At 47.8% G+C, this 140,670-nt stretch overlaps 7 protein-coding genes across 28 annotated transcripts in view; 3 read left to right on the top strand and 4 right to left on the bottom strand.

Annotated features, from left to right (window-relative positions):
* arhgap46a (Rho GTPase activating protein 46a) overlaps window positions 1–2,323 on the bottom strand; it is a 26,881-nt gene extending 24,558 nt beyond the window's left edge. For both annotated transcript variants that reach the window (XM_037490118.2, XM_037490119.2), the window contains exon 1: window positions 1,998–2,323. In XM_037490118.2, coding sequence (XP_037346015.1) covers window positions 1,998–2,011 — 14 coding nt within the window. In that variant the 5' untranslated portion in view covers window positions 2,012–2,323. The remainder of the gene's footprint in view (window positions 1–1,997) is intronic.
* Window positions 2,324–2,685: 362 nt separating this feature from the next.
* sulf2a (sulfatase 2a) lies at window positions 2,686–32,169 on the bottom strand. 4 transcript variants are annotated; one of them, XM_037490992.2, is made up of 22 exons: window positions 31,753–32,169; window positions 25,171–25,237; window positions 12,500–12,750; window positions 11,455–11,694; window positions 11,206–11,357; window positions 10,807–10,976; window positions 9,297–9,447; window positions 8,868–9,043; window positions 8,602–8,730; window positions 8,259–8,315; window positions 7,995–8,118; window positions 7,325–7,538; window positions 6,620–6,902; window positions 6,387–6,483; window positions 6,180–6,274; window positions 6,039–6,098; window positions 5,790–5,959; window positions 5,488–5,630; window positions 5,199–5,307; window positions 5,074–5,107; window positions 4,534–4,587; window positions 2,686–4,136 (listed from the first exon to the last, which is right to left on the bottom strand). In XM_037490992.2, the coding sequence occupies exons 3-22, from the start codon at window positions 12,678–12,680 to the stop codon at window positions 4,106–4,108; spliced, it is 2,670 nt and encodes an 889-aa protein (XP_037346889.1). In that variant the 5' UTR covers window positions 12,681–12,750; window positions 25,171–25,237; window positions 31,753–32,169; the 3' UTR covers window positions 2,686–4,105. The 4 variants fall into 4 exon arrangements, with proteins under 4 accessions (XP_037346889.1, XP_037346892.1, XP_037346891.1 ...); XM_037490995.2 differs by having other exon boundaries at window positions 5,790–5,956; XM_037490994.2 differs by lacking the exon at window positions 25,171–25,237.
* Window positions 32,170–68,042: 35,873 nt separating this feature from the next.
* Window positions 68,043–69,302, top strand: id1 (inhibitor of DNA binding 1, HLH protein). The gene is made up of 2 exons (XM_037448236.2): window positions 68,043–68,527; window positions 68,720–69,302. Exons 1-2 carry the CDS (start codon window positions 68,165–68,167, stop codon window positions 68,753–68,755), a joined length of 399 nt encoding a protein of 132 aa, XP_037304133.1. The 5' UTR covers window positions 68,043–68,164; the 3' UTR covers window positions 68,756–69,302.
* A 2,192-nt stretch (window positions 69,303–71,494) lies between these two features.
* On the bottom strand, window positions 71,495–100,188 carry LOC119194060 (nuclear receptor coactivator 3-like). 3 transcript variants are annotated; one of them, XM_037448115.2, is made up of 22 exons: window positions 100,059–100,188; window positions 84,423–84,527; window positions 84,055–84,215; window positions 80,619–80,719; window positions 80,267–80,441; window positions 79,933–80,124; window positions 79,708–79,794; window positions 79,323–79,466; window positions 78,929–79,076; window positions 78,243–78,811; window positions 77,184–78,127; window positions 76,974–77,097; window positions 76,528–76,782; window positions 76,171–76,386; window positions 75,885–76,002; window positions 75,466–75,637; window positions 74,814–75,185; window positions 74,418–74,726; window positions 74,050–74,311; window positions 73,771–73,963; window positions 73,378–73,615; window positions 71,495–73,255 (listed from the first exon to the last, which is right to left on the bottom strand). In XM_037448115.2, the coding sequence occupies exons 2-22, from the start codon at window positions 84,506–84,508 to the stop codon at window positions 73,244–73,246; spliced, it is 4,878 nt and encodes a 1,625-aa protein (XP_037304012.2). In that variant the 5' UTR covers window positions 84,509–84,527; window positions 100,059–100,188; the 3' UTR covers window positions 71,495–73,243. The 3 variants fall into 3 exon arrangements, with proteins under 3 accessions (XP_037304012.2, XP_037304013.2, XP_037304011.2); XM_037448116.2 differs by having other exon boundaries at window positions 73,771–73,966; window positions 74,059–74,311; XM_037448114.2 differs by having other exon boundaries at window positions 73,771–73,966; window positions 100,059–100,187.
* Window positions 100,189–102,466: 2,278 nt separating this feature from the next.
* zmynd8 (zinc finger, MYND-type containing 8) lies at window positions 102,467–117,259 on the top strand. Of its 10 annotated transcripts, none has more exons than XM_062563739.1 (21): window positions 102,467–102,546; window positions 108,730–108,797; window positions 109,000–109,145; window positions 110,687–110,908; window positions 111,101–111,214; window positions 111,633–111,698; window positions 111,906–111,998; window positions 112,099–112,186; window positions 112,303–112,358; window positions 112,443–112,520; window positions 112,644–112,759; window positions 112,846–113,345; window positions 113,436–113,570; window positions 113,698–113,853; window positions 114,003–114,533; window positions 114,689–115,234; window positions 115,419–115,615; window positions 116,191–116,271; window positions 116,384–116,462; window positions 116,579–116,818; window positions 117,033–117,259. In XM_062563739.1, the coding sequence occupies exons 1-21, from the start codon at window positions 102,482–102,484 to the stop codon at window positions 117,206–117,208; spliced, it is 3,753 nt and encodes a 1,250-aa protein (XP_062419723.1). In that variant the 5' UTR covers window positions 102,467–102,481; the 3' UTR covers window positions 117,209–117,259. The 10 variants fall into 10 exon arrangements, with proteins under 10 accessions (XP_062419723.1, XP_037304019.2, XP_037304023.2 ...); XM_037448122.2 differs by lacking the exon at window positions 102,467–102,546 and adding an exon at window positions 103,837–103,995; XM_037448123.2 differs by lacking the exon at window positions 102,467–102,546 and adding an exon at window positions 104,758–105,037.
* A 941-nt stretch (window positions 117,260–118,200) lies between these two features.
* Window positions 118,201–137,449, top strand: LOC119194300 (death-inducer obliterator 1-like). Of its 7 annotated transcripts, none has more exons than XM_037448531.2 (17): window positions 118,201–118,321; window positions 119,719–119,813; window positions 120,689–120,776; window positions 121,053–122,154; window positions 122,816–123,197; window positions 124,267–124,620; window positions 126,194–126,431; window positions 128,844–129,393; window positions 129,513–129,672; window positions 129,772–129,888; window positions 130,010–130,123; window positions 130,457–130,613; window positions 130,706–131,186; window positions 131,356–131,503; window positions 131,626–131,715; window positions 131,805–131,997; window positions 133,013–137,449. In XM_037448531.2, the coding sequence occupies exons 3-17, from the start codon at window positions 120,695–120,697 to the stop codon at window positions 137,146–137,148; spliced, it is 8,304 nt and encodes a 2,767-aa protein (XP_037304428.2). In that variant the 5' UTR covers window positions 118,201–118,321; window positions 119,719–119,813; window positions 120,689–120,694; the 3' UTR covers window positions 137,149–137,449. The 7 variants fall into 7 exon arrangements, with proteins under 7 accessions (XP_037304428.2, XP_037304422.2, XP_037304424.2 ...); XM_037448525.2 differs by having other exon boundaries at window positions 130,010–130,171; XM_037448527.2 differs by having other exon boundaries at window positions 120,686–120,776; window positions 130,010–130,171.
* Window positions 137,450–138,236: 787 nt separating this feature from the next.
* LOC119194301 (opioid growth factor receptor-like) lies at window positions 138,237–140,330 on the bottom strand. The gene is made up of 7 exons (XM_062564113.1): window positions 140,224–140,330; window positions 140,060–140,095; window positions 139,896–139,947; window positions 139,628–139,706; window positions 139,481–139,547; window positions 139,264–139,412; window positions 138,237–139,169 (listed from the first exon to the last, which is right to left on the bottom strand). Exons 1-7 carry the CDS (start codon window positions 140,281–140,283, stop codon window positions 138,827–138,829), a joined length of 786 nt encoding a protein of 261 aa, XP_062420097.1. The 5' UTR covers window positions 140,284–140,330; the 3' UTR covers window positions 138,237–138,826.
* Between the last annotated feature and the right edge of the window lie 340 nt (window positions 140,331–140,670).

The raw sequence follows: 140,670 nt of genomic DNA, 5'->3' as shown, positions 1-140,670 counted from the left end.
AACAACTGTGACACTGCATATGAGGAGACAAAATTTGATTTTTATCATTGTCCGTTCCAACTGTGTATGTTGACTTATGTGGTTTTGAAATGTGTGTCAAGCTTAATTTAGCTTTGCACTGACAGTTCACTATAATTACATAGAATGCTTTGGGAGCAGATTACTCATCCGTCCTTACAGTAGATCTGTTTGTGTGACCATCCCACGAGTTATTATCCCCGGTAATGCCAGTGAGTGATGATCAGCACTATTAGCACCAGGTGTAAGCAGTAAAACCAGGCTTCAATCTCTACAGAGGAGTTGAATGAAACGGGGAAATTACAGGTGCTATTGAATGTGTTTAACCAAATCAATGAAGCGCAATGGAGAAACATAACATCCGATGAAAAGTATGTGTGAAGAGTTTAAAGCGATGGCACCTGACTCAAATTTTAGTACAGAAAAAGGGGATAGAAAAATGATTTGAAGCTTTTTTTCTCAAATGTTGTTGTCCATTGTCCCATTGTCTTACTGTCTGTCCGATGTTATGCACCAACCGCCATGTCAAATTCCTTGTATGTCTAACATATTTTGGCAATAATAATAGTTATATTATTGTTATGTCGCAGCACACAACAACGCGTTTCAAAACCCCATCAACAGGCAAACAAACCTGTCCATTGTCAAAGCCTCTGTAGGACGGACATCCTGCCTCGTCCCTGTCAAAAGACAGAGGTCGGATTCAGCTCGTCTTTAGGGCAACGCTCCGCTTGTTGTCCGTCTACTTTTGTGACCCACCGGGGCAAACATTCGGACAGCGTCCTATTGTAATGCCTGCCCCCTCGCATTGACAAGCCAAGATAAATGGAGGAAATGTTTTAAGGAGGGAGCCACTGCCAATGGACCATTGTCCTGTCCCGGGAAGGCCCCGTCTGTGAAGTAGTGCCGGACAGATAAAGAGAAATTCAAACGTCTGCATAAAGCAACAGCTCGGCTTCCTCGTAAGCACCTGAGCTGGCAGACAGATGTCAAACCCGGCTGCACCCAGGAAGTCCAGTTCGGCCCGGTGTGCCAAACTAACCGCTGCAGGCTACCTACATGAATAACACCTGTCCGGACAGGTCGATTGTCCAAAAATACCCACGGCATACCATTAAACAGGAGGTGGTACAAGCATGTGGAGGAATCTTGGGACATCAAAGATACTCAAAACTTTATGTGGAGCCAGCAAGTTGGGTCTAAACTATACACCAGGAGCAGGACTGAAAAGCGGTTAAAGGACACTTTGAAAAGTAGCCTGTCCTCAGCAGCTTTAAATAGACAAGCAGGGCTAGAATCTTTTAAAGCAAACCATCTGCCCCTCGGAAAACCGATGAAAGCGTGACAGTTTTAACGCAGTAAAAGCAGATGCTGGAGGACTTCAACATGTGGAGATCAAACCGGCTGAGAGAGCCCCAGTTAACTTGCACCACTAAAAATGGGGGCAACAAATGGGCTTGTGGGACATTTGCCTCCCGTCTGGGTTCTTGGTCTCTTTAACCACAGCAAAGACATGGGATTGGGGGGGGGGGGAGAAAGAGAATAAAGAACAATCCCCCCCGGCCTCCCTCCGGCTACACATAGTGTGGCTTTGATGGAAATACTAAATGGGAGTAGGAGAAGTTTACTTAAAAGTGTCAAACGTCTCTCGTGGTTTCCCGAGCCAACTTCCAACGTTAGATGCTCGCGAGCTAAAACGAAGCGTTAGCGATAAAGTTACGTTCAGCTCTCCGGGACCGACACACGAGTCAAAAGTAAATTAACCATCGCAGTTTGAGATTATCGATCTATTATTTCATTTTCTCAACTATTTAGCATTACATTACACACACGCACGCACGCGCGCGCTGAAACAATGTCAGTAACGTGGTCCTGTTCTCGGCGGGCTGATAGCGAGGCGGCAGAGCTTTAGCTTTAGCTCACTTTCCCCACTTAAAAAAACGGTATCACTTTGACATTAAAAGAGCGGGTGGACCTACCTTGTACCGGCCATTTTCCTTCACATCGTAAACAAGGCGTAAACAAACGGGGGAAGCGGTGGTCTAGCCGGCGTCGGGATGAGGGTAAAGTTACGCGGCACACGGAGCGTACGCTGTGAGTCCGGGACGCTCCTCCGGCGGTGGATCCGATGTGGAGTCTCCGCCTTTGCGCGTTGGTCATAGGCTGGGATGGAGTGACCCCCGCCCCCCTCGGGTAGCCCGGTGGGGAGAGCAGCAAAGCAGCGATATCTTGTTTAGTCACGGGACTAGAAAAATATCTCATCTTTCTCTAAAAGTCCGTTGTCATATTTTGTATTATAACTGTTAAGGAGGCCGACACATTTTTTTTTTTTTTTTAAAGTAGGTCCATATTGTTAATTTGTAAAATAAATGCGCTACTCAAATAGTTTAACCTAACGTCGCATATTTGAGCCATTTGGTTGGCTTAGCGACACACCTGTATGGTACTTTTTGATATCATATGATGTGCTCATTTTACAACTTATTCTCACTCGACTCGGGCAGCCAGAGAAGCCCTTTATCTCTCCACTATTCCTATAGTGGTGAGCTGTAAGTAGTCCGCCATGTCCCCTGCTGCCTTTGGACGAGCAGACGGAGACACCTGCTGGACAGGAACACAAACCAACACGCTATTCCAGAATAAAAGTAGGCTCGTGTTTTTTTTTTTTCTTCAAACAACACTTTATTCACAATTACTATCAGCGCTCAGGTCTATGGAAATATATGCTTAAACTTCAAATAAAATATAAAAAAACAAACAAAGAAGCTAACAAAGGCAGGTAGCTGAAATTCACACCAATAAGTAATACACTGTTGTGTTGTTCTCTGGCACAGAGTAAAATATATATCCATTAAACATACACAGCGCATCTCTTCACAGTGAACCCTTTAAGTGCTTTTCCGATGTAAATGAGGAAAGGACAAACATACAAGTTCAGGGAAATTACATTTTCCAAGCTTCATTTCTCCTCACAAGTCAATTTTTGTCAAACCATATACAAGGAGGTCTGCCTCTTCAGTATTATAAAAAATATTGTAAACATTTATATTAATTTCACAACATACATTCAAATACATACTGTACTGTACAGCAAGGTTTTCCTTCTGTAATGTTATCCTGTAGCACCATGTATAGCAAGCTGAACAAACTATTTGCCTACTTCTACAATGTGGTACTTACGACACAAAGGAGTAAAATGGCATTCACTAATGGCGCATTCTACCAGTGGTCAAATATTGCAAAGGTTTGGAGTGTACCCTTGTTAAATGGTGATTACTGTGTCTGCCTGTTCATGACACCCTATGCAGGTTGTTGGATGAAGGCAGGCAATCTCTAGTCCCCTCACATCTCACAGCTTCGACGAAGATGATTATTCATAAAAGGAACATTCATCGGCGTTAAGATCAACTATAATACAAAAGATTATGGCGGGCGTGTCCTGTCGCTCATTCAAAAGTCCATGTGAACACCAAACACTGTGGTGCAGCCACATTGGTGCACAGAAAGGAAATATGACTCTCTGTCACTAAGGATTTAGCTATTCAGCATGTGCCACGGAGACATCACAAGGGCATCACTTCACTGAGCAGCAGCAGAGTCAATATGAAACGCATCCTGTTGTCCACTCAGTCCGGTATGAGAAGAAGGAAAGCTGATTGTAGCGGATATATATATATATATATATATATATATATTATGTACAAGCAGTACTGTTAGATAGAATGGCAGATGAACGTCAAACAGGCCCACCTTATTCACAGCGTCCTGTTAATGTTAATGGTACTGACCGCTGAGGGGTAACAGAAGATCATAGCGAAATATGATGATAACGAAATGTGCGCAAAGGTGCGCAAAACGGACAATTGGAAAGTCTTAAAGCTTCGTCCTGGTCTCAGCGTCTCCTTTGCCTTGGTTAGAGTTACGAAGGGGAAACTCTCTCAAAAAGGAAAACCCAGATTAGAGTAAAGTAGTATCTCAGGTCATGGTTCATTGAAGTGTGGTCAAGGTCCTAGGGTACGACTGCACTCCCCCTTCTCCTTCCTTTGCACGAGGAGGTCGATGTGGTGGGTTGAGGGATGTGGGGCGGTTACCCAACCCATCCTTCCCAAATCTGCCCTCTGTGCAAAGGAAACAAACACTGTGAGTTAAATGTGCCACCAGAGACCTTCACTGGAAACCATGACTCCAGCTCTGTTCTGTTCCTACCAAACACTGTGAGGAAAAGCAAGAATTGACAATAACAGGACTGAGAACACAACATAATGAGACAATGTTACACCTGCATTGCTTTACTGAATCTGACTTGCTTGAGGGAATCAAAATCAAAATTTGTGCTTTGCAATGCAGGCAAATGAGGATTACTGTAAGTATAGCAGCACATACATAATTACAGTCAATGGGGGAGGAGGGGAGCATGCTGCTGGGTCCTCTGACCAAGCTGAAAACAAATCTGGTAGGAGATAGGACTGAAGCTTGGCTGGCTACAAAGGAACAGATGGGTTATGACAAACTCACAGCGATTTGGAGGAAGGCTTCTTCACTTTTGGCCTCTTTCGACGATGAACTGGCCTGAAGCATGCACAGCACGTACAGACGCGCAGGGCAAATGCACGTGCATGGAGACAAACGCACATGTATATATACGCACAAACACACACAGGTTCACACACATACATTATGCACACCCACACACAGGGAGGCACGCACACACATACACCCCCATACACACAGCAGAGACAGGCAATTAGGCTTCATTACAAACAGGGAACAGCAGGAGCTGAAAAGCAGGCTGGAATATTGGCCCTCTTTGGCTTCTGCATGCTAAAAATTGCTTTGATGACAACAGTAGGGAACCAGGTTCAGAGGGTTAAATTCAGCACAATGCCACTGTTTTTCCTTTTCTTCGACTCCCTGAGCCGACTTGTAGTTCGAGGAAACATAACCAAAGGCTCACTAGGGAGGCTGTAACCTCCCAGAGCTAAAACTGTAACATGTATTCCATCTGCCGTGTTTGTAAAAGTAATCAACTGTGCTGTAGTGGGATGAAGAAAATACCTGTATTCGCTGAAGTAGTTTCGCTCCTTGCCTCCTGAAAGGGAGTAGAGGTAACATAGGTCTCAGTCTGAAATAGCTGGAGACACTAAAATCAATCTTGTTTGCCTTCAAGGCTTTCTACTCACCCTTCTCTGGGTTGCATTGCTTATGCCCCTTGCAGCCCCGTAACTCCATGAGTTGTTGATGCATTGCATTCAGAGCAGTGCGGTCGAGCGTGCTGACGGCATTTATCAGCTACAGGAATAATGAGGACACAATGTTAGCGAGTGCTTTGGAACATCTCCGGAAGAAACTCTGTACCCGTGTGCTCACAGGAATGTACTATGAATCCGGGCGTGGGATGAATTTTGTAGTTGTTATTGGTTAAGTTATTTCTGTATCTGCTGCAGAGTAGTGTGCGTGCACATGCCGTACCTGGTACGGGTCAATGTTGAGGTCAAAATACTCCAGGAAGCCGGTTGCGAATTCACAAAACAGGAAGTTGTGTGTGTCATTGATGGTCCTCAGGCACCAGTAGGTGTTGTTGTTGGCACTGGTGCATGCACAGAATGGACCCACTGAGGGAGGGAGTGGGAGTGGAAGGGCGGGGGGGGAGTGGAGAACAAAAGCTATTACAATACCGTCCAAAAAATACTTTTACCGTAACTTGCTTTTAAAAAAGTTTTTAAAAAAGATATTCTTCAAATCTCTTTAAACAGCCATATGTTGTTCCTCACTTGTCCAGAAGGGGGCCGTCTGCCAGTGATGGTTGTCATGGGTGAAACAAGTGAGGCCCGGCATGCTGCAAGTGTCGTTGTTTTGGAGCCTTTTCAGGAATTTGCGTAGTTTCTTTCGGCGCTTCTGCTCTTTCTGCAGCCACTGGCTCTTTTGCTTTGACGGCATTCTGCTGAAAAAAAACAAACAAACAGTGAGACTGCAAGAGGAAATAAAAAAAAAAAGAAATGTCGAACTATGTAAATCTTTACCTGTGCGAGTGCTTGCGCCCTGCATAGAGCCTGAAAATCTCTTTATTATTGGGGAGGTAACTATAAAGACGGAAAAACATCTGTCACATAAGAAATTAGATCTCTCTGCTGGCGACCCGCGCGGCCTGGACGCCTTCTCACCTGGGTGTGTTACACTGACATTCCTCTGGCCGCACCTTTTTCAGGTGACCTTTGACATCACGCAGGTTCTTGATTTTGGTCTGCAAGGTTTCAATCTAAACGCAGTGTCAACAAACACACAGCCAGGCAACATCCATTACCTACCGTACGCTACTAACAATCTGTGAAATGGGTTTAACAGGCTTAGATTTAACAACGTAGCAGTACCTCATGCTCAATGTGCAATTTGTGGTCTTTCCAAGCTTGAAGAGACTTGTACAGGCCCCCATCACACTTCACTGTGTCATTCATTAGAATGGAGCACCTGCAGGGAAAAAAACACACCAAAATGATGAGCACCACTGTGACTCATGCATCTGGAGTCTAAACGATTTCATAACGTTTCGTCTTTCACCCTGAAAGATGACACATGAATGCATGAAGGATGTACGCATTAGCACCTGTAGGTGACTTTAAGAGCAGCGGGTGGCGTGGGTTTACTGCTGGCGGAGGGTTTGGCCGCGACTCCCATGCCACTGAACTCCTCATTGTCCTCCTCGTTGCCCTCTCCTCTCCTCCTGTGTGTGGCCCAGCTGCTGTTCCTGGAGCCCGGGGGCCGGTAGCCCTCCTCTAGGTCTACGGCGTACAGGTCGCCGTCCAGCTCAAATGACACAGAGCGGGCCCAGCGCTTCCTAGAGGCGGTCTTACTGGATTTCACGTCTGAATAAGACGAGGCGGCGGGATCTGAGGGAGATGGACGGGAAAAGAAAGAGCAATTAGGTTTGTGATGCAGATGATCAAGATCTTTGACGATGTGGAGAAGTGAGGACTCGCATATGAAAAAGAAAGCAGCGTTGATGTGAGACAAAGCTGCAAGCACTGTATTATGTAGGATTCTCTAGGAATAATTTACAATCTTCTGTAATTTGATGATTAAAGATTCACTTCTCCACTCTAGTCTACCACTTGATGGCAGCACTGACACATGCTCCCCATCTCATGAATACTTCAAAAGATGGTTATTTTAGCTTGAGATTAATGGTCCTGTTTGGCAAGGCTTTGAAGGCTGCAAGGCGGCAAGGACATTTCAAAGTGTCTTTTTGAGAAAACAGTTCTATTTATAACGGCCAGAACAATGGTGCATGTGAGTGACAGGAGGAACTCACTCTTCTTGGTGAGCAGCCTCTTCCTCTTCAGGAAGGATGTTTTGAAGCCCACAACGTCGCAGTTACAGATGTCGGAGTCGGTAGTGGGAGACAGCTGGACGTGGGAGGCACCTCTGGCCATCAGAGCCTGCATGCGAGGAGCATAGAGACCAGCCATGCCCTTGCACTTATACAGCCTCAGCTTGCCAGTCTGGTCCTCCACACACTGCCACTTCTGAAACAAGGCAGGGAGAAGTTTCATGGCATTGGGTATTTAGGCTTAAATAGAAAACCAATTGACTCAAATTGTTCTGTGTTTCTACACAAATTACCCAACACAGAATTCTAATGGTACTGAAGACATAACAATGAATAAACATTTCCTTTGAGGCTTTTAATCAGTTTAAAAAATAAAATTGTAAAATAAAGTCAGCTCTTAAAGTTTGATGCTTTATGCAAAATCAGTAATCGGTACCTTGGCATCTGTGGCCAAAAGAAAACACGGGCTCTCTGACTGCTTATTATCAGCCACCCATCTAGTCCAATAGATCCCAAAGAGTCTAACAACTGCACGTTATACTCAGTAAATTGTCAAACAGATTACAAATGATCACCCTGCATGAGCTACAACTCATGTGGTTCCTCTGAAACTTAAATAATCTCTCTCTTTGAGCTGCTGTAGGTCAGGCACCTGTCCTGGCTGCTGGCAGGAGGTCTGGTACTCTGCTTTCTGGCACAGGTCCATCACCCGCTGGTATTTTGGCAGGAAGTTCTCCTCCTGGGCCATTTCCTCCCCTCTCTTGTGCAGAGGCTTCCTAAAAGACCAGGAAAACACGTGCATTTCTGTCTTTTTTTTCCCCAGCTAACCTAAGACAAGGGGGGGGGGGGTTTGTCACTAGCCGACAGTCCTTGGACTGAAAACATGTGCTTTAAAAGGTCAATCAATAAAACATACCCCCTCTCCACCAGGAAAGAATCTCTCCATGTTTTACCCTTCCTGTTCACCTGGAACCTGCGAAATGATTTAACAGAAAAAGGAAAAGTCCTGTCACACCACTCTGGGGATATTTGCACTGAACAAACACCCTTCTCATTTTCAAATGTCATCTATGTGTTGCCTTGAAAAGAAAGTGGTGTTCCGCCTTATTTGTGGATTGTTCATTATGTCAAAGAAAAACACACAACAGAGTTCTAATACAAGTCACATGGCCATCGAATCGGCAACATTGTAAAAGTCATTGTTGAAATGTAGGTTGAATGCCAGCGCGTTGGGTGAAATAAATGTGTGGAGTGTTCACCTATTCACTGGCCTGTCTGTGTCCAGCAGCTTGAGGATAGACTTGCCATCCATTTCTGCGGGGATATCAACACCGGCCATGTCCAGCATAGTTGGTGCCAAGTCGACGTTTAACACTATATGAGGATTACTGCAGTGAAGCAAGAATGAAAACGATTAGGAAAACAATCACAAGGTCGACGATCTCACACACTGTATTGTAACAGAGCATGTGGACATCATAATATGTATTGTATAAGAGAGAAGCAGTCAGTCGGCGTCACTCACATGGCACCTTGGTCCACGTTGGGTCCTCGTACGAAGAAGGGAACGCGGATATCGAACTCATAAGGCATCGATTTGCCTTTAACCAGACCAAACTGCCCGATGTGGTAGCCGTGGTCTGAGGTGTAAATCAGGTAGGTGTTGTCGAGCTCCCCTGTCTCCACCAACATGTTGTACAGCTACGGAGGAGGGTATCATCCATTTAACGCTCGCACGGTGTGAAAAAAATGCATACCTCATGGCCGATGGCTCAAGTCTCCTGTGCCAGTTTCAAGGAAAGGGGTTTGTTCAATTTACCAAGTGTGTCAGAGAATACATTATAAAGCCCCCCTGCGCAGATCTCACAGGACTTGAGACGGTCAGATGGAGTGTGTGCGTATGTGTGTGTCTGTGTTTAAGCATCTCTCTCTCTCTGTCGGCATGTCCGCCTACCTTCTCCACACTGTCGTCCACAGAGAGCAGGGTCTGCATCCTGCGGCGCTGCAGCATGTTGGTGAACTGCATGTGGACGGGCTTCATTGCTCCTGTGTAGCGTAGGATCCAGTGTTTGTCGAGGTTGGGTGCGTGGTTGTAGCTCGGGGTTCTGAAAGAAGTGTAAAAAACATCAAAATAAACCACAGAAAAAGAAAAAAAAATGCGGTTTTCAAAACAAATCTGAATACATTTGCATTTGTTTCTTTTTTTTTGCACCTCTACACATCCGATTTTCATATTCTGCAGCTGTTAATTGGATTACAGAAAATGTACCCGTGTCTGTGGAGTTACATTGTGCATTCACAGCAATATCCTCTGCCGATGTCTCATATTCTTCTTCTTTCGAAAGTAGCAAGAAAACTGTTTATGCAATGCTAAACTGGAGGTTACATAAACCATGTATAATGCGACGCAGTGTAATCGATAGGACTGAACACGGTGAGCACAGTCTGATCAATAATTCACTCCGGGCCATATGGAACTTTAATTATTTGAGAATAAACACTGCTAAATGGCTAATGGGATCCGAGAAGAAAATATATTTAACGTTTAAAGTTAATCGATTTTACTTTTAGGACGGCCCGCAGTGGAAACTCTTATGTAGTGTGAAGATGTAGGGTGAAGAGAGGGTTTATCACTGGACAAGGGGAGAAGTTTCACCCTCTTTCCTTATTTGGTTGATAAGAGTGGAGGGAAATGGAGGGAGAAAAATAGCCAAAGAAGCACTCTCCGGAAACATAACCCAAGGGAGAGAAAATTTATGGAGAAAAAGCAATTAAAAGTTTGCACAAAGACACTGGGGCTTAATTTACAGAATATTCTTTGTGTAAAGCCTGCGTGGCACAGGTTAACGATGCTGGAGGGATTAGACCAAGCAGGAGAAAGGAGTCGGAAGGAGTCTGAGTTGGAAGGAGGGGGAGAAATGTCTCATTACTGCCCTCGGGTCTGTCTCTTGGGGCCAATATCAGGCTTGATATCAACCAGCAGCACCAGACTGCAAGTCAGGAATATGGATGTTCAGGAAGACCCGGCCGGACGTTTGTGTGTATTTTCTGTGGGATAATTACCTATGCATTAAACATACATAAGTCATGCATCACTTTGATCACTGCTGACAAAATGGTACAAATTAGCAGTGATTACACTAATGTGAACAGCCCATGAGCCAGAGATACTGAAGCGTAACACGGGCTGTGCATGGAGAGGGCTCAGCTGGCAGGAGCGCACTGCAGGCGGAGGAAGATTAGATCCAGGTGAGATTATGGAATTTGTGACATTCTGGGTCAAACAAAAAGGGAGTCTGAACGTGTTGATGTGTGTGTTTGTCTGCCACGAAACGATACACAATAAATGGGCAAAGACCATCCAATTTAAAGGAGAAGACTATCCAAAAACCGGCCACAGTCCGAAGAGAACTTGATCGATCGTAGCGATGGATTTTGTTTTTGAAGCTTGATCTTTTCCTCACATGTGCTGCGATGCGTTGAGGAAAGCGGTGCTGTACTGCGGGGCGGAGTCCTCTGGGCCGTGCGGCGCAACGTGGCTCAGGACCATCATCACGGGCCGGTGAGGATACATCCTCTTGGACATGCGGAAGTAGTTGGTGCTGTCGTTGGTAATGATGTCTGTCAGGTAGTCCTGCGGAGCGAGCAGACGTTGTCCATCAGGCGCCCGGTGAGTGACAGAGGGAGTGAAAGAGTGCTCACGGCTATTCTGGATCACTGCCCATTGCTGACCTGGTGTGTGTCCAACAAGATATTCAAATACTGTATAGCTAGTATATAATAATAATGTGTCTAAAAAACTCACCCAGTAGACTTAATAGAGTGCTTAGCATGCAATCTCCTCCGGTGGAGTGGTTAAATACCTTTGAGTAGACGCCGCTGTGTTTCTCTCGTACTCCGTTCCTGCAGAGGGTGTAGTTGTAGAAGCGAGAATTCTTCACCAGTGCTACCCACTCCTTCCAGCCAGGGGGCACGTAGGAGCCGTTGTACTCATTCAGATATTTTCCAAAGAAGGCTGGGTGAGGGAACAAGGCCGAGCGGCGGCGTGTTCATTTTGGTCTTTGTGCTCAATGCGTCTATGCGCTTTCAAAGGTCGGACCCGGAGCGCTCACCTGTCCTATAGCCGGAGTGGTTGAGGTGCACGGCGAAGGTGTGCGGCTCGTGGTGCGCCTGCCACGAGGGCGAGGAGCAGTTCTCGTTGTTGGTGTAGGTGTGGTGGTTGTGCACATACTTCCCCGTCAGGATGGAGGAGCGGGACGGGCAGCACATGGGCGTGGTGGAGAAAGCGTTGGAGAAATGCGTGCCGCCCTTCTCCATGATTTGCCGGGTTTTGTTCATGGCGTGCATCGAGCCTGGGAGAGAGCGGTGCAAGGAAAAGAGAAGGCGGGAGGGAGGGGGATGGGGGGGGGGGGTGAGAGGTGTTGTTCGAAAAAGGCAAGGAGGGTGAGACAAGATTCAAAGGCCAAGAAGGAAAATGAAAAAGGACGCGGGGGATATAAAACGGTTGAAGAAGGTGGAAAAAAAGAGTGAGAAATTTGGGAAAACAGTGGGTAAAAAAAAAAAAAATATATATATATATAGGGCACGATGGGTAAAGAGCTAAAACCATTAGGGTCTGAAAAAAAAAAGAACGGGGGTAACTTAAATGAGGAAATAAATCTTTGTGGTGAAATGTAACCGATTTGGATTGCTGTGTACTAAAATCTTTTCAGGCTGATGGTGATTGTTTGGGAAAACAGATGCTTGACCATAAATTCCTGCTTTTCAATGAGAGTCTTCTCACTAGCCATCACAGTAGGACAAAAGATGTCACAGAGGCCATTATGCAGCCCCTCCAGTCCAATACGCCGCTAAAGGACTTAAGCGGGAAGGGAGATGGCCAGGATCTGGCACCTAGACAATGAAAGTCATAGGCCGCCCTCGTTTCATGCCAGCATTGGAGGAGCTGGCAAAGGGAGCACATAACTTTGAGTGGGCCGGTTGTTATGATGCCAAGAGGCAGCATTGGGCTGACTTTCCCCTTACTGATGCTGGTGGATGCACATGGCGAGAGTGCCCGCACCCATGGGACAAAGACAAAAAGCAAACAGAGAGAGAGAGAGCGAGAGACAGCTGCACAAACACACGGGAGAGGATTAAAGGAGGGGAACGTCTTACCCAGTTCTATGTCCTGGTCATCAGTGAGGATGAGGATGATGTTGGGCCGGATGTTGCGGAAGTGGCGGTCCTTCTGCAGGCGCGACTTTTGCCGATAACCCGACAGGTAGCCAGAGCCGTTGGCCGCGGGGAGGACTCCCGCCAGGGCGAGAAGGAGGAGGAGAAGAGGGAGCCCTGCCATCGCGCCAGCCAGCAGTCACCTCCTCGGTCCTTCGCCTCACACACAGGAGTCTGCGGCACCCTCACTCGACCTGAGAGACGGGACACAGAGGGAGACTGATGAGAATAGAACTGCAGGCGCGCGCACACACACACACACACACACACACACACACATGGATGCACAAAAGAACATGGGGAACAATAGCAGATGCAAGCCTTGGACAGCCATTACAGGGTGCTCTTCCGTACAAATGCTCCAGTTTGGGCTGAGCTCAGCTCGTTAATCAATCATTAATGATGCATTAGAGTGGTGTCATTGGCTGGGTGTAATGATCTCTGTGTGATGAGCACATGGCTGCCAGGCTGGGGCTAATGGGCCTGGGCCTTGGGCCAGATCAGGACTCACCTCCCCCTGAGAGGGTTAGGGTTGATATGAGGGGTGAGTGGGGGGGCAGAGGTGAAGGAGAGAAGACAGAAGTGGAGGAACATGAAGACAGGGGTCAATGAACGGAGGGACAAGACTCAAGTTCTAAAGATCAAGACTTTAAATTATTCAGACTACAATAGCACAGCGGCAGAAAGACATTTGGAAGTATATGTGGAAAAGACAGCAGGGGATATTAATATGGTAATATCATCAAGGACAATAAAACTGCCTCCAGATGTGTTGAAAATTTCTAATTCTGCTCACCGTATGTGGGTTTAACATAACAATTAGTTAAGTATGTGTGTAATGTATTTAATGGAGCTTTTTCATAATTAATCTCTACATGCAGTTAACAAAAGTTACACTAAAATCCACTTAGTTCTCTAATAACTCTTCCTCATTAACAGTATGTCCCCTCTGAGTTTACCATGGCAACTGCTGTAGCAGCTGCACCTTACTCGCCAAACAAATGAATGTGAGATTTATAGCAAAACAAAGCAATGGAAACTAGAGCATTGTTTCCTTTGTAGATTCATACTATTCAACCAAGTAAACAACATGTGAAATCTCAGCAGAGAAAGCAAGAACAATGGTAACATTTTGAAACAATTGTTAAATATTAGATGGGACATGCATATTGATACATTAGCTTTTATATTGATGTAGGAAAAATAAAAAACATAATTTCATTTTATTTTGCCTACATCTTATTATTAAATCATTAAAGCAAAGAGCTGAGTTTTGAGCTGAAGTTTTAATCACGATCATCGGAGCAGCAATATGTCTCAGTGACCGTGATCATATCCACAGTGTATAAGAGCAGCATCAGCTTTGTGTGTGTGTGTGTGTGTGTGTGTGTGTGTGTGTGTGTGTGTGTGTGTGTGTGAGTCCACAAGGAGTACGCAGCCACAGGATGAAGGCTATGACAACATCACAACAACAACACTTCTCTCAGCTGGGACCGCAATGCCTCCTTAGCGACACCCCGCCCCGCCGTACTGTCGGAACCGCGTCCAGGTGCACACGTACGCATCTTCGTGCTGTTCTCAACCGAGGCCAGCACGAAGATGTAGAATCCATTCAACATTTAAGAGGAAAAATGACAACAGAAGAGTTTCTCAGATTGTTCTCGTCATTGTGTTCTTCCCTTACACCCACACTTGCCCTCTATCCTCCTCGAAAGCCGCGCATGCACGCTCACAGATAACGCATGCACTACTCCCCCCCCGGAGGAGCACATGAGCTCTGACCCGAGCGATGGTGTCTGTTTGATATCGTCCTTGCTCCTTTCTGGGACTCTCTTCCTGCCCGCTTCCCTCTTTCATTTCTGGGAATGTGGAATGAAAACAAAGGAACAAAAGAAAATAACTTGGTAAAAGAAACACACAGATTTAACCAGCTCTGTCAGCCGTGAATCACCAAAATGGATTCCAGGACATCCGCAGTGACTGAAGAACACTAGTGTGCTCAGGAAAGGGGGAGTCCTCTGCCATTTTACCTTCTTCTGGCCTGGTTTGTGGTGTGGGAGGTACAGTAATTCCCTTTGATAGTTGTTTATCTATTCAAAAAGCTGATGTGGGGAAAAAAAGCCCGCTAGAGAAGAGCACCAAATATAGCCCCGATTTACAAGAAGAAATCCAGCTCGATTTTACGCGCTGATCTATCAATAGCTAAGTATGGAAATGCTCTGCTATTGACATGCAACGGTGGTGGATATTTTCTGACATTACTCCCGTGGGGCGTCCTCCTTCCCCCTGATACCGAGGACTAATTGGAATTTCAGTCTTTTATCAGCTCAAACTGACACACGCAGTCCTTTCCTTCCAGATTGCCGCTCGCTTTTATCCGCTCGTATTGTTTATCTCTGCGGGTGGCAGATGCCACGCGAAACCGCAACGAAGGAAAGAAGTGGGAAACCGTAACGTCCAAACAGACAGAGGCAAATACAACTTAAAAGAAGCTTTTCCATACTTGGAAAAAAAGCAGGTATGGACGGCCATTAGAGAAATCAGAAGTGTCTATCATGTTCTGATGGTTTGTACACATGCATAATGCAGGGCCAGCCGTGGTGCTCCTTGCTACACTGGGATGGTTCGGAGCTCGTCTTGCCTGACAAGAGATCTGCCCACATCAGCTCTTTCCACTAAGTAAGTTACCAGACGACAATGCTGATTCAGCCCGACAACACAGAGTGAAAGAGGGGATTTTTTTTTTTTGCCATTTAGACAGAAGCATCAGACAACACGAGTAAATATAACTCTCAGCAAAACTCATTAAAGGCCGGGGGGGCTCGTAGAGGAAGGGCTCGGGAGTAAGCTAGCAGAATATGAGATCACAGGGAATAAGCTTCTAAAAGCATGTTGTCGGAAGGGGGGATCGTCTCAGGTTATTCTAATTCCAAGTGATGCCTGGAAGTCAGAACAGAGAAGGAAAAGTTTTGCTCTTCAGTCTTTTGCTTGTAAAGAGGCTCCAGGAGACGGCAGCACTGCATCATCAGATGAAAACTTAATGCCCCTCCATCTCTTATTGATACGACTGAATTATAAATGCGGCGGCAACGGAGCCGGCCATGTCGCAGCACCGGCGTGATGGTAAGACGCGGGCGAGAGTGGTGGGACGAAAACATCCGACAGTAAGATATGTTACACTGCCCGACAACACACATCTGTACTTCACAGTTGAGGGAGCTGAGAGAGCGCTTGAGAAATCTCCCAAAGACTTTGCAGGGGCGTTAATGCACTTTTTCCTCTGATAAATAAAACACCTCAGGCTTTGGGACAGGCAGGGAGTCTGATGCATCCAATCTGCAGCTCCCCGAGAAGGCACAGAACACAGACAGAATATGAGAAAACCAAAGGGGGGGGAAAAATGACATTTATTACATATTGAAGGAGGACAAGCCATGGTGTACACTTGCAATTTAATCAACTCTGTCTCATTGTGCATATGAAATATGGAGGAGAAAGCCCACAAGCTGGAAGCCAGACTCCTGCATTCTCTATCAAAAGTGTTCTGAGAGAGATATAGAGAGAGAAAGCAGAGTGTGGGAAAGGGAAGGATCCTCGAAGCTTGTAGTTTGGAGAGAACAAAGCCCGAGCGCCATCATTGCTGATGGATTTTTCCCGATAATGAAAACTCGATTGACGAAGCAAAGCTTCTCTCTTCAGTAGATGACAAAAAACAGATTGTGGGAACAGGGAACCTCAGCATCTCTCGTTTCTCAATGCAGGAAATTTGCTTCCCAGCGCGTTCTAGTGGCGTAAATCATAAAGGAAGTGGCCGGGGGAAGTTGAAATAGACACATACTGCTCTGAATGTGGCCGATTGAGCCAATCCCTTCGGTCATAATTGAGGCTGGCAGGGCTTTGCTAATGTGTGACTTTGTCCCCATTGGTCTGCCGAGCTCTGAACAGAATGTGCAAAATCTCCAAGGACCCTTGAATTTACCAACAAAAGTTGGTATTCAGATGCAAATTATGCAACGGCATGCATCTATGTGAGAGTAACTTTCTCTCAGAGAAGTTTGTGTGTGTGTGTGTGTGTGTGCGCATGCGTGTGACTATGTGTCGGTGGAAGGAGGGATTTGCAACCACTCAATACAGTATGGAATGCTTTTTTCATGATAATAAGAAGCCATGTTTTGTTGCCATCCTTCATCTGTCATTCTCTGCTTGCAAATCTTTGCTCCACCAACCTGGAAGTAAAAAGCACTAAGAGTCTGAAGGTCTCTGGTGCTTTGACCTGTGTAACCATCTTACGCCCAATTGACTCTATAGCTAGAGGTATGGTCGATCGTGCAGTGACTGATCTGTTGCAAACCGTCCACACCTGGGAACGCAGCATTGATATATAATAAGCTTTCAAGTCGGTGATGGCTTATTTAAACATCCAGTAGTCACAAAGCAACAGGACGGTTAATTTAGAGTCTGGTTGTTGGTCCACCGGATCTATCTTCGTAGCTGTATTTGGTCTCTTCCAACTCCAGAGGGAAATATATGGCTCAGATAAATGCTCCTCCATTTTCACCGGCTAGTGGCCAACTGGGTCTCTAATTTGTTCAGTATACAGCACTCGAAAACACCTGCTGCGGGTGGAAACGAAGCAATGGGAATGGAAGTTGCCGCTGAGTTCCTGAAGCCTCGGGGAGCTCGTTCATCTCCACAAGCCTTGCTTTGGTGGGATTAACGTGGGTAAACTTGGGGAAAGACTTCCATGGTCAAACATGATGAGTTCTGTAATGCATTTTATGAGAAAAACAAACCTTCCTGTGCCCTCACACCTAAAATGTAAAGGCACAGGAAGGTTACCTACCACTTAACCTTTGAGCGATTTGAACCAGCAACCAAAGCCGCATCTCACATGTCCTACCAATGACCTCTCAGCTAACATTGTACCATTTGTAAATATTGTTTTCATCACATGTATAAGAATGGCTCCTTTCAGCACGCTCCACTGTGAAATCCCCGGTTGCCGGCTGATAAGCCTGAAATCCTATTCAACAACACCGCAACCGCTGTTTGTTTTCAAATAGTGCCTGCGCACTGCATTGACAAATGTGTCTTTACTTTCTAATAACTAACTGTAATATTTGAGAATGACAAGAGATAATGATGAGGCTAATCCCATTCACAGGATAGATTTAATTTAGATTTCCCTTCGGTTTCAGATAAGCTCCGCACTCTTCAGACATTTAGAAACCTGCACAGCAATTTTATGTTTGAAAACGCAGACACAAAGAGGAGTGTGGAGAAAGGAAGATCTGTGCTGCAATGAGGGGACTCAAGAGGGAAATATTTCTTTCCGCTGTTAGTGTTATTCATATTGGCGCTCTCCTTTTATTGTTTAAACATTATGTTCTACCCTAACCTTGAATTCCACGTGGAATGTGATGCCCAGACAGTGAAATATGAATGAGAGTCATTTTGGTACTCAACACATCATTAATCCTGCAGCAAGTATGTTTGTCCTGAAAAAGGGTGCAAGCCGTGATGTGTTCCGGCTGGAAGCCCCCCCCCCCCTCCCACACACACACACACACACGTTGACTTATCTCACACACGCTTTCCATTTGTTTATATACACTTTCTTGGGCACACACCTAGTATCTTTATCTTCACAAACGGGACAGACATTCCTGGTTAAGGGTGATGGTAATTTTGGCGAGGCCCTTAAAGTGAAATGTAAATTTCCCAGTCTGTCTTGAAAGAGCTCGACTGGCCTGCACAGCCCTGATCTGCGAGGCCGGCCTCACCCCTTGGACCAAAATGTTGTGGAAAGCTTTCCCCCAATTGCAATCTGCGTGGCTCCACATCCATCTGGCCATGCAATGTACTTTTCTAATTTGGGATTTTTAGATTTATGGTGCATTTAATAATATTTTACGATGTAGCATGCAAGCAAAGGTTTACATGGGAATAGGGTTATAAACAAACTGATATGATATAAAGGCAGCGGTGCACAGTCAGAAAACTGTCCTCAGATGTCACCTTCTGGTCGCGTTGCACTTTGGGGGACGCCTAATGCAGTTAGCTTGATCTACGCCCAGAGGAAAAAATCAGCTCTGCTCATCTCCACTGCAACTCTATAATCCACAGGGCCCATTATCTTTAAAACGGTGCGGCAAGTAATGGGATGCCGGGCTGAATAGTTTGGTGGAAAAAAGGAGAGGGCGAGTAGAACGAGGGAGAGAGCGACATAAACAGGGCGAGGTAGGAACAGAAAGAGACTGGATGATGCTGTCAGTTCAGACAAAAGGCCCAGTCATGATGTGTTCTCGTTTGACAACAAAGAGCTCTGACAGATTCCCCGGGTCTGTTCTGTTGACTATAAATGTACCGCATACACACACACACACACACACGCACACACATACATGCAGGCAGAGTGACAGACGGGCACACAAACACCCCCCACCCTACATTAAGAGACTTCAAACATCTCTCTCCAACAAGGGGGACATAAAAGGAGAGCACAGCAGCTAGGCTAATTATCTCGGAATCTGGGGGAAATGAACATTGCATTGTTCCGAAGTTGTTTGGCCCCAGCAGCACTAGCGGGCCATCACAGAGCTCGATGTTTGTCTCCTCCAGGTTTAACAAACTTAAAGCATTGAAGATGTTCTTCGATAATGAGCTTGGAATGCAGCCACGCCATAAATAACGACGTCAGAGGATGTTTTTGGTGGCTCAATTTGGTCTCTCAAGACGGCAGTTTGTTCCTTTCAACCAGCACACGTCCATTTCGCTGTTGCCCGCAGCAACAGAGTGGCATGTGGGGCTAGCGTGGTGGTCCGATTTTTTTTTTAGGCACTGGGGGGGTCGCGGGGGGGGGGGGGGGGGGGAGCTTCAATCAGGGTCCACGGCAAGGTCATGGCATTTTCCCCTCCTCCCCAGCACCACCCGCGGTACGCTCCACCAGAGCCAAAAGAGAACATGGAGGTGTTGAAGAAAAACACAAACAGAGGCGCGATTGTCCCTGACTTGGATTTCCAACCCCCCCCCCCCCCCTCAGGCCCCCCCCACACCATCCTCCTCCCCTCCACAGCCCCACCTCCAGGGGTTTAAGACTGAGAGAATGAGCAACTGTCAATGCTGTTTTGCAAATACGTAGCCGCCCCCCCTTCAGATGGGTTTATTCTGATGTCAGAGGGAAATGCGGCTGTTTAGCAGTCGCCGAGTGTCCTCGCCTTTCCTGTCCTAGTGAGGTTTGTATGGGAAAGTCATTTGTGGCGCGTCCGAGACAGAGAGAGAGCGAGAGAGAGAGAGAGAGGGAGAGAGAGAGAGAGGGAGAGAGACAGAGAGAGAGAGAGAGGGAGAGAGAGAGAGAGAGAGAGAGGCACAATTTCCAGCTCTTTTGAGACAGAGGTTGACAGCTGAAACAAGCGGGCGAGCTGGTGGACAGGGCGGCCTGCTGAGTGGCGGCTGTTCCTTATTGGCACTTATTGACCTGAGGCAAAGCCCCCCCCCCCCCCCCCTTGCAGCGTGTCACCATCTCGGGCTAAAAGGATTACAGACAAATCGGCCTGGGCGCCAACTGTTCCACGGACCCAACCAGCTCGCTGAGACCCCCGGTGCAGCAAAGTGCCTCCTGCGTGACGCATCGTAGCCGGAGCGCCCGACGAGAGGAATGCTGGAAAATACTCGACGGGAGGGAATTCTCGTTGGGATGCGTTCCTCGTTTTTTTTTTTTTTTAAAGCTCCCATTTGTTGTGTTTTTAATTCCGTGGCCTTTCCTCTGCCGCCATCAGATTAGCACCTGCGGTAGGGACCGCTCGTAATGGCCGCCGACTCAATGATGATGGCAGACAGTGTCGGTTTCACCTTTCAGTAAACAACAGTTGCCAAAGCCCGCTGAATAAATAATCGTCCACCTGATTCAATGCGCTCTCTGGGAGTCACAGTTGAGCTGCTGACAAAGTGATCACTTCTATGGACTCGGAGTTCTTTCACTCAGCTGATGAACAATAGCTCTTGACTTGCTCAAAAGCCCCCCCCCCCCCACCCCCCCCACCCCGCGCAGCAGAGGGATGTTGTCCCCGGTTGGGGGAAAACAGGGGGTGGGGGCATCTTCTCCGGTGTTAAGCATACCCTTGGGGGGGGGGGGGGGGGAACTGCTTCTCTATTTCTTCACGCCGCCCATTCTCCGTCCGAACCCCTCCGCCCCTCGCTGGCCGGCTTTCTCCTGGCCCTTTTGTCGGCGGATTACTGCGGGTTTAGAGACGCACACACTGATCCCTCCCTCCCCTATCGGAACCACACAGGGGGTTAAGACTGGAGTACAGAGGGGAGACCTCCGCACAATGATCTGGATTACAGAGGCTTTCTATGTATGGCCACTTATATTACCCCTATTTGCTCCACTCAGAAATCAGCACGGAGCGCTATTCAATGCCTGTGGTTTTCCCAGCAGGAATCTCGGGATATGTGCCAAGACCAAGAGAAGATGTTTTTGAATATGTCACAACACGTACACAGTACACAGTGTGTGTGTGTGTGTGTGTGTTTGGTTCAGTTGAAACATGTGTAATGGTGTTTGCATTCCACCACAGTAATTGGCCATCACAGAAAATAGTCATGGCAAACAAACAAACAAGCTTCAGGTGAAACCGCAGAGAAGTGTAACTGTACGCAGTCAACACACACACACACACACACACACACACACACCGCCCACATCGTGCCTCCGTATCCTCTGCAGTTCTGCATCCATATCTTTCTGCCTCGTCCCCTGGACAGATGCCCAAAAGGCCCATCTGTCTACGTGGACCTATGTTTGGGACCGGGGGGGCAGGGCCTAAGTGGTCCATGCATACCAGCTACTCACAAGGGGGTCTCTGGGCAAGCGGCCTGCGCAGTAATGACAGCTAAGCTGCCAGCGGCCTGCCTAACAGCCGTGGAGGTCTCTCTGTGGTGCTACAGTATTGATATTGTATTGGGTTTCCAAAGGGCTTGGCAGCCTTTTAATGAGAGCTCAGATTGATTAGGCGGTAGTGGCGCTTACTGCAGATGATGCTCATCGTTCTGTCCCCCACGAACACACGGGTGTGGAAATGGTAAAGTTATCAGCGGGACTGTTAGTTGAAGTAGTAAGCTGTGACAAACGCGCTCCGCCTTGGAGCAACACAACATCTCACGCTGGCACTGGTGATGGAGTCTGTTTGCTTAAGGGACTCAAGCGCTCGCCGCAGTCATCAATTTTAAAATACTTGTGGCAGCAAACTCTCAGGAACATAATTGGAACATGAAATTGACTTCTAAAGTTAAAAATCTGTTCTGTTCTAGCTCGCCTGTTGTTTTGAAAAGTTTCTGTAATCTCAAGAATAATTTCCCCAAACAGAATACTTCATCAGCATCTACACAGAAATAACTACACCCACTTAAAGCAATTCCCTCGAAAAAGAGAATGGCTGAAGTGACTAGCAAGCAATAAGGCTTGCATCCCCATCCCCACACACACACACACACACACAGAAAGCCTTCATGCTTGAGTTCTCTGTGCGGCCACTTAAGTGGAAAACCGAGGTAGTTAGAGAAGGCGAGAGAGAGAGGATATATATGCAAACCACCTGCGACCCTCTATTAGGCCACTGTCTGTCAGGCCTCTCCCATGGAGTTGATCATGTAGCCCCCACTCAGCCTCTGCCCCCCCCCCCCCCTCCTGGATCTACAGCAGGAGAGTCACCAAAGAGGAACAAATGGAACCCTGCTCAGTTCCCAGGGAAGGGAACACTGGGCTTACTTTTCGGTGGCCTTTACTACCGAAGAAGGCGCACAAACAGTTTCCGACTGCGCTGCCGATCGGTCGGGTCCAAATGTCCGGATCCGAGAGCCAAATGCGCTGGATTTGGACGGGCGGAAATGGCACACGCTCTGGTTATGACCTCATCGAACACAGCCCGAAGGCAACCAGCTTGCCCCCCCCCTCCCTTCTTCTCCCTTTGCTTTCCGCCGCTCTCTTTTATTAAACATGAATTAGCAGCGCTTTGATCAAGTTCATCACCCTTGTGTTGTAATTAGTGCGGTGTCAGCGCCGAGCGTGGGCCCATTTCACTAATAGAGTAATTACCGCACCGGCCGACTGCTCACTGCCCTCAACAGCCAGACCCCCACACACCTTCAAACCTTCAAATCACACCTTCCCATCAGCCCCGATGGAACATTAAGCATCGGACAGGACAGGATATATAGCCGGCTTTTCAACCGGGTGGGTATGGGGGGTGGTGGGGGGTGGTGGGGGGGGATTAATAACCTTTTACCGTGGATTTCACAGAGCGAAAAAGGTCAATAAGATTCATGAGAGAAGCGTCACGGATGAATGTCCGCACTTAATGAGCGTTGTATAGCGCCGAGATCGCTGTCGCACTCTCCTGTCTGCGAAGGGGGGGGAAGCATTAAAAAAATGAAATGGGCAGTACAGCCAATTGGAGAAGCGCATAAAATGGCCTGTAAATTCATAGTGTAAGCAGACAGGACAGGGAAAGAATTATAAACTCCTGCCCTATGGAGGAGATAGGGGTCACTCTTTTACTGCTGCAGAGATTCAATTAATTATCTGTACGTTGTAGTTCGGGGGGGTAAGACACTACAGGCAAACAGGCCTCCACACATCTCAACCAGATTTCCTCACAGGTCGGTCAGCCATGACATGCTTGGTGCCCTCCTGTGTTTGAAATATCCCATTGTTAAACATGGCTGTGATTTAAAACTATTAAAGCTTTTGTGCGAAACAGCAGGAGAGCAGGGAAAGAGAAAGGGGAAGGTCCTTTTGTGGATTTCAGATGAAACCTCCTTTCAGCACCGTCGCCCCAGATAGCTCAAATTGGCTGAGTGCTTATGCAAGTGGACAGGGAGATTTCTTTTCTCAAGTGTGTCCCGAAAACCGACACACACATACACCCACAGGCGCACACACTTTGTCTACAGCCGCTACAAATAGTAGCGAGCCAAGAATGAGCTGCCTCTGCGTTGTTACTATACAGTAGCTTGGCCAGGGTGCCAAGTGGCCTCTGTGTGTGTGTGTGTGTGTGTGTGTGTGTGTGTGTGTGTGCGTGTGTGTGGCGCCGCAGGCTGGCGCGCTCACAGGGGGGCTTCATTGGGGTGCCATCCTGACCGTCAGGCAGCATGCCCGATGTTGACGAAGCTCGGTATCGCCTGCTGTCAGCCCATTCTGTGTGCACCCGGTGGAAAGAATCAATTAGGCCGAGCTCACAACAGAGCGCTTTAATATTTGACTTTTAATCAGTGTGCAGAAGGCAGGCTGGGGCATGGAGGCAAGCCGCCTTGCTGATGTGGAAAATGAGGGTCAGGAAAATGCTCCCAGAGCGCTTGCAATGTGCGTCACGTGACCCAGAGGGGATGTGAGGAATCAAGTCTGAAGAGAAGCTGCCCCAAACACGGGGTAATCTAAGAGTTGGGGGTGGGGGGGGTTGCGGGAGGAGACCGTCCCTCTGTCACTCACAAGATATCAAAAGCACCTTACGCAACCAGCTGCAAAATCACCACGCTGTTCGTAAACAACCAGAGCTGTGTGCAGGGGGGGCGAAAATGGAACTGACGAGGTCTCCACGAGTCAGACGAACTGCTCCTTTGAAGAGTTTCTCTCAAAGACTTGTTGTTTTTTCATCCCGCGCCGCCGCAGGGCCCCCTCTGCCAGCGAGGCGAGGAGGAGGAAAGAGAGAGGTGAGCGCCGTCCCCACACCGGGGTTTTGAAGTAGAGATCAGACCTCACTGCTCAAACAGAATAGCTTAATAAAGGCATATCATTCAAGTGTCTGCTGCAGCTCGTTTCAAATTCAAAGTTCAGCTCCCTCCAATGCTCAGTGCAGCCTGAAGTAACCACGGAACCAACCCGTCTATGTTAGGAGCCCGTGGCAGCGAGTCGTTTGCCGATATAAAAAAAAAAGGGAGAGCTGATTACAGTCACGCATACTGATGTTTTTTGCAAATGATAATGAGTCAGCTGTGCACAGCTGTGCACATAATATGCCCACATGTGCTTCATCGGCTGCTATCCAGCTGTTCACACGGGTGGACTCTGATCACAGCAGCAACACGAGCCTGCTACTGGTCCTCTGCCAACACAGGCTCTCTCTCTCTCTCTCTCTCTGCATCTATAATTTCACTCTCTTTTTCTTCTTCATGATTACCATTTGGACGGACGGCCACTGAGGGGGCATCTGCTCTGGCCTCTGTGTGATCTTCAAACTCCTCCTCGGCGGGGACAACGGCAACAACCATCCCCCTCTTATTCAGGATGAATGAAATTCTAATCACTGGCAGGTGGATCAAACGGGGTGATGTTGAGACCGACCAAAGCATTACATCAAATAAAGCATTACCATTAACTGCAGCTTGTTTTTACTTGGAGTGTCTGTAGAATCCATGACAACAGGAACAATAACTTGAGTGTTATTTGTGTTGGTGAAAGAGAGGGAGCCCTTGCACTGTTGGGCCCTGTTCTATCATGCAGAGGAAACAAATAGAGAATCTGACAGTGGCTGTAGCAATCAGACAAAAAAATCTGCATCCATGCTAGTGTGTGTGAGGGCAGCGTACTTCACATTCCCAGTGCACTACAGCCTTACCTTCCTAACTACACGAGCTGTCCCTGATGTTCTCTTCTTCCACAGAAATCCGTCCGACTGCCAAGTTCTGTAAGCAAACAAGATCCAGAGTGGATGAATTCTTGGAAAATAATAATGTGCAACCGCTAAGAAGCTCACACTGAGCCAGACAATCAATGCCATTCTCTCTTGTTTTTTTAAAACCCTTTTTCTTTATTATTTAAATGATGTCTCCGTCCTGCCCATCGTGCACCATGAGTCATTTGCCCCTCCCACAAACCACTCCTCCCTCACACACACAGACACACACACAAATAAAACACACACACAACGACGGTGACACATCTGTTTCTGATGAAAACACTGCGGAGAACTGCAGGACGCGGAGACGGCCCAGGTGCTCGCCGTGCGAGGTATGAATCCATTTTTTGAGTGATGCCGTGTCGCCTGGGGGGAGCCGGAAATAGTTCAAGAGGTGGTTTAATTAGACCTGAGCCAGAAATAGTGTCAAACATTTTACACTTTCAACATAATTACTTCTCACCCTCCAGAACACTTTCAGCAATAGAGCTAATAATTGGTTTCTGCTTAGGATGCTACCTGAGCACTGCTCCATCACATCTTTCCCCAGCACCGCCTACGCGTCTCCTACCGCCTCTGGTTGTGATGTTGTCAAGCTACAATGCCTCGTTGCGTGTGTCTGCCTGTGACGGCGCGCTGACAGGTGCGGCGCGGGTCTGATCCGCGCTCGGATCGGACAGGTGTCAGTGTCCCGCGTGTAAACATCTGAGCCGAGCCAAACCGGCTTCGACATCTCCACAACTGCTCTGTTACACCTCGGGCCTTAATCTCTTTCGCTAACCGATGGCGCCTCCCGATATGTCGTCTTTGGCGAGGCGCTTTTGCACCCAGCGAGGTGGCGATGCACAAACGGTACGCTCGGCGGGGGGGGGGGGGCTAAGAATACACTGAAGCCCACGCGTATCTCGCTGCCAAGGCACGTCTCTGACCCCAGCTGCTCTCTGCAGTGGCCAGCTCTGCAGAGCCACTCGTGGGCATCAAAGAGAGGTGGCGGGACAACCTGTGCCCGTCCATCTGAAGCAACACGAAAGCCTCCGGGCTCTTTTCACCGCCAGGCATATTCACAGCAAGGTTGACGCATCTGAAGCCGAGGTCACGGCGAGGAAGACGACGTTTGGGGTGTGGGACAACGACACGAAGCGGGCAGAGGCGTTGTTCATTTCGACAGGGTTTTATTGGGCCGTGGTTGACATCCAGACAAACTTGCAGCATTCGGGCAGACAACCGCGGGGCTTGCAAACTGGCAAAATGTGATTTATTTTCCTTGTCTCTCGCTAAAATAAAGGAGGGACAGATTTAATATAAATAAGCAGAGAGGGGGAGGCAGAAGGGAGTGGATTGGAACAGGCTGCGGGTGACAAGGCAGTGTGACAAGCGTGGCAACTGAGAGAAAATGCGACACCTGGCCTCGTCCTTGATGTGAATAAGAGGCTGATACATCAAAAAGTGACAGGGCAGAAAGATGGCTATTAGCCAGGCGAGGAAGAAGGAGAAGAGGGGAAAGTGACTATTTTTAGCGGTGGAACAAGAATACGCCAGGGATTCATTTAATATTCCTTTCCACGAAGCGTCCCTGTGATAACGAATCATGTTTTTATTAGTTCCGATGATCTCCTGTTCTGGGTAGTGGTCAAGCCAAAACCCGTGATGGCATTTCCAAGCGTTCTAGCCATGAGATCAAAGACAAGCAATCGGGCAACTCCATCCCGCTCTGACTGGCATTAGACTGGAATGAGCCATCTGTCTGTTGATCCGATGAAGTCTGACGGGGGGGGGGGGGGGGGGGGGGGGGGGGGAGAGTAAGCGAGCGGACTCCGAGGACGTGTTTTCCTCTGATTGGCCGCATTCTCCCTGTCGGGCAAGAGGCTGATTGATTCCAGCGTGTTGGAACCATCTATCGACCCCCCTCATCCCCAGCACTGTCTCCCCCCCAATTAAGAGTTCACTAAGCTGGCGCTCTGGACCGATCCTAATTAATACCAGCCTCCTGCCAACATCTTGATGCTGCATTCACCACACCGACCCTCGCTCACCCACCTCATTTCTCACTTTTGTCTTATACTCCACCACTCTGCTACTTAATAACAGGTGTGGCGCGGGGGCGGGGGAGGGGGGGATTTCACTTAAAGGCATCCCACAGTTCATTAAACATAAGCTCGGGGGTTGACTGTCCAAATCTCTGTATCGCTGGGAATCAATTTCTCACCAGCCTGGTTTGAAGGATTAGAGCCAATTGAGCTACTCAGGATGTAGAAATCTGGGTCTGGGTGTCAGACGGGGGGGGGGGGGAGATCAAAAGCTTCGTTAGGCTAGAATTAGATCAAACACAGTCAAAAGTTGCAAGGACAGACCAAAGAGGAGTGTATGAGAGAGTGGTCGACGCATGAGATCCAAAAAAAACTCTGATTCAAAATCAGTTGAATTGCCAGCTACAAACACGGACAGAAGGCATCTGCCCAGCTTTCCGCAGAGCTATTGAACATCAATTTCTTGGTTTGCCCACCTTGAGGGTTCAGAATGAAAGAGAGCGGTTCAGACACAGGTCAGTTGTGGCCCGATGCACCAGCCTTAAACCCCTAATCCCACTGCTATGGTGGAGTGAGAAAATCCAATTTCAGAGACCTGTAATGCCATAAACCTTATTAGGCACAACAATAGCTGCGATACCCCGAGGGAGAGACAAGAGGGGGAGGGGGGGGGGGGGGGGGGTAGCTGAAGTTTTGACCGGGCCAAACGCAGGGGACGGCGAGAGGGTGACGAGCACAGAAGCGGAGATTAAAAGTAGAGCCGCAGCGGAGCGAATCGGGGAAACGAGGAGGCGCTCTGCCACGAGACACCATGACTAGGAACAACACGTCGAAAACAGGGGGACGCGCCAGGAAGCACTGGGTAAAAAAAATGTTCAACTTGCCAGTCAGCCGTGAGTGAATTTGTTTTCCCGTATTTTACGGATGTCACGTCGCTCAGTGGGGGGGCCTTAGATGCGCCTTAGCTCATTACCTTGATGTTGGTAGTTTAGTTTCAATGAATAGAAAATAATCAGTTTTCTGGTCTGGGTTGTCGTCGTCAAGCCGTCACCTCCGCAGTGCTGTCATGTGATGGTTCGGCCCAAATCCAGGAGAGTGGGGCGCGCTTGTTTTGCCGCACTGATGGAAATCACCTCAGCTAAAGTTAAGATCTACGTCGGTGGGAACGATGCTGGTGGACGATCACATCCGTGGTGCTGAGGCGTTTGCAATCAGACTGGAGGGGCCGGTCGGCTTGGAATTTGAGTTGCGTTCTGGCTGTGCTCCAAAAATCTCTGCTTTCAGCGACCACAGTTAATTCCGCAATATATATTATTCACAAGTGGAGCAAAACCGATGCGAAAAGGCCAGCGGTGTCCCGGCGTTCCCAAAGCCGATCAAAGCGGGAGATCAGAGCACGGGGTGGAGACAAAATTGGGAGATCTCGTGACATCTCGCCCCCCCCCCCCCCCCCCCCTCCGCTGCACCTCCTGAGGCGGATGCCGTGCTCGGTGGCCGGCAGGGTATGATTACATTTCCCCTCCACCGCAGTCGCTCAGCCGCAGAGACACTGGGAATCACACGTACACACCGTGTGCACTGACAAACAAACACACACACACACACACAGACACACACACACACATGAGATGCACGTACAGACGTATTTGCTCCTATCAGCCGCAGACTACGGGAGTGTGTAAGAGCTGTCGTCAAAGAGCCCCTCTGTGCTTTTTTTTTTTTTTATCACTAGAGAGGAGCAGCAGCACTGAGATTTACACACTGATCTCCAGCTGCTGCCTTCCTAGCAGGACTCATACATACAGATGAACAAGGACTCAGAGCGGGAACAGTGCAGCTTAATGTCTTCTATAGGATCCCTGTGTGCGGGGAATGTGACGCAAAGCGGCGCCTCGGCAGACTAAAGCTGAAAATAATGCAAAAATAAAGTGCGAATGAAAGCGTGTACGTGTGAATATATTTACACGTACACGCGCATTCAAGCTGCTGATGTGAATACGTGTCGGGACATTGAATTGCTGCCTCCTTTCCTCCTCGAAGGCAGCAACATCACATGTATGTACGCCCCTCGAAACCTTGCTCTCGTTATTTTGTATGTTTTTGAGTCTCTAGGGGAGTAAAGACTTGTAACGGGGGATTTGGCAGAATGATATGAATGACATATCTACAGCTGACGAAGACGCAGGTATGAAAATGACAAGATGTGTTGGAAATATCTCTTTCCATCGTATTTTTAATCGCATGTTCTTTTTCAGTATGCCAGCTTTTCCACCTTAGCTGAGCATTACAACTTTTTTGCCCTGTTTCAGCTTTTCTTACATTGCTGTTTTTTTTTCCCTCTGAGGAATTTTTGGGATGAGTTAAAAATTTGGATGAACAACTGAAAGCGAGGCAGGTCGAAATAGGTGTGACGTGCTGGATGAAGCTAATGGGAGACATTTGCTGTGGCAACCTCTAGTCTGACCTCGCTGTGTCTAACCACGGGAAGGACGGGGCGGCGGCGAAGCGAGCAGACGCCCGGCGCTGCCCTGGCTGCCTGCGGGCCCCCGCAGGGACCGTCGAGCAGGGTGCGTAACCTTGCCCCCCCCCCCCACCCCCGCCACTGCTATCTGCCACCTGGCGCCGCGCCACCGACAAAGGCCCTGTCGATATCACTTCTTCCCGAGAGTGGCGATCAGGGGAACATGTCCTCTGCTCTCGTCAACAGCTTGAGTCAACAGCTTCGGCGTGCTGCATTAGCATACAATACATATTCATGCCGACGTCTCCCTTCAACGCCTCACCCCCCCCCCTCCCCCCCACACCCTCCTCCCTGCACATTTTCCAGCCATTTTTACAAACGGAATGTCAAGCGCCCCATTTTCGCCCGCGAGTCCCACATGGCCTCTTATGCATTCCCGGCACAGCCGCTGCAGAACAACGTCAACAGGTCTCAAGGTCGTCACTCCCACTCATTGTGTGTGTGGTTGTGTGTGTGTGTGTGTGTGTGTGTTTGTGGTGATTATGCGCCACAAAGAGTGTGTGAAAAATGGAGGGAGCAACAAAAAAAAAGCAATTATGGAAACGTGCGCAAAATAAAACGGTTAAGGATGTGATGAGTGTGTGTGTGTATGTGTTTGCTTCCCCACAAATGATGTTGTTTGGGTTAATGCAGCAAAATACACTGATTTAATTTTTGAGTGTATTTACTGTTTAGTGTGTAACATGTAATTTACATCTGGGTGTAGGCATGTGTGTGCTGGAGAGAGAGCGTGCCTGGGGACCGGACAGGTAGACTGAGCAGGAGCCTCCTCCTTTAGTCAACTGACATCTCAGTGAGAAAAGAGGCCAGTTGATGTGGGGGTAAGAGCCTGCGTGGCGGAGTAGGTTGTGATAAATAATGAAGACTTTAAGAACATATCTCTGAATCTCTTCATTGCTTTTCTTTGCATGCACCCTTGCATTCTTACACCCATCCACCCAGCCTTTTCCTATACAGACTGCACGAGGAGTACAGCTGTCTCATAAATATTTCAGCCTCTCGGTCAGCGCTCGCACCCCCCACCAACCCCCACTCCCCTCACTACGCTGCTCTTAACCGCTTGGTGATGACACGGCCTTTTGACCCATGACAATATTGACAAAACACTGATAGTGAGTAGATTCAGCGGGAGCCGCCTCGTGGACCTGAGCTGCGCAGGCTTCTATAGGAGGGGCTGCAACTGTTGAAATGGCGTCTCCTGAATGAATGCCGTCTGCCGGATGCCTCCTCAAACCCTTGGACCGTTCCTGCCTAAGAAGTGATCATTCCTAGATGTTTTTTTTTTCTTCTTTTTTTTCTGTGATTTTTGAACCCACACGTACGTTTTTATTTTTGGTTGTGCAAATACAAAAAGCCATGCCGAGACAATGAACGTTCCATATTTCACCACGTTCTGTGCAACGAGGAGATAAAGAGAAGTAATCGCAACATTCGACGCCAACACGGACCAAAGAACTGTGAAAAGCGATAGTGAATTCCGTCCCATTTGGAACACAGTCTCAAGGTAATCGTTCCCCTTTCTGCAGAAGACTATTGTGTAGCGACAAGATCACTTACACGGCCACCAGAGACACGGCACCTGTAGACAGCGTCCTGCCCCCCCCCCCGAAAAACGCCAGCAACTTGTTTCCCCAGATGCACTGGGGCTCCCGTCAACGCTGCCCTGATTCAGATCGTGCGGCGATGAACGAGAGGTCTTATCTCTCTCTCGCCCTGACGAGTTAGCGACTCCATGCATAAATCTCGGAGGCGGACAGAAAAAGGATCAGAGCGTTCAAGTGTAAACTAGGGCAGAGCTCCGGCACTGAACCCTCTGGATGCGCTACCCTGCCAGCGAGTCCTGCGGAGGAAACAAGCGCTCCCACTCTGAGGGGATGCACATGCTGCTCTTTCTCGCTCTCTCTCTCTCTGTCATCCATCATAAATCTACACACACACACACACACACACACTGACTACAAATCCTAAACACACCTGCACTGTCCCGGGTCCGGTACCATCCAGTCCCCGTCCCGTCCGCTCAGATCCGGTCCTCTGTGCAGGCAGATTGAGGAGCTTGTCTCGCTCGCCACGCAGCCCCGGTGCAGACAGCTCACTGTTATAGATGCTGTGACAAGTGAAAGGAGGGAGGCGTGGCTTCACATGAGATAAATAAAAGAGGGAGGGAAAGAGGGAGGGGAGAGCCTCCCTCGATCTACAATTCAATATTGCCCTCACTGCCTCTTTCAGCAGCACTTCTTTTATTTCCCTCTTCTTTGGCAATGTTCTCCCCGTTATTCTATCGCTCCTTCTAGTTCTCCCTTTCTCCTCCGTGCGTGTTATTCCTCGTCGACTTTCTCCTGCAATGTTTCCATTGGTTTTAATCTTTCGTGTGTGCTGCTTTCCGCTAACGCTGACTCTTCCTCCTGTTCTATCTCTCTCTCTCTCTCTCTCGGCTCTCATTCATCAGGCAGTAGTGTGTGTGTGTGTGTGTGTGTGTGTGTGTGTGTGTGTGTGTGTGTTAGACAGTGAAAAAGCTCCGGCCATCTGTTGGAGCCTGTGAGCCTCACCTATTCACAGTCCCATAAAGGCAGAGGCACACAGAGGAGTGAGAGAGAAAGGAATAGGAGGGAACGAAGGATCAATCTTAATGCTGCTGGGATGGGGGCGGGATGGGGTGGGTGGGGTGTGCGGTGGGGGGGGTATAGCCTGGCACACACAAACACACACCATATCTATCAGGCTGGCACCTCCGAGGCAAACTGGCGCGGGCACGCCTGCTCACTGGGTCCGGCCAGGAGGGGGGTGTTTCTGAATGAGACAAAACGCACACCCAAAATCAATTGATATACACACAAGCTCACAAGAGGCATATACATGGTGAGGGTGTGTGTGAGTTCACACACACACACACACACACACACACACACACACACGCAGACACACACACTCACTCGCAAATCCACGAAACCAATTTCCTCTCTGACAAAACAAACAGGATCTATCACGACGGATACTCCTGCAAACTCAACGAGACAAGGGGGGGGGGCGCGGAGGACAGGGGACAACTCTACAAGCTCACAGACCACAACACAGACAAGACCCGACTGAATCCTGTCATGCCGAGTCGGGGGCGGCATCTCCCTGTCCAGTTAGAGCCAGGCATTTCTCCTGAGTGCCGGTGCCCTGACTGGGGAGGGGGAGGGGGGGGGGGGTGGTGGTGGAGGTGGAGGGTGGAGGCATCCATCACTGTCCGTACCAGCCGTCCCATGATGGATGCGCCTGTTTATCCCTCTCTGCAGGTTGTTTAGTTGCGGCCCCAGCCGGAGAGAGATTACTGGTGGAGAACCTCTGCACCTCCTCCCCTCTCCTCCCACCCCACACAATCAATAACGCTCTTATCTATTATCTGCATTTTCGAGGTAGTTCTCCGTGGAAACTCCTGAGCAGGGAGAGAGGGAGCGATTAATTGTCCACCCCCTCTCTCTGTGTTTTCAATTACAACGTCTGCAATGGATCATCTCTCCGTCAACGTGGCACACTGCGGGGATTTGTGTCCCTGCAAAGTGATGAAACTCTGCCGCTTTGAAAAAAAATCGGATTGGCCCTTTTTTTCCGGCCATGACCTGTCTCAATGCGCATGAGAGCAAACCATTCGGAGCGATTTTGAATGGCATTTGAGGATAAAGACGTCAGGTGCGTTGCACGCTAATCCTAATCCTAAAAAAAAGAAATACATTTATATAGTCATTCAAACCAATTGGAACCATGAGTCCTTTGTAAGAGTGGCTAAGCCGGTTCTAATGCAATTCATAATCACCCTGGAACAAACCAAAATATACTGATAGGAAATTATTTATTTTCCCCGGTAAGCATGTCAGAGGATGCCTGAGACTCAGGGACTGCTTACATAAAGAAGCCGTCTAGCTGCTCGAACATGCTGGATTACAGACAATGCCCCAGAGACGGCCATGTTTCTCCTGAGCGCTGCCGACGTGCCAACACAGCAGCCCAGTGACACCACTTTAGGACATGGTTTATTCATGCTCCCGCTCTGTCTCGCTCGCTCGCTCTCACGCACATTTTAGATGTGTCATGCCTCTAATTGGCTTTTGCATCCACAGATGTACCCTCCGTCAAGACAGAACATCTGAAGAAGGAGGAAAGTCTCGGTATGTAGGCTACAGAACGATATTGTCCGAACCTTGCTAGCTTTGTCAGAGGTCCCAAAGAGGATCAGAAAGAATGAGACTTCAAGTCAAATGCAAAGACAAAGTCAAAACAACAAGATGTGCTGAAATATTACAAATGTCTGCATGTCCACATGTGCACTTTGCAGGCAGGTCCAGACCTTGACGGAACCCATTTTTTTTTGGCTTTCCTGTTTTCCGCTTCGTCGGACACAAAGTGGGTGAGGCCTCGAGCACAGTGTGAAGGCAGGTGCATCAACAACAACAAATGATTGCTTTCCTGGTTGCGCTGAGCGACGGCGATGCCCCGATCCGGCTGATTCCTCGTCCCCGTTCGAGAGTGTTTCTCTCACAAATGAATCTGTTCCCTGTTTCTTTGCACTGTGTGTGCCGGGCTGATAAAAATATCCTCTGTCAGCTGGCTGCATTGAGACAAGAGAACTCCAGTGCAAATGTGGCAAACCCCCCCCCCCCCCCCCCACACACACACACATCCCCTGCACTCTGCCCTCCATCCTTCCTGCGATTGCCTTTGAATGTGCGAGCGGGACCTGTGCAGAGGCAGTTAGACATCACCGTGGCTATATTAGGAAGAGGAACAGACAGACAGAGAGAGAGAGAGAGAGGCCCAGGAGCTGACAGTGTGCAGACTTGAGGACACTGACAGAGGTGAGGATGAGAAGAAATTCTGGGTACCACGAAAGAAATCTCCTGGATATTTACTCAGTGGTTACTGCACTATCCCCTGCTCATCTCATATGGGCTCAAACTACAGAATACAATGAAGAGGTAGACTCCGACAGCATCACAGCCCTGGGATGATGGAAACCACACGGCGTCCTGTGATGTCTAATGTATTCCCCTCCTATTTAGCTCATCCCGCCTGTCACCATTGAAAATATGAATAGTTAATAAGAAAGTTATGAGAGACCATTGTTATCCAGCGGTCGGTTCTGTATCCTGAGGTGATGCTGTAATTCATTCATGGGTGCCCCGCAATGCAATTAAAAGAGAATAGTTTCCTACATCCCGGATTTTCAAATTTAATTGCTGAGCTTTTTTGTTATACACATTTTCAGACTGAACTGGTCTTTGACTAAAAGCTTTGTAATGAAATATGAAATTGCCAAAAGAGCAGCCGTGAGAAAGCTATTACCGTCCTTAATTGTACTACATAGTGTCGACTTGAAGGTTTGGTTTTTTTAAGCTGCAGCTCCGTTGACATCCCACGAAGCTGGTTTGATTTCTTGTTGATACAAAACGATGCACGACATTGATTTTCTTAAGTATTCTATCTGCCAGAACAGTGTGTTCTTAGTACATGGTGTATTAACAGACAGTAATTGGGTTTGGGACACCCTGCCAGGATAACTCAAGGAACCCATGTTGTTTGATGATCAGCCAGCAGGGGGAGGTGTACTCTGCCTGGAAGGAATCAGCCTCTGAGCTTTTGGGGATAGAAAAAAAAACAAAAAACCTCTGCATCACCCGGAGGCTGCACAGACAACGGCTGATTACAAACATGGGGTAATATCGCTCTGGTATCTCATTGCTTTCATTTTAAATGTGCATGTTTAGAACAGTCTTCTGATCCCCTGTGTTCCTGTCGTACTGAGCTGGTGTCTCTTTGTGACAGATTTTTTGGAATTAATGTCTGCCTTTGATATTTCGCTGTGTTGAGGGATTTTTTGCAAGAACATCTTTCAACACATTGTACGATTTAGTGTTACGCTTTCCGCAGAATAATGATGGGATATTTTATGATTAGCTCCATCTTTGCTGAAATACATTTAATATAAAAACCTGTTGTTCCATCTAATATAACGCAGGTATTAGTTTTACTTTGGTGGGTAAAAACTTCACCTGAACGACGAGCCGGTCACTTTGGCTCCGCCCCTGGCCCGGAGGTACAAAGTCAAAAGAATTTAAGAGTTTAAAAATCAAAAAGGATTAAAAACTGAGAGAATTACGCTATGAACAGTGTAATATTTTGCAAAATAAAGGATCTTTCTTTCACAGTCCAATACGGCCTACAAAGTTGGGTCTCCAGAAGATGGAGATTGTCGCCTCCCTGCTACAGTTTTTTAGGATCTTGTGGGTCGTATTCATTATTCAACAGCCGTATGTGATTGGCTGCACATTAAAACATAGCTTCTCCCAGGTTGTCTTAATGCTGTTCCTCTGCCTGCATTTTGGGACCAAAGCTGAAATCCCTCTCTCGCCTGACCGCCCCCTGATCGATTTCACAGTACATTCATTGAGTAACCCTTTGGCCTAAAGCTTCTTCAAGAAAAACATAAAATGGCATGCATTATATCATTACTATCTTCTAATATGTAATACATACCATAACACATCTTAAATCATCACATTCCTAAAGCATTGAATGACTTATATACATTGTGTTTTAATTCATACTACAGGGATGGTTATACTACAAAAATAGCTTATAACACACAAACTATTATTCTACCACTAGTCATGATCACACATTTTAACATTTCTTCTGCTCGCCGTGCCTTTCTACTTGAACACATTGATTGCAAAGTTTGGGGAGGCATTGCCAGACCGTGGGATCCACACATCAAAGAGCGCCCCCCCCCCCCCCCCCCCCCACCCTCCCTGTTGAGTCCCAGGGAACAGGAGCCGCTGTGGGCCCCAGCCAGCACCGCATCTCCAGCTAATGAGCTAAAACCCCTTTGACGCCAGCTTATTTGCATTCTTAATGTACATCACTCAGTGTAATATCTGACACAGATATTAAATAAGAAGCGCCTTGTGGGTGTGTCGAACAAGCCACCCCAGTGTTTTCTAGCACAAATACATTTGTAATCACTTTATAACGACGTGTGCTACACGGAGGAGCTGAATTACTGTGAAACAAGAGTGAATCAAACAAATACGTTGGTGGTGACGAGCTGCTTTTATTACTCAGCGCATCCAGTCGCACGGGACCCTCGCTGAGAGGACACCCCCAAACCAGTCGGGAGGTTTTCAAGCGCCCCGTCCCGACGTCGGCCCCTCACCGGCGTGGGAGGACAAAGATTTCAAATCACAGAGCTTAACGCGGTTCGCAAAAGATTAGCAAGCGGCTGTGCTTGGTGTCCTTCATAAATGATGACTTGTTTGTTCCAGAGTGGACGTGGCTTTTTTTTTTTTTTTTTTTTTGTGCGGCTGTCTGCGTCTGCAAACAAACACTCGCTGACATGCAATTAGGAGCTGTCAGGGTGTGAGGGGGGGGGCTGCTCCCAGAGAGACTGGTGTGCGCGGACTGACATCACAAAGAAAAAGGTCGGGGCTATTTGTGTGAGCGTGTCTGTTTTTTATTGGCTGTACTGTACAATGAAATAAACTAGAACTGGGACATGAAAACTCATTGTTTGGGAGGACTACCTTCAGACAGGTAAAATAGCAACATGGCAGCCTGCGCTGGTAGAAGAGAAAGTTCTGGCAAAAACACTGTCACCCTTATGGCTCCCCTGTGGTCTGTGGAAACCAAAAGCAGCTTCACGACTCATTCACTCCAGCATCTCAAACAGAGGCAGGCCGTTGAGTGGAGTGCAGCGCTGAGAGTTTCACTTTTTACATCACATGGCACGGAGTCATCGGATTAAGATGACGGCTCAGTTTGACCACACTGTGGCGTAGAGTGACTTCAGGAGTGCCGTTCCTGAAGGCGACGCCCTGCGGCGCATTATTCAGGTGCCCGGAGGAACGAGCGGCCTCAGCGTTAAAGACTGTGTTTGACGGCGCTTCTACGTTAAATGTTACGAGCAGAGATGATTTGGTGGGATTTCTACAATTCTATCATTGCAGTTGCATCATTTTTTGCCGGTGCGACTAAAGGTGATGGATGGAGACCAGCCGGCATCACAATATGGTTCAATTTAAGACGATAAATTACCACACTGAATGATCGCTCAGGCCTCGATGGAATTGTTTTTCAACAGGCATCTTTTCATTATTGTTGGTGAAATTTAAAACGCAAGAATTTGATTTGATTTTTGAGGCCGCACAGCTTCAGATAAATACCCTTTCCTAAGGGAGGAGGACCCGTGTATGAGGTAGTTTTTTCTTGCACCACTCCGTCAAAGTAACACCTGAATGCTACAACAAGGCCGTCAGAGCACAGCCGAACACGTCGTCTCTCCCAACCGGTTCCTAAAAAAAAAAAAAAAGAAACCACTTTGGACACGCCTCCTCTCCTTATCTCAGCCCTTTGGCCATCGCTCCCTGGCTGCCGTGAAACAGCACTGTAAGCAGACTAAAGACAAGTGGGAGGATGCGATAGCATCTGCCTCTCCCCTGTGGTGGGCAAAAATGATGAATTGTGTAAAAACGTTATTTGGCACCTGATATTAAGCCAGCATCGGAAGGACAAAAAAAAGAGCTGACGCGGGGGGGGGGAGTAGAGGAAAAGCCCGTTGGAGAAATGCTCCTGTCCGTCTTTCTGTCCAGCTGGGTGACACCTCGTCCCTTTAATGAGCCGACTTAAGTCATTCGGGACAAATGCCGAGACAATAAATTACCGAGCTCGTCGCTTCGTGTTCGCTCGGATGCGGCTGAGTAATCTCTCCATCTGGCCTCACTCCATCCAGAAGGAGATTCCGTCAAATCGCATTCTACAAAGCTTTGTCCCATTTGCATAACTACATTCAATGTTTCCAGTCAAACCGGTGACAGGTTTTCTTCTCCTCAGTTAATTAGATTTTTGAATTACTTTTCCAAAAAGGGAAGAAAAAAAAAAAGAGTGATTTTTCCTCTGCTTGGTCCTCTATTCCCTATTTGGAAGCGACAAGATTAAAGTGTGTATGAGGGTAATTGCGTGGCAGTTTTGGAATTAGAGTTGGAGAGAGAAGGTATATTTGCACTCAAGGAGCTGATACTCTATTCCAATTTCAGTCTGTTTAGCATGCAGGCTCTGAACTATTCCCTCTGACACGGCAAACCTCATTAAGATAGAGCAAACTAATCCACTCGGGGGTGAAAGCTAATTCTTCGTATCTTTTTTTTTTTTTTTTTTTTTTTTTTGAGATGTAGAGACAAGTGGAAAATTGGGTCTTCGGGGCACACGCACTTGAAGGTAGAGTGCTTCTCCCGCTCTTATCACAACACATTTACTGGAGATTGAAGGGAAGGAGGATGAGGACCTAAACTGTCCAGAGCGTGCACACCTGATCCACATGGGGTCATTCCCCTCATTCCTAAAGGATAAAGCACCTCTAACCTTTCATGGAGCAGAGGCGCAGCTGAGGGCGGAGGAAACAGAGAGGAGGAAAGAAGGAGGAGGGAGGGAGATGAATGAAAAGAGAAGGAAAAGGCCGACGCGGGGCCTGCAATGGGCAGACGTCTATTAACCAAGCACTCAGCATGGGATGTGGCATTTACAGAGAACAGCCAAATGCCATTGCAATTAATCAGGGTCTTGAATGCCAGCTGTATCAATACCTCTTGTTCACGGCCATGAGCGCACGCAGAAACGCACACAGAAACACACACAGAGCTCAAAACAGCACCAGGCTTTTCTCTCTTTTCTTGAAGATCACTATGGGGAGAGAGCGTGTGGCTTGTCTCTAACCTCAGCACAATATACGTGCCTCAAAGTAGGACGCACACAAAGAAATGGAATGAATACGCAACTTTGTCACACGCGAAGGCCCGGGAGATGGCACACACATTTTTCCCTCCGCGGGGGAGTTCCAAATTGCTTTTGAATAACCAAAGTCTAATTGACAGGAAAAGAATGCAGTGTCACTCCGCCAGCGCGACTGTCATTAACACATTTTCCGTTTTTTGTACATGCTCCGAGGCGTCGTTGTTTTTGTTGGCCCCAATCGCTTCCCCGGTGCAGTGAGTACGTTTTTAAAATGTCTTTTGAGCAGAATGTTGTTAACTACACAACGCTCCCCGAGGGGGCAACAAAACACAAGAACAATTGGCTCATTAGAGGCGTAAACATTTCAACCCACAATATGGCTGGAACACACTCAGTGGAGAGGCAAAGTCAGCAAGAGAAGAGCACAGATGGATGGATGGATGGATGGATGGAGGAGGGAGGGACTGTGTGCGTGTGTGTGTGTGTGGGGGGGGGGGGGGGGGTGAAAAGCCCACCGGCAGAGAGAAGCACCCTTGTGTCCAACACACAGTGTGCTCAGTGTGCACAACAGAAATCTACTGCAGAGATGAGGTGACAAGACGATACTTAACATGAAGACAAAATGGAAGAAATGTTTTTTTTTAAGCCCTTTTGGATGTTCAATTAATAATATCCAATGACAATCGATTCCTGTAGCACCAATATATCCCAAAAATGCAAAATCCATCAACTAATCTGCTGCCGCCGGGGACAAGGGGGGCGTGTGGAGGGCTTGTTGCACACAACCATCTGAGAAGCCAACATTGTGGAAACGTTGTGTTCAAAAAATATGTGGCCAATGACTGGTCGAACTACCTGTCAATCAAACAAGTCAGGAGAAGAGCTAAATCCTCCTTCAGTGGCAATCTGTTGAAGGAGTTTTCCCAGGTTCTGAAATAAGTGAAGCGTTTTCAGCATTGATGCTTTATGGACTCGACAGCCTCCTCCCTGGTCCATCCACGCATGAGTAACGAGAACTGGATGCATAGGAAGGAGCCTGATTCATTGTTATGGAGGTTCCTCATTGGCTGATAACTCCCCAAAAGTTTGACTTTTAGTTCAGATTTACAACTTTCTAATTCCACACCACTACATCTCAGAAACATATATTGCACGGTGTATCCAGTCCATTTGTCTCACAGTTTTAATATCCTTTCAGAGGTACATTTATCATCCCCTTTGTGCCCAGTGAAAAGTATTCATCTCCAACTTCTGCCACCTCTTAGGCTAGAAAATGTATTAAAAACCCTCTTGGATCAGCTGGATAATGCATTGTCCCAGAGCTAAACACAGGGCTGTTATTCTGACCTCATGAAAAGTTGACGACAAATATTTGACGAGTTTAAAGAGTATAATACGTTGGTGTAGATTAAACTACCCGACAGATTACGAAGATAAAATTGCATATAATCGCATATGCTGTCAATTTTTTGTATTGTATTTTTCCTACTGTGAATCATCAAAGTAGTTCTGTCCCGGGACCGAGGCAAGTTTGTAATTTGTGATTTTATTAACTAATGTGAATTAACTAATTGTGATTAATAGTTACACAGACTGTCCTGCTACATATGTATATAAGTATGTACATGAGTTTCCACTAAAAAAGGTAACAAAAAGGGTATAGCCAATACTCAAACCAGACAGTATCCATACTAAATACAGTTAAAGTAAAAATGTGACGTCTTAATGCCTTTTCCTTACCACTTGACCTTGATGGGACACTTTAGGAGGTCAAAAATGTGAAGGAGAGTTCATAAGGATTCAGCAAAAGGCAACGGCGGTCCACAGAGAATCGGGGCTGCACATATACTAGGCCACCTTTTCTAATTTAACAGTAAAGCGACATATTGGGATTTCAAAGCTCTAAAGATGAAGCACATTTCACCCTTTGCTTTGTATATTCCTATCGTGCTGTTTCATGCAGGTTATATAAACAGCTCCCTCGGTGACAGACTGCTTTGTGTGTGAAGGAGAGATGTAGCAGCTCCTTCCTTCCTGCTGCTTTCACACTTTACATCCACACTGCTCCCAGTCGACCCACTGATACGAAATATCCATTAGACTGACTCGAGATCGATATCTTCTATGTGAAAGAATTCAAATGTTGAGTCTCTCTTTATTATGGGCATTTTTTAATAAGTTATATTATATATTATTTTCTGAGGCTTCTATGTTATTCTTGTTTTTACTTATTATTTAACATTTTAAAATGTCCCTATTAAGACCAATAATGCAAGATAGATAGATTGGTGTATCATGCGACTGCCGCAATGAATTGTGGGACGGTGTTACCTCGATTCCATTGGAAAAGGAACGTCCCGTAATTCCAATAATGAAGGAGGCTCTATAACACTTAGAGACGTCCGGGTAATTTTAATATTGATGGATACTAAACTTACACAAGCAATCCGCAGAAAAAAAACCAAAGGGAGGATTAGGATTTGGTACATACTGAATAGAAATAATATGTAGTAAGTATTTGGGACATGCTGATAGTACAGAGGAAGGTAAGTTGGCAGAGTAACTAAATGTTACTAAAAGAAATGTACTAAATACACGTGTGTTCTTTCATTGAAGGTTAGCTGACAGAGATATTTATTACATTTCATTTTATCCGATTTTGAACAAATCGAACCATGGATCCGACATTTTTTAGTCGAAGGTACGTTTCGAGGAGACTCTAAATATACATAAAAAATTAAAAACCCAAAGATGTGAAGCAACATGGTTCCCTGGACCTGCAACATCGTTGAACCTGCTGCTTCTAAAACGCTCAGTAATCACGATGAATACTTTTTTTTCTTTAAAAACACAATTTTGACACAGGCCTTGAAAGGCTGTTTAGATGTACTGGAAGGCCACCAGAAACGGATGCCATCAATAATCAGTACCCGTGCAGTCCTACCTCGCTCATGGATGACCTCTGCGGCACAGCTTCAGCTGCTCCCTGGCAGAGACACAGATCTGCATCGGGCCGAGGTGCTTCACGACAGCGTTGGTCACAGGACATCTATAAAAAGAATAACAAGAGCATAACTCAGCAATGACCTCGCTGTGGGAGCCACACTGAGACACACGCGTCCCAAATACACCCAACAACTGGGCCGGGCCGTACCGCTGATTCTGAGAGGTACTGTGGAGCGTTTCATGACAGACAGTCAGTCTCCTTCTCCTCGGCCGGATGTCTTTAGGCAGACTGGAAGAAGCTCGGGCTACTGTGGCCCTTGAGATCTCTAATGTTTCGTTCGGGAGATGGAAAAAAAAATATTTTCTTGCATATATCATCTATAATTTATTGCGTCCATTCACTCTGCAGACGTCCCTCGCAGTCTATTAACGTAATACCAAGTTGTGGAGACTGATGGAAGTTTCTCTGCATTCAGGACACCACGGCAAACGCCCGAATTCACAGTTTGACATTGTGACAATGTCATTGTTGAGGCCTGTCTTGACATAATACGTATTTAGCTGTTATGAGTGGCTTATGACGCTACTTTAGCCTTTTGGGTGAACGTTGTCGTGAGCGAGTGTCAAACTATTAAAGACGTTTTACGAATTGCTTTTTGTGTTTTAAGGTTAATTTGGTCACTACAAGATGGCCAATATGTTTTAAACAGCTTCACAACAACCGGAAGACACAAGTTGCTCGGGCACGTCATGAACAAAGACGGGTGCACACACCTGTCCCATATTGTGTCCTCCTCGGACCTCTCTTCCCTCCGGACTGGCGTTGTTTCGCAGCGACCTCTACCGACTTTTAACACTGTCTACAACTACTCTCAGGAGTGAATGATAAAGCCCCCAAAGAAGGGCGATAAAAAGAGAATGGAGATGAATAACGATGATTTTTCATAACTTTAGTCAGTGGCTGTCGTCTTCAGAGCCGATGTCGAGCCGGGCCAACGTTCCGCTGAGCGGATTGATATGTGTCGTGGTCCGGTCTTTAGGTGTGGCAGGGGCTACTCCGAGCAGGGATTATATTTACAAACCTGCCAGTCAAAATGTGTTTACATGAGATGTTTCATTTCGTCATAGCACGTGTTTTGATAATTACGGGGAAAAAATAGACATCTCCAATGAAATAGAATAATGAATTGCTACTTACTCACTTACTTATTTCATACACAAGAGGGCGCCACCAGCATGTATTATTTTGCCAAGCAGTCCAAACTGGAAGTTTTTTTTTTTTTGGCACATTAATGGGGAAACCTCCTCAAAGATCTTTACTTTAAGTATTCCTTTATCTGTGCACGGAGCACGGGTTGCAATTTCATTAGTTTGCATTTTCTTGCATCGAGGTTACTCAACACCCTGTAAATACAAATTGAGGGTAGAAAGCAAACATTTAAGCTGGACCACTTTTGCACAAACTTTTTTTGTGCTTCAAGAGAGCTTTGTTTATCTGTAGTTGCTCCTTATTTTAACGTTAAAAAAACAACACACTATCAGCTACCCAACAGATTACCCACAACATCAGGAAACTCCTTTAGCTCCCTTTCAGATCAAACTGTCAGGATTATTATGATTTTTTAAACAGGAATCCGTAACCTCAATCAATAGAGAAGCAATTGAGATTTATGTTTATGACATGTATTAATGAGATTAACTAAATCCAACCCCAACCGTCAGTGAGAAATCTAAACTGAAGATTTGTATCATAAACAACCTCAATCTCTCCATTACAGCTGCAACGCAATAGGTGTAAATGAGACATGACAGCAGCATCGGACAGCTAGTGCCCAGGAGGCTGTTGGGGGGGGGTTACATTACATAAACTCATCCAAGAGCCATGGGAGAGCAGGAGAGAGAGGAGTGCAGTAATAACCTGTGGATCACTTCTGCCTGAGTCAACATCTAGGCTCTGTGTTTATTTTTCATTATTTCCCAGAGGCACTGAGCTCCTGGGAGAGAGGCCTCATGCACGAGAACAGTGTCTATATCCAAACTACAAGCTCAACCCAAACAGCCCTTTTTTTTTTCATGCCTCTGGAACAACTGTATCCATGGGGACCAGATGACGGCCCCCACTGTTTGTGTTTGCGCAGTTTTGGTTCGAGATGATGGTTGAGCCTCAGCAGATGAAACAACAACCCGCGAACCCAGTGAGAGGAGCCTGTGATCCGTTTAAACATGTCTCTGAGAAATGTTGTGGTGTGATCACTTGCAGAGCTGTTATTACCGTCATTACCCTGAGCTGGTTTAAGTATCTCCTAGCAATGGGTTTGGTTCACAGGCCCGTTGAGATCACTGGTGACAACAATAGCGGGACGACAGATGATGCACGAACGTGCGCGGATGCATCATTTTCAGTCCGAGAGTTGAACCTGAGAGAATGAAAAGTGAAAACAAGACACCGACCCTGAGTGAAAGTAGAACACGCAGCTGTGCAAGGAAGGATTTGAGTGAAAGGTTAAGTGCCACTCGCAGACAGCTCAGGACGCCGCAACGCAGTCGTGAAGAAAACAAAAAAAAGGCACTCTTAAGGCAGTTTGTAACAAACCAGTTCAACACACTGGAGACGTTTACAACTGGAGCTTAGGCACAATAATGCACTTTACACATTCACTGTGAGCGACTGGTTTGTCACACACACACACACACACACACACGTGCAAAGGCACTCCCAACACAGATTTTGAAACAACTATCTTTGTTTTGAGAATGTTCAGGCCTGGTTGTACCTGACGGGGCATGACTGCTGAGACCAGGCTTTCATTTTCACTTAAACTCCCACGTTCATTCCCGGTACAGCCTTTGATGAACAGCATTCAACTATACCCAACAGATAGTAGACCTTTTCTAAATCCTAATATCCATCTGCAAATTATGTCAGGCTCCGTCCACGGATATGGTAATATGATGCAACATGACATCATGGCAGCTCCCCTCTACCTTTTCCTGAACAGTGAGATAACATCGCATTCAATTTGTCTTCATTTTTACAGGCTTTCTTCTGTCAGTTGAATTGAAGATGTCACGATTAGCTGTGCTGACTAAGAGCAAATGCTACGGGACCAGCATTGCATCAGTAAAGGTGAATAAAGTGCCACCAGGTGGCCTTTCTTGCAAAGCCACCGCTTTGCCACACACTACTGCAACGGTGAAATCCCTTACGGCGTCGTCCCTGTCGTCCATCATCTTTTATTACGACTGCAAATCTCTTCACAGTTCAAGCAACAACTGAAAATTAAGCCAATTATTCAAAACCTCAATTGTTTCATGAATGTGGCTCTACATCAACGTGAAGTCAAACCAATGGGCTGAGGTAAAGAGAGAGTGATGTGCACGTTATGTTGTGGACCAGAAGTGTGAAGGGGGTAAATGCACAGGGTGAGCAACCTTTAATCTCCTCTTTCAGTGTGATGTCAACAACATCTGTGTTTCATAAGTAAACCGTTTCCATTCTGTGTTAAGAGATAAAGTGAGTCATTTTGAATCCCATTCGCCCCCATAAGATACTGGTCATCCCAGAACAACTGAGGCTCAAGAAACAAAACCAACGAGTGTGTTGAACTCAGCAAGGGTGCATTTAATTGCCTTTGAATTCATCGCTGCGTTTTTTCAATTTACGTTGTGTCAGTTTTGAGGCGAATTTTGGAGGGAATGATTCAAACACGTAAGGGGAGCGTTTGCGTGAATTGGCATGATTTCATCGGCCCGGTGTGTGCGACACACACACACAGCAGTCCCGTGTAATTGCCTCACACCTGTCTTTACAACTATTATGGAGATCTGCACTTCTCACCTACAGCAGCAGTCTCATTGCTTCCTTCGCACCTGACTGCATCACCAAGCAAGAGTTCATTCTAAGCCTCCTGACAACAAGTTGAGCCTGTGTTTACCTAACCCTCGAGCACAGATAACACCGTTGCGGGTGCACCACCTCGGCGGCTGAGCCTCTCCCAGCGGGGGCGCTCGGTAGGCGTCTGTTGACAGTGGCGTTGCCCCAGTAAGCCCGATGATTCACACACACACACGATATTGTGCCAGTCCGACGCGTCTTAACACAAACACACACTCCACGCCTAGCTGGCCGTCCTGTTGCCCGTTGCGCCACGGCACCAGAAGCTGAATCACGAGTAGAACGCGGCCCTTTCTCTTGTAGGTGTGTTGTGCAACTGCAACGTGACGCGGCACTTCGTCTTGAAATAACAAACCCAGCCAGCCGGTCTGGTTTGCGGTAAAATCGGTTGGCGTGAGGATTTATTTGCGGCAGTCGACGTTGGGGGGGGGAAAGTATTTCCACTTCTGAATCTTTTGTAAAGGTAAAAAACGCTCTTTGTCAGAGCGCCTTTAGTTGTGGAGTCAGCCGGGTTCAGGTTGGTGCTTGAGGAGAACCTTCGAGCTGTGTGACTCTCACAGAGCTGCACGGACGAGAAAATCCCGTCACTCCTGACACTCAAGCCCCCCCCCCCCCGGGGGCACTCGGCGCAGGTGAGAGTCGGGGCCCGCGGTTACGCACCTGTAATCCGAAGCCCAAAGTGATAGGTCGCCTCTATCACTTTGGGCTTACTTGTTCTCTTTGCCTTTCAAAAAAAAAAAAAAAAAATCCCCCCCTCCCTTCTGTTGTATCTGGTGTCCGTCCTCAGTATCTTTCCTGTGACGGAAAAACAAGGGTGGGAACCAGAGCTGACGCAGATGGCGAGAGAACGTGGAGGGTGAAACGTGAGAGTGACAGAGCAGGAACGCTTGTTTGTCCTAATGGCTCCCAGAGAAGGCAAACAGCAACCAGCGCTGATCCAGATGTTCGCTGTCCTTCTGCACTTCTTTCGCTCTCTTAAATGGACATTTTGTTTCACCCAAAGTAGCTGGATAATTTGTTCCATTCGAGGGGAGGCGGGGGGGGGGGGGGGGAGGAAGGCAGGCGACAGTCAGGCGAGCAGCCTCACAGGTTCGGGCCTTGTTGGAAGGGTATCATGTGGCCGGCCTTTTACGACCTGTTTAACACCAGAGAGTTGAACGCGGCCATTTATCCCGCGGAGTGCGACACGGCGTGCATGCGATAGGGCTGAACGCGGCCGTTAAAAAAACGGGGGGGGGGGGGGGGGGGGAAAGCTGTAAATGTTCATTACCGAGAGAGGAAATCAGGCATCATGGAAAGAAAGAAAGGCCCCCTGTTTGTCTGCACTGAACCACACTGACGCTGCCTCTCTGGATCCATTAACAAACAACTTTTCCGACACTTTACAGGGAGACACTATTGTGCTTGTGCTGTTTACCGGAGGAGCAGTTACAACGTGGAAAGCGGGCCGCTGTCTCCAACGATTCCAGAGAAGGTAGAAGACCCCCCCCCCCCCCCCCCACGACTGCCGAGAAACCGAGACCCTCTGACCTCCCAAAACATATTTATCTCATGGAGCCTGGTGCTTCATCCATCACGTCGGTGTGAAGGGAGATAACGCACACGTTTCTGTTCACCCAATAACCGCCGCAAAAGCAATGAGTTTTTTACGAGTGGAGGGAAAAGAAATCCACCTCAGCATCAATTGACTTCACGTGATTGCGTGAGCAGGACAGAGATGGGGAGAAACGTGGTGACAGAAGACGTGTGTGAGGCGAGGATGAAGAGCGGGAGGCTTCCGTAATGAGTAGAACAAAAGGAACATTTCTCCTGACGGCAACCAACAGGAGCCACTGTTGAAACACGGCTGAGTGTGTGAGGTATCATGTTTATCGCACTGCTGTTTATTATGAATGTCAGGGCCAATATGTTTATATGACCGCTCTTTGGCTCGAGAGCCCGATCCTCCATTTTCGTGAAAGATCACTGAAGGGTTCCCCCCCTGTGAACACTTAGGCTCTGGCTTTCAGAGGGAGAGGAATAACAATCCCCTCTATGATGTCTTCCACATGCGCTCCGTGACGAGCAGCACTCTTCTTTTCTTTCTTTTTTTTACTTGACTACTTCGTCTTTCATCAGATGTGTTGGGAGGCGGGGCCAGAATGAGAGGGAAGAGAAAGAGGGAGACATGGGTGAAGAAAAAAGTGAGTGGGAGAGGAGGAAAAAGTGAGAGCTGATCTTAAATTTCAATTGAGCCCCGGCAGCTACGCAAACAGTGGACGGAGGTTGGAGGGAGGAAGGAGGGGGGGGGGGGGGGGGTTGGTGGGAGGGACGCAGCAGCAGCTGAGGCAGAGGGAGGGATGGATGGATGGATGTGGATGTGGAAGAAGGGAGGGAGAGAGGCGCTCGGCAGAGCCACTCAGTCTAGACTCCAGATGTGCAGGCAGCAGCAGTGTGGCTGTCTTGGCCCCCACCAGGCTGCTCAGGGAGTATCCCCGGCACATGTCCCCACGCCGCCTGTAAATCAGCCCAGCCGGGCCTCAGGCAGCACCGCAGCCACAAAACCCCTCCGCCCCGGACCCCCCAAAAAAAAAAAAAAAACGGGGGCCGGCCAGCGACAGACAGGCGCCGAGGAGCCCACTGTGCCACGTTTAGCCTCCCTCGTTGCAATGTGAGATAGAGCTCATTCACCTTGTGCACCTTTTTGTTTTTGTTTTATTCTTGCTTTCCCACAAATGCGGATGAGGCACAACATCGGGGGGGGTACGGCTGCCCGTGGATCAGAGAGGAATGCAGCTCGGTGTCATAAACGAGACGAACTGCCGTCTCTCCTTATTTAGATCCACCGCAGCCCGTCTGCTGCTCCGCTGCCCCAGTCTCACTGGCACCAGCGCATGCCTTCAATGGCCTCCCATCGACTCAATCATCCACAGAGAACGTTCACACAACTGCAGATTCCCGCTGGATGTGAGTGTGCACGTGTGTGTGTGTGTGTGTGTGTGTGTGTGTGATCTTTTCCCATCAGTGCATATAACACATAATTAGAAGTTGGACTGGGAGGCCCGCCCCATATATATAGTAAGTAATGCAGGCCGCAAACATGCAGTTAAAACCAGATTTCTTATTGTAATCCGTCAGACCAGAGTGAGCTATTTTAAAAGGGGGGGGGGGGGGCGTTTAACACATCCAAGTCCATGCGAGCAGAATGAGCATGTGGAAGAGGAGGAAGCCTGTGTGTGTGTGTGTGTGTGTGTGGGGGGGGGGGGGGGGGGGGGGGTGTTTGTGTGTCTCCAAACCAATCCGGAGCTATTGTGCAAAGTGCTAAAGTCAACGCTTCAGTCAGCTGTTCAAACAGGTAGCGTGGAAGCATCGGAGCGATGTTTCAGTTGAACCGCCTGCAGACGTCCTCTGAACAAACAGGTGAGCGTAGGGGAAGAAGAAAAAAAAAATGCAGAGGTCAGTGTGTTTGTGTTTGTGTGTGCGTGTGCACTGAGGTCTGTGGGCCTGTGAAAAGAGGCGGCCTCCCCTTCTGTCTACTGTGTGTGAACAGGTGAGCAAGGCACCGTTTTCGGTGCAGCCAGTAGACACAAACACAGGAACTGAAACACACAAATAGTCCTATTTACACACACACACACACACACACATATCCCAGCTGATCCCCTTAAACATACCTACCGAGGCTTGCTCGTGGTGAGATTCCAGTCACAGCAGCACTCACACAGCCTCCTCCTGCATCCACATGCGTGTGTGTGTGTGTCTGTGTGTGTGTGTGTGTGTGTGTGTGTGTGTGCACTTTGCGGTTGTTCAAACACCTTGATTGTGTTGTTGCTTGTCGTTGGGATTTCGGTGGGAGGTTTCTCAGCATCGAGGCACAGGCCCCGCGTGGGACGCTGCAGGATAAAACAGCTGACAGCCGCTGGAATGCTGCTGGACATATGAGGTTAACTGGGCTTTAACCTCTGCACCTCGGGAGGGAAACGCTTGCTAAAACACAACACACACACACCGCCGACCGGACTGTTGTCGGAGTCTTACATTACACCATGAACTGAACTGACTCTGGGAGAATTTTAGTCACAGCTGTTTGTTTAAAAGCTACAGTGAGCCTTGTGATGATAAAACAGATAAAAAGGAACAGTACTACTTTATCTATCATTCAAGCAAACATTACCATTTGTCCAACATTTGTAGCTATTTATTCCGACTGTCTTTTTTGACTAACATTTTGTGTATTCATTACGTTCAACAATTTAGACTTCTCTGCCCACTCAGAGTGAATTGCGTCTCAATTGCAACACGGACATTAGGGGTGACATCCACGTAACCCTGGTTGGAATGACGGGACGTCACAGATTGCGTATCCAAATGACTGTGATATTATTTTATTATAAAAATGGGGTAACAGTTGCCTGCTGCTGGGGATGCAGATGCACCATGATCAAAAATAAAAGCTCATTGAGTCAGACAGCATCTGGGAGGATTCCTGACTTATTATCCTCTACAGCCACTGCTTTGTACCACAAGAGGGCCACCTTCACCATCAAAGATCCTCCGGAGGGGGGGGGGGGTCCACAACAGATAGGATACTGTGTGTATTTTTCCCAGTGTGCATGCATGAGCAATCCCGAGTTGGGGGATTGCAGGAGACAAGGCAGTCAGTCAGAGGGCCCTGGGCTCTCCCAGTTAATTAGTAGCAGGGCCAGGCCACAAACAGGCCCGGCAGCAGCAGCCCGGCCCACAGTCATCATGTGAAACGGCTGGAGGGGAGAACGTCTCCCTGACGCTGCAGATAGAGCCGTTCAAAGAGCTTATCTGAGGCAGTCTGGCCTCCGCCTTATCTGATCTGACCCCCCCCCCCCCCCCCCCCCCCCGGCTCATATGCCTCCTGTTACACTATGTTTCATCTGATGCACAGTGTGCTCGGTGTTCCATTGGAGAATGGTTATAACGTTTAATGCGTGGATTGGATATCACCCCGGGCCAGTGTGAGGTCACCATCGGTTGTAACGCAGTAAAATAAAGGGGGTGAGGCGGGGGGGGGGGGGGGGGGTAGAGGCAGGCGGCTGCATATCAAATCCACCACAGGTAATGTCGTTGTTACGAGGCAATCTGAAATCGTTTAAGCGTACATTTGCGCACTGATTTATGAAGTGATTTATGGAAAAGTTACTCCGACGGACTCTGTGGCCTGAGCTGGCTGCGTTCAGGAGTGTGTTTTTGTTTAAGTGTGTTAAGCTGCGGGCTCAACCAGCACAACAGGACTTGCAAAAACGTCAGGATTTACAGAAATAAAGTCCCACATCGTAGAAGATGATCAGTAATCTCTACAAAATCACATTCTTCAAACAGACCCTCTGCGCTTTGCAGTGAGTACACACTCATCCTGCAGGTGATAATTTATTTTCCATTATATGCTAATAAGCGGTGTTGTGTGTTTCAAATGAGCTGCTGCACAGTAATTACGTAGCCGCTCTGAGCTTTTCTGTCTTGGCACCGGCTGCCTGTGGGCAGGGACGAACAATTCAGAGACAATTTAGCCACAATGCTGCGGTAATTGTTGTTGCCCACTGTCTCCCCCGGGGGTGACCCCCTCACTTCCTGAAACACAAACACACGCAGATACAGACGCACATACTCACACACATTAACACACAGTGTTGACACAGCTTCAGCCGGGACACCACCCTTCTACACCATGACACCCCCCCCCCCCCCCTCGCCCCCCTCCTTCTCCCCCTCTTTGCCTTCTTGATCCCTCATCCCACCGTCCCTCCCTACACACACACACACACACACACACACACACACACAGTGGTGTTTGGTGGAGATCAGAAGCCCAGCTCAGAGGCCCCACACCTGGGCATGTTTGCGAAGGAAGCGGGCCCTGGGCGGGCTGCGCTCCATGCGCCTGTCGACTGGCTCCACCAAGTCTGGCCAGCTGTGCTCCTGGCCTGGCCTCGCGCTGTGGGGGCTGTGCAGCTGGGAAAGGCATGTTTCCCAAAAGAGGAGAAAAAAAGAAAGGACAGGGAGGGGAGGGAGGGAGGACGCAGAAAAGAGAAAAAGAAGGGGGAAAAAAAAGGGCTTTGGGTTATTTCAAGCTCATTACACATTCATCCTTGAGCTCTCCTAAAGCATCCCCCTTTATAAGAACAAAAACATTCTGAACTAAGCTGGTTAATACCTTTGAGGTGTTGGAAGTCGTTATTCATTTTTTTCTCCCCCATCAAATTATCAATGATTGGAAACTAAATTACGGTCTTGTGAGGCAGACAACCCAATTGAAAACTCTCAATTGTACTCAAATGCAGCTCGTTGTGAGCGCGTTTTTTTACACATTCGTTTTCGCAACGGAGAATTCGACTTAAATGCAGAACTGTTTGCATCTGTCCTTTTGTTGAAAATTAGGCCAGATGTTAATACTTAATATTCCTTCAAAAGAAACCCATGTCTCTCAGAGACAGCAATATGTTTATTCTTGCAGTGTCATAGAAATGATTACGCGTGAATGGAATGCACAAGTGTTTTTCTACAATGAAATATAACGTCGAGTTCATGTTTTGGGTTTGTTTCTGTGTCGTTATTTGGCAGATGCTCCAGTGTGATGACACGGCCCTAGGAATACAGTGTGCCCACTCAAAAAGTTCCCCCTTCTAAAGGGACGACAAACATACTGTTGCAGCATCTGCTGCTTCAGATGTCACCTCTCACTGTGTGTGTACTTAGCCTGCTGCCATGTGGGGCTTCCCGAGGGCTGTGGAGCCCAGCGGTAGCTCAGGAAGTGGAGGGACTCTTGGAGAGGCCACCGTGTTCTCCTGTCACTCAGCACTCGGAGGAAGGCCCGAGCCGAGGCGGACCAGGGCCAGAGATCCCGTCGCAACATGCCCACAGCGCAGGAGCCACCTCTTCCACGTTTCCCTCTTGAGAATGACTCCCTCGCTCTGAGGGTGAGATTGCGTTTCTTGCATTGTTAAGTGAAACTGCCAAAGATGTTGCTACAAAACACGGACATGGCTCCAAGGCAACCATCACTTGTGTGTTTTTGTCCCTCCGTGGGCGTGGTTCACGGGTTGGACACCTTGATGCTCCCTGCGCAGATCCCTGCGAGGAGCTGAAGGCCGCAGCAGGTGGGCTTCGGGCTCGCTCGGCTACAGAGTACACTAGTTATCCCGTCCGGCTATTTATCGCCCCTGCCAGGTCGATCCCCTCAGAGGACCTCAAACACACGAGAGCAGTCGAGCAAACAGAGGAGCAGCACACTAAACCCATTTGTCTGTTTCACAGAGCACAGAGCTTGCTTACACACAACGTGTTCTGTCTGCAAGGAGCCCATGTGTGAGCCACGTCCCTCAAGGGGGGCTCTCACAGTTTGGCCTCAGGAAGGGGTGAAGGGCGTAGGGGAGGGGGGGGGGGGGCTAAGGTGGCACATTGGATCTCAACAGCCCGTGGCCTCGCTTCAGGTTTGCTTGGCCCGGGGACCCCAAGACCTCCCCCTTCTAACACCAGGCTGGTGCCGCTCCCCTGCTGCCATCTCTGCCAACGACACAAAGCGATGCGGGAGATTAAAGCGGTGCAGCGATACAGCCACATATAGGAATGAAACTTTGCACAACAGGATATACACCAGGAGCTCAGAACGGGAGGCGTCTAAAACCCAAATTATTTTTCTCTTTCCGAAAAAAACCTGTCCTTGCTCACCCACTGAGGCGTCTTCCTCGCCGGCTGCCCGTGCCTCGGCCCTTCCTGCCCCAACCCGGGGGCCTGTTCTCAGGGCACGGCGTGCCGACCGGAGCCAGTCACTGCTCGCTACCAGGGCCCACACGCCCACACCCACTACATTCCTCCACCGCCGCTGCCAGAGGGGAGGGCGAGGTGAACATCAGTCCTAATGGATGGGACTGCCTGGGTTAATATCGCCCAGATCAGCAGGTATCAATGTGCCTGATATCATTAGAATGCGTGAGTTAAGTGCTAAGGCTCGTTTTTTTCCTGTGATGTCCTTCGTAGGTCTGGCCTTTCAGAAGATGAACCATCTCTGGGGGATCAGATGTGCTTTGCTTTGTAAAAACAAACCTGCAGCTTAGATGAGTAAATGGAAAAAAATACAGTACAGAGGGAAAAGAAGACCTCTGGAGACACAGAGAGAGAGAGAGAGAGGCTGACAAAAAAAAGTCCTGACGAAAGCAGAAAGAGGGGATTATCTCCCCAGCTGTCTGTGCATCAGGAAGTCTCTCCCAGAGAGTCCGCTCTGACCGGCCTGATCACAGAGGCAGCACAGGAAGTCCCACCAGAAGGAAAGGAAGTGAGAGCCAGCTACAGGAAGTGAGTTTTTGCAGCTTCGGCTCCACAAAGTCTGGACCCTGAAGGGAGGGAGGGAGTGGGGGGGGGGGGGGCGGAGGAAGGGAGGCAGCCCAGCTGAACACCAGAGTGTGAGAGAGGAGGGAAAAGAGAGGGAAAGACACACAGAGACAAGTTGGAGCGCGGTGACGGCAGTGACAGCTGCCTCCACGCCGCCAGCTGTGTGTCATTTAGCGAGTGCTTATAAAAATGAGCCTGGCACCAGGGAGTGATGCGCCCGATGCTGTGGCGCCAGGCGCTCCGCTTCAAATGACACTGGGTACCACCACTGACTTCCTCTCAACCTACAAACACACACACGCGCACACACACATGCATATACATACCCACACACAAATGGAAGGGCACAGAAAGCCCATTTGAGCACAAGCAAATGCAGGCTTGTGTTTGCGAGGGGCTTTTTTTTTCAGCTTCTCGATATAACTCAATATAAATCTCCCACAATAGAAGATTGAAATGTGCGTTCCACGAGTCATCTAATCACACAACAGTGCGACTCAACACTATCGTGGCAAAGCAGAGTACGTCAGCACAAACAGATTAGTGGCTCTCACCCCCCCCCCCCCCCCCACCGCTCACATACCCACCTGTGTTCACACATTTTCCGCCCTAAGCCCGGCGTTTTGCATGCAAATAGTGTGTCGCCGTGCTGAGGAGGTGCTAACTTCCCCTGTGTTGCACCTGGCCGACTGCTCATCTGCATAAAGAGTGAGGGGCGGGGGGGTAGGAGGAGAGCTACAAAGACAGAGAAAGAGAAAAGGGGGGGGGGGCGGACATCAGAGGTGTTAATGGGTTAAAACCTGGTAATTGGGGGGGGTACTTAGTTAACTATTGTCATCCTGATGCCTGAGGGACAACAGATGAAGCCTCATTTGGATTTCTTAGAGGTCACGTGTCACTTGGAGCGACGCTGGCTTTTTAACTCGTGTCCTTTGCTGCCATTTTGTCAAGGAAAGTTTTGACCCCAACCCCGTTTGAACTGTTGCGGCAGCTTTTTGATTTGGTATTCTAGTGTTTTAAGTTGCTCTGTTTTTAAACTTCCATTTGCTGCTGTGACCCTTTAATTTCTCCGCATGGGAACAACAAAAGTCTTGTTATTGTATCATAACTTATTTCCATTATGAACGGACTGTTACCTTAAATGCAATGTGCATATATTTTCGGGACACAATGTATTTAATAGCGCCCCAGCCATGACCACGCAGTTGTAAAATCCCATCCAGTCTTAAAACCACATCTCCATGTGAGATCTTTCCCCATTTTCCTAGCGTCGCTCAGGCAGAAAACAGAACAACCAATAATAAGAAGGGACACTTTGACTTTGCACAAACACGGATAAGTGGTCGTATCTCGGCACACAGCCGGTGTGACGCATGTCTTCGTGTCCTCCTGCATGTCCTTTACATCCATCCAGTTCATCTTCCTGCGCTGAACGATAAAGCAGAATACTTTATGTTGTCCATTTGCTATCAGAGGCTATCAGGGACTTCCAACAGTATCTACCAGGGCCCCATCAAGGTCGGGCCGCAGTTCATCCAAAAAACCCTTCAGGCTCGCAACTGCTGTTCAGATGGGACTCTGGCGTCTCGGAGTCAGCACGAGACACACAGTCATAACATTTGCGCTGAGGTCTTCCAAGAGACATAATTCAGCCCAGCTTTAAAAGCAAAAGCTGATAATATTCAAAATGACCGCTGTCATCATGCTCAAGAGATTGAGCCCTCTGGCTCGGGGCCAGCCGACTCACTGCTCTATATTTGGTCATTTCTCCCGACTTGAAATGACTTCACCGATGCAATTTCAGCCCCGGGCCCATGTGTTGTTTCAGTCTCATTTTCAGTAAACTCTGTGATCACCTGGCCTCTGCGTTCCACAGGCCTTTCACAGGCAGCACAAAGAGAGAGAGGGGCGTTAGTCCACAAGAAAAGCCCAGCTTTGGCTTCTTAAAGAAAGCAGAGGTTTAGCTCTTTCACTTCCACTGCATTGTTATGCTAAGGGCCAGCTTGGGAATAAGAGTGAACCATTAGCATCTGAAGAAGAGCCAACATCTGAGGGAAACATGTCTTTAAGGCCCCAAAGAAAAGAATCCATGCTGTCCTCTCCCTCTCATTTTCTCATTCTCTCACTCACTTGTTCCTCAACTCAACTCTCAGTCCTCGCCATTGGAAGGGCCCATTCTCTCTTCTTTTAGTTTCTTCTGCTGGCTCTTTTGGCGCGAAGAGGGATAAGACGTGTATATGTGTGTGTGTGTGTTGGTGGGTGGAGAGGGGGATTAGGAATTGAATGCTTCACGAATCAATGAATATAGCTCTTACCAGATACTATGCATCTATATCAAACAGGTTGCAGTCATTAAAGGTTTATCAATAAATTCGCCACCTCCTCATCCCGGGAGAATGTGAGCTTTCCCCAAGATGCCACATGAAGTCAATGCCTCGACCGCAGCTGGTTTTATTTGAACATTGTAATACTTTGAGAACAATACTTTACATAATATATCTTACAAAGCCTACAAACACGTTGCTACAGAACACTTTTTCTAATAGTATAATTCACTAAAGAATCATCAGATCAGAGGTTAAAGGGGAAAAGAGATGGTTGACATTTGATGGCAGCTTTTGATTCTCAATGACACGGATGCATTCCAGGGTCAATATTGTGACAATAGTAAACTTTGTGCTTTCTTTCTTTCATTTCTATCATATATCACCGCTTTAATTTTATCAGCAAGCACCCCAAATCCCATGAACAAATTCTCATCTGGTTTCGAGTTAAAGGTTACACCCTCTACCTCTACTTATGGTCGTTTTCATTCCTTTTGACAGGTGGCCACTGGGAACACTGGGGAATCACAATGCAAAGCAATCTTCCAGGAGCCAGGCAGTTTAAAACTTTGCATGTTAGTGAGAGTGAGCTGAAGAGCAGGATTCTGATGCCTCAAGAACTGCGAGTAGCAATCCAACACTTGTCTTTGGTATTCCTCCCTGGAAGGCACTCGTTGACATATTTCATTATTTATTTCAGGCAATGGATGTCCAGGGATTACTGGGTTGCTGAGACTCGATTTGCGGAACTGAGGACTTCTATAATATATTCTAAAAACCCATATTTAATTTGGAATGGTCATGACACGGTCAATACAAGATCTACTCAGATCGGGTAAATTGGGTTGGTGAATCTCTATTGAATTCACAGTGCAAACCACAAACAGGGGCGTCATAGTAAAAATAAAAATAAAAAGGTCCCTTTGCCATGAATTCTCAGTGTAGCTGAGAGCGGGGTAGTTAAAAATACAATCCCCATGGCATTTAGTGTCTGCATTGAAGTGCGTTACCCTGGAACGACAACAAAGCTTTGACAAAACCAAAGCCTCGCGGAATAGCGAGCCTCACGTGAGCACAGCCTAATCTACCCGGAACAATCGTGTTACCTGGATAATTGAACATGGCATCATCGCGGCGTCCAAGTGCGAAAAGCAGCCTTTAGTTTCCTCACTAACTGTGAGACGGGGCTTTCTGTGTAAACAGCCTTAACACTGGATGTGTTGCTCCTGCTGAGCTGGAGTCATGGCTCATGGCGGGTAGCATTGGGCACACACACACACCCACACACACATACGTCACCATGGGTGTGATCCCACGCCAGGGTCACAACTAGAGGAGATGGAGTTGAACAAACGGTAGAAGGAGAGTGATACTGAAAAAGATAAGGGATAAACAAACACGCTGTGGGGCAAAAAAGCAGGAACCAAATCCTAGAAACGCTGAGTCACTTGAGTTCTGCGGACTGTTATGTTCCCCGGCTTGGTGTTGACATCGAAGGGAGGGGTGACGAGCTGGTTACAGCAACACCATCACCAGGAGCACTGTGAAGCCTACTGTCTGCCTGATAAACACGTGACTATGACGGGGCTTTTTTTCGCCCGAAGCCCTTCTAGTAATCCAAAGTCTCAGTGAAGCAGAGAGAAGAATGACTAAGTGGTGCACCTGCCTCTCTTCCAGGGTAACTCAGCCAGCACACTGAAATGAGGGGACGGGGGGGGGGGAGAGGGCCTGAATTTAAAAAAAAAAGAGGAATTTCCAAGGACAGGGAAGATGTTGTGAAATCATATTGCGCATGTGGCCCCGCACAGCTGCAGAGGGAGTGAATCGCTCCATGTGTAACGGCATGAATCACCAGAAACGTTTCTCAGAAGTCAGTTGATGCTTTCAACTCTCTCTCTCTCTCTCTCTCTCTCTCTCTCTCTCTTCCCGTACCTCTCACTCCCTCTCCTCTGTTTTCCATACCTCGCCTTGTTTATCACAGGTGCAAGCAGTGAAGTAAGCCGACTAGATTATCCACATATGCAATCCCTGCAATCACACACCAATCTCACAGCCATCCACACACACACACACACACCTCAGTATCACAATGAACAATGCTGGAGGCATCCAAAGTCTCTTCATCAGTATGAGATCATGTGGCACATATAACCTACTCACACACTTCCTCCACCCCCCCCCCCCACACACACACACACTGTAACGCAGGTGGCTGACTGCAGCAGCCGGAGCAGCATTCCTGCTCGATTGTTAAGTGACATCTCCTCTGAAAAAGTGTCCTCATCCAGGAAAATCAGATGACTCATAAGCTTCTTTTTTTTTTTTTTTTTACCTCACATGGATGTCATTGATATTTCCTTTTAATAATATCTAGAATGCTTATGGGGGTGGTTTGGTGTCTTGCGGTTACAGCCCTGCAGACGTCATGTGTCATTGTGAGCGTTTTTGGCTGCTTCGGCTCACAAAAGGCCGAGTGGCGTCAGCATTTCAATCTGGGCCACAATCCATTCATCTCTGAAAAGTGAAACCAACACATTTTTGGTTTATTTTACAATAATTTATTCTGTTGACCAATAGCAAACTACCTTGACAGCGCTGACCTTTCAGAAAATGGAGGACTAGGTGGTCCACAAAAGAGATAGCTGTTGTTTACTATTACCTCTGTCGCAACATTTCCTCAGTATCACAAACTTCTCCACAAAAAAAGGTAGAAAGAGATATTTTAGATATATGTCATGTATGTATTGTCCCCAGTGCAACCAAGTTAGAAAGCTTGAAGGGCTTTTATCCCCTTCGATAACCCTTCCTCTGTAAAATGACGCACACCCTGAGGACAGAGTGTTCTGAACGAGCTATGCTAATAAGTTAGCTACTGTAGCTTACCAGCTAGCTCTGCAAAAGAGTGACCATAATTAGTAAGAAACCTATTTCATATTAATTGTGCAATATCACTCACTAGTTAAGAGTGATTATTCAGGAAACACTTGGCCTCCAAAGTCCTCAGTGAGAGGAGTGACCTCCTGAAGTTCAGAGGCCGCCGACATCTTTATCTGTCAAAGCTTTGGCTCTGATGCTGAATTGACAGCTTTACAATCAGTCTTTAATGCTAATTCAATGGCTAAATCCACCCCGAGCCGGGCTAGCTGTAGTGGCCTGCAGGGCAGCGGCGTTATCGAGGGTCCCTAAGGACGGTCCAGTGTTGCTCTGTGTGGTCCAGCCCCCCCAGGAGACGGCTTGGGCTGGGAGGGCTTCGGGCCTCTGCCTCCCTCTCCTCCTTGTCCTCCTTTGATATCAGGAGTGCTGGAATGGAGGAATAGCACTGGAAGGGAGAGGGGGGGGGGTAGGGTGGGGTGAGCGGGTGTCCCTAGTTGCCAAGCGAACGCCATATGGGCAGCTCACTGGTGTTACTGGGGGCCCGGGGCAGTTCCCAGAATTCACATGATAATGAAGCCCGGGGCCATTCAGAGTGCTGGCCTAAAGCTGGGCCTAAGAGCTTTTGATAGCCCCCAGCAGCCTGTAGGCCTGCCCACCCCGGGCCCAGCCAGCTTTCCTGCCAGGCCCAAACCACCTGTTTGATTTTCCCAGGGCCCTGCCACAGCGGAGGGAGACGAGAGAAAGAGGGAGCAGGGAGGGGGAAGAGGAGGAGGAGGAGGAGGGGAGGTGCAGCAAAGGAATGTCTCCCCTCTTATTTTGTCACTGAGTGTGTACTTCCCATTCACTTCCTCTTTATAATCCTCCGGCCCTCCCCTCACGTGCGCACACACACACACACACACACACACACACTGGTGCACGGACGTGGGCGCGCACGCGAACACACGCACTGGAGTGTAACCTACATGCACATACGCACACACCCTTGCTGACGCGCACACAGGCTCTTTCGCCTTTTGTTAGACCCCCCCCCCCCCACCCACCCGAAACAATCCCAGGGAGAAGAATGACGTTTAAAAGTAGGGCACCTTCTGCTGGGCCCAAGTTTCACACAAGCAGATTCCTGGAAGTGGGCCCTGGGTTAAAAGCAGGGCACTTGTCTTAGATGTTTGTCTCACTCAGTTCTACATGGGAAGCAGGGGAGGGTCCATCCTGGGCCACAGACAGAGGGAGCTGGGGGGGGGGGGTTTGGCGTTGGATAAGAGTTTGATGGAGGCGGGTGTGGATGAGAGGAGGGAGTATAGGGAATGGTGCTTGTGGCTCTCGCGGGGGGTCGGTGCATGTTTACAAGAAGGGCGCATTCCTCCATCGTGAGAATGGCTGATTGATGCACAGCAATAACACCGGGACAACAGACAGGGCAGATGGCCCCAGGCCTCACGTACTGTAGCAACAGCACAAGTAAAACAAATGTTCAATCCCTGCTTGTTGCTTTGTCAAACCTTGAAAAGGTTGCATGGGGGGGGGGGGCGAACATGAAGTTTGGATCTGTTTAATTTGGCCACGAGGCTTAAAAATCACATTTGCATACAACACCAGGACTGACCGAGTGCTCTCTTAATCCGACAACAATCTCTGGTGGAACATGTCTTGTCGTGGAGTCATGTGATGTGATCACAGTGGCAAAACAAACACACTCAGACACACACACACACACACACACACACACACACATACTGGGTGCACAGGTGTGCGGATGCCACGCTGTGTACTCTGCAACCAGCTCTCGCTGCCGGTGTTGTAGGCGGGGCGGCGTTCCAACAGTTTAACCTGAAATGCTACCTCGCCGGGGGCTAAACACCTGCGCTGCACAGGGAGAAAAGGTCACAGAGGATGGTGGGAGGGTGGAATTTTACACCTTTGGTGCCTGTGTTCCCCAACCCTTACCTGTAAGAGTCTCTGGTTACCGTATTCCACTCTCAGAGCCGTTCTTCAAGTCAGGTGCACAGGGGACATCTACAAGGAAAACATTACAATAAGCCTGCACTGCAGCCCCATTGAGAGGGACAAGAACACACACACCTACACCTGTTGCACCTGCACTGCCTTCTGTAGGGCACATGAATGGAAAGCCAGGTTCCCACACCCAAGGAAATGAACTTCCTCTCGCCGTTGTGCCCCTATACACCTTTCACAAAAAAGAAACAACAAACAAGAGTTGAAACTTGAGCACGCTCAGATCACCGCTGAACCGGCAGCGGCTGTTAAGGTGGGACTTTGGTGTCAAGAGCATCGGGAGAGAGAAACAAAAACTCCCCTAGGCCCAAATAACTTGATTATACCCGCTCCACAATCAAAACAAAAGTGGCGGGCCCAATCTGTTCACTGTCAATGGCGGCTCTCATTTGTCAAGCCCGTCCGAGAGGTTGGTTCTCAGGCGACTCGCACAATGCCCAGTGACAAACAGGAGGGCTCTCCTTTTAGCCCTGCCTGCCACCGGGAAGCCCATCTGAAGTATTAATCTTTGGGTGGAAGAGTGGAGGAGAGGGCTCAGCCTGGCCCAGCCATTGTCCCAAGGCCTGGGCCCTCTGAATGGGGCTTTGTCAGCTCCCCAGCTGCCACTGTCCATGCTCCATCTTTGGGCTTTGGCTCCCATGTCCCCTGGCCGTGCTGACTGGACGCCTCTGTGCAGCTGTGGGGATGTGCTGGTTTTGTATGTGTGTGTGTGTGGGGGGGGGGGGGGGGTGGAGGGAGAGGTTAGGTGACAGACCATTCCTCTCACACAGACACACACAAATACGTGGCACTACGTGGTCATTTCAAAGTAGTGCATTCTGTTGCCATGGGATCTCAAAACAACCAAATTCAGTGGAATGAGCACCACATGAGTTCAGATTCTGAATACAACTTCTAATGGGGAATAGAAAAAAAGATGTATTTAGCAAGACAGGTATTTAACTCCATGGCTGTTTACTTATCTCACTCACAGGGTAATTTGTTGGTGACCTTTAACCCTTTTGTGTTCTGGCTTGATTTCTTGCACTCAACTAACTCAACAAATGTCTTCATTAAATGATGTGTGCATATATTTACATATACCGTGTGCATAGAACAAGCTTTGTGGGGTGTAAATAAGCAAACTCTGGTGATAATTACGCTAGAGCCTAACTGATGTTTCCCCAGAAGCTTTTATTTGTTTGTCCTTCATCTCCCTCCTATAGTATGGGGCAGCTGGCCAGCAGCATTCAGGCCTGTCCCCCCATGGGCATCTTCTGGCCACCAGCTGGGAACAGCTGGTCCCCCCTTCTGCTAACCAGTGGACCCCGGGCCCTGCTGGAAGTCCTGCAGAGGAGAAGGCCTTATAGGATCTGACAAACATGCCGCATTCACTCGTAGACAGGTTCTGCTAATGGAGAGGCCTCATTAGGCCACATTTACAGTTTCTATAGAGGTGCACCTATTGTTCGGTCCAAGTGGGGAGCAATAGCCATGGGGCTCCTCACAACAATGGAGTACCTCACCAGGTTGCGTTGCCAGTTTTCCCCGTGGCCTCTGCGCAGAGCCAGATGCAACCCACCGACCATCGCTTGTGTGATGTCAGCGGCAAACTGTTGCTGCCTTGAAAGAAGTAGCGGGAGGGGTGCGGAGCGGGATTGTGAACTAGTTGCTGGTGGTGGTGGTGGTGGCGGTGGCGTGTGGGAGGGTGATGACCAGTAGAGGGAAAAGGGACTCTGACGTTATTAGATTTGCAACAAGCCGTAACACTGTCTCCCATTGTGCATCCCTCCACCCCTGCCCTCCCCAAGCCCCTGACTGTAAAGAACACTAGCCAGGATCCCCTCCTACTCCTCCCTCCCACCCCCCCCCCCCACCCCTCCTCACCCAGCCTCACCACAGCTACCCACCCCCCCCCCCCTAAACACCCCCCAACTAAAGCTCTCTCTCCAGGCAATTGCCACTGGAGTGGAAAGTATTCCAGAGCACAATGCCTATGCTCTCAATGGGTGCTTTAGCATGCCACCAGTGCGCTGTCACCAGCAGATGGGGAGCTAATTAGAAGCCATTAAAGGGCTTTGATAGTGTGTGTGGGAACCAGGCGGAGGGAGATGGCCACAGGGGTGTAAAGGAGGGGTGAGCTCTGGGTCCGGTGAATGCAAACACATACACATAAACGCGCGAGAGAGAGAGAGAGAGAGGGAGAGAGAGAGAGAGAGAGAGAGAGATAGAGGGAGACCAAGCTGTCCCGGGCGAGGCCTCCCGGGCCAAGGGCACAGAGCAGAGGACACCTGTGTGGCTTCAAGGATCCCTGCGAGGCTTCGCCGCACACCGACTATCCGATGGAGATAGTGCTCCTGCAACGTGCCCCTGGCTCTCAGGGAAAGGGCATCTCTCCACCCGCCCAGTCTGCCGCCCGCACAACAGGAAAAAACACAGAACAGCGGGGCGAGGCTCCAGCCCGTCTGCGCAGGCTGATGACACATCTCTGAACCCGGACTCCCACAGGAAGTGACTCCCGACCACAGGGTCTCAGTCATTACACAGGCCGGGGCAGCCCAGAGAGGGTGCCAGGCCAGGGGAGGGACAGACCAGGAATTCAGGCAGAAAAACGAGCACGGACTCGGACTCACAGAAGCCGTGACACACACACACACACACACAGCACACGCTCCACTCGGCCACGGACGTCCTCCACCTGTAGCTGTAGTGACGGAGGAGTCCTCGACGTCCACCAGTCAGTCGCCACTCGGCCCGGAAAGAGATGCGACGTTGCGGTGTGGCAAACGTTTTTTTTGTTGTTGTTGCATCCGACACCGCAATCTCCCCTCCCCAGTCTCATGTGAGCCTCTCCACACACCTGCACACAGGTGTGATCATTATCAAGCAAACAGGAAGAGCGTGACAGGGAACTGGAAACTAATCCTGCAGCTGCGAGGAGATGGCCCATGTGTGTGTGTGTGTGTGTGTGTGTGTGTGTGTGTGTGTGTGTGTGTGTGTGTGTGTGTGTGTGTGTGCACGTGAGTAAAAATTGTTGAAAACTCGCATGTGGCGCTTTCCTCTCATAATCAAATTCCTGAACGTTTCTTTTCATCAGTGCCTCTCAATAATCATGCTGAGGTAAAAATCCTCCGTCTATGAAAGCATTTATTCTCCTCTGCCATCATCGCGCTTTCGGTCACTTTCATGTTTCAGGAAGTAGTAAGCGCACTACTTATTGTCCCGCCAGCAGCAATCACAGCAGCAAAAGTGCGAAAGCATTACTGGAATGTCCCATTTCCTGCGCCAACTTCCCGTAGTGTGCTTTTGTGTATCTATTTGCTGCGGCGATGGGGAGGGGATATCGGCTAATTTGTTTCCTCTCCACCAAATGGAACAATTTATCCTGAAAACATGCTACTGGGAAACAGTTTATGTTCTGGAACAAATACGGCACAAAGACCAAGTGCCGCCTTTCTGCTGTTGCATGGATGGATGCAGGACGCCACAAACAGCCTGTCTCGATGAAACACCAAGTGGTAATCGGCTCACGTGTAATGGGTCCACTGGGAAATGAAATATTGTGTGTGTGTTAGCGATGGAGGAGGGAAGGGGAGCCGGTGAGAGAGGGCACTGCCATTCTGTCAGTTTAAATAAGGAGCTAATATGTTTCACTTTTCTTTCCCCTCCTCTGCCTCTTCCCTCTGTCCCCCCCCCCCCCCCCTCCCTCTCCCCTCGCCTTGATGTGCTGTAAACAGGCTAAAAAGGGCCCAGCTGTGTGGAGTTATTGTTGGTGTCAGTAGGAAGTGCTGATAGCTTTTGCAGCTGAACAAAAGCTGGATGAGGGGAGTGGAGGGGCGCTCCAGACACTGTGGCTCCAGCCTAGATTCTCTCCCACAATCCCTGCACCGCGCTCCCATTGTTCTGCCTACCCGGCACCCCCCCGCCCCCCTCCCTCCGCCCTGTCAGCTGCGACCTAGGACAGAGGGCAAAAAAAGAAAAGGGGGGGGGGGGGAAAAGAAAGTTTCTTAAAAAGTTTTTACAAGCTTCTGCGACAGCGAGAAGAAACAAGCCGGGTGGTAGTTAACTTTGTTACAAGAGAGCAGAGCAACACTGATGTCTGTTACCACATCTGTGCCAATATTAAAGGAGGCTCTTTAAATGGAAATTATATTAAAATGGGAAGAGAACAAGCTGTTTTCAATCCTTTCAATATGTACATTTTTCTATTTCCTCTTAGTTTCTGTGTTCAATGCTGTCAACGATAGACCAAACAAAAGCTTACATTTGCAAAAACATGCATCTATTATCTATGATTATGTTACTGATTCAAGTCAAATGCAATAGGCCAAAACTTGAGTGGTGGAATGTCACTAATTCTCAAGATTCTTTACTTAATGATTCGTTGCATGTTTCACTATATGTGCAACTTGTAATGTGTAATGTCACAATTCTTTACTTAATAATTCACAACAAAAGTTACTGGTTACATTAAAAAATGTGATGTGACATATTGCTGTAGAAAATATAAGGAGTAGATTCACCTTCATCATCCTCAACTTTTAAAACAGGTCGCAAACTTTAATAGATCATTAATCTTTTATGTGTGAACAATAATATGACACCGAAGGGGTCTTAGTCTTTAGGTAAAGAGTGCTGGAATGTTGCATACTATTAGTTATAAGTCAATAAATTAAGTTCTACAAATGGTATTTGCATTCACTCAGTTTGGTGTTCCTGGGGAAAAAAAGCTATTCTATTGAAATAGTCAATAACACATAACACATTATGTCCCCAGTGCAAATGAAATGCACGGAATCAAATAACAATTAAAAAATGTAAAAATAGTATTTGGTCATGGGTCGATGTGGTGGAATGTCCGTGCAAAAAAGTGCGGCAACATCCCCACGCCGAGCCCTTTTCCCCCCCCCTCCTCGTGACAGCGTGGGCTCTGCAGGTGCGCGGGGCGGTAATCTCACCCCGCTGCTTTAAAGTGATAAATGAACGCCAAAGCTCCGGAGCCGGTTTGTTCCCAGGGGCTCCGCGCGCCACGCAGGTGAATGGAGCGGTGCGAGAGTGCAAGCTCTCTTGTTTGACGTCTCCATGGAGACCGCCCGAGCGGCGCCAGGCTGACAGGCGTCAAGGCTCGGATGAATGGGTGACGTCACCGCGCTGGCGCCTGCCAGTCTGCTCGGGCTTGTTTGGACAATCTGGGGGGAAGATTCGGAACAGAGCGATGCGATCTGAGTGTGCACACACACACACAAGGCTGAGCACACACTGCAGAAACATGTGAAGGAATCCGTGAAGCTGCTGCTCACACTGGGATTCCTTCAGCGCGGAGGAGAAGGAAAAGGAGACTTCTGTGCTGCGAGAAAAAGTTGCAGTTTTATGAGCATAAAGGGAGCTTTGAGTTAAAAAAAAAAAAAAATCAGAGACGTTTTCCCCGGGAAGAAGTGCTGTGGCAATGAGTGCGCATGAGTGTTATTTTCTCCTACAACCAGCAATCTGTCCTCAGATAAATTGAATAAGATGCTAACCTCTTTAGTGACTGCATTCCACACAGTTATGTAAATACAGGTTTTTTTTTATCTGCACAAACTTCATCATCCTGAACTAATTGTAGCCAACAATTAAAGTGGATCCTTTCCCATAATTGTTTGGCCCCTACATGCCATCAATTGTCTTATTTAACTGTACTATTGTCATCCACATCTGCAGCAACTGTGAGAAGCAAATCTGGGCCACGGTGGTAGCCTAATTATCATTAGCCATTCATCCCATTCATCCTGTCCCACCCCACACACACATTCTCACAGTGCAGACCCAGGCATTCACCACCCCTCGACTGTCCCCGGGCTATCTACACCTGCAGAGTCCCCAAGCCGTGGACAGCTGGATTCCCACATATTACCCATAAAAGACACACATTTGTTTCCATTTGTAACGCCATCCCTCAAACAGATTGTAAATCCCGATAACCAGGCGAGAGCAGTCATTGGCTGCGAGAGCTGTTGTGGCCCGAACCAGCAATACAAACGCTGCCGCCTCATTGGCTGGCTGTCTTCAAACGGGGACTGGCCCGACACGCCCCCCCTCAGCTATTCTGCCCTATATAGCCGCGGAGGTTTGCCCATGTGGATGTTGGAAACTGTCAACACAAGCTTAGCAAGATCTCGAGAGAGAGAGAGAGAGAGAGGAGGAGAAGCCTCATCGCTCAACTACTCTATTCGCATTCCCGATTTCGGAAACTACACTTTCTACGCTAATCATGAAGGTTGTCGGATCTACCTGCGCCCTGAAGAGCAAGGTCGGCGGAGAGGAAATGGTGCGCTGCCTTTCCGAGCAGAGCTTGAGCATCGCCAAGTGCAAGATCCCGCTGCTGGACGAGCATATGAGCGCCTTCCTTCACGACATGAACAGCTGCTACAGCAAGTTGAAGGAGCTCGTGCCCACGCTGCCCACCAACAAGAAGGCCAGCAAAGTGGAGATCCTGCAGCACGTCATCGACTACATCTGGGACCTGCAAGTCGAGCTCGACGAGCCGGAGAAGAGCCGCCATCACTCCGCCAGCGGCGTCACGCGCACACCGCTGACCACCCTGAACGCGGAGATCGCAAGCATCGCAGTCGAGGTAAACATCACCTTCACATATACCGCAGAACAAACCGCTCAGTGGTCCAGTGTCACCGTTTAGTGAACGTTAGTGCGCGTGCGTAAAGATGCCCAGGCCGTGCGTAAAAGTGGTTTCTGCGCACCGGCACGTTTCACATCCATGTAAAGCAGATGTACTAATCAACCATTGTGTTTCCTTTCCCCTCCGCAGAACGGATGCTCAGATGACAGGATTATGTGCCGCTAAGAGCTCGTGGAGCATCGCACCATCGACCCAAATTGCGAGCGCCGCGAAGAACGAACGAGGCTATCTGATGTGACTTCTCGAACACATCTCATACAAAATAAACCTTGAACAGTGCAGGGACGTTTCAAACTCCCAATGCTAGAAAAAAAATGACGTTGTGTGGACATCCTCCAGCGACGAGGATCCCTGTCAATCAAGGCTCTCGATTCATCCGAGGGCCCTGAGAGGAGGAGAAGACGACGACCGGCGCTGTCCAGATAGACTGGGCTAGCCGGGGGACCAAGACATGTCCAGTGCAACCAGCCACGCTCGTTGCTTGTAGAGTTTCTAAAGAAAGCTAATGTTTCTGTAACGCTCTTTGTATCTTGTGTAAACCATATAGAGATGTTCAACATTTTGTGAAAGGAAAAAAAAAGTAAATTTCTCAGATTCCTGAGCGACAAACTGTATTGTATATTACAATGCCACACTATGTGAAAATATTGTTTTCTTACAATGTACCTTAATTGTGTTTTTATTAAAACAAGACAAATATTTTTGAAAAAGAGTTGACCGGTGTCCTTGTTTGTGTGTGTGTGTGTGTGTGTGTGTGTGTGTGTGTGTGTGTGTGTGTGTGTGTGTGTCAGAATAATATTAGGTGATATATCGCAATACCAAATACCAGAAGGAAAGAGTGCGTTTAGATTTCTTTGAGAGTATCAGAACCAGTCGTGAAACATGACACCTCAGGTGGTTGTTATGGGCTGTTACAGCCTTTTTATCCCCTATGATTCATAGCACATATTCATCTGGATGGCTTATCTCGATGCCGACTTGAGTGCAAAGTGGTTGTCAATAAAAAGTGCTCCACCTAGAAGAAGCTGTTAGGTCTTTAAAGTAACATAAAACTTAAGCTGGAGGTCAACGTAATGGCTGCTATCCAGTCCAATTGGTAATTTGCCTCTATGGGTCGTTACCGTATCACATTACAGGAGGAAGTCTCGTGTTAAATCGTCATGTCCAAAGATCTTGACAAATTGAGGCAGTTTGAAATTAGATTTAGTTTTAAATCAAATCAATCGCCGTCACGACTCCACTTAATTCCACATTCACTTAAGGTCAAATAATTAGATAATGACACCAACAGCGGTTCATTTAACACGAGATGACACGAAAACGATTAAAAGGTTTGTTTCACTCTATAAAAAAAAAAATCGATTTAAATATGGTGTTTCAATATGTTATCGTGTAAATCAGCAGTTTCTTGGCACCGCAGGGGTTAAAACGGTTTTGGCGAAGCGATTCGTTTTATAAGATTTATTCTGTCTCCCTGGTGCAATGTTTTTCCCATTTCCCTGCGGTGCGATGCGCACAGCTGCAGCCCCGGCGTGGCCAGTGTGTGATTGTGTTTGTGTGATAGCTTTGTGCCAAGGGCAGGGGAGGGCGGCGGGGCCCAGACTGAGCGGCGCCTCGGCACACCTGGGGAAGTTCAGGTTAAATAGCTCCACATTCCTCAACACACAGCTGATTGAAACATTAACAAACAGTAATCCGCGGGCCAGGCCGCAGATGGGCCGGGAACCACGCCAACGCTCGTTGGAGAGAGAGAGAGAGAGAGAGAGGGAGAGAGAGAGAGGGAGAGGGAGAGGGAGAGGGGGGGGGGGGTAGAGATTCCCACAGTACAGTCGTATGTTCTCCTTTGCCTTTTTTTGTCTATAGAACCTTACATTGCGTGAGCCGTTTGAGAAACGTAGTCGAAATGATCTACTTCTTTAATCTATTCCTTCACACTGAAACATATTTCTCAGCTCTTTATTCTTAATCGCACATAATTATCCACAAATCCCTTTTTGTGTAACCTGGCTGAGCTGGTGGAGAAAATGAAGCCCAGGCCATTGTGGTCACCGTAACACTCGATATTGTCTAACCATTAAATCCAATTAGGAGCGTGTCTTGGATTTCATATTCGTTTAATATTTAATTAACATTATTATTTGAACCCCCCCCCCCCGGGTCCCTTCCGGCGAATCTCTTGCAGTCAGCGCCCTCGCGCGAGCATGACGTGGATCCGCGGATGAGTGCGTGACGCTAGCGGACAACAGCGCCCTCTAGTGTTAACAAAAATGAAGTGTTTAAGCAGCATTGGTTTTTTCTTTGTTTGCATCTTTCCCTGCCGACAACAGGATTTTGCTATGTTTGCTTACTTTACATTCATGCTCATCTACAATATATGATTCATTGTTGTTGAGTGAACTTCCTTCCCATCATTTTGAGGCACTTAATTATTTCCAATAAGTAGTTAACAGTTCCACTTTTACTTTTTCTTCTTTCCATGAATTATGTTGGTGTACAATGTGACCTTTAGGGGAGGCTCGACCTTTGGAAATCACTAGATTAAACTTGGAAACTAACCATTTAAAACAACTAATTTCTACAAGCAATGATTCATATTAACAATCTTATGTCTTATAGTCATAGTGACAACTTTTTTTCTGCAGGTGGTCTACTTCTATTTGGCACAAACACTTTTTGTGTAGTTTTGAACACAACACCTTTATTTGTAACTGCATGTATTTTACAGCCCGACTCTACCTAAGTGTATGGCAGGTCTTCTAAAGTATTGATATATTAATTTGGAGTAACATCACCACCGTCTGTGAGGTCACTGTTTTTAGGATCAGCACCCGAAAGCTTGGTTTAATTAAAGTGATTTGGTTTTCATAAATTGCACACAAAAAGAAGACAAACATAGAACCGGAGACCAAGGTTTTTAAATAGAAATTTGTATTTACATCAATATCAACAACAGAAAAAATCTGTAATATACATCCTGTAAAATGACAGCTTATTTTACCTCGAAACAAAGAAAAACAAAACCAAATGATCTTTTGCCTCTATTTTGCACTTCATTCAAACTCTACAAAGTTCCTTTTTTTTTCATGAAGTAACAAAAACCCTGGACATAAAAGTTGCTTCCTGACAGTTAGAAGAGATACTGATATGTCTCAAAGTGGATTTCATTCCATTAGTAATTCTCTTTCACAGCAAATCATGCTGTGTTTTTTTCTTTCGTCTCGGGACGTGAAAACATCCTGCCGTGGGGCCGAGTTTTCCAGTCCTCTTTGCACCGACGGCGTCCCACTGTGGACCCACTCAGCCCCCGTGCTCCTTAGGCCTGCAGTACTAAAACCATCAAATGCTTTTTAGAGATCTGTGATTTGTACCCATTTACCATCAGACTAATATAACACACATCGCTTAAAAATGTACACCAGAAACTATACAGAGATGTGGAAAAATATCTTTGGATTGCGCAGGTTGAACAGGTAGATTCAGCGAGTTTAGAATAACAGTCAACAGAGAACAATGTGAATAAAAATACAGTCAACAGACAGAGCTGGGCCAGGAGGGGGCGGGGGGGGGGTAGAATGCAAGGGACGAGCTTGTTGGTATACTGTGCAGAGTCTCAGTGTCGCCGTCGTCACCACAGCTCGCCTCAAGCACAGTCCCACACAGAACACCTTCAACCCATCTGATGCTCATCACAAGGAAAAGTGCCTCGCTAAAAACATGGAATACATGACTTTCTGGAAAACAAAAAAGACTGAAAATACAGCTATTCTGAGAAAATTACAAATGAAGGAGGGAAACCCCCAAACGCGCCTGCAATATTTGCAAGGAGCAATTAAAAAAAAAAAAAATGCAGCAAATCAACCAAATCAGTATTGACCTATGGGAAAAATACACAAAAATACAACCAGGTCTCATACTTTGTGCAATAATGGGCCTTTAAAAAGCATGTTTGATATATTTTGTAGAATATTTACAATTCATATTCACAGAGGACATTTGAGACATGTAATACTGCAGTACCATTTGTTTGCTCACAACAAGGTGTCATGATGCTCCGTTACAGTCTAAATAGAGGCAACACTTATTGCTCCGTTCTGCATAACATAGTAAACTGTGCTTATAGCTTCCGATGACTTCGAGAATGAGGCGCATCCAAAACGAGAAGAGGAAAAAAAAAAAAAAACGAAACCCATCGTTGTGAAGGCATTGAATCTCTAATAAGGCTGTAATGATGAAGAAATATTGCATCGATCTTTGTTCCACACAGAAGCTACAAGGTAAAGTGCAGCCACAGCTAGTTGTACCGTAGTCCGGCCCTGCGGCCTGGGCCGGGCCGGGCCGCGCCGCTCCGGGTCGCTCACCCGCACGCGCTGATGTTTTGGGTTCAAGCGTGACCGTAGCAGGGGGTACAGTATGCGAGGGGTCGGTTGTTCCTGCAGCCCGCTTCCTCCACGATGAGCAGTATGTCGCGCAGAGTCTCCTGCGTCACTTTTTAAGCCGGAGAACTCCTACTTTGTGTGTTTACATGTGTGTGTGTGTGTGTGTGTGTGTGTGTGTGTGTGTGTGTGTGTGTGTGTGTGTGTGAGAGAGAGCAGGTCCAGTTCTTCGCAGGGTTCCGACACAGCCGAAAAGCTCCAGCTTCTGTTATTAGCCTCTTCAGCAATACTTCTGCAGAAAGGAAAACAGTGAGATGTGCCCTCCATGGGTCTCTTCAATGTCTATCACATCTTAACGGTGTTTAAAAATAAGAGCTGACCCACTCGTGACTCTTGTGACAATGTGTTACCCACCTGATCGGGTCCCATAGGCATTCTGCCCATTCCCATGGGGTTCATGCCTAATTGGCCCTGCATCTGGCCTTGCATCTGGCCTTGCATCTGGCCCTGCCTCAGTCCTGGCAGTTGGCCCATCTGACCTCCGCCAGGTGCCCCGCTGACTGGCCCGGGTCCACCCATGGAGTTGTTCATCATCATGGGGCTAAACTGACCCTGGTTGCCCTGCTGGGGAAACTGTTGCTGGGGATATGTGCTGCAGAAAAAACAGAAAAAAGGTAATTTAAATTTGCGTCTTGTGTAATTTCACATGAGATAATGACTGTGCCAAAATAGCCATGCTTAACTAGAAGCGCTACAATAGCTGGTAGTAGTAAATAGTTCAGTTTAAGGAAGCCTAACGCTACATACTTGCTGCGTGGCATGCCGCCCTGTGGCCAGCCTTTCATGTCTCCAGACTGGTACATCGGCCCTCCCTGTGGATTGCCCTGCATCCCTGGCATCATGGTGGTCTGTGAAGGAACTCCCATTCGTCCCTGCATCATGTTTGCTGGCGGGCTGCTTACCGGAGCCATGAATGATGGGTCCCCCTGCTGGTTCATCCCTGCTAAAAAATACAATAGAACAGAGAGAGTCACAAGTGGGAACCTTGAATATTGGGGAGGAAGAGCTTGGTCTCCGTCAACTCACCATAGTTACCTCCATAGCTGAAGCCCTGCTGTCCAGGCTGGTTCATGGGGGGGGCTCCAATGGAGCCGTCCATGCCTCCTGGGGCTGTGACATTTGGAGGAGGGCTGAAGCCTCTCGCTGCAGCAACTGCTGCTGGCCCCTGGCCCGGCTGCTGCTGTTGCTGCTGCTGCTGCATCAGCATCATCATCCGCTGCCTTCTCATCTGCATCGTCATCATCTCCCTGCTGCGCTGAGCCATCATCTGAGCGTTGAGGAAACCAGGCTGCAGACAAACATCCATACCTTAACCACAATTCTACAAATGGTGACCTGCCGGGATGTTGTTAAAAAGGTAAATGCACACTACATTAGAGGTGCTGATCACATACCTGACCACATGCAGGCTGCATGCCGGGCTGCATTCCAGGCTGCATCCCAGCTTGCATCCCAGGCTGCATCCCAGCTTGCATCCCAGGCTGCATCCCAGGCTGCATCCCAGCTTGCATCCCAGACTGCATCCCAGCTTGCATCCCAGGCTGCATCCCAGCTTGCATGCCGGGCTGCATCCCAGCTTGCATGCCGGCCTGCATCCCAGGCTGCATCCCAGGCTGCATGCCGGCCTGCATGCCTGAATGCACAGCAGGGTTTCCCCCGGGTGCATGTTCCATCTTCATGCCTTGTCGGGTCTGGTTCATAAACTGGCAGAGATAAAGAGTTAAATATCCATCCAGATTGACCCTTAGTTGTTAATATAACCGCATAGATATCTGGGTCTTTGTGATCACCTGTTGTCCTTGCAGTCTCTGCTGCAGCTGCAGTAGGAGAGGCTTGGTGGCATTCATCATGCGAGGTCGCATCATGTTTGCACGGGGGTTACCCATACCCCCCATCCCGGCCATGCCAGGGAAGCCCGCCGCTTGGCCCGTTTGATTCATCATGGGGTTGAAGCCTGTAGGAGACTGGCCTTGCATTGTGTTGCCAGTATAACCCGGCTGCATGCCCATAGAGGAGGGCCCTGGGGGCCCAGGGTAACCTTGGTTATACCCGGGTTTTTGGTCCATGCCTATCGAGGACTCGGGCCCCGAGAAAGGCTCCGTAGGTGGGCAGCGGCCCTGGCTTCGTTCCGGGCCCTGCTGGTGGCCTTCGGGTCCGTGGTTCTAGGATACATAGAAGCCTTGTCATGCTAGTTTGGGCGAGTAAACTTATACTGCAGAATCAACACAAAGCAGGATGAGCGTTTTTAAGTACAAGCTTGAAAACAATTATTCAACTAACTGTCATGTCAAAACCCAATTAGAACAGAAGGGAGAATAATCATAAAGTCATCTTCAACTCAATTTGCGCGTAAATAGAGACAGCAGCGATCAGTTCACTTTGTGTTGAACGGTGACTACAAATATGCATGTTGTATGCAAATGTATGCAGTGAGTGTTGTACCTGGCCTACTATTTCAGGGATGCCAAGGGCTCGGTCTATCTCCTGGAGAGCGATGACATCAGTGGTATTGAGTAGAGAATCCAGCTGATCAAGGAGAGCCCGTTCATCGCTCGGGCCCTCGCTGTGGCCCCGGGGCCCCAGCAGCTCCTCCAGAGGTTGCCCGAACTGGTCCCTGATGAAACAAATTACCGGCACCATGTTAAATCCCCTTCAAGGACAAAAAAAAATTAACAACAGCTTAGGGACCCTGCGGATCCAGGGGATCTTTGGTTATACATGAGTTTTTGGTTCCTGCCAAAGGAGTTGATCTTTTCTGAGGTATTTATCCTTAGTCACCAAAACACCAAAACTATCCCTTTAAAGTCCAAGTTGGCAAAAATTCAGACGGATACAGTTGGGAGCAGGACAAAATGGGTCACCTGTTTGATTTAACCTTTGGCCTGTCCAGTCCCATAGCAGAGTCTGGCCAGGACGGGGACCGAGGTGTGGGCCCGTGTCCACCAAACGGGCTCATGCCCATGTTGGCTTCATTGGTACCTGCAGAGATGAAAATCGGCAGTGTATTATCAGCATGAGGTTGATACAATGAGTCCAAATTATCCGTCAGTCAACCCAGAGAAAACCTTTACATTTTCATTACTATTATTATAAGTACAAGCACCAAACATCAACACGCTTCAGTTTCTCACACTACAGGAGACGTACCCATATCCATGAGTTGCTGCTGCAGCATAGACCTGGTTTTCCCGGGCACACTGTTGGACCGGTTGATCATGGGTCCTCCCATTGGACCAGAGCGACCCATACCCGGGTGTACTTGTCCGGCCACGGGGCTGCTGCTGCTGGACCTCGGCATCCCCCAGTCCCCTGGCGCCGACATGGGAGGCCGCTGAGGCATTCCCATCCCTCGGCCCATTCCTCCTGATAAACACAGACCCCATGAACTTTGAGTGTTTTCATCAGTGAGCCCAGCAACAAAGTGAACACTGGACACTCAAATTTAAACAATTCCCGTGCCCTGGGTAGTACACAGCAAGGACAAGAAATACGCTTTCAACTCACTTGTTGGGTGGCCCCGTGGTGAACACACAGCCATGCCCCCTGGAAAGCCATTGGGAAAGGGCCCAGGTCGAATGGGAGCTTCCATCTTCTCTTGTTTGACCAACGTGGGACAGGGGACGTTCCGTCTCCCTGCGAGCCCTCCTCCTCCTCCTCCTCCTCCTCCTCCTCCTCCTCCCTCGCCACCCGTGGGTGGCTTGGCGTCCATGGACAAGGCTCTTTGATAGGTGGCACGCTGAGCTGGGCCTCTCTCCCCATCTGAAACGCACACAATACCCACGTTGGATTAAATATCGTCACATGTTGAGGTTTTCAGAACTGCACCAGATGAGGCATCGTCTACAGTGTGAAAACTCAAGCAAGCCGTAAAAAGAATCCGATATTACAGGTCTCAATTCATTTTTCCAATAGGCAGGATTTGATCACAATATTCAAGTAGACGGACTTACCGCGTAGATTTTCGGGCACGTTTCCCTGTTTGTTCCCCGCGTCCTTCCCTGCTCTGGAGTCTGGTTCAGGGTAGAAGCCGGGGTTGTTCCTTGGGACACCCAAAATGGTCTCCAGGGTTTCCGCCTGAATCGTCGAGACACAAGAAGACAACAATGTTCTGATATCTCATATCTTCAATCAATTCAATCCAAAAAGTGCATCAGCTTTACCTCATCTGACGGCTCCATCTTGACCTTCCCATCCATGCAGTGGGGGTCAGAGCTGGTGACCCCCACCCCTTGAGCTCCTCTCCCCTCCAGCTCCTCCTGCTTTGGCTTGACGTCAGCAATTTCCTTAGAGTCATCCTTATTCAAGAGGTAGTGAAGGAGGGCGTGGGGCTTCTCCTTCTTCGGGCTGTGCTCCTCCTGCTTTGATTCGGATCCCCTGACCCCTCCAGCTGCTGCGGGCCCGGGCTCCGGGCCCCCCTGATCCAGGCTGCTCTTTCCGGTGGCCTCGGCTGTGATGCGAGCCACCTCGTCTGGAGTGTTCCCGTTCTGCAGAAGCTTGTGCAGGATCTTGTGCTTCTCCTGCAGCGACTGACTCGTCAAATGTCCCGCGCCGCCTGAGGAGGACACGGCGCCGTGACTCCCGCCCGTAGAGGAGGACACTCCTGTCGAGGAGGGGCTGGTGACCCCGGCGGTCCCGTCTTTAGCCTCTGGCGTGGAGCCGGGCGGGTGATTAGGCGGCACCAGCTCGTCCGTTGGGGAGATGAGGAGCTGCAGAAGCTTCTTGTGAGACTTTGTGTCAGGGACCCGTCGGTTGGATTCACCCCCGGCCGGACCCGCCTCTCGGCTGGCCTGGCTGTCTGGCTTGTCAGGCGGGCCCTCGCTGGTGGGGGTGCGTGGATTCTGCTGAGACTGCGGCTCTCCTCCGGCTGCCAGCGAGCTGCCTGGACTCTTGGAGTCGGAGTAGGACGGGAGGCTTGGTTTACAGGGTCCCCCTGCTGCATGGTTGGTGGAGTTGATGCTCGGGGAGCTGTCTGGCTTGTGAGGGGGCGGAGACGTGAGGGGGGAGGGCATCGGATTGCCCACTCCCTCACTAATGGCCTGCAGGGCGTTCAAGGAGCTGCTGGAGAAGGTGGTCCCTTGACTGGAGCCCATGGGGGAGTTCATACCTGCAGGAAGGCAAATGAATACATCTCATCTCACCAATGTAAAAGTGTCACGCGATGCGAGAGTTGGGATTTTTCACAGAACTAATTCAAGAGTTGAGAAATGTTTGCTTCATACCTCCGGGAGAAAAGGGGCTGGCACCCATTTTGGGGCTTCCTCGGACTCTGGGGGAACCCAGGACGTTGTGCGGGGGGCCATTAATACCGGGACTGGCCTGTGGGGGGCTGGTCATCCCCATGCCGTACCCTCCCCCTCCGGGTCCACCTCCACCTCCATGGAACTGACCCATCTGCTGATGATGATGCTGCTGCTGCTGCTGCTGCTGCTGATGCATGCCATGGTGGCCCATCTGATTCATGGGCCCCATTTGGCTCATGGGGGAGCTCATTGGATGCATGGAACCCATTGGATTCATCTGATTCATTTGGCCCATGCTGTTCATCTGATGCATGGAGTTCATTTGATTCATCTGATGCATGGGATTCATGTGGTTCATGGGATTCATGCGGCTGCCCCCGGCGTACGGAGGCCCTCCACGTTGTGGCATGTTGCTGTGCTCGGCCATGCCGTAGCCCCTGTTCATGCCCCCCCCTGGTCCCATGTTCATCGGCTGGTTGGGGTTGTTCACAGCCATGTTTTGAGGCCTCATACTTCCAACCTGGTTTCCGCGATAACTATTCTGCTCCCTGTAAGCGAATGCAGCAGATAACGAGAAAGGGAAAAAGGAGTTGAAGCACTCATAAACACACTGAGACAATCATTCCATTGAAGGAGAAAGTTAGTTTCATTTGTTTTATGTGCACCTTTGGAGCAAGTGTGTAGAGAGGAAAGAGTGCGGCTCATTGGTGTTGGGATTTCTGCAGAGGTCGCTTCTGGTCTGCGCTGTGACGGGCGTGCCATCCCCGAGGGAGAAGCGGTAGAGGGGGGTCTCCGCATGACCATTGTGGAAAGCTAGAGCAGAAAGAAGCCAAATAAAAACTCCATAAAACCAGGCTAGGTACGCGCAACGTAAAGAAATACAAACGGTTATAAAAACTGCCATGAAGCCGCAGGTGATCACAGTCTGAAAAGCGTCAATGTGTATTACAAATTTAATGTTTGTTTGGTAATGGTAATGTTTGATATACTGGACCAAAAAGTGGTGTTGTTGTTGTTGTCAAGGGAGGTTGAAAGGAGGGGAGGTTTAAGGTTCTATACCATCTTGATAGTGCCGTTTGTAGGACCACGGTTGTCCCTCACTTCGATGGAGGAACATCTGCATGCAGCGCCTCACCAGGTCCTCCCAGCCAGGACGCATAGTGGTGCTAAGGGAGGTCTGCTGCTCGATTTCAATCAGCTTACCTGCGACAGGAGAGTGGATAGAGATCTTTAGATGCAGTGTGTCCGCCTAATGGAATTAATTATCTATGGTGTACATCTCTCAATATCTAAAATGACACGGCTTGAAAGGTCACATTGTCAAATCAGCATGATGAGGAATTGTAATTTAGAGTCCGTTTCCTTTTAGGAGGCACACAAACATTTCCAACGGTAGTTAAAACATATATCTGCACATCTCTGATACAACACAATGGAAACTCACCAGACAGTTCATGTCGGGTGCTGAACCTCTCCGTCCTCTCTACAGCAATGATACGCCGTGCCACGCATATCATACATGACTGCAAATCTATAAGCAAAGAGAGACAAGGCAAATGTTAAGTCCCCGTTTGACTCCGCTGGGGGACAGACGGGACGTGGACAATCCTGTGCGTATCATTCGCAACGTACAAGCACAGAAGAAGGCATGTAAGCCACAAAATGTTACCTTCTCCCTCCTCCATCATGGCCCGGGGCTGAGTGAGGGCAAAACACTGCATGGTCTCATAGCGATGGCCCCCGGGCCTCTCTTCTGACAGCCCATGACTCGGGCCGTGAACGAAGTTCACCAGCATTCGACAGTTGAAGGTGTGGCTCTTCTGCCGTGGGGCCTCTCCAGCCCACGATGCCCCATTTGGTGCTATTTAGAGAAATGGTCCACATTTGAACACGCCTTCAAAAAGTCGAATGGATGCGAGCGAGAGAGTGAGACACTGTGTTGGAGTGTACATGCGGGCATGTGATGGTGAATGCTCCCACACAGGCATGAGCCCGTGACTCACCGTTAGACTTGGGTAGGTTCTTGTGGAACTCCTCCCTGTCCTCGTCGTGGATGATGTTGTACACGCTGGTGTTGATCAGCTCCTCCTGCTTGTACTGCAGGTACTGCGTCACGTTGTCCGACACAAACACAATGTTGCCCTCTCGGTTGACCACGAAAAGGAAGCCATCCAAGGCCTAAGGAGGTGCAGTCAAAGGGCGAGTCGAATTGAAGAAGATGTATCAGACAAAATATTATTAGATGTGCTTAACCCTTTTTTTTTAAATCACTTAAAATGAACCAACTGAGACATTTTGACTTCAACTGCAAATGAGCAATGAAAGAAACACCCAGTTATTGTCTCCCAAGCTGACCTGTAGGAGCAGCGGCCCCAGGTGGTCCTTGTCGATGACCCCTTGACCAGTGGAAGACACGTCTGCCTTCTGGACATCGTCATCACTGCAAGAGCTCTTTCCTGAGGACAGATGAAGTTAGAAGCCCCATTTTACAGCAGCTTGCTATGTCTTCATTTGCTTCACACATTGGAAATCCTTTCTATGGCATCTCTCCGGTGGAACAGCAGCTGTTCAATAAGACTTTCATTTTGAGAAGTGCACATGCCCTCGACAGCGTACAAGATGTTATTTCATAGCACTTCCCGATCACACCACTGATCAGAATGCCCAGCTATGGTTTCCAGTTAGCTCCGTTTTACTAAGAAATACCTGTACTTTATTCAGGCCAGCAGGTGGCAGCGTGAGTCCCGATCGGATGACTAGCATGCCTTTCTATTTTTGAAATCAGCATGTGTCTGAGGCTTTGTTAGATACCACTCTATACAGCAGAACCATGTGTGGCGCTGAGCGAGACGACTAAATACTACAACGCTGGATTTAATGGTGATGAATGTCCCAATGGTTCTCATCACCCCTGGTTTGCGGTTTTAGAAAAGAATGAAACTCACCTCCACCTGTTTCTTATGGTCACATTTGATATGTTTAAAGGAAAATCTGCAGCACAACATATTGATTGATTGATTGATTGATCGATCTAGATGTAGAAATGACATCGGGGCTCAGGCAGACGGGGTGAAATCACCTGGAGTGGTCGCCATGATAATTCACTAAATGCCAGCGAAAGGTGCTTCAATGATTCAATTATTATTATTTATATGAATTATTTGTTTCATTTTAAATCCATTTATGTACTTTGAAAATGAAACACAGAAGAAAAAATGAGTTCGAACACAAAATAAAACGTTTAACTGAACAGTTGAATCGATACAGCTGTACGTGAGAAATATGTATTTTGAATAGTTTCATTAATATTGAATCAGTTTGTACTGAAGCAGCGTTGATTGAGCAGCGGGATGAAGGAGCTCCGGTTTCTTTCCTTCGGACACTAAGCGTGAAGCAGCCCGTCACATAAGAGGCGTTTTAAATAGCCTGCGAGCAGCAGAATAATAGACAACATGTGGTCGTGTTTGAGTTGATCTTGATTGATTTTGTCGACCTTCTTTCGTTGGCAGACCTTCATCAGCGATGTCCACCGTAGCATTATAATCACGTTGTTTAGTGAAAGTGGATTCTGATCCTTTGAACACCGCGATCGTCTTCTCCTAAATCTCTAATGAGCTTTCCCTCGCATCCAAATAACTTGGGGAAGCTACGAATAACACATTTATTCAAGTCATTTTTTTGTATACCTAACAAAAGCAGTCGAGTCGTCCGAAACCCAACAAAGCAGGTTCGTTGTTGTCGATACCTGTGAATGACGTCAATGTGTGTCGCCTGCTATCAACCCCGGTGTCGCATTACAGTCCGATCTACTGAAGAAACAAATCACGCCACGCAAAGCCACAGTCTTCCAACGGCAACCAAGTCGGCTTCGGACCGCTACAGACAGCGGGAGCTGACGTTAGTAGCCAGGTTCAGGTTCTGAGTGAAGTGAGGAAGAGGGTTTGTGAAATTGCCAGCTGACAGTGTTACGGGGTGGGTGGGTGTTCATTTTGGTTTGGCTAATTTATTTTGCCGATTTGTTTTCCAGCTGTGCTTCTGCTGGCTCCGAGCCAATGGTTTCCTTTCATAACACGGCCGTCAATTCGGTCAACTGGAAATTTATTATTTGTGAATTTGGCTAACGGCATTGTGTTCTAAAAGCTCTGCTAAATCAGCTTTAGCACCACAGTCACCTAAAACTGTAGAATATGATGATGATGATGATGATGATTCTATATCAGGAATAGAGTTAAATTCAGGAGTTGGGTCTGGTTTACAAGCTGTACTAATAAGGCCACTGCCCACCTGGTATAATCTTTACCTTTCTAGAGAGATAAGAGTGTCTCTAATTCAAAATTCGCAAATAGGCGAGGATGTATGAACACAGTTAAAAAAGGTGTTTCAAGTGGACAATAGAAAGAAATAAAAACAGAGGCCTTCCATCATTGCCATCTGGTAACCATGGCAACCTAGCGACATAACACCGGGACCAGCAGTATCCAGCTGTGACCCTGTGGGTAGATTTCAATATAATCTCTGTCTTTCTTCCTTACCCACTTAACCTCACAAATTTACTCTTGACGGCCTAAAAAAAAAAAAAAAAAAAATCTATATATGCATTTGGTGTATCCACTCATGCAAAATCTGCAAAGCAATTGGAAAATTACCAAAAGATAGGAGCAATAAACGGCCTGATATCTGCGTCACACGTGTCATCTGTCTTGCAGAGAGAAGCTCGTCTGGATACGCGCCGTCACTGACAGCCTCGAGCTGCGACCCACGAGAACCGGCCTCAATTACTGGTGCTCGTCTACCCCGAGCGATACGAACAGCCAGACCGACTGTCAGTGCGAGGCAGCCTGGCCGTGAACCAAACACGCCGCTTCATCACTAGGGTTTGGTGGGGAAATTGACTTTTTTACACTGCTTTGATGTCTCTGTGGCTCCGGTGGGTAAACTAAGCATCGTGTGATCAGACAGACCTCGACGTGATTTCAAACGTGAGGCAATGCAAAACAAAGCGCAAATGACATGACACGTCATTTAGCTGATGCTTTTATCCAAAGCGACTTACAATAAGTGCATTTCCACCATAGAGATACAAACTCAGAAGAACAAGTAGCAAGAATGTACAATTTTCATCATGAGGATAGTTGCATGCATCTTCATTTGTTACCGTGGTAAGGCCGGCTTGTTACATGCATCATCGTATTTGAAAGCACGTTATTAATAGCGTTTTGTCTTGATGCAAAGTTAAAAACGTGAATTGGTCTCCTGCTGTTTAACTTTTATAAAATGTTCTTTTACTTAAGGCCTTTTGCGAGCATCTGTGGTGGTGGGAGCATTCAGTGGTCTTTTCAAAACACGCCTGATATCCATGGCTAATTTATCTGTTCCGAACAGGTAGGCAGGCTAATCCACGTGTCTGTTTACATACGTCATGGATCCTGATGGGTGGAGTCGCTGCAGCTGATGGAGGGTCATGGACCATGATACAGAGCATAGGAACATGATTCAAATTACAGCGTTTGTATGTTCAACGACATGAAAGTGTTTTAAAAAGCCTTTATTGTCGTCAATTGTCGTTTTGTTCTTTTTCAAGTATCGGTTCAGGCGAGGTTAGCATTTTAAACCGGTTATGCCGGTATTGCAAAAAAACCAAACTATAACCATTCCTACTCATCACAGGCATCATCGGTCCAGCAGCCGGGAGCTTCCCACGAATTCTGTTTGAAAGTATTTCACCATTTACGCACAATAACGACCCGATATACTAATCTGTTGTATGTGTGGGTGAACCGTGTAGCGATACCTTGCTCTTTGATCTGTCGGATCTGCCTCACGGTCTCCTTGAGGATGGCACATTTGTCCGGCTTGACGTTGAAGCTGTCGATGTTGGAGAGGTTCGCAGAGATGAGCTCAGCCAGCTCCTCGATGTACTTGCTCTCCTGTTCCCTCCGACGCTTGTCACACCTGCCGGGAGAGCCCAAAGGGGGGGGGGGGGGGATTAGGATGGGTCGCCATGACAACCTCACCTCCCCGGCGGCCCGTCTTGCACGGCCACCGGCGGTTCAGGCGCTTCAACAAAGTCGGCTGGCAGCAGACGCACACGTGAGGCACAGATGGGAGGAAGCGGCAGCGGACGAAAAGCGGGTCGCTCAGAAGTCACGGAGCACTCACCCTAAGCCCGGTGTGTCGCAGGTGGACAGTTTACGCTTGCGGTCGGCGCACAGCGGCTCCAACAAGTTGTCTCCTACGCCACTCATCTTCAGCGCATGTCAGCACCTGAAAGCACAAAAGCGGCACATTGCGTTTAGATAGTAGACGCGGCATAGATAGGTGGTGCAGCATGATCAGAAGGAGTGAACCGAGAAAGGGGATTTATATGCTCATATGGTGTTTCCCCCTAGGTTCGGTAGGGGAAACACTTTCATATGTGCGGAATCTAATCAAATCAAAGTATAATTTGTGGATTGGAAATTGCCTTCAGCTGTCAGTTCTCTGTAAAGTTCACTCTGAAATGACGTCAAATTCAGGCAAACCTCAAAAGCTAGGCATCAATTTGTGGAACTGAGGAAAAAATCATTAAAACCCCCAAGCTGTTGAGGTTATGAGTGAAGTGATTCTTCCAGGGAAAGAGTAGATTGAGGATTCGCACACAGATTTATGAGGGAATACCATCCAGTTAGCAAAGCAGCAGTGGTTCCTGCTTACTGCTCGATGGGAGTGAAATCTCATCTGTTCCACTGCGAGGAGCGACTGATGATGATGTAGTGATCTGGAGCCTCGGGGGAGATGGGTCATCCTGCGTTCAGCCAGCCAGCCAGCCTGCTAGAACGATACCACTCTGCTAGCAGCAGCACTTTCACACACTGTGTGCATACAACTCGCTTCCAGCACGCCGGCTTGTACAGACACGTCGCGGCGCGCTGTGTTGAGCCACCGTCCAAGCAAGGCACACGTTGCCCAGCCTGCCTCTTTGTCTAAATGCTTGGGACAGCGCCGCGAGGGGGGGTGGGGGTGGTTAGAGGTGTAGAGATACACACACACACTGCTTGGGAGGCCGGAGACAGTCCAGGCGAGGCTCCACATTTCAGGGACAAGTTAAAATGATCCCTCTTCCGCATTCTCCATACTAGGCTACATCCGTTCTTTCTTTCAATAGCTTTTGCCTCACCCCCCCCCCATCCGAAGTTAACCCCTCCCTTCGTTCCCTCCCCTGCCTGGGTGTAGCAGCACTGGGCTGTGGACCCTGCCCTTGTTTTCTTGCTCTGGCACCGCCCTGTGTCTGACCCGCTCCAGAGTTCACGTGAGAGGAAACCTCTGCAGCCAGGGGCACTGCTCACACACACACACACACACACACACACACACAGCCAGCTGTGGCTGCACTGCCAGTTAGTTCTGCTACAATTACAACAACCTCGACTCTGCTGCATGCTTGTGCGTGCGCGCGCACACACACACACGCTCAAACAAAAAAGCCGAGAGTGAGCTCATTCCACAGTGGAAAACTATAGAACGGATGGGGGAGGGGGGGGGGGCCATTACGCAACTTCGGCTCCGCAATGGCAGGCCGGGACACGGAGCCCGGTCACCCAGCACCGCGGCTTCTGCAGAGTCCCAGACATGCACTGCGCGCCGTAAATCTGCATTGGATGTTTCCCGTCGGCTGCCTTTCAGCACCCATGTGTAAATCTGCCCGTCCTGCTTCGGCTTTGACTCTCAATGAACGTCCCCTCTTTTCCTTCCTTCCTTCCTTCACTGGTAGTTTTCTGTCCTACGGTTCACCTCTGCAGCAGTGGAGGAAGATGACATCAGCCCTCCGTCGGCCTCACATCCTGAGCAGTATGCTCTGCTGGGGGCCTTTCTGAGAGCAGGCCGTGGCGAGCGGCGTGGTTTCTACTTGGCCGTGAAAGTGAAGAAAAATGTTTTTTTTTTTTTTTTTTTTTTTTTAAAACAGTCCTTTTGCTTCAATGACTTCGCCGAAACAACCACGCTGTCGTGGGGTATTAAAATACACCGAGTGAGAGCAGTCTCGCTCATTTCACCCGAGTTGACATTTTGTGCGTTCAAAAGGTTTTTGGCACGACCGAAATCTGAGAAGTGACACACATCCCACTTCCACAGCCGAGTTAGAGAACGAGGCAGCGGCCCACCAAAACCGCAGCCCCAACGGGCCCCAACGGGCCTGCCAGCGTAGACGCAGCGCGTAGCCTTGCCATAGACGAGGGGGGGGGGGGGCGGGGCACTAGCTGTCGACATGTGGGATACGACAAAAAATGAAAAAGGGGGTCTGAATCAGATCGTCCGCCTGAGGGGTGCCGGTGTTCGTCACCCCACATGCTCACCTTGACCTTCAGGGCCTACTGCCGCTTGACCAGTCGAGATCCCTTTAGGGCTCAGTGCCGCTTGCATGTGTCAACATCTGGTGAAAATGGACCATCAACTGGGTCGACGTGACTCTTTGATGGCACTGCTCCCTGTGAAATTAGCATGAGGCTTTTTATAGGACTACCTTTCATAGAAATTCATGGGAAAAAAAATAGTTTTTAAAAATGGCACAGGAAGCCACGGCAGACAGCATCCTGTTTACGTCGTCCCCCCCCCCCGAGCACGCTCCACTGCGTCATCACTTCCTGGAAATGTGCCCACTCTTCCACTCTATTTACATGCTGTTGCGTGTCTCTGGTGGGACCCCCGTCCGACCCTGGTTCCTGCTCACACCTGACCGCTGCGTGGCCGTCCCAAACCTCCGCCTCAGAAACACTACGGAACCATTTGGGTTCCTGATCACAGAGCAGATCCTCTGGGCTCTTGTGTTTTCTCATCATAGCAGTTTAATAAGCTTTGCGCAGGGGAACAGAGAGGAATCCCACTTGAGTCGGTGTCAAGTCTGCAAATTTAAAATACACGCTAAAATAGCATTGCTCAAAAATAACATTTAAAAAGGAATTTCTGAAACCATTTTCACGTCAAGGGATCCATTATGTTTTTTTGTGTCGGACTTTATCTACTTTTGTGTTGTTTTTAGTGTGTTCTGCTGTTGTGCTTTCATTTTTTGACGTATCGAGGGACCACAGATGTGCATTAGCTTGAAGGAGGTTGAAGCAAACAGGGACACTTTTATGTTTAAACTGCAATGCGAGGTACAATGTAAATACAAAGCAAATAAATACAACTAAACTTTGAGGGCCTGACCGTCAGTGTTTGGGAACAAACTGCTCCCAAAAACAATGACCTTTAGCACCGTCATCCTACTGCCACAGATAAGCAGATGTCCTTTCCTTCATGAAATCTAATAACAATACCGTTACTCTAAAAACTAAATCTTCACCATAAAAGAACAGCATGTGACTTTAAGAAAGAAAAAAAAGAAACCTGTCAAAAACTGCTGTTCTCCAAGACATAAAAAATAAAACCTTAATTCAAGATTTTTTTTTTTTTTAAACGTAGATTTTACAAATGCTTCAAATCCTGTAAAAACAGATGGTGTCACATTGCTTGCAAAGAGGTTTAGCCTTGATAGTCACAAGTCAGACAGTTGGCAGAGACCCACACAACGAGCAGTTGCAAGCCTGCAGCCTACTATACCCACAGAGAGAGTGTGTGTGTGTGTGTGTGTGTGTGTGTGTGTGTGTGTGTGTGTGTGTGTGTGTGTGTGTGTGTGTGTGTGTGAGGGAGATCCTCTACCACGGATCACATCAGTCCTAAACGCAGCGCTGCTACGGAGCTAATGCCGCCGCTGAATAATTTAACGCAGAGAAAGAGAGACCAGCGTTCCCTTTCTATCGGCTGTCCAAACACAGTTTAAGGATTCTGAGTCGACTCCTCCCAACAACAAGACAACAATTCGCTGGGAACTAGTGCGAGGGTGACGCACGGGCGACCCCAGAGGACTGGTTTTTCGCTGCGTTGCATCCTCAGCGGTCTTCCGTGTCCCCTGTTACGGTGAACGGTGTCCATCACCTCAGCGCTCTGCCAGAGCACAAACACACAACACACTCGGCATGCACGGGTGACTTCTGGTACTGAAATCTGATTCAAACAAGAAGACATGAGCACTGGTATGAATATGGCCGCAGCAGGGGGAGGAGGAGGAGGAGGAGGAGGAGCCCGGGCAGATTGAGAAGAATAAAGAGGGGGGGAGGAGGCAGAGAGAACCGGGAGGGGGAGGGGAGGAGATCGGAGACACAGCGCACCGACAGAAATAGTGCCGGGTATCCGCTCGAAAAAAGAAAAAAAAATATGCAGATACTGGTGGCCGATTGGAACAGATCCTCAACCTAAACTTGTAGAGTAAAAAAAAAAAAGCACAAATACATCACGTACTGCTTTAAAAAGAAGAGTGCCCATAGAACCATAAAGTCAGAGGGTACAAATATCAAAGAGGCAGTGGAATGGTGCAAATAGTTGAGCAGCAAGGCAGCATGTTGACTGCCGGTGAGCAAAGCAGGAACTCAAGTTCTGGGTTTTTACTGATCATCAAATCAAATTCATTATTTTAAAGGGTCAGCATGCATAGTTTCACCAGCAAGGTGAGCCTCTTGCGTTCTCTGAGCAGTGATGGGCAGAGGAGGCCGTCTTTGAGCCCCCTCCTGCATTAAGAAGTGGAGAGGGAGGTGGGGGGGGGGGGGCACCTTCTGCTTAGAAGGGTTGAAAGCAGCAGGAAAGAAGACTGCACAAAGCGCTCAAAGGCTAATTTCTCACGCCTTCATCAGAAATATCCGGTAGCATTGCAAACACTACCGTACCGACGGAAAATACTTTTGTGCCGTAGGACAAGGCAACAATGACCAAAACAAGGCAGCTCACGTTCTTTGATCATTTATATGCATCAAACGTGTTTCCAAGTGTCATCCACGTTGAAAAAGAAGCATGCTCCAAATGCTATATTTAAGGGTTTACATTTTTAACAGTCCTCTCCAAAAATGTGACCCGTTCGTATTGTATTCACGGGCGTGTTGGTCTCAGGCATCTCATGGACTCGCTCAGGATTATGTGTGGTTTTCGGGCATCTGGCTCCGGTGCATAGTTTATGTTGGGGCAGAACTTTCAGATAAAATGTTTTCATAATTTGAAGCTTAGCTCCCGTTGCTTTTTCTAACAAAAGCCTCCGTCACGTACGACGTGTTCCAAGGACTGTCGGAAAGATGCAAATCCTACAATGATGACGTTTTTTTTTTTTTTTTTATGTATGCCTTAGTTTGGGCTATTAACTAAACATGCTTTTCCATCCCGGCGGCGGGTTTTGGAGGCATCATCAGCAACGTGATTATCCGACATCGGAAGCACTGCACGCCTCGGAGCTCTCGTGTCTAGCGCAGCTCGACTCGTGCGCAGTAAATAAAAGGGAGCGTCTCCAAAGGCACGGGCCGTCCGTCCCGTCCATTGAGCGTGATCTTACACACTCCTCTCGCCTGGATAATACCAGCCATCCCGCAGAACTCCGTGAGAGACCTGGAAGCGAACATGTGAGGCAAATAACGATGGCCGACAACTGTGTGGTCGCTCTGCAACCAAAAAAAAAGTAATACTCCTCATTAAATTGAAAGTGTAGCATGTGAAGGTCTTTGGAGGGAACACATGAGTACATTTTTATTCCTCTCCCCATGTGCTTCCAGAAATAAGCAAGCGAGCCAAACACTAAAATGTGTAAATCTCCCCCCCCCCCAAAAAAGGAAAAAAGTTCTCAAATGTAATGCAAACCAGATTACTTAAAAGTGCTACTAAACAGAACTGTTATTGGCACCCTCTTGTATCAATGCACTGGAGTTCGCTGTATTAAAAAAAAAAAAAAAAAGGTGCATTAATGCAACACACAGGCTTGAAGGCCGAAACGGAAGCAGGATTATTCGGGAAAATTGACGAGGAAATTTCTGCTCTGCCTGAAATAAAGTCTGCAATCTGAGCTCCCTGAGACAGAGGGGCAGGCCCAACAATAAACAGAGGCCCACCAAACAAAGATACACACAAGTACAGACCCCCGAAATGCACACCCCAAAGCGCACGTCTTTATTAGAGCAGGGAGGGGGGGAGAGAGAGTGTTTGAGGATGTGGAAAGACAGCTACAAATATTCTAAGCTTCCGTCTATTCAAACATCCTGGCAGACACTACTGGAGCTCCTAGAAGCATTTTGCACCATTACTTCCCTGTATTCTAAACACACGCGGTAACAAGGAAACAAAAAAAAAGGTGTCCACTAGAGTCGGGACATCAAGAGTGAAAAAGAAACAAGAAGACCGAATGACTTCCTGCTTTGCTTCAAAGAGCCTTTTCTCCCCCCCCGAGTGAAGAAGTGGAGCTCACACTCTTCAAGGCTCAGCGGCTCTGTTCAACACACAATCTACTGTAACGTTTCACTGGATCACGATACAGAGCCGTTTGAGATTTTATATATATAGTTTAGTTAGATACAAATGAACTCCGTGTCCACATCATGGGACAAAGGTCTGCCTTTCTGTTGTGCCACTTTTAACTCACCTGCTGAAATGTTGCATTATAATGAGCAGCATCTTGTGTAGGTCGTTAACACTGAACACAATTAGCTACGTGCAACGTAATTCATCGCATTTTCAGAGAGGCACACGTCCGTAATATGCGTAACTTAGTGGAGGTCTAGTTGGATTCTCTCAACTTCGGGGTTTCCTTTGCTAAATCCTCATGAATTCTCCTAAGCATCTTTCCTTGCACCCAACTAAAATTTCCAAGGTCAAGGAATAGTGGCGTTAGGAGGTCATTCTTTGACAATTTGAATCCAACCGAAATCTACTTGAGGTTAAAATCAAATTGTCATTATAACCAAGAGGAAGAGGTGCTCCTATACGGACTTCCATTAGTCTGTGTGAATAAAAGAGTCACACCTTAAAGTAAAAGAATGCCATGTCTGTCAAATATTTAAAAAGCAATAAGAAATTGGTGGGCTGTCTGCACTTAATTACTTCTGCTTGCAATGATACCGATTCTAAAACTCATTTTTTATTAGGAAGATAACTTAGGAATGACTGACATTAAAGAACTTTTAATGTGTTGAAATCCATGCTTGAACCAATCATTTGCGTATTCATTTCACCCTGCTGGATCACAGGAGAAACAAAAGGGAACCGCGGGCAACGTGATCACTTCGTTCAGCAGCAATTCATCATCCCGCCATTTACGGGATTCCCCTTTAATCTGGAGGCATCGAGTCCAATGCATCCATGTTGGTGAATTGGACTGCTTTCCTGCCCACATGACACTTGATTTTAAATCAAACTCTGGCCGATGGGACCAAACAGGGATGTGATGCGGAGCGTCGCCACACGATGTGACCTAAGGACGGGGACGGCGCGGACGAAGGGGCACACGTGTACGTGGGAGTGTGGATTTTGAGCGGAAAACATTGTTTAGAGAAAGTGTCCATTTGGGTACTGAGGCAGGTTTGAAATTCCAGGAAGAACAGGTGAAAACAGCAGGCTGAAAACACATCGGTCTGCACTGCGTAGAATAAGCTGTTTTAGTCTCTCAATTGTACGAATATTTTTAACATGACCACCTTACAGTTGCCACAGAAGATTATTGGAAATTGTGCGTTTTAGACCAGCATCAGAAAGAAGCCTTTGAGGCTCAATTTAATGAACCAATCAAGGCCTAAAACGAACGTGGGCCGCTCGGTTCTCTGCAATTAAAATGTTTTCACAACTATTAATTTCATAATTCAAGTCACAAACAGCCTCCGCAGACGGAAAGTAAACGTGGGGTTGGTTGATTATCAGTAAAAAAAAAAATTAAAAAAAACTTGTTTCACTGGACCAAAAAATATACTGATGCTAAAGCGTTTAAGATATATTGGCTTTCTCTGAAACATGTTGTGAACAAAATGCCCGCAGATGAATTTAAGGATGGAAAATAGTTTAAACCATAGAGAAGCCGCCTTAATAGGATTGCTTGAATCTCCTAGAAAAACAAACATCCTCCACTTGTACACGCACACTCTTACACAAACTGCAACTGCATTGTGTAGAAAAAAACAGGGCAAAATAAATGAAGGTGGTAACAAAGCCAAGGCAGATTCCAACGAGTGTGCGTGTGTGTGCGCGTGTGTGTGTGTCACACGTGCATCTCCTACAACTATCCATCATCAATAGGGACAAAGAAGAGAAAAAGGACCACACGGGCACACATCCAAGTAGCCACATCGCAAACCAAACCTCTTCATTTTCCATAAGCTTGACCGTGACAAAAAAAATAAAGTGCGGCGATGAGAGCAGACATCGAGAGAGAGAGCGAGAGAGAGAGAGCGAGAGAGAGCGAGAGAGAGAGAGCGAGCGAGAGAGGCGGGGCGGCTGCAATCATAAGAGGCTAATATTACGGAAATGAGTTCATTAATCAATGGCTACGAAGCCTTTTATCTGGATGGCCAGAGCCCAGCCGCCATACTGGCCAGTCTGATGTATGAAGAACACACACACACAAACACGCAAAATCTCATACAGCATCACACAATTCAGAAGAGGATTTGTCCACCATGGGAAACGATATATATATATATATAAAATAATTTATTTTTCTAAAGACGATGCTTGGTATTACCTTCTCTGTACTCAAGAGGAGATCCGTGTGTGTGTGTGTGTGTTTGTGTACACGCTTCAACTGTGCCACGCCGTGAAAAATAAGGCAGATATTCATTTTCAGACACAGCAAGGCTGTGGTGGTTTTTTTCGTCGCTTCCCTCCCTCCCTCCCTCCCTCCCTCCCTCCACTCTCTCACTCTCTCTCTCCCCCTCTCTCTCTCTCCCCCCGCCGTCCCTGTTGGATTGGTGGAGTAAACACAGGAAGAGAGCGGGCTCTGTTCCACCACGCCAGAGCTGGGCGTTCCTGCAAAGCTCCTGCGCCGGGGTCAAAAGTTTACCGTGGTTTTCGTTTCACCTTTCCTCAGCCAATCGCAGCACCGCACTGCGGCGCCTGAACTCTGACCCCTGCAAAGAATTCCACTCAAAAGATGGTCTGACGCCAGTTTCAAAACTAGCCCCCCCCCCCCCCCCCTCTCTCCACACACACACACCTCCTATTTTTCCCCCTTTACCACTTCTTTTCCTTTCTTTCGACCGGGCAGTTTCACGTGTTGACAGAGCCGAGGTGAAAAAGATTCCACAGAGCCGGAGCGGAACTGGAGAGGGGAAGGAGGAGGTGGGGAGGGGGGGGGTTAAACCCTCTAGTCCTCACGGCCATGCTTTGCTTTGATACTTGCAGTCCGTTATCTCCCGCTTCGACAGACGGCTAATCGTGGCGAAGTAAAAAAAAAATGACGAATGACTAAAAATGCTCGGTAAACTCAGGGAACCATGAGGGTCCTTCTGCGGTCGGACGCACAAGGAGAAGAGGCCATTTTGCTCCAGTTTGATAAAAAAAAAAAAAAACTCAAGAAACCAGGAGCACTGACGGGCTCGTACGGAAACTCACACGACTCTGTTCCAGAATCAAACCAGAGCCGCTCGGGCTTGACTGGAGACACATGTGCCAACGTACACACACACACACACACACACACGTTTGTTTTCCTCCTGGTGACACTGCGCTCTGTTCCCATCTGCGTGAGTGATTAAGCCAGCACTGCTAATCAAGTCCCTCATTCTGCAAGGGAGCAGACAGAGGGTGACTCACGCTGTTTTTTTTTTTTTACTTCAAACCCGCCCTCATAGTTGATACCCAAAAAAAGAAACCAATCAAAATTCTTCGGGGGGGGGGGGGGGGGGGGGGGGGTCAATGTTCTCGGGGACCCGCAGACGATTCCAAACGAAAATGCTCCAGAAAAGCTTTTAAAAAAAACGCTCACGACAAGCAGAGCTCCCGCAGCGTTCTGCTCGCTGTTGTGACGTCTTCACGGGAGGAGCGAGTTTACTTTTTCAATCTTTAGTCAAATCACAAGCGGTCCCGTACTGGTTTGGAGGTGAACCCCCAGTTGGTTTGAGGGTTTGGTCAAAACCGATGTTGCCGCCACCCACAGAGGGTCGCGAAGCTTAGTGGCTCCAGTTGCTGGTCCACGGCCTTTATCTAGGTCACGTTTATTTGTACTAAATCAGTTCACCGTTTCCAACAGTAACATTATTTTTTTTCCCCCACCGCTTTCAGAAACCCATTTTGAATAAATCATTGAGGAGCAGCAGTGCCATTACACATTAATTATGTGCCACTGAAGGTACCCAGTCCAGGAAACCCCTTCCTTGCGGTTCATGGCCGTTGAAGTCTTCTGTTGCTCAAAGCCTCGAGTGTCGCTGGAATCTCACTAGTGTTTTGAAGAGAGTCGTGACCAAATGAAATAATAACAATAATAACAACTATTATAATAATAACTGAACCATGAGCATGGACTGAAGAACGAGTTTGCAGCCGAGCTAACTCTCAGTCAGAAGAAGAAGTCAGAACTCGGGCAGCTTAGTGTTGGCGTGTTGGCACACGCTCGGTCGACTGCTGTGGGAGCTTGAACTCGGTCTCCGTACAGCAGCTGCATACACACTATTTCATTACACTAAACCCACTAGATAAACAATATTCAAAACAATCCCATCTGCAGTACGGGGGGAAAAATGTGGTATCCGTATTTCACGAGTGAAGATCGCACGTCTGTTGGTTTTGTGGCGGCGCCGAAGCTTCATCTTAAGCTCGATAAAAACGGGAAAGCAAGCTGTAAAAGCACCCTAATTCTAACTGCAATTTGAAACATGCATCGACTAATGACTAATTTGACACAAAAGCTTTAAAAAGCTGGTTGACTTGATTCCCCTTCGCTGTGTTTGGGTCCAGCATTCTTTGACTTGAATCAAGGCGCGGCCTCGTGCAACCGGGTTGCGTCAGTCGGAGGTGCTAATGGTACAGGGGCCGTCTCCTATGTAATCATGCCGCGGCTGTACAGTCAGTGGTTACGGTGCAGCAATTAGAGGAGAAGAAGGAACAAGCTCAATGGAAACATGGCGATCCTCTGCCAAAAGTTCTTCTGTGCAAAAAATACTGGTTCACACTGAAAACGGCCAACTCGTAGTGAGTGAGTTTTGTTTGGTAAAAACAAAAAAAAAAACGCCGCAAAGATTGACGTGACGTGTCAATGTCAGGGAGGCGGCCCTTTGACTGGCACGTTGCTTCGATGACGAGCCGCGCACGCAGAGGGGACGTCGGCGAACGCGACAGTTTCCATTTCAATCCGGAGTGAGAGAAAAATAAATCTGTCCAATTAAGGAGAGAAATGTTGTGGAGAGAAACGGGATGGTAATAAATGATCCGACACATGCCGTGCCAGCGCTGAAATGCAGTCGTAAGTCTGGGGCCTTTAACGATGCCGTGGAAGTCTGTCGCTCAACTTGACTTCTCGTTGAACTTAAGGCCGCAATAAAAAGTAAAAACTGCATGTGAAGAAAGAAAAAAAAAAAAAAAACAACAGCTGCCGAGGTCGGCGCTGTGAGCCAACGCCTCCACGCTCGCTGCGTTTTTGGGGGGGGGTCATTCCCTTTAACGAATGGCGCCGATAACTGAAGGTGAGCCGCCACGCGGCGACCTCTGCTGCCCCACGGTCCCCACACACGTGCACGTATCCTTCGGCCTGAGCGACCTCGCCCCGCTGCCACATGCATCCAGCAGGGTCAACATGGCGGACCGTCTTAGTGGGGCACGGGAAGGGAGGGCGGGGGGGGGGGGGGGGGGGTGTAGAGTGTTGAGGGCCTCGATATTTCAAAGCCTTGCGAGACGCTGTGACCTGTTCACCCTGCAGAGGTCAAGGCCAAAGCCTCTTGTTGTTTTTGGTGCCAAAGTCGCAATTTTGCAGACGCCAACACGCCCTCCTTTTTTAAGTTTGCACATTTAAATGAAGGTAGAGTAGAGCGGGGACAATTGTAGCCCGGGAGAAGATGAGAGGCTCGATGTAACAAGTTGAGAAGTTCACCCAGAAGTGACCGCGTGCCTTCTTCTCTTGACTCTTTCTTCTCGTCTCTACTGAATAACAGACAGGCAGAGCATCTGGTAGCAGTTATCTGACAAACCAAACTTTTTTTCTCCCCCCCCCCCCCCCCCTCCACCCTCGTCTCTCCCCGAAAGCGTTTTGGTTTTTTTTTCTTCATAAAAATAGGGGCCCTAAAGTTAAAGCCACACAAATACAAACATGGTCTTGCTGACATTTTACAATGGTAACAAAACAAGGCCAGAGAGCTTCCCTCCCACTGGCTTGTTCAGGTGAAGCCCTTTTTACGAGCATTCTTCAGCCGGGGGAGCGAAAGTTAAAGGGGGAGTTGAAGTTAAAGAGGAAGGGCAAAGAGGGGGTTGGGGTTGGGTGGAGGGGCGGGTTTTTTTTTGGGGGGGGGGGGGGGGACGGACGACACAAAGCTCTTGGCACCCCCTCCCCTAATAAATTCTTGCCTCCGTCCAATCAACGAGGACTGCCGAGACTGAACTGCTCCAACTCCTTGCTGGTTATAAAGTGGAATTGGGTGCAATGATTGCTTCAGGCTGCCCGTTTGGCTTTCAGACGTGTGCACGGTCTCCTCCCCCCCCCACCCCACCCCACCCCACCCCACCCCACCCATATGGCGCGGCTACCCTCGCGCGTCGGTATCGCCTCAGAGTTGAAGAAGAGGTGGGCCGCGGTGGGACGACTGGGGGGGGGGGGGGGGGGGCATCGGTCCAGCTTCCTCCAACCTGGGACCAACAACCCGATCTCAGGAGCTTCCGTCTGCCATCGTCGTCCCTCTCACTTGTTTGTGGCAAAGTGGCTGTTAAATATTTTAGCAGTGGAAACACGACTGTCTTGTTGAGCAACTTTTTTTTTCCCCTTCTATTTTTGGCTCCACACGGAGGCAGGCAGAGCCGGCCGAGTACTACCGCCACACCAGTGACAAAAACACAGAGACGGCACGCTGTCGCTGCGCGGGTGACCTTGAGACGGGATGTTTTACACGGACTGAGCTGACCACAGGAAACTTTTCTTAGACCTTGGTTGTAAAAAAAAGAAAACAATAATTTAAAAAAACAGCTTCCTGGAGTCACACTAAAGAGAATCTCGTACAAAAGATGGATACTCCAATTTCCCCCGAGCAAATGGCTCATTAACAACTTGGAAGTGATCGCTCGGAGTCAGCAACTTGACCAACCTTGTCACGCCTGCTGCTGTCCAACAGAAAAAAGGTACACAGAGTCATATTTCAATTACGGCTGTGGCTCAAGAGTCTAGCGCACACCCAGAGCGGTACCCGTCATCCCAAGTTGAACACGCGAGGCCATCACACGACCGATCGGCTGTTACTCCAAAACGAAACACATTAGCTCAGTCTCCCTGACCCTCTTCGGGCGCACACACACACTGACGAAACACTCAAAGAATGCCATGCATTCAGACATCAGTGACGCAAAAATGCAGCTTGACAAAGACAGATTAGAGACAGTTATCCAAAAGTGGAATGCTCTCCATTTTATTTGTCCTGTTTGGATGATACCGACCAGTTTATAGAAGTCAACGCAGCCACGTAGAAGCAACATCTACCCAAGTATTTAATCAATAAATAAAACTTTGAACACAGAGTCAAGTTCCAAAGAAAATCATTGAGAAACATGATTTCTAATTCAGTGTAAAGACTTCACGAATCTGGTTTGAACTAATGTGTGCAGAATGAACTACCAATCAAATCAAAACACCACCAAATCGCTCTAAACGATCATCAATCAGGCAACGTGATACAAGTACAGAACCTGCCACCGGAGACACTTCACGCGGTCCCACGAGAAAAAGTGATAAGTTAATGAATTATTGAGGGCGCGGGGACCGACAGACAAAGACCGAGAGCCATGCATCCCGGTCACTCATTCCGCCCCCCCCCCATCCGCAGTCAAAGAATCCCCCCAAAGATTGATTCATTGTTAACGCAGCCTGACACCCTGTGTGAGGGGAGAAAGGAGAGTGGTAGATAAAGGGACAGAGAATGGGAGACAGAAGGGGCTCCATTTGCCACGAATATGAGCAGAAGCGCTTCGAGGAACAGGTTCCCACAGTGGTCATTCTACCACATGCAAAAAAAAATTTAAAAAGGGAAAGAAAAAATAACACGTTTTTTTTTGGGGGGGGGGGCTTGAGTAATAGCCTCAAAATAAAGACAAGTTAGCTCTTCATGGCGGCGCTGGACGGCCGGCCGAGTCACCCTCCCTTGTTCTTTCCCATTTGCATCCCCACATTGTTGAGACGTCGCAGATTATCTAATGAGTGGCCGGCATGAAATCATATAAGCGGGGAGCGTTCATTATTCTGCGGCATCCTGGTGGCCCGGGCTGTGTGGTGACATGACAAACGCACAGAAACCCTCACTGGGAAATGTGCATTGAGCGGTTCATGCCTGCAAGTATCGGCAAGGACGGCCCGGGAGGGGGGGGGGGGCGAATGAACGTGAGCCACAGCACACCTAGAGTGAAATAGACTCACCTACACCTCCCCGTTGTTCTTTTACACCACCTCACAAAAAAACTCTCTGTGCTCAGCACAAGACACAGAGGAAGGCAAACCTGGACTCTACCTGAACCCTGTGAACGTCTTCCTCCTCCCCCCCCCCCTCCTCCTCCTCCTCCTCCTCCTCCTCCTCCTCCTCCTCCTCATCATCATCTCTCTGCTAAGTTATCGTCCTCCTCTTATCGCGCACACACACTAAATATGATGCATCATACTGTGATTGGCAACTATAACACCCATTACAATCACCGATACGTAGTCTCCCCACAGCCACGCACACACACAGCAGATGCTGCGTGGATCCTCCGGCGCAGCCACGCTGCTCAGCGGGTCGGTTCAAGTTTGTGTCGTCAGCGGCTGAGGTCAGTGGGAATACGAGGTGGTCGTGCGTGCGTGCGTGCGTGCGTGACCTGCAGCCGGTTGACGTCATAAATATGCATAAGTCACAGAGAAAAATCCGGCCTCCTCTTGTTTAAAAATGGACAATTGTGCGCGTCCCGCCGGTCACGTGACTCGACTACGTGAGCGTGTTTGTTTAGATGGTGTTTGACTGTTCGTGTGAATTCATGGTATCTAAAAAAAAAAGGTATGGAAAAACTATGTCACATGCGAAATGCAGCCACGGGGTGCTTACGTGTTTTATTTTTATTTATTTTTACCCACCACTACATTCACGACGGAGGCTCGAAAAACAAGCAACACAGCTTTTTTTTTTTTTTTTAAATTATTTTGATATTGTTACACACGAATACTTCCGCGCGATGACTAACGTTAGCCGAGTCCTGCAGCCCCGTGTACCTGACACACGGAGAGAGAGAGAGAGACACACACAAAAAACCCAGCACCCAGAGCCACACAGCTGTGCTTGTGTGATAGCGAACACAACCATGTGGCCCTACAAAGTTCATTATTCGACATAAAAAAAAAACCCGACGAGTCGCCCCGCAGGAAGGATGCGTGTGACCGGCTAACCGTTCGACTGTCGCCCCGCAGCGAAGCGCAGCCCCGAGTCCCGTAAACTTTGTAGCTAGCAGATCATGGAAATTAAAAAATTAAAAAATAAAAACAAAACGCCGACACAAACGAGCGACACTTCACGCGAATCTCCCCCCCCCCCCATCCCATTCGTTGCCAACTCCCGGCAGCCGGTGATTTCAACGCAGACATTCCACAACAAGCGGAGAGCGGTGAGGCGGCTCGTTGTGTCGCCGCGGCTCGAAACCCCTCCGCAGCCCGCCCGGTGGGAGCGGAGCGGCACCGACTGTCCCCGTGGCTGGATGTGCACGTTCAAATACACGCTGCCGCCGCTGTTTCAAACTCGGTAAACAGTCGAATCGTAAAACCAATTGCAGAAAACTCACCGGCTGCGATGTTTTCATTGAGTATAGCAGTTTATTTTACGCCTCTACAAACTCTCCGCCATCTTCAGCAGGACCGTGTTTGTTTAAATGCGAAACACTCCCAGAGCGGAGGGAGCCAGCTTGTTGGGGGGAGCGCGGTGGCTTGTGGGTAATGGTGTCGCTTTCCTGCGCGAGCTGCCCGAAAACGGCTCGACTCTTCCTCTACGCGAACTACACGCGCACCAATACCCATCGGCGACGTGAGCAGCAGTGACTGATGTTATTAGGGGATAGATTTAAAACTTATTTATAGGCTGCCATAAAAGCGGCTTTGTGCTAATTACATACCATGCCACTAGAATATTACGATATTGCGTTATCTGATTATTGTCGAATAAATCACAGTTTATATTTTTCACCGATAGAAAAGACTTGAAGACACGGAATTGAGCAAACAGAAACATGTACAGATTGCACTGGGTGACTTTTAATGAAACGGAACAGTGTAAAAAGCTGGATGTTTTTTCAAATATTGTTTCTCTTAAGAATTTACGAATCACCAGGCCTTTTGACTGTAATAAGGCCTGCATTATGCAGGATAAAATATAAATGCCAAATATAGATTTGCAATCATGATAAATGGTCTCTATAACTAGAACACACTGTCAGGTTATGCCTCTTAATACCTTAATATGTTAACAGTGCCACTGAGAGTCATGCCCGATGCACCAAGAAACAGTCCCACTGGTGATCCCCACACCCACACATTTTGAAATGTTACCAGTGACAGAGACTGTGGGGGCCAAAGATGGAGGCCAAGTAGCACAACGTAGGGGGGCTAGGAGCGTAAAGAAGAGAAGAGTTTCAAAACTATAGCTATTTACCTCCTTGCTTGTTCTTTCCTGACTGAACTTTCAGCAGTCCACCTCACACAAAAAGATTTTGAGGTGGACAAAAAAGAATAAAGAGCTGTGTTGACTTGGATGGGTGGTTTATTTGCGAGCATTTTATGTTTCAGCAGCCGATTATAAAAATGCAATCAGAAAAAGCTGTTGCTGGCAGACTTTGCGTAGGACTGCTCCCAAAGGTGTAACACAACTGGTAGTAAAGGCCAATAACCCACACATGCATTTTCACCATATTGATGCAAAACACGATGACATACAGGTTAATCCACATCCGGTAGATTGTTTGCTAACGTTGGCTCATTAAATCATTCGCAGTAAAATAACAGAAAAAGCCCCCTATGCTTCTTAGGTTGGGTATTTTTGTTCTGTTTGCATGTCTTCCTGAGCAAGGGAACCTCAATTACATTCCATGGAGACCCAAAGAGGGGCCCATTGGCCCTCTGTTTGTACCCCCTCCCCCACAAAACACGGCAAACTGACCTTCCCCCTCAATGAATGTGAGACACTTTATCCCATCCCCCCTCCCTACTCAGCCCCTCTACTTTGAAAGGACAGGAGATAACAGTTTGAAAGGACAGGAGATAGCCCCATAATCATTAATGCATTCAGATTAGTTTACCTGCAAACAGCAAATGGCATGCCTTTCTTTTCTCCGATCCAATTCCCATCCCCCAAATTCCCAACACCATGCAGCTGCATGAAGCACAAACACATCTTGCATACCATTATCAGCTATAGTTATGACGGATGACAGTCAATAGTCTGAAATATAAAATCCAGGTTGACAAAAAAAAGCAGGTTCAATGATCCTGCATCTAAAATGTAACAAGTGTAATTTAGTGAAATACGTCACATCCAACACAGTTAGATCTGTATCTTTGGTAACCAGATAATGATTCTGATCCCTATCATGTAATCAATTGTTTGGTGATGAGAATCATCGAACAAATAAAAACATTAATGTTGTCTCTTCTGAAGAAGTTGATGAGTCATAGACTCCTGCCTAATTCTCCAACAATGGTTTAAGAAACGTTTTGCTGAACTGCAGGTCACTTCCTCAACGGCAGCTCTGACAAAGGTCAGCCATTAACATGACAATAATGAAGTATTGATGCTGGTTAATTAGAAAGGAATGTTTGGAGGAGAAAGAAAAAAAAGAACGATTAGAGCCGTCGCCTGTAAGCACATATTTGTTCATTGCATTCAAGGCCTTGAATCCAAGGAGGACTTTAGAGCTATGCGAGGTGTGCACAGAGCAGGGAAGTCTCGCCGTGGGGCGCCATCTTGGGGACTGCGGGGCTCGTTACGGGTCGACCGCTTCTTCAGCTGCCTGGCCGCCGTCTGCAGACCGGACGCCGCACGGTGTCTCCCTGTGGGGGGGCGGCGGACGTAATAGACAAACTCTTTGCACTTTCCACCTCACAGGCTTTTCTTCTACACTCATTTGAAGTGAGCTAATATGTTGCATGTAACGCCAAGTGACCTGTTTTGTTATTGCCTCTGTTTGTGCAGGAGCAGCATTGTTGGGCTCTTCAAATGGCTTCCCTTCATGCACCAATCTGGCGGCCTCTTTGTGTTAACGTCATTAAAGGGGCTCCATGGTAATGTATATATATATATATTCGGTGATTCTTGACATAAACTTCTGCAGAATCTGTGGGTTTGAAGCGGTCTGATCCGTTACGAGGTTTCGCCACGAGAGGTCGCTGTTGTCTTTCTTCCCATAAACAAATAGGCCGAGTGAACAGTGAGAAAGTATACTTAGCATTACTGCTAAGTGACACAAACACTGATTCCAGCATAAATCTTTTCCTAGTTTTTCACAATGAGCACTCTGATCCTCAATGTCAGGGGACAGTTTTCTGGAGGCAGGTAGTGACCGACGTGGTTCCCAATTTCTTCTATAGATTTTAGGACATGTGTGTGACCATTAGTAATGTGCATAACATTGGTGTAAACCAGTGTTGCTACTGCTTTGCTAGTTTATCCATTAATCTTTGGTGCATGTATGTCTGTCGTTTTAGCGAGACACGTAATCCCTCCCCGCTGCTCGCTGTGCCTGAGCTGACAGCTCTCTGGATCATGCAAGTTGTGTGATGGATCTGCACACAAGTGTGTAACTAAAGGCATATATAACACTTTGAAAAAAAATGCTTTTGCTTTAATACCAAATGATTTTGTGAGAAAACATTGCCAGACATTTGCTAATATGACAACATTAACATTAAAAAGTTCTGATCTGTAATGTTTGCAGATCATGTCTCTCTAAAATGGACAATTGCAACCAATGCAGGCGATCTGTGCTTTCAAAATTTTTCCGTGTTTGAACGTTACGTCAGAAACTAGAAGTCACTGTTTCTTTAATAGTATGACCGCGGCCTATTGTGGAAACACCTCGTCAACATGTGATCGCCCCAGTTCAGCAGCCACAGCTTCAGGCAAATCACATGACTTTTAATTCAGTCCGCATGTTTAGCACGGTTGTTAAACCTTCATAGGCCAAAGTCACTTAGTATACATTCATTTCCATTGCCTGTTGAGTCTTTTCTTCTATTTATAAAGCCGTTTGGGCCTGCAGACGGTTGTATGAGCTTGAGGGTGGGAACTAGTGAGGCAAATTCCTCCTAGAGGACACAGGCCTGTCCTTTGTGTGCACATTTGCTGTCTACCCCTCATAGCTGCAACTACTTTATGGCACATTTAGGAAGCAGTGACAGCCGTGCAGTCTTTTTGCTCCCTCATAGGTGTGCGCAGGCGGACCGCTTTCGATCTGGGCCTAGCGCCCTTCGCTCAGAGTGCTGAGCTTTAGCTCCCCTCTGCTAAACAAAAGACAAGCAACCAGGAAATGCACCAGCCAATCAGCAGCCGCCTTACATTTCGTCACCGAGCGTGGCCAGTCTCGGCGTGCCTTCCATCGGAGCGGAGAGTCGGACAGCTTGCAGAGCCGAACGCTGTGCTGTGAGCAGGGTGAAGGGGCTGACAGGGCCGTCCTCCATGTTTTAATAAGCATTGACATATCACACAGAGTTTGTAGCCATGCATCCACAGAGGTAAGCCCTATTTTCATTCTTTCACACACATACACACACACACACACACCCACACACCCACACACGCCACACTGTTGAAAAGGCACCAGCTGCTGTGTGTGGCCCGTGCCTGAGTAATAATACAGGTTAGTCTGATAGACTGGGGGGTGTTTGTCACCCCACAGCCTAGGATTGGAGCTGAGAGGGAGAGCATAGCACGAGAGCAGTACGGCCTCTGTGAGCTGGTTGGTTGAGTGTGAGGTCATTTTTTTTTTACATACGTAGGACACTGAATATGACCTGCTTTTCTCTTCTCAAAGATCAAAAGAGGATTGAGCTTTTGCGGCTGCTCCTGGGCTGTGCTGTCAACAGTGCCGGCGCGTGGTGAGGGATCCGGGCGGGATGGGGGAGACGGGGGGGGTTTGGGGGGGGGGAGCAGTGCACAGGGGGGACTCCCCCGCAGGAATTAGCAGATGGTGAACTGACAGCACAGCGAGTTTAATTTAGGCCTCATACGGCAGGGAAGCGAGGCAGCGTTGCACTGCCGTAATTGTTTTGCCTGACCCACACACGGCGATGGTAAAAAAAAAAAAAAAAAAAAAGCGACAGACTGGTCATCTAGTTGTCTAATTCCCCACAGTCACCTAAACCCACTTCACCTCCACCTTGATTCATTTATTTTTATGTAAACCGGGTGAATAAACACCATTGCTTCTCCCCCCCCCCCCCCCCCCCTCCCGGGCCTAAACCCCCGTAAGCTGCTCGACCGTTTCCCTAAATACCAATTATGTGCTGCGTGAATATGCCGCGGCAGCTTATTTATACCGGGGTTGGAGGAATTGCCCGTGCCTACTGGTGTGCACTGCCTCCCGGTGTTGTTCTCTGCTGCCGAGCGTCAGCCATTTTAGAGAGCTTCCCCTTTCTGTCCCTCTGCTTCAAGCACACTGAGTATTTGTATGTGAGGGAGAGGGAAAGAAGAGGGAAGGACTTCCTCTGAAAAGGGCTCTGCACAGAAACCTCATCTCATCCAGAGAGGCTTTACAGCCTGTTTGAAGTCGACAAGGTTAGATTGAATTCTGTTTATTTATACATATATCTATATCTATGAGGGAAATATATATATACATATATTTACACATATGTATATATACGTGCATAGATGTGGGTGTTTTCTGTGTGCATGACTCCGATTAAAAATGTTCAATTTAGTTCAATCTATTTCTGCCACTTCAGCAATAGTGTTATCATAATTCTTTAGCATTTGATGTATTACAGGAAGAATATGTGTGGTTGGTTTTAGTCATTATTTGTGTGATTAAATATAACCAGCCATAAATATGGCCTTGAATTGATGGCGCACACAACGTTGCTTGACCAGAGTTCAGGAGCAGTCAGCATTGACTGAAACATAAAGTGTTTTGTGAATGGTGCTCGCTAATTTGTCTCATCCCTTCATTCCACCACGGTGCGAGGATTGCAGCGGACCGACGCACGCGAATGTCCACCAGTTGACCTTCTTGGACCCGCGTAGATTAACGTAGTTGGCCTTGATACTCTGCAGGACGGACGGCTTGTGCTCGCGTGCCGCTAAAATTCTGCCTATGTGTATTTTTTTGTCTCGTGATCAAACGAAGCGGTTTCAAGCAGATTTTCCTCCCACAGGAAGACGGAGAGATGCACGACGATGCTCTCACCGCTTTATGCGGGGGTTTTTTTTCGCCGGCTTACTGTCGCTCACACCGGCGTCCCCCCAGGCGGACGTTGGTTATGAGACGGCACATGTTAAGGAAGCATTGCAGAGGGGAGGGAGGGGAGGGGTGTCCATGCTGTCTGGGAGGCCCGTGACATTTCCAGCCCTTCCTTTGTGTCCAGTATTAGGCCCATGCTGCATATCAACAAGCCGGGGGGAGGGCATGTAATAAGCTGCAGGTGGTCTTTTACAGCAGCCTCAGACTGGTGCCTTGTGAGCGTGCCGCGTGCGCGGCATGCACCGTGGTCTGAGCGAAGGGAGGGAGGGGGGGGGGGAGATTGAGGGAGGGAGAGCCTGCGTGTGTGTGTTCAAAATGGATGCCGCACACATACGCCGTCCGAGGGCGCAGCGAGGGAGGGAATCTGATCCTCTCCCTGTCGAGAGCGCCGTCGCACGCACGTGTGATGAAAAGCACACGGCCGCTGTGTGTCTGCACGGGGGGGGGGGGGGGGGTTCCAAACCAAAAGTGGCAGACTTGGTTTTCTGCTTCTTCTTCTTCTTCTTCTTCTTCTTCTTTCTTCTTCTTTTTTCTTTTTTTTCAAGCAGCAGTGAGGAGCAGTCCTCTCTGCATTGCAGCACTGTGGCTGAGCAAGAGCGGGGAGAAGGGAGCCCGTGTGGCACGCCGGGCCGAGCACCCAATCAGACGCCTCCGTGTGGTGCTCGGGCCAATCGGCAGCCGGCAGCCGAGGTTAAAGATTTGACAATTGCAGAAGAGAGCAGCAGGGAGAGAAGGCCTTCTGGGAAACCTGGACCCATCTTTTACCTCATCCCCCACTGCCCCCCCCTACGCCCTCCATAATTGAAAAAGATTAAAGAATAGGCTGAAGAATCTGTATGTGAGTAAGGAGAGAGAGAGAGAGAGAGAGAGAGGGAGAGAGAGAGAGGAAAAAGAAAAGGTATGCTCGTTGATTTCCTACGTTGAAGCATGGATGTAGTGGCAATGGTGGGTGTGGAAGGGGTGTTACGTGGCTTTCAGTTGGCTGCTTGTGTGCTCCATGGTTTTTTTGGTTTTGCAATGTCGTTGTCAGGATTGAGTGGTATTGATTTTTGTCCTCGTGCCTGTCCCTGTCCCTGTCTCTGTCTCTGTCTCTGTCTCTGTCTCTCTCTCTCTCTCTCTCTCTCTCTCTCTCTCTCTTTGTCTTCTGCTGGCTGTGTTTCCTGCCCTGGACAGGACAGGATGTTGCCGGGGTAGTTTGTATGAGGCTGTCCAGACAGGTTAGACGAGGAGGCCGGTAGGAGCCTGTTCACTGCTCCACTGTCTGTCCCTGCAGACGAGCTGTGCTCCAGTCTGATATTTCATCCTCCTTTCAGTGATGGAGGAGCAGAAAGCTGTAGCAGGGGGTTAGTGATTCCCGGAATGGAAGTAGGGTTTTGGTTCTGGTTTCGTTCCCAGCAGATGCCCATCTATTCTCCGCACAAAAAAAAACACATCAGTTTTCCTCTCCTCGGGAGGAGAGTGAAAGAGAGATTGGCAGAATCGAAAGCCACCGACGACGAGGCCGCCGCGTCTGCCGGTGGCGTCAGAGAGAAGGGCAGCGCTAGCAGGATCGACAGCGGGGCGCCCGCCGACCAAAGGTGAACCGTGAACCGATAGGGAGGGAAAAAACCTGTTGGGCAGATTTAGAAATAGACAGCGGTTCACAGCACGCCGTCGCTTCGCAGACTGTGTCTGTTACTGGGTCACATGATCCGTGAATACGACATGGCTGTTTAAACACAGCCTTTCACTTGTCAGAAGGTTGGGCCACTGCAGATTCTTTCGTTCGGTGTTGTCATGTTTACTATTTATGGGTTTGTGGCAACAGGAGGAAGGTGCTTGTTGTTTATCTGTGGGAAAAGGGCCCTGCACTTTGAGCTGCGTTTCTCCCATTGTTGGTTATCTTTTGCTTTGACTAAGTGTGGAAACGTAGTCTGACTGAGTCACCAAGCTGCAGTCCCCTTCTACAACATTCTTTTTTTTACATGTGTCTTTAAGCCTTCATGTATGCTTTGCGTGATATCCATTGTGACGTTATCAGTAATGTCTAAGTCGTATACGATAAGATGATATTGCGATATCTATTGAAAGAAATCAAATGATAATGCTGTCAGTTAAAGTCATCAACACTCAAACTAGCACTGTAGGGAAGTGAGTCTGTAAGTATAACGTTACAAATGCAGGGTTTTGATTGTTTACACAACATCAAATGTGTATTTGTTTTACATGATATCAATAGTACATTTTATTCAGTAGCATGGTTATTGCCAATACCCTCTTTCACAAGCCCTCTAAAACATAACTTTTCTAGAATATAGTATTTTGGAGACTCTTTATAGTTGTTTTCATGCAGCACAACCTTTTTTTGTGATAAGTGATCAGGAAACCTCCAGCAGAGTGCCAAAGGTTGAAAACAGTCGCCATTTTTCAGTATTCTCACAGACGCAATATAGCATAAGCATTGCACTTTGTCTGATGTGGTGGAAGGATATTTACAGGCTTCATGATGCTCCAAAGTACCAAATTCTTACCACGATTATATTCATGTCAAGAGAAAGAAACGTATCCTTCTCTTACAGAAAATCCCATTGTAGTACAGCAGGGGAAATGTTAAGGAGTGGGTGAGCCTGTTTAATAACAAAGCTTTGTAGAAACGTAGCCTTAACACTTACTGCACACAGCTGGAGGTCGTCAGCGATCAAGATTATTTGGATTTTGTGAGGCACAATATGACATGTTTGGAGAAATGTGCATATTTGGCATCAGATGGGAAAGCGTAACACTGTTTGTGACTCTGAAACTGGATGAAAGTTTTAATTCATTCCTGAATCTTAAAACTAGCCTTCAATGGCAACTTGGCCGGCTTAGGTGACAGCCTATGTGATGCTGGAGCCTCCCTCTCTCCACAACGCGTCACTCTCAAGAACGATTTTTCCAACAACAACCTTCACTTTATGCCAACAACAGCGATAGGTATGTAGGTCCTGTTTGACGGGTGAACCTTTCATGATGCTCTTTCTTGCATCAGTGCGCCAGAGGAAGAGGAGAAAACTGAGGTTACAGAAGAAGAAATGGAGATCTCAACGCGATCTAAGGGTAAGAACTCCGAGGTTTGATGGTGAATATTACGTAAGGGGATTTGTTGTGGTTGACTGATATTATATAACTCATGATGCCTACTGGCTTCACCCATTAGTGAGAGTGCAGGAGAACCGTAGTGTGTCATCTCGGGTTCCCTTCTTACTCCTTAAAGCCTTTTAATGTCTCGTCTAATTGTTTTTGACCTTTTTGCGTGCAGACGGTGGGTCAACAGAGCGCGTGACCCAAAAACGAAAGATGCCTAGCCCCTCTCAGTCATCCAACGGTCACTCCTCTGCCGAGACGTCGCCGTACCCCGTGAAGAAGAAGAAGAAACCGGGGGCTGTCAGCAGCAGCAAAGACCAGGTAAACGGTCCTCTGAGGGAGGACGTATTCAGACACTAGGCCACGACGTTGGAAGGCTTGTCACTCATCATGAGGTAAAGCTTCAGGCCTAAAAGAGATGCAGTTGTCTCTCCGGGTCATTAAAAGTAAGATTGGTTTTACCCGCTGAAGGACTGAGACGTCACCACCATGAAAGTTTTCACTGATTTCCTATTTAGTGGCATCGTTATTTGTTGTCTTTGGGGTCAGTTTATCTCCGGGTGCACCGATTTGAAAACATTAGATTTACAAATATTTTGATTAGGTTTTGCTGCACATTTATGTCGCAGTTTTCTGTCCCAAAAGTGCCGAAATCTAACAAAACAGTCAGGAAATCATTTGCGCCTAACTATTGATTTTTTTACTCACTTTGCAGAACATTACTCTATAGTCGGGTGCTAGTATTTACACTGATGTCTTTTTAGCTTTAGTTGACAGAGAAGAACTTTCTTTACTGTAAACTACAATGAATACTGTCTTGTTTCAGCAAGTTGTTTTTGACATGTCGGGATACCAAATCCTGTTCAAATCATCTATGGACAATCTACTTTTGAATATAACACAGCCAAATAAATCCAAATCAACTGAAATCAGGGAAGGATAATGACTGGTGCACTGACAGCATGGTGGGTGCTGATGAAGCCCATGTGTGATCACAGGGTCCATAGAGCATGCATGCTCGTTTGTAGGGAGAACACACATCTGGCACACACACCTGGACGCTATAGCCCCACTCTTTAAAGCGCTGCTTGTTGTTATCAGTGGGACGGCTCGTGATAACCTACTAAGGCAGCTGAGTTTCAGCACTTCTGCGGGTTGGATGTCGTGGAAAATACTCTCATGTGACTCTTTGCACTTTGATACGTGTTGTTGAATCTCTGCAGTGGTGAAATATTGTGAAATTGTTAGAAGATACCAGGGGTGACCCTGTGATTTCTGTCTCTCGTTAGCTCCATTGAGTTTTAGGTATTTCTATGCACCATTGAGTTATATCACTGAATTCTTTAGTGTTATGTTTTGGATTTTATGCTCATATTAATCCATATTGTTGGCATACATTTTCATGCAGTTTAATGTTTAATAGCAGTGGATTCTACTGGCAATGGTAAATCTGTATTTTCTCAGGACTGAGAGTTAGCTATCAGTTGAAATGCTTTTCTTTGAATATAATTCCCTTCAATCTGAGAAAGTGCCAAGTGCATGCTGTGCTTCCTTTATGTATAAAGCAGGTCACAAACGCACAGTATGTAAAGGATTGCTGGTTTCTTAAACTTGACACATTAAATGGACCTTTTGTAAATCATTCGTAGCAACTGTCTGAATCCTTGCCAGTTTAATCAAGGCCGTCCACACTGTTGACCCTTCTGCTCACTGGCAATGGTTGTGCTCTAAAAAACCAATTGGTGTGTAATACGTGTGCCTTCTTTTCAAGTGTAATGCTGTGCATGCCTGCTTGGCTTTGTTAATCTCTGGCCTGATTTTGACCTTCCCCAATTTTTGTCTTTCTTTTGCCTGCATTCCAGTCAGAACTAAGACATGGTCCCTTTTACTATGTGAAGCAGCCAGCACTCACCACAGACCCTGTTGATGTTGTACCGCAGGACGGCAGGAACGACTTCTACTGCTGGCTGTGCCACCGCGAGGGCCAGGTGCTCTGCTGTGAGCTCTGCCCCAGGGTGTACCACGCCAAGTGCCTCAAACTACCAGCCGAGCCCGAGGGCGACTGGTTCTGTCCGGAGTGTGAGGTACTCGCACCAGGAGTATGTGCAGTGCAGGGTTCTTGTGCGACAAATCTCAAAGCCTGTAGTCATGTTTGTTTAGGTCACGGTGGGCCGCTGTGTAAGTTTGGACGCGGGTAAACTACCATTAATGTGTTTTTTGTGCAATTTTGGGATAAGAAGAAGGTTTTCAAACGTTTTCCTCTTGATGTCTTTCAGAAAATAACGGTTGCTGAGTGCATAGAGACTCAGAGCAAAGCCATGATGATGCTAACGATAGAGCAGCTGTCTTACCTACTAAAGTTTGCCCTTCAGAAGATGAAACAGCCAGGTGTAAGTACTCTGGTCTCTCATGTCTTATTTGACATCATTTGTGCTACCAAACCGATTACATTGTGCTGCGGCAGACGGTCTAATTACAGATGGGGTACACTGTTTATTCTCATGGCTGCTTTTTCTAAATGAACATTCACAGTTATCACCTAGCTATTGGCATGTGCTCTCTTTTGGTCTTAATTTTTGTCGACTGCTTATGCAACCATCATATTCCCATCAGTCGTGCCAGATGTTAAGATCTGCACCCCAAAGATCTGCCTCTCAGTCCAGCATGATCAATTATTAATTTGCACGTGCAAAATTTGTTTCTAATAACCAAACTAACAAATCGTAGTCGTTGTGCTATACTGGGCCTGTCAAGGCTGGAAACCATGAAGGTGGTGAGGATACAGCTGCCCCTCTCACTCTCTTTCAGGATCATCCCCGCTTGTCATCTCGCTCCCCCCATGCAGCTTCCACGCAGAGAAAGACTTTTAATTGGGTAATCAATTCCAACACTAACAAGACCCCATCATGATTTCTTCCTCCACTGGTTGTCACGCTTTTGTTTTGAAACGGCTCTTAGATTTTTTTTTTTTTTTTTTTTCTTTCTCTTGAGTAGTAGCATGTGGTGGTAGCATGTTCACGTGTGTCCGAGGGGAAGGTGGTGCAGTATGACTTTATTTTTTCTGTCCACTCAATCCCGCAGACTGAACCCTTCCAGAAACCTGTCTCTCTTGAACAGCACCCAGATTACGCAGAGTACATTTTTCACCCGATGGATCTGTGCACGCTGGAGAAGGTAAACCACAAGCTCTCACATATTGTTCACTGAGAGGATGGATGTCACAATGTTTTAAAGGTTTGTCAGTCGGGCATCCTCTCTTCTATTTGCCTCGCAGAATATTAAAAAAAAAATGTATGGCTGCACAGAGGCCTTCTTGGCAGATGCAAAATGGATTTTGCACAACTGTATCATATACAATGGAGGTATGTAAACAACATTCAAGAAAGATCCAGCAAATTATAATCTATTTGGAACAATTTGATTGAATTATCAACATATCTAGGGTGTATTTAAACATGAACGTGTTTCCTTGTTTCAGGCAATCACAAACTCACGGCTACAGCTAAAGTGATAGTAAAGATCTGTGAGCATGAGGTGGGCACATGGTTTGGTTCAATGAAACACCCGACGTGTCAGCTGCAACTTCCCTTCATGTGTCTTCTGATTCTTTAATTGCAGATGAATGAGATTGAAGTTTGCCCCGAGTGTTATCTCTCTGCTTGCCAAAAGAGAGACAACTGGTTCTGTGAGCCTTGTGTAAGCTAGTTGAGTGACTTGACGTTTCTGTCGATGAGTTCGCCTGACTGTTACCCCGTTTTTAAGCACAGATCACCGTGCGTGACAACCACTTTGCTCCTGTGTCTCACCGCATGGCCACAGAGTAACCCACATCCTCTAGTGTGGGCCAAGCTGAAGGGATTTCCATTCTGGCCTGCTAAAGCTCTGCGGGACAAAGATGGACAAGTGGATGCTCGCTTTTTTGGTCAGCATGACAGGTATCAGCCCTCCGTGCTTCACTTAGTCAGTTTCCTTGCACATATCCCTCTTTGCTCATGATGTGGATCTTTTTTTTTCTCCAAAGGGCTTGGGTGCCTTTAAACAATTGCTACCTCATGTCCAAAGAGATTCCCTTCTCTGTGAAGAAGACCAAGAGCATCTTCAATAGCGCCATGCAAGAGATGGAGGTCTATGTGGAGAACATGAGGAAGAAGTTCGGCGTGTTTAACTATGCCCCCTTCAGGACACCTTACACCCCTGAAAATAACTTCCAGATGCTGCTGGATCCGTCCAACCCGTCGTCCACCCCGATCAAACCCGAGAAACAGGAGAAGATCAAGCTGAGCTTCGACATGACGGCGTCCCCCAAGATCTCTTTGGCCAGGACCATGCTGTCGGGGGCCGGGTTGGGAGGCGGCGCGGCGGGCCGGAGGCTCCCCCTCAGTGACATGCCTCGCTCCCCCATGAGCACCAACTCCTCTGCCCACACCGGTTCAGATGGGGAGACGGAGACGGCGGACAAGTCCCAAACAAAGGCCCCAAACAGCCAGTACAGCACAGGAGAAGAGTCCATGGACTGTACAGGTATTTGGACCGGTGCCTTTTTTGCGAAGCAACTCGTGAGTCGTGTCAGATAGCAGGTGGCTTCCTTTGACGGTAAATATCTCTTCACAGCGTCACCTGCCCACCCTCGACCTTGTCCCGCTGGCAGTTCCTTAGACAGCCCCAAACCATTTCACTCTCAGGCTCCTGGCGGTCCCAAGCAGGAGAAGACACCACCGACAGGAAGCATACTGAACCTCAATCTGGGTAAATCTCTTTTTGGTGGTTACGCATTATTCATGAAACCAGTCACAATGTCCGTTCTCTGTGAGCAAAAGTCTTTTCTTGTGCGTGTATGGCCGTTCGGGAACAATTTTAAGTTGTATTTTACCAGATCGGAGCAAAGCAGAAATGGACCTGAAGGAGCTTAGTGAAACGGTTCAGCAGAAACAAGGAGCCACGCCGGTCCTCACCTCTCCAAAAAGACAGATCAAGAGCCGGTTCCAGCTGAACTTGGACAAAACCATTGAGAGTTGCAAGGCACAGTTGGGTGAGCGGAGTTTAGTAATCTAAAGTATTACCGTTGAGGATAGTCAGCAGAATCAGTGCCCGACTGGGAAAGTCGCAAAGCAGAACACAAGTTGTGACGTGAATGTGTGATCCTGGGTGACATATCCCTCCAATGACTTTGTTTTGCAGGTATCGATGAGATATCCGTGGATGTGTACAAAGGTGTGGAACACAGCGACTCGGAGGACTCCGATAAATCTGACTCCAGTGACAGTGAGGACGCCAGTGATGAGGAGCAAAAGACCAAGGAGGGTGAGGACGCAGCACCAAGCGACGAGGCCCAGAAGGACTCGGCCAAAAGCAAAGCCAAAGACCAACCTTCCCCGAGCCAAGAGGAGGGTGAAGCCGATTCTCACGTGGCATCCGAGTCCACGGCAGGCGACGTCGCCGCAACTGCGACCGACGCTCCGACCAGAGCGCGAGCGAGCCCCGGATCTGAAAAGGAGAGCCCAGAAAAGACCAAAGCACCTCCAGCCTCACCTGGTCTCCGGGAGAGGCCTCATGGGAAAGAAGAGGCAAAGCAGCCCGCGCCGGCGGAGGACTCCGACTCGGAGAGAGAGCTGGTCATTGACCTTGGAGAGGAACCGGGAGGCAAGGACCGGAAGAGGAGCAGGAAGGACAGCGCCTGTGTTAAAGAGTCTTCCGCTGGTAAAACTGAAGGTGAGAGTTGTGCCGTTTTTTCTTTTCTTTTGTTGGTCCCACGAGAAATAATCAAAGACACACGCAATGTAATGTCTATTTTTAACCAATATGAAAGGTGACAGATCACCAGCTTTACCAGGCGGAACTGTTAAATCGTGCACATTTTCTTGTAGGGAAAGCCGCCACCACGTCAACCCTCCCGTCTCAGAACAGTACGGCTCCCTCCACCCCCTCCAGCGCTTCCGCACAGTCTCCCATAGCCGTTCCTGTCACCATGGTCTCCTTCACTACTCCCTCACCCGCAACCATCAGCCTCGCGACCGTGTCCGGGGCCACAGCGACACCCCCGTCTTCCTCCTCCTCCTCCTCCTCCTCCTCCTCCTCCTCAGCCGCCGCCACGCCGGCCCTGAAGAAACAGCGTCCCCTGCTGCCCAGGGAGACGGCGCCGGTGGTGCAGAGGGCTGTGGTGTGGAATCCCAGCGCCAAGTTTCAGACCTCCTCTCAAAAGTGGCACATGCAGAAGGTGCAGCGGCAGCAACAGAGCCTGCAGCCCACGGCGGACGCGCAGGCCCCGGCGTCTTCTCCCGGCGGGGAAGGGCAGGCCCAGGCGCCGACCCAGACGCAGGCCGCCGGGAACGGCTCCGCGGCAGTGTCCCCCTCCTCCTCGGCGCCGCAGTCCGCTCAGAGCACGCGCTATCAGACCAGACAGGCTGCTAAAGGTACAGGACGAGTGGGACTCAACAAAGTGGCTGGGGCCAGTTCATGGTGAAATGTACAGTATGCACTTTGTGACCATCGCCCGCTTGATATTGTCATATGATCCGTTTTTTTTTTTCTTCTTCTTTCCCCCCCCCCCCCCCCCCCCCCCGATGTTTCTGATTAACAGTGTTTATCTATTCCCAGCTGTCCAACAAAAAGACGCCCCCCTCAGCACGTCCACGTCGGCCGTCACCCTGGTGTCCGGTAGCCCGTCTGCGGTCGCCATGATGGCCGCATCAAGTTCGGGCCCAGCTGCTACGTCATCACCCGCGGCGACAGACCCGTATATCCCCACTGCTTCGGCGGATGCAGCTGCAGACATTGCCAAGTACACAAATAAAGTCAGTATTGTTTTTTGCCTCACGGACCAGTTTCATATTAGAAAATATCTTGCGGACGGGTCTTGCGGCGGAGAAAACGTAGAACACAGAATTATCGGCCAATTGCGGGGGGCGGAGGTTGGGGGGGGGGGGGGGGGGGTGACGCTATGGAAGAAAGGCTTATGTAACTTGGAGAGGCTCTAGTCGTTTTTCTAAAAAATATATTTTTTAGAAAACAAAGTCAAATTTCTTCTTCTTTCTCTGTGACACGGTAACAAGTGGTCGGGGACTCCTACTTTGGACCATAGCACCAGCCCATCATTCTAAATACTAGCCAAAATACTGAGATGAAATCAGCCCCGGAAAGCGTTTTGGAGTATTTCTCTTGGTGTGAAATATAATGGTATATTACGGGTGAACTAAAGGTGCCTACAATAACCTGAGATTCAGTTTTAGCCTCCAAACTGCATATTTGAAATTAAAAATAGAATATATCAAACTTGAAGAAGACGAGGGACATGTAAACTACCAAGACAGATTAGTGTTGGTAGTTCACATGTTACATCCATAAAGTACTTATGTTCTACTCTTTTCAGATAATGGATGCAATCAAAGGCACAATGGATGAAATCTACAACGACCTGTCGAAGAGTACTTCAGGCAATACCATAGCAGAGGTAGGTGGTTGCTGTTGGCCCTGTAGAGACCAAATACTGTTCAGATCATAACAACAGCTTTGCATGGGACACTTTACCAAACTTAACCCATGGCCTTTCAATTGAAATTCAGATAAGACGACTGAGAATCGAAATAGAAAAATTACAGTGGCTGCATCAACAAGAGCTGTCAGAAATGAAGCACAATCTTGGTGAGAACTTCTGAGAAGTCTATGAGCAAAGTTCTTTGCACGCGGTCTCCATCGCCTACAAACCACGTAACGGGTTTCCCACGTGTTTGATCAACTTCACGTGTACTTCAATGTAGAGCTCACGATGGCAGAGATGAGGCAGAGTCTGGAACAGGAGAGGGAGAGGTTGGTGAGCGAGGTGAAGAAACAGATGGAGCTAGAGAAGCAGCAGGCGATGGACGAGACGAAGAAGAAGCAGTGGTGCGCCAACTGCAGGAAAGAGGCCATCTTCTACTGCTGCTGGAACACCAGCTACTGTGACTACCCGTGTCAGCAAGCCCACTGGCCAGAACACATGAAGTCCTGCACTCAGTCAGGTAACGGCACGCGCAAGCATCAACATGCCGACGATGACATTCACACAAGCTAGGCTCAATTCCTTCTTCTTTTTTTTTTTTTTTCTTTCTTTCATTCTTGCGGGCAGCTCGTGACCCTGCGAGTCTCCGGTCTTTAGCTCGCCTGCATAATCGCCACGCACATGGCGCCTGACGTTTTCCTCGATGTGATGCATATTTTTTGTTTTATTTGTAGCCTCGGCCCCACAGCAGGAGTCCGAGGCCGAGTCGACAGCAGACCCCCCCATCAAAGGTTTAGGGCAGAATAGCAGTGGCCCGAACTCTCTGAGAGACGCGCCGGCCTCTGCACCACCAGACAGAGACTGTGACACGGAGAAGAGCACTGACAACGCCCCTGTCACTTTATCCTGAACAAGTGTACCGTACTGCAAAATGTAAATGTGTATAGTTTTTTTTTTTTTTCCACAAAAAAGTCTATGTAAATTGTTCTGTTCAAGCAGCCGTTACGGGAGCATTCTAAATGTTTTTATTTATTTATATATTTGTGTTGCCTTCCAGGGCTCACATACTGTCCCCCGGTACACAGTGGTCATTTTAAATGTGAAATCGAGACTGACAGCAGGTAGTTAGTAACCACTAGATAGGGCAGATTAAAAAGTGTATACTGCATTTTCACGCTCTGCCTTGCAGTCTGTAGAGCTGTCGTCATGAAGATCTTCAAAGCATGCCTGAATGTTTCAAAACGTACATCTAGTGTAAAAGACGACAGTTAAACTGTTTTTAGACTGCAAAAGTGTAACCCATGCTAATGGACCACCCAGATTTAGATTAGACTGTTGACAGAAATATCTGTAAATTACTTATTTTGTATTTTATGTTAATTTATTTGTTATTCTAATGTTGCCTGCTGTATACTACAAAGAAAATAACAAATACAAACATTTTAAACAAATTGTTCCTACTTTTACACTGTGGTTTACGTAGTTATGAAGTAGTCTGCATTAAGTTAGCCTTAATTTTAGGTTTTGTAGGTAAATCGTTTTTAAACACAATGCTTAAATCCTGAAACTCCAAATCAGGTTAAAAATCCTGAATCTTGAGAATGTTTTGTTCACAGGCAGTGCAATCCTAAATTTGTATCCCAATATTTTAGTATGTGTACATTTTATGACACTATTGCCTGCTTCACGCTGACTCTTCATAAGTAAATAATTTAAGTGATCAGACTTAAGTCAAGTTACAATTGAATTCAAAGCTGTTTCCATAATATAAAGTTAAGTAAGTCGCTATTCAAAATTTCCATATGTAGAAGATGTATTGACTGGGCTAAACCCTTGTGGAGAAGCGGTGTGGCCCGTGTCTGCTCAGTTGCCCTCCTGGCCGGTGGGGGCGCTGTAGACGGGCTGATGGTATCCTCTAAGCCGTCAGCCATCTGCCGCAGTCAGTTAGCTAGATCCAGCGGGAATGGAAAATGGAGGACTGACCGAAGAGCGAGGGCAAATCGTCTGTATTTCTTGCGTGTAGGTGGGTAGAAGGCAACCGTCTACTAAATTGGCAAATGTGAGTGTACTGATGGTTTTTCGAGGCTACGGCACTGTCTCCGTTTTGTTGTTGCAGGCGTTGTCCTCGAGGTATTCGGGCTAATCTGCGCCTGACATTAGCGTTAGCATTAGCGATAACTTGTTAACGTTACAGCCAAACTACGCCATTTCACTTGACTATCCGCATTCGCTTTAGTTGGATAAGGTACTTAAAACATAACCAATACACCCCGTGTATGGTTTCGTTGTGCGTGGATACGTTCCGAGGGTTAACGTTAGCTTAACGGTTTAAAGCTAACGTTACAGGTTGATTTTGTCGTTTGCGTGCCCATGCTCATGGTGGCTAATAGTGTTAGCTCATCTTGTTAGCTTGCTGGGCGTGCACGTTTTTTGACGCACAGTTGATTGCAAAATGTACCGAAAAACCGACAAGAACGAAGAGCCGATACATTGATATGTTTATTTTAATTCACCGAGTGTGCACCTCCAAATAGCGCGACACAATTTAGGCCACCATGCTCATGGTTCAACGGTACATTAGCTAACGGTCGAGCGCTGTTTAGCAGAAGGTTGCCATCGCGGGTTGTTTCGGTGTGCAGGAGGTAACGCAACACTGCTGTAACGACTGTTGTCGTCTGACGTGCTCTATCTGTTTAGTGCATAGTAACAGGGTACTTAAGTGAAAACGGTATGACTCGGACTGGATTGAAATGTTTTTAGTAGCGATATGGTTTGCGCATCGAGGCCCCTTGCAGCCCCCCTCTTCTGGGGTCGAGCAGCCATTACCGGAGCCCCGTGCGCCTAATACAACTATGGCATCGGTGCGTCAACGTGCACTGTGGAGTCTACTAATGAATGTGGACGTCCCCAGTGTGTCTCTAATTTACATAGTTTCGCGCCTCTTCCAACTCTCGTGGCAACAGTTCTCCTGCCCTTGACGTGGCACGGTGTCGTGACCAAATCATGCCGAAAATAATTCTGATCAATCACTTAAGTCTTTGTTTTGATTTTGTACCGTGCAAAGCGCATGTAAAAGCATTTATATAGTAACCGTTATGTGGGCATGCTTTGTACTGTTTATTTTAGTATTCTTGCAATATTTATATTTTTCTACAAATTGTTGCACTTTCTGTTTCATTGGGTAGTTTTCAGTTACTTTGAATAAGTCATTTATGCAATGAGTTAAACGTGTATGTGCCAATTCCTATGTTTGGTGTATTTATATTTTGATCTTATATATTTACAACGTAAATGAATCCGTTTTGGAATTGCTCAATATTCCAGTTAATTTAACATCACGTTGGGTAATTTCTACTCATTTTAAAAGGACCTCACATCTTTGCTGAACTCAAGTATTCATTTTTGTTTTCCTCTCGTCAGATTCTTTTGCCTTGTACCAAGACTGATGATTTCTGGTTTGAGGCCTTTGTTTTGTATGAAAAAGATCTCTGCTGATCATCGCTGCTGAACCACAGGTAAAGATGTTGGCTATTTTCATTATCTGCTCTCAAATTATGGAATTGTTACACGGTGGACAATGTTCAGTGAAGTACGATATATTTAATTGTCATTTTCAATATCTATTATTAAAGCTAACGTTACCTAAGTAACCAATCAAAATAGACACTAACCACTTATGGTCTAAGTGTTTGTGTTCTTCTCAGCATTGCTTATTTCCCCATTAGGGATTTAATGGTATACAAAGCCGTGGATTAGTTCATATTCAATATTGTTCTCAAGGATTGGTGCGTTAACAGCAAAATAAAATCCTATTTTCATTTATATAGAAAAGACAGTATTGCAAAAGTTAAACCTGACTGGGGGCTCAGGTAGCATTTTTCTCTTTTCTCTTCTTCGTACTGTACAAACACTAACCATCTCTTAAAGCTATGAAATCAAAATGGACAAAATACATGGAATAATATGTAATATTTTGCGTGCATTAGGATGTATTTATTTTGTGCTGGCCTCAGCATCTGCGCTGATGCTTGCCAATTTGGTTCCACGTTACTATTGCAGCCTTTCACCCCATCCATTGCAGCTGTGACAAGGTGGTCAGCTAATTGGTAGATGTTGACATCATTGCATGCGCTCAATAGAACTTCCATTAGAAATAGTTGTTGAACTTGCTGCTGAATGGTGCCAATACGCCATTGTGTTCCTATTTGGAAAGAATATATATAATAGGGAAAAATGTAATTACACTTTTGTTAAATGGAGCCATCCCAGAACTGCCTAATTAATAAAAACCAGGCACCACATAGTATTTTCCAAATTATGAAATGAAAAGAATTACTGATAGCTGGTCTTTTGTGCTCTTCTTTTAACTGTACACTCTGTTTGAAAGTAGTGATCTATGGAGGCGAATGCGAGCCCTGAGCTCTCTCTAGCTCCTCAGCCAGTGCAGAGTCAGCACCCTATGGATGCCTGCTCTCAAGGTACCTTGGCTGAGCTTCTTTTCCCTCACAATAAAAAGGGGTGGGGACCTTGTAGTATTACCGGGCACACATTGGTATCTAAGCGGTTTTAAATTATTTTAAATTTGGGTGAAAATGTAGGACACGTAAGGGTGGTAGCCAAGCAATCATTTTTGAATTTGCCTTGATTTGTTGGTATGTTTGATCACAAAACAATTAGTACTTGTTTTTCTTGGCTATGTAGTTTTGTTGCATGCCATCTGTTCTGCCCACAGCCTCTTGGTTGTTTGTTCACAGGGTTTGAAGAAGGGTTTAAGGAGCAGATTCTGACAGAAAGCAAGAATGTGGCCAAAGAGACCTTAGAGGAGCCTGAAAATAAATCCGCCAGGGCCAACAGCGAAGTAAAGAAGACTTGGTCTTTTCGGCGCTCCACTGTTGCAAAAAGAGAGATGCCAGTGGAGGCGGCAACCGATCCTGATAGCCGCTGTCCCGTGCGTCGCAGTGGCAGGCAGCCAAAGCGCACAGACAAACTGGAAGAATTCCTCTCAACCGCAAAGAGAGCACAGAGAAAGAGTGCCCCTCCTAGCCTGGAAAGCGGTGACCCTCCTTCCCAAACCCCGACCGACGCAGAGACTGCCTCGGAGGCCAGCTTCGATGGTAACGCTGACACCAAGGCTCTGGAGGACAAGGTAGAGTCCCCAGAGAGGAGGACGAGAAGTGGCGCAAGGAAACAGATCCAGAGAAGAGGTCGAGGGGGCAGGCGGACCAGAGGAGGAGGAGGAGGTGCTGGTGGTGTGGCGGCTGTCAAAAATGAGGGAAGTTCTGACAACGAGGACAGCAGAGACGCTGCTAAGAAAGAAGAGTTAATGGATCACCAGGAGAAAAAAGATGAGACTTCTCCCAGTACAGAAGCTTTAGTGAGCACTAACGCAGAGCAGCTTCCGCCAGAGCAGGACTCTGACAGGAAGGAGGATGTCGAGCAGAAGACTGAACATGCAGAGGAAGATGACAAAGTGGAAACAGAAGATGAGACGGATGGTGAGACGGACGATGAAAACCCGGACAAGCCTTCAGCCTTGTTGGTCAAACGTGGACCAATAAGAACATATGTCAATAAAAAGAGAGCAGCCGATAAGGGCGCAAACCCTGTTAAAGGGTCTGCCGCTGCTTCTGTTACCGCCGGCAACAAAGTCCCCACTCCTGTCAAGAGAGAAACCAAACCTAAAGCCACCCAAGCCGCTGGAATGACACACAAGCCTCAAACACAAGAGGACAATAATGAGAATGACTCCTCAACATCTTCATCCTCCTCATCGTCATCGTCATCCATCGATTCCGACGAGGGAGGTTACGACCCCAACGCCCTTTACTGCATCTGTCGGCAGAAACACAACAAACGGTATTGTTTTTACCTGTTATTGGCGTTGATGTGATCTATTTAAATGACCAGTGCAAAGGATTTAGTGGCATCTTTTGTAGCAAATAGAGGTTCATGCAACATGGTTCTTCCTATGACGGGCTTACTCTTAAGCTGACAAAATCGACAACTCATATTTTTTGTTGATTATATGAATTGGAAGCATATTAATGTACATTCCCTCCTTATAGTTTACACACTGGTCCTTTTTGTTGCTATTCACGACATCTGGAGCATTTCTATTTCCTCTTGACATTGCTATGGCCAAGCCATGCCCTGCAGCTATCCCGGCTAACTGTAAGATACGACAACAGTGGTGTTGGGGCTAACTGTTTACCCGAAGAGGAACCAGAGAGTCGGGGCAACAGCCATGTGATGCCCCACGCCGTAATCCCCTGTAAACGGCATATTGGTGCAGCGTAAAGCGGCGCCATGGGCCAGCCGGTGGGGCTCACTTACATGCAACGGCTAATGAAATGAGCTTAATGTTTTGGCCTTTACCGCATTTTATTATATCAGAATCAGCTCTATTGGCCATGTATACTTAGGCTACTGTATCTCTACCTTGTTGTCAACTTACCCCACTATCTGATTCCACGTCTCCACATGTTTTGTGTGTCACTATAAATATTCTGTGCTCTAGGTTCATGATCTGCTGCGACCGTTGCGAGGAGTGGTTCCATGGAGACTGCGTAGGCATCACCGAGGCTCGCGGGCGCCTGATGGAGAGAAATGGCGAGGACTACATCTGCCCTAATTGCACCGCCAAGAAAAACCAGGTGGTGAGACCTGCCACGTCCATCCTTTCTACAAGTACAGATCCAGAGAAGCCCAAAGCGCCGACGTTTTCTGCCGGGACCTCTGCCGAGAAAACCGACATCAATCTTTCAGCTGTTCAGGCTTTGGCGGCCTCTCCTTCCTTCACTGGAGCTGAAGAGAAGGGAGCAGAGGACATTGGCATCAAAGGCCGGATAGAGAAAGCCACGAACCCGACGGGGAAAAAGAAGATAAAGATCTTTCAGCCGGTAGGTTACAACTGATCTCAACTTAAAGGCTTTGAACTGTGCTGTGATTCAAACTATACGAATCTGTTTTTGTGTTTATTGTTTACAAACTAAATCCCTAATGGAGGCCAGAGAATAAAACAATATCTAACTTATTTCAAAACAGTCAGATACAATTTAGTCAGAAATTAAAATGTATAGTGTCACTAGAGGCATATTTATAACTTCACAACTTCTACAAATGTAACTTGTGTTATGCAAAGTGCTGTCTAATTTACATTTTACAGTTAATATGATGCTGTTGATAACTATTTGATGCCATAAACATATTCATATTTACACCAAATTGAGGTTAATTTCACCATGTACTGAATTTGAATATGTAGATTACTTAACCATTAAGAAAGGTTAAGTAATTAAGGTTTTGAAAGATTTTATTTTGATATTGCGATATGATTTGCAATATATAAGAAAAGGACCATTTATACATCACTATTCTCATAAACAAATGATTTCATGTTTTATCAGTACCAAACAACACAGTGCTGTCTGTAGGATATGATGTGTAAGTAAGAATGTCTCACAATTTAATCAGAAATTATATTTTGCAAACCTTTAGCTTCCCGTGATTTGAAAATGTCAGTAGGCTATATTGTCATTTTGATTTAATTTATTTTTGATGAGCTACTATTGTGATTGGAGTCTGCTTTTATGGTTTTGAGGTTTCAAGTTCCCAAAAAGTAGCTCTGTGCATGTGCGGTCTACCACTGGAAATGACCCAAACTAATGTAGTACGGTAATGACCACGAGTTATGCCTGGATGCTTTTGACGGTTTCCTCCTTCTGACGGACGAGTGGCTCTTTTTTTTTTTTTTTTTTCTTCATATCGACCAGTCATGGGCTACTACTTGCCGGCCGGTCCTCCACTTAGCTTATTGGAACTCCGTTCCTCAAAACGTACTGCAAGTAATTTTTGAAAATCCCATCCCAAATGTCATCAGTAGAAAGGAAGAACTACATTCAGTAAGGTTAAATAGTATGTAACTGTCATTATCTTTGCCCTTTATTATTGTGTGCTGCCCTGGAGCAGTCCCTACAGCAGCCAGCCCAGCCAAAGGCAGACCAGAAAGTAGCTGCAACCGCCGACAAGAAGGCTGCAAGCAAAGCGGACCAGAAAGCGGCGGCAGACGCCGAGGAGAAAGTGGCCTCCAATGTGGAGGTGAAGACCACACCGACAGCGGAGGCCCCAAAGGGGAAGGAGACGGAGGACTTGTCCCTCCCCAAATGTATTGGGCCCGGCTGTGAGAATCATGCCCAACCGGACTCTGTCTACTGCGGCAACGGCTGCATCCTGAGACACGCGGCTGCAGCCATGAAGTCCATCACCGAAGAGCCCAAGCAGAAGGACACGGCCAAGGCGCAGAAAACCCTGGCGGCACCAAAGGTAACTTGGACCCCTTGGAATGTTTACTTTTGTCTGTCGTGCTCACGACTGTAACCATGAGAAAGAGAGTGCCTTTTAGTGGAGGTATAAACGGGGTATATATGGAAATCAGTGTCATAGTGGAGAAGTTATCTAACTTAATGATCTTAAGTCTAAGCACCTTTTTGAGGGTGTTTAGTTAAAATGTGATGTTTTGATGTCATGTTGCTTGGTTTCACTATTGATTAGTACATCAGAAAACCAACATGAATCAGGGTTTTTTTTAACACCCAGTTATTAGTCATTCTGAATTTTAAAATTAAAAAAAAAATGATGCCACTTTCAAATGTCTCTGCTGATATCCTTGCTACTGTCAAAATGTCACACGAGTCGATCTTTGCCTGTCTAAAGTGCATCAGAAAGATTAACTGTTGCTCTCAAATGCTTTCTTGAAGTGAAACTTGTCACCTTGATTAAGAGGCATATTTAGTTGGTGAGCAACCTAAATTTAATGTAATTATAGGCCTTCTCCTAATAAGAAGCTGACTCGAGGTTACCGATTGAATCCCAATGGTAGCCAGCGTGTGTTGGTGCCTCGGAGTGGAGCAGGTCGACTTCAGTGGATCGGGAAAGGGACAAAAGGGACTGATTTGAATTAACACAATTTTAATTTACTATATCAATGAGGTCAAATGTAGCTATTACATATATTCTCAAATATAATACTATTGAGAATGCTTGGAGTTTCACTGAAGTGAAAATGAGTTTTTCTAGATGCCATTTCATGACTTGTAAAAGTAACTCATGATCCAGATTCACAGATGGCAGCTGATAAGCCTGTTTTTATTAAATTAAACAGAAAAGGTACATTTATATTGTTTCTTATTTATAGTCTGTATTTCATATGCCCTGCATCATTCATAATTTTCAAGTAACAGTACGGGGGGGGGGTAAATAACTAACTATAGGTGTGGACATATCAACAATACAGGACCACCTCTAGAATTACTAGTAAGTATGCTTGCTTTTGCTGTTATTAGTGTTTTGTAAAGTTTAGATTGTGAGCTGACGCTTTTATTAGCCTAATACTGACCTACAACTACATGAATTAACAGTCCCCCGGTTATCAACGCTGTGCTTTCATTACTTTGACAACCCAATTAGACATCTTTGTTGTGCTTATTTTGTAATGAAGGTTTCTAAAGGCTATTGTCTGAAGTGAACTTTTTGGCTTTGCCTCAACAGACCATTCAAATGAAGATGCCTACAATAATTTATTGAACTGTGTACATTTTTCTTAGACATATGTCCAGATTTGCCTGCAGATCCTTGTAGAATTCTGCCTTTGCACTAATGCTATGAATGTAATCTGGATTAAACTAGAAACACTTGGTTTATACTTATCATATGGGTTAATTGGCTTTTCTATCCCATGTACATATTCCTGGCATTTGGTGGAATTTCTTTAGGAGAATCTATTTTTCAATGCCAACAAGTCAAACATGTCTCCGTGTGAGTCATGGTGTTGTCAAACGTTGCACGCTGGGTGCCGTTTCTAAAAGGCCTGAATGTGTGTTTAACTCTGCCCACCCAGAAGAGCGTCGCTGGCAGGAGGAGGACGCAGAAGAAAACCCAGGAGGAGGAGTCTGATGAGGAGGAGTCGGAGAGCGAGGAAGGCCACAGCGCGGATCCAGGCGATGACAGCGAAGATGAGCATGCCGAGGAGCACCCGCCCCCGCCGGCCACTGCGTCATGGTCCAGCGACCATAATTACATTGCAGTGACACCAGAAAAGACTACACCCATATCACCAACAGTGTTAAACAAAAAGTGTATGTATCTCTTTGAAGGTCTTGGGCTGTTGTTGAAACCATTGTTTATTTTTACTATTATAAATGCCAGTGATGTGGTGCTAACATAATTCTAGAAGTGATCCGTGCGACAAACACGAGCGCGCAGGAGATGACCGCTGCGCTCTGCAAAGTGTTGTGATCTTGATAATGTAAAGGTTTTGTCACTCAGTGAAATATTGGCAGCTGTGGAAAGAAGGTAAGTGGTATTTGTGGCTTTTGGTAAGTATTCAATAATCCATAACATTCATTTGCAAAGGGGGCCCTCTACATGTTGCACTCAAGCTCCTTGTTAATATTATTTTTTATCAAACACTAAGCATGGCAGCACTATTGCACAATGTCTTCTATGGCTGTGATGTCACCAGTGTTGACTCAGCTTGGAGGAAAACCCAATGCCTGCTTTTTTTAACTAAAGGCAGGAGCTTTGGGCATTTGCCAGGCAGAGAGGCTTTTACAATGTTGCTGAAGTATTATCGGAAGGGTAGGTCCCAGCTGTACTCTTCTTTTTTTGGGGATGTTGTCTTATTCTGTGGACTAAAACTAGGGATATCAAGGCCATTACATCAAATCCCTTTTTTAAGTTCCCCGAGCTGCATTACTTTTTGAAAGCCCAAAACTCAATTCCTCAGTTAGAATTTAGTGTTGCAGATGAAAGCATATGGTAGTTACAAGGAAGGCCGTAGTCTGAAAAGTCACATCTCCTGTGCGTTACCATGAGATGTCTACATGTGATAGGTGGACTGGTGTGAGTGGGTATTTTCGAGTGATTTGTTGCCCACACAAGTCTCTCCACTTCCTGGGTTCATCACCTCAGCTTTTGACCCTTTAAAAGGTGCTCTCCATTTCTCCAGCAGGTAGGTGTCCCAAAATCTGCTCATTTTATTGTGGGCTAATAAAGTTAACAGTTCATATTGAGCTGCTCTTGAGCACAACTTTGTGTTCCCCCACCCCTTGATTTTTGTGAGTATGAGGCTGACTGATTCATATTGAATATGATGCAGAACTACTCGTGGGAAACTGGCTTTTGAAATAAAAGGTGATATAACAGATCTTAGGATGCCTCGATTGATTATGTGAGCAATGTGGACTTGCTGTAGGATATCTTAGCCCGTTCAGCTCTACAAACACGCAACTGATAAATCTGCACACATGTCGGAGACTTGACGCCCGGAAGACCCCAGAACGCCGAGGAAGAGAAGCGAAGCTCTGACACAGGAACCGGACGGGCTGGAGATACTGCAGGGGCGTCCAGAAGGGCCGAAGCTTGAAGCCGGAGATCTGGCCTGAGACCACAGATTCGGAAGAGGGGGACCCACGCTGCAGTTTTTCAACACACATCTTGCACCCGATGAGATCTGATATATATTGAGGGGAACGTTTGTTTCACCGCTCCTTTTTGATAAAGGGCCGTTGAAGACCTCTGATGGATCTTAATTGATTCGGTGTCCAGGGCTAGTCAGTAGTTAAAGCTTCTTGTGTCAGGTGGTCAGTATGTCCACTGATTATGTGATCAACAGGAGGAAATTATGGCTCATTGATCTGTTCTGTCAGTTGTGACTCTTCAGAAGATGGTTTGACTTGGGATACCGAGTCACACTACGCCTGCTCTGCACAACATTGTTTTATGCATTTGATTGGGTGAATAGTTTTTGGGGATAATGCTTGTTCTAAGGCAGCTTTAACATGGAACTTGGACATAAAAGTTGTTGAACTTATCTGCGGGTGACTGGTAGAAAGATTTGTGTATTGTCACACTAATATAGTTTGAAGAAATTCCTTTGGTCCTGCTTGTTTTACTAAAATGAAAGAAGCATTAAGATTCAGATCATGTTTGGGTCAGACTTTCTCCCATCAGCAATGGTTAGCATTGGGTTAGTAGTTAAAATTCTGATAATAATGAATGCTTAATCTTCCATTTGCAGGAGGAATGAGAAATATATAGCTGGTCCATTTTTTTAAATTTAATATCAGCTTGCAAAAGACTCATCAGTTCCACATTGCCTTTTCTGAGCTATGTGAACGGAGTTGTAGAGTTAACTGAGGAATACGGAATAATGCCATTTTAATAATTATCGAGGAAAATGTATATTTTCTCAAATGGACCTACATGAAGCGCACAATGTATCTGCCATCCACTGCTTCAAATAAACGGGCCTTTTAACTGCCCACTTGACAACTTTGTGTTTATTTCAGAAGTTTTATTGTGGTGGTGTACACTTACGTAACGTTCATTTCTTTTGATTAAGAATGAAGTCCCTGTAGAGTGTTCTGATATTGGGCGTATACCTGTGTTACAATACTGGCTCTCTACATGTACATCTGCTCGTCTTATAAATTATGGTTTATACATATATATTTTTTAAAGGTTTGATCTGTTTTCTTGGTTTCCAGCCCCCCCCAAAGAAGACAAGCAGAGCGAGAAGGAACAGAAAGAGAAGGATCCGGCCCCTGACGACCCTCCACCTGCGTCCCCCACGCCAGTCAAAGGGAACAAGAAGTCCCCGACTGCAAAAGCAGCCAAGGTTACCCCGAAGGGCAAGAAGCCTTCCCCTCAGGCCAGCGGCTCCAAGGTGTCCAAGAAACCAGCGGCTCCCTCCAGCAAAACTGCAGCAAAGTCCAAGAAACAAGGCCAGGCGCCGTCCCGCGCTCCGTCCCGCTTCCCCCCCGGTCCCATCCACGTCACGGGAGCCCTGAGAGTCACCAAGTCCAACTTCACCATTCCCAAGAAGGCTGCGCAGCAGAAGGAGGCCCCCCCCCCGAGCAAGTCCACCGCCTCCCCCCGGGTCCCGACATCTCCGGGCCCCGGCGCTCCCTCCGGCCACTCCTCCAGGCTCCCGCATTCGGCCGCGTCGGCGCCCGCCGCGTCCCCCGCGCAGCAGCCCCCCAACAACCAGATGAGAACGAACATCCGCCGCTCCCTGACGGACATCATCTACAAGAGGTGAGAGGCGCCCCCCCCCCCTGCCCAAAGCCACACTGTCACGGTGGTCTGGTTCCTTGGCCCCCTTTTTTAAAGAGTCAAACCTAATGTTCTTTGTTGTTTGGGTTCCTTTCCTCCAGGGTGAGCGACAGCGACGACCTGAAAAAGACGGAGGCCGAGGTGGCGAAGCTGTCGTTCTCCATCGAGAAGGAGATGTTCAACCTCTGTCTTAACACCGACAGCAGGTACAAGAACAAGTACCGCTCCCTCATGTTCAACCTGAAAGACCCGAAGAACAAGGTGAGTCCACGAGAACGCTAAAGCACTTGGACCGTGTGACCTCCGAGTTCTGTGTGTGTGAAGGGTTCGGTCTGACTCGTCTTTTGCGTTTGCCCCCAGGGCTTGTTCTACAGGGTGGTGGGCGGGGAGGTGAGCCCCTTCAGACTGGTGAGACTGAGTGCGGAAGAGTTGCTTTCCAAAGAGATATCCGAGTGGAAGAAGCCCGACGCTGGGGAGGTAAATGCCGTTTCGCCTTTTTGCTGACACGGCTCCCCTTTCGGGTTCAGAGAGCCTGCTGTCCTCCGGGATGTACCCAGTTGCTTCAGTGTATACGGTTGTCTTTCCCCCCCCCCCACAGGGCCAGTCACCCGGTGCAAGGGCCCGTTCGGGCCACTCCAAACTGGGCAACAGGCATGATGCGGGCCCACATAGCATGGACATGGAGGACGCTCCACCCACGTCCGATACAGATGTATGTAACTCAGCCGCCACTTCTGCTTCTCGCATGGCTTCTGCTGCAGTAAGTGGTGGCATGCTGTCTTTTTCTAGCTTTCACACTGTCCCTCTCCCTCCACGCGGTGTTTATTGACAACGTAGACCGTGGTAGCCGAGATGCGGCGGGTCACACGTCGCGCCGGCTACCCTGTCCATTTCCTCTCTTTTCCGAAGCTTTGTCTTTCTTCGTCACTGTTGGGCTTCACACCCGCTCGCAGCGACACGTTAGCGATGCAGAATTCTGTGTGTTGTGGGAATGTGCGTCCTCTGTTCCCCTGTTGACGGAGGTCCTCTGTTCCCGTGTCCGCAGGACCCGGATGAGTGTGGTGCCGCTCCCTCGGCCTCGGCTCAGCCCTCCGTTGCGGAGGGGAACAGCGGCATGCTCGACATTTTCGGTACCATGCTCAAAGACACCACTTCTCAGCACAGGACTCACCTGTTTGATCTCAACTGTAAAATATGCACAGGTGAATATGACACGCGAGACCAGGGAGCCGTGTACCGAGTCGGGTTTGTGATACAGGCGCAACGGATAACTCCTTCGAATCTCGCCCTCCAGGTCAGAGGTCGGAAGATGAGCCTTCAGCTAAGAAAGCTAAGCTGGCAAAGAAGCCCGACGGTCGACCCGCCCGACAAGAGCAGCATCCGTCGAGGCCTGGGGATGCGTCTCCTGGCGGCCACGCCCCCCCGGCTTACCCGCACCAGGACCCTCCGTCCTACCCGGCCCCCAGCGTGGAGCCTGCCGTCCCAGAATCGCTGCAGCAGCTGGACTTCAGCATGCTGGCCCCTCAGAACCAGGTCTCCGCACCCATCGCCCCGACCGTGTCCTCCGTCAGCATCAGCCGCAGAGACCCGCGCATGGCCAGGCACGGCGCCGCTGCGGGCGTCGCCCACCCTGCCGCGGAGAAGCCCGTCAACCCCTCGGCAGAGCCGCCCGCAGCTCCCGTCGGGGGCCCGGGGGACGTTGCGCCCAAGGCACTGCTGCCGATGCCCCCGGCTCCGCCGCCTTTAGTCGCCGCCTCCAAAACGGCAAAAGCAAGGTGCTCAATCTCCTCCCGCTTTTATGTATTAACATTGACATTGTGTCAGTATGTATATATCTATTCTGATAAGCCCCGTATGCACTAAGGGGGGGGGGGATACTCACCCTCGACCTGGATTTGGGGTTTTCTCTAAAAGGAAGATTTTATTTATTGTTTTTTTTAACAGTACATCTGCGCCTCCTCCTGATGGCGAGACGGCGATCTTCCTCCACGGTCAAGAGAAGATCTGGAGAGGATTGATCGACATGCAATCTGTGGCCAAGTTTGTGACCAAGGCTTATCTGGTGTCAGGATCCTTTGAGCACTTGAAAGAGGTCAGCGATTTAGCCCATTGTGATCAGGCGCGCCCTTCACCTTCCGATGTGAATTCCAAATAGTTTATGGTCTGGTACATATAAGCAAGAGAGTGTAACTCTGTGTTGTCAACGTTGTGCAGGATTTGCCAGACGTGGTCCATGTTGGAGGACGGATATCTCCGAGCACCGTGTGGGATTACGTTGGGAAACTCAAAACCTCGCTGTCCAAGGTTTGTTGGGGGAGGAATCAAAGTGTGTAAAAAAGGCGTTCTTCCTAGGCCTCTGCATCACTCACATGCCGTTTTTTGTGCGTTTGCAGGAACTGTGTCTGATCCGTTTCCACCCAGCCACAGAGGAGGAGGAGGTGGCGTACGTCTCACTGTTCTCTTACTTTAGCAGCAGGAAAAAATTTGGTGTGGCTAAAAACAACCGTCGTATCAAAGACCTCTACCTCATCCCACTGAGCTCAAAGGACCCATTACCATCTAAACTCCTCCCGTTTGATGGGCCAGGTAAGCGTTTACGAGGAAATACCAAAGTCCTTTTGGTGGCACTTGTGTCATCTTGTTTATTGTGCTGTTAAATTTTGCCTTAGTTACTGTGGTGGTGAGTATCATTTGTGTAATGTAGGACTCGGGTTGAAGTGAGAGCTTGTTCATTCATGGGTTTGTACTGTAGGGGGCACTCACATTCCATGTTGAGCTACACACTGCTGTGCACACAACAGCTCGCTCCTGTGCAACGGACTCTGTATCACACATTGCTAATAAAGGAAGTTTGCATCGCAGGTTGGTGCCATCTGAGTCCAGTCTCAGCCTGGTACAATCCACTTAAGATGTTCTCCTAAACGAAGAATAAGCGCGAAATGTAAACTTTAACTGTAAGAGAATATTATATGAATATATGAGTTTTTCTTTTCCCCTTTATTAATTTATTAGCTTTAGAAAGATAAATGCTTCCTGTTACTGTGACCTATATCAAATTTCAGGAGGACTAAATGTACACTAAATGTGACTAGACTAGAAATAAATTAGTTTAAATGTCATATCTTGGCTATTTCCAGATGCAGTTACTGGTCAGTGAATGATTAAGACTGATTTTATTTATTCAGTTATATCTGGCTGCACATCAAAAAAGCATTAAAATTACAAACACAAGACTAATGATCAATATTTCTTTGCCGCTGACAGTTATTGACTTAAAATCACCATGTTTTTCACTTTTTTAAATTGGCCAACACTTTTAATGGCTACTAACTAAACAGCACTGCTGTACATTTCTACCACTACCATTTGTTGTATCAAATGCTATGTTTGAGAAAACTTTGGCTTTATATCTGACAACTAATTTTTTTTATTTATTGGGGGACATATTTAGAGGCTCTCATTTCACCTGAAGTCAGAAGTACTTAATCACTCCATTCTGTTTTAGTAGTTTAACAGAAAGAACGTCTATCTTGTCTTTTCCTATGTTAGCTCACGTTGAAATGTTTTTCTAAGATTGTTGTTTGACTTGTCCATTCTACAGGGCTTGAACCAGCTCGTCCAAACCTCCTCTTGGGGCTCCTGATCTGCCAGAAGGACCGAAAGCGCGCCGGTGCACCGTTGGAAATGGAGGAGAAACGCTCAAAGACTCAAACCAAAGATGCAGAGGACACTGGCCTTCCAAAGCTATCTCCTTCTGTCAGAACAGAAAGAAGCTCACGGCAGAGTCTTAAGATCCCCTTCAGCACTACTCCTCCGGGGTCACCTCCACCCAGCTCCTCTGAGACCTCAAGCAGCAGTGTGGCCACCTCCTCGGTCCTTCCCTTTTCATCCTCTCTCAGAGCTACAAGCACATCCACTACTACTGGCAGGGACTCACCATCTTCATCCAGCTCTATTGCAACTGCTACTCCTCTTCAGACCATCCTCAAAACCCTTTTTGGGAAGAAGAATCATGACTCCGAGGCGTCCAACTCCCCGTCTGATCAGGGTGGGGAACTCACTATGCAGAGCACTGCAATGCTAGACCCTATTGTGCAGCAGTTTGCACAGAGTTCTAAAGGGAAACAAGTCGAGGTAGATGAAGATGACAGACCGTACGATCCAGAAGAGGAGTATGACCCAGGTCGGGGCTACAGTGCGCCAAAGAAGCCTGCTGAGGTCCCAAGCAAACCTGACCTCACTAAGCAATTTGATGAGGCTAAAAATGAATGTGATGATGTGGCGTATGACCCAGAAGATGACTCCATTTTTGAAGATGTCAAACCGGTAGTACCAGCTCAAGTTCAGGTTGCCACTGAGTCTATGGCTGATCCACAAAAAATCTTGGAGAACCTTAAAAAGATCGGGGAGCAAGTGTTCCAGAAGCAGGGAGAACAGCCCACGTCTTCTATGGGGAAAGCCAGTTTGGCCTCAGTGTCACTTTCAGACACACTCTTTAGTCAACCTACCAAATCGCTTTTGGCAAATACTCAGCTCCTGCAGCTTGGCAAAAAGGTTGACGAACTAGTGAAGTCTTCATCGGTTCCTCCCATGATCAACCAAAACAGGGATCCCCGACAAAGCAGGGATCCTCGCCAGGCCGCGTCAGGCCGGAAGCCCTCTGATGAACCTGAAGATCAAGAGGAAACATCTGCTTTGATGGAGGCTTCTGGTCCTTTCCCTAAAGCTGTAGTTCAAGAACCTCAGCCGTCAGACGTACCTGAACTCGCAGACTCCTCAGAAGGCCCGGATACGGCGCCGCCTCGCGATGAAGTGAAAAGTGAGACGTTGCCCTTCTTGCAGTCAGACGAGAAGGAGGTAGCCATTCCGTTGTTAGGAGAGGAGGTGGAACCTGACATGGAGGTAAACTACATGATCGAGGACGAAGTGAAACTGGAGGAACCTGAGCCAATCAAGGCGGAAACTGAGCTGGACAAGTATAGTATTTGGCCCAACGCCGCCAGTATTTTAAAAGCTAGTGAGGAATCCGATTATGAAGAGAACAGCCAAGACGCATCAAGCCATAGTTATTATGATGAGCCCGCGAACACCTCCACGATCCCAGTACTCACTCAGAGCACAACAATGGCTGACTCTCCCAAGTCGCTCGAGCCGTATCACTTGCCCCGTCAGATGTCAGGTTATGACAGCGAGTATAGACCTCCAGCTGACATCCCCCCACCGTCCAACTTCCCCCCGCCCCATCCGATGCAGGGGCAGAGCCTGATGATACGGCCTCCTCCGATGTCCATGCCTCCTCCCATGCAAGGTCTTCCCCCAATGTCAGGCCAGCCGATGCAGGGACCCCCTCCACCCATGCATGTTCCTCCCCCCGTACGCGGCCCTCTCCCCATGCAGGTTGATAACAGCCAGCAATATGGTCCGCCGCCAGCTGCATACCCCCCCTATCGGAACCAGTGGCCAGGCTCCCAACCTCCACTGCAGCAGCAGCAGCAGCATCCGCCTCCTCGACTGCCACCTCAGAATATCATGCCACTCAGAGGACCACCACCCTTCCCTCAGATGGCCCAGAGAGGCCCTGCTCCTCAGATGTTCAATCCCCCCATTCCCCAACAGCACATAGGACAGCAAGGCCTCCCCCAGGGCCTCCCTCCAGGCCTCCCCCCACCTCCTTCTTTTGAAGGACCGAACAGTTTACCTCCACCAAGATTCGCTGGTCCTCCACCGCCATTTAGTTTCCCCGCAAACAGAGGTCCTCCCCCACCTTTCACTGGGCCACCTCCCGGCCCCTTTGAAAACAGGCTGCCTCCTCCTTCCCACTTCGCAGGGCCCAGGGGTCCCCCGCCATCTCAGTACGGTGACCGCGGGGCTCCACCCCCGATTGTAGACCAACCTCGAGGCCCTGCAGAACACTACAACAGAGACATTTCTAATTCTTACAAGCAAAGTGTGGACCAGAATCCAAACCCCCTCCATATGTTTAAAGACAATCACGGTCCCCCGTCGGGTCCAGCATACCGAGGACCTACACCTAACCAGTACGAGGACAGACGAGGGCCTCCTTCCAGCGGGGAGATGAGCGGACAGCACTTCAATCCACACAACCAGTACGAAAGCCCCAGGCCACACTCCCCGCCCACACACCGAGGATCGTTTGATGAGCACCGAGGACCCCTCCCTCAGGAGAATAGACCCCACCCCACTCAGCGCTTCGGAGGATCAGAGCGGTATCGCTTAGACAGGCACTCTGATGAGGCCAGACCTGTTCGCCACACTGGGCCCCTATTGCCAACTCCTCCAGAGGCTCCCATAGGTACCCCAAGTCGCATGGGGGCCCATAGTCCTGATGCGCACCGCAACGAGCCCTGGCGCCGCCACTCTCCTGAAATGAGGAGAAGGAGCAGCGCCAACCGAGAGGAATTGGACCCACGCATCGGAGACCGCTTTAGTCGCTTTGACGGAGGGCACAGAGAACCTGCTCCTGGTCCCACACAACCCTCAGAAGAGAGACAAAGGGAGCTTCCCGACGACTGCCGCAGGGAACGAGAGCGGCCCCCGTGGGACAGGGCACAGGGCAAGCGGTGGAGCAGAGAGCGAGAGTGGGATAGAGTCAGAGAAAGGGACCGCGATCCAGAGCGAATCCGAGAAAGGGACCGTGATCCGGAGCGTAGCCGAGACAGAGACCGGGATCTGGAACGGACCAGAGAAAGGGACCGCGATCCGGAGAGAAACCGAGAAAGAGATCCTCGAGAAAGAGATCCGGCTTCGGAGCGTCCTCGCGAAAGAGATCAGAACCCGGAGCGTCCTCGAGAAAGAGACCAGAATCCGGAGCGTCCTCGAGAAAGAGATCCGGCTTCGGAGCGTCCTCGCGAAAGAGATCCGGCTTCGGAGCGTCCTCGCGAAAGAGATCAGAATCCGGAGCGTCCTCGAGAAAGAGACCAGAATCCGGAGCGTCCTCGAGAAAGAGATCCGGCTTCGGAGCGTCCTCGCGAAAGAGATCCGGCTTCGGAGCGTCCTCGCGAAAGAGATCAGAATCCGGAGCGTCCTCGAGAAAGAGACCAGAATCCGGAGCGTCCTCGAGAAAGAGACCAGAATCCGGAGCGTCCTCGAGAAAGAGACCAGAATCCAGAGCGTCCTCGAGAAAGAGATCCAGCTTCGGAGCGTCCTCGCGAAAGAGACCCGAATCCGGAGCGTCCTCGCGAAAGAGACCCGGCTTTGGAACGTCCTCGAGAAAGAGACTTGGATTCAGAGCGTCCTCAAGAAAGTAATCAGGATTCAGAGCGTAACCGGGAGAGAGACCGCGATCCAGTGCGGGGCCAAGAAAGAGACCGCAGCAGAGCGAGGGAGGGAGAGAGGCGCAGGGAGACGGAGGGGGAGCGTCACAGAGATCAAGACACAGACAAAAGGAGAGAGCGGCACAGAGAGCGGGAAAGAGACAGAGTCAGGGATTCTGACCGAAGGGATCCCGACCGCGACAGGGCGAGGAACCGGGACCGGGAGCGCGACAGAGAGCGCGACAGGAGACGGGACAGGTCCCGCAGCAGAGAGCGGGAGCGGGACAGAGACCGTGGGAAAGAGCGGGGCAGAGACAAGGAGAGGGAGAAAGACAGAGACAAGGACCGAGATCGTCGCGACAGGAGCCGAAGCAGAGACAAGAGGGAGGAGAAGAAAGACAGTAAAAATGATGCAACCAGGAAGGGAGAGAAAACGGCTGAAGCTGACAAGAACACGTCCTAGTCTCTGCTTCGAAGACACTACACGTCAATCCATCACCAGTTGTATCACTGTAAATGTAGATGAGCAGTATTTGGTTAAATTTCCACACTTGTGTTCGTAGTAGGAAGAGAAAGAAAAAAAAAAAACAATGACAATGTTTGTATTTTTTTTTTGTCACTTAAAGGTTTCTAACTTTGTTTTATCACATTTGCAGAAGGATAAATATCCTTGGGCCATCTAAGTTGCTTGTCTTCAAGCTGTATTAAGTAGGCTACTGAATCCTATTACATGTACATTTCTCCTGTCCAAGCAGTTTTTTTTTTTAAATAATGTAACTGAGTAACACACCATTTGCAATATGTAAATATGAATGTATTTGTGTATATACTGTTTTTAATCATACTTTTCTAAGTAGAGAAAATAAAAGCCATATATCTGAGGGGGGATAATGTGACTGTTAAGCAAACACTGTTAACTGTGTGTTATTACGTCCAGCAAAACTGGAAGGTTCCACTTACCTACAGAACACATGATCCCATCTATGGTTGTTAAATGAAATGTCCTGATTTTGTTTGAGCTCGACCAATTAAACCCGGTTGATTAAATGGGTATTTCCACTGTCATTGTTTTTTAAATGGTAAATTGCTATTCAAAAGTAAAATGTGAAAATGCTTAGCTTTCATGTTGTGATTGGGTTCACTAGTTCTTGTTTCACATCCATCCGGCTCTTCTCGCGGTTCTGACCCAGTGAGCGAGAGGGTCAAAGTTCACGATGCAATTACAAGGTAGTAGGTCCCAATTTAATGTTTACTGCACAGTTGTAAACTAAACTGCAGCTCAGCGCTTTTCTTGGTTGTAAATGCGTCACATGACGGCCTGTTGGACTGATGCCAATTAGTGTATTAGGTTGCGGTAGTACCTCCAATACGATCAGCTGCTTTTTGACCTCCTGGTCACATGACCTACAAATTTTATACCCACTTTTATCAAAGCGCAGTCATCATACAAGCAGTCTTATTAAAACCTCAGAAGGCTTATACATTTATTGATATTTGTAGACCAAATTCTGCCAAACAAGGTAGAGAAAGCTATAATTTGTTGCATTATAATTATGAAATTTAAAGTAGAAATTCGTCAGACAATCAAATTAGTACTTTTTTTTCAGGTTTATTGACCATCATCAAACGGTGAGCGATTCTTCAAACTCCATTTGTCCCAACTTATTTGTAGGATAGGCCTTTTTAATAAAATTGACATTTTTAAAGGGCAGATTATTGTGAAAGTCAAGTAAGAATATAACCGAACAAAACACGAAGTCCACACACCAAATTGTGAGAATTAAAGTGAACAAAATAATTTGCATACATAATTGCACAATTCACCGCTGCATGGAAAAGGAAAAATCAGCCAACATTTGCATATCTCACTACATCACCCGATATTAATCTTCACAGCCCCCGTCTACTCCGTTTTCTTTGCAGCTTTTAATTTGCTGAAATTCTCTTCAGGGCTGGATATATTATCTGCACAGGGTGTGTCCCAAAACCAGACTACATGCGGGATAAAAAAAAAAAGAACATTTTAGTATGTATTTGTGAAGCAGTCTGATCCTATCCTTTCCTCTTCCTGTACTTATGACGACTAGCATGCCGCACGCACTGGATAGAAGAGTCCACATTGGCATTTGCAGAAGGTAAGCTCAATCTTCCTCTCCCTGGCTTCCGTCCTCGCGGTGGTGCGGAAGCTCTCTCCTGCCGCTCGTTCCCCGCGACCACTTCATCTGAACCTTCCTGGGGCACCACACAAACTCCTCCCTGGGGTCATAGTTCAAATAGGCAAACTTGACGAGGCTCCTGCGTTCTCCCTTGTCGAGCACAGCGAACACAAAGTAGTGGAGGACGCTGTCTCTGACTTGGGGCAGTTCTCGGTGGACGAGGGTCTCCTTCAGGAAGAAGTAGACCAGGGGGGCTTGATAGTGCTGGTACCCCAGGGTTCCCAGGCACTTCAGGATGCGGGTGATGCGCAGGTTGTTATGAGTTCGTCTGTCAACGACAAGAGCAGCATCAGAAAAGACGATACTTGGATGCTTTTGGTGCTCCCGGTGAACGACTTGTCGGGTTAAAAAGCGGAGGTCACCTGTTTAGGTTGTTGAACCTGTCTCTCCAGTTACACGCTCTTCTGACTTCTCCCGTTGTCTCATCACTCAACTCGATGCCATAGAAGTCCAACATGAGCTTGTAAGACTTCAACAGATTGTCCTTTGCGATGTTGCTTTGAAGAAACTCCTGAAGGAAAAGTAGAATCTCTGTCAGATTATGGATTTCTTCAGAGATTAGAAATTTGAGCAGTTTACCTTGATTTCTTCTGTTGTCATAATACTGGCATCGCGGTTCATCCCTGGTTCCTGCAGTGGGAAAAGCCTTCGAGGAGACAGACGAACACATTGTATAAACAAATACTGGACATTTTAAATCACACCTGTGGCAATAGAGTAACTTACCACTGAATGTAGGAGTGGACAGATTCCAGTTTGTCATAATCTCTGTACCAATCCTGGTGGAAACCGTCGATGGAAACGTCTGATGACAAATGCAAAATACCAGAAGGTAACCCCTTGTTTCTAATAGGTGGTCGCATAGGATTTAAATTGAAATACCAAAGACTGTTTTACTTCTGGGCTCTAAACGTTATTCAAATGTAACAACTGGAGATGCTCACAGACATGTCCCGTGACAAATGTAGAGCTTGTTTAAGTTGTGTAGGCCTACCATCAGGAACCGAGTGCCTCATTCCAAGGTAGAATTGCAGATTGGGCTTGTCCTACTCAACAGAAAAGAGTTGCACTTATGGTTTATTTTTTTTATTTTTTTTTAAAAGAATGTCAAAAAGAGTCATGCAATGAGTCATATCCAATCATCATTTGTGTACTCACAGATAGTTGCCTCCTGCTCTGATGCCTGATCTGAAACTGCGGGGAAACATAAAAGCAACGTTTGCGCTCGGTTAACACTTAACACACAGGTGTAAACATACATATGTATGTGTGTGTGTGTGTGTGTGTGTGTGTGTGTGTGTGTGTGTGTGTGCTTAACCTACAGGGTAGCCATGCCTGTAGTTCTGCATGTCTCTGGCAGCGCTTTCAAACCTGATGAACATAAACTGCCACAGACAGAAGAAATTGCCATAGGAGGTTATAGGAAGAAATACACTACAAACAAATGTTTAAACTGTCCTAAAATTAAGTATTTTATAGGCTACCCCCCCCCCCCCCTACCCCCCCCCCCCCCCCCCCCGCCGTCACAGAGCTGGCCCTGTTACGTATGATTATCAATAACAACGGGTATCTCCTTGGTCACCCACCTCTGTTATCAGTTTAACGATAGTATCTTGTTTGCAGTACAGTCGCTCGTCTCGTCTCCAGTCAGTGGACATCCTGTCCTTAATGTCTTCCTGTGGGTAGATAAAGGGATACGAAATGCCCTGCTGAGAAGAGAGAGATAAAAGAAGAGCGCATCAGATAATGCAGGGATCATTACTTCACGG

Source organism: Pungitius pungitius, chromosome 8 (genome assembly GCF_949316345.1).
Source record: "Pungitius pungitius chromosome 8, fPunPun2.1, whole genome shotgun sequence".
In the NCBI taxonomy this organism is placed as follows: Eukaryota; Metazoa; Chordata; class Actinopteri; order Perciformes; family Gasterosteidae; genus Pungitius; species Pungitius pungitius.
This window is presented reverse-complemented; position numbering and strand designations above follow the sequence as displayed.

Excerpts from the sequence above, each read along its gene's own strand:
- sulf2a (XM_037490992.2), bottom strand. The coding sequence starts at position 12,680 with ATGGCAGGGCTCCCTCTTCTCCTCCTCCTTCTCGCCCTGGCGGGAGTC. Across the intron at positions 9,448-10,806 it reads CTCAACGCATCGCAGCACAT|AACCCCGAGCTACAACCACG; the intron begins GTGAGGAAAAGA and ends CACTTCTTTCAG. Across the intron at positions 6,099-6,179 it reads TGTCAGTGTAACACACCCAG|TTACCTCCCCAATAATAAAG; the intron begins GTGAGAAGGCGT and ends CCGTCTTTATAG.
- id1 (XM_037448236.2), top strand. The coding sequence starts at position 68,165 with ATGAAGGTTGTCGGATCTACCTGCGCCCTGAAGAGCAAGGTCGGCGGA. Across the intron at positions 68,528-68,719 it reads TCGCAAGCATCGCAGTCGAG|AACGGATGCTCAGATGACAG; the intron begins GTAAACATCACC and ends TCCCCTCCGCAG.
- LOC119194060 (XM_037448114.2), bottom strand. The coding sequence starts at position 84,508 with ATGAGTGGCGTAGGAGACAACTTGTTGGAGCCGCTGTGCGCCGACCGC. Across the intron at positions 80,125-80,266 it reads GAACCTACCCAAGTCTAACG|CACCAAATGGGGCATCGTGG; the intron begins GTGAGTCACGGG and ends TTCTCTAAATAG. Across the intron at positions 76,387-76,527 it reads ACCACGGGGCCACCCAACAA|GAGGAATGGGCCGAGGGATG; the intron begins GTGAGTTGAAAG and ends TGTGTTTATCAG.
- zmynd8 (XM_037448117.2), top strand. The coding sequence starts at position 107,082 with ATGGAAGTAGGGTTTTGGTTCTGGTTTCGTTCCCAGCAGATGCCCATC. Across the intron at positions 114,534-114,688 it reads TTCCGCTGGTAAAACTGAAG|GGAAAGCCGCCACCACGTCA; the intron begins GTGAGAGTTGTG and ends ATTTTCTTGTAG. Across the intron at positions 116,819-117,032 it reads GAAGTCCTGCACTCAGTCAG|CCTCGGCCCCACAGCAGGAG; the intron begins GTAACGGCACGC and ends TTTTATTTGTAG.
- LOC119194300 (XM_037448525.2), top strand. The coding sequence starts at position 120,695 with ATGGAGGCGAATGCGAGCCCTGAGCTCTCTCTAGCTCCTCAGCCAGTG. Across the intron at positions 123,198-124,266 it reads AGATAAAGATCTTTCAGCCG|TCCCTACAGCAGCCAGCCCA; the intron begins GTAGGTTACAAC and ends GCCCTGGAGCAG. Across the intron at positions 129,673-129,771 it reads TGAAAGACCCGAAGAACAAG|GGCTTGTTCTACAGGGTGGT; the intron begins GTGAGTCCACGA and ends GTTTGCCCCCAG.
- LOC119194301 (XM_062564113.1), bottom strand. The coding sequence starts at position 140,283 with ATGTTCATCAGGTTTGAAAGCGCTGCCAGAGACATGCAGAACTACAGG. Across the intron at positions 140,096-140,223 it reads ACTACAGGCATGGCTACCCT|TTTCAGATCAGGCATCAGAG; the intron begins GTAGGTTAAGCA and ends GTTTCCCCGCAG. Across the intron at positions 139,707-139,895 it reads GAGGCACTCGGTTCCTGATG|ACGTTTCCATCGACGGTTTC; the intron begins GTAGGCCTACAC and ends ATTTGTCATCAG.